Consider the following 144,179-nt stretch of genomic DNA (forward strand, 5'->3'; position numbering starts at 1 on the left):
CGATGTGACAAGCATGTTGTGCTAGTACACAATATTCAACTTGGTGAAGATGCTAAATGTGACAAGCATGATGAGGATGATAATAACTCTGATGAAATGGTTGGAATCCACAAAATATTCTCCGATGAAAAAAATAAGAAGTAGATATCCCTAGGTTAAGAGGGAGCTCGAATTGAAGAAATATCCCTAGGATAAGAGTATGGTTGAGAATATTCCTTGTATAGGAATGATTATATCTTATCCATTTAATATGGAATGATAGATATGATTCTCTACTTCATGTTTCATGCACTAAACCAGGACTAACAACTGTAAGTTGTAGTGATGGTCATGAGTAGGAGAAGAAAATTGGAAAGTGCATTTTGAAGTGTTTTTGAAAGAAGGAAAGCCTGATCCGATTGAAGAATATGTTGCTACATATAAAGTAGGAGGAAAACATATTATTTAGGATTATTTTGTCAAATATTCAGTTGATAGTCCTACTATTGAAAGTTTAGAAGCAACATCAAGTTATTTGTAAGACCCTGGAGGTTTGTATTTGGTTATCTACATGTGAAAGTAAATTATTGATTGGGGTTGTGTTTGTACAAGTGAATATCTTGAAGGATTTGATAGCATGTTGGTTACCAAATAGTTTGATTGGGAGATATTGGTCATTCTTGATCTGCTAGATCAAGGGGTGTTGAGGCTTTGTGAGTGAAGCATTGCCTTGGAGGACATCTAGCCAACAAATTGTGTTGATGTCTAGAAGTTGGAAAGGTGGTGTAAATGAAAGAGCTTTGTTTTGGATACACACGTAGATTTTTGGGTTGATGGTTAGAAAATAAGCCCGAGGGTACCTAAAGGGTCTGAAAGCTTGAGTCCATATTAGTCCCACCTGGATAGATTTAATTGGTTAGGAAGCTAGTCCATGTCATTGCAGTTCCTAAACTATTGAGTGATTGTTTGGATAGATTTCCCTGGTCAAGAATCTAGTCCATGGCATTGCGGTGCCTAAAGTTCTTCATGGTTCATATAGTTTGAGATTCCATTATATACGTACATTATGAACACCTCCCTATTTAAGAGGGAGTGTTGGAAAAAGTAACTATGTTCGGTCTTCAATAATGTACTTGAGTCATCATGTAATGTACTTATCAAAAGAATAAAAAGAAGAAATTTTATTATTATTATTGTGACTTATTAAAGCATGGGTTTCATGCTTGGGTCACCATGTTTTAGGTCAAAGTCCCCATTGAGGAATTCTAGGATTTATTCTGAGTCTATAGAGTTATTTTACATTTAAAGAGACCCTTATTAGGCTTTTGAATCATGAAAAAGGTTAAGTATTGAGTCAAATATGAATTATGTAACCTCCACACCATGTCGGCCTAAGAGAAGATAAATTCATCCTAAGGACACTATTCGACCCCAAAAGAAGCATATAAAAGGAAGGTAATTGAATTAATTTGGAGGATCACTCTCTCATAAAGTTCGAATTATCTTGTAGCTAGGAAGAAGTGCGAAAATCTCTTGTTGTTGGGCAGAAGTGCAAAGTTCTCTTGTAGCTGGGAAAGTATGTTGTCAGGAAGCCAAAGTGAGTGGTAGTTGGGGAAGTTTAAGGAGACAAGAGAAATCGAAATTTTGGTGTCTCTCTCTCTTTGTTTCATGTCCGATATTGGGCAATCAAAGTATTTCAAGTTTCACTATTGCCAAAAGTCGTCAATTGTCGTAAGCTGCTGCATAGTGGAAGTTGTTGGCAAGAGGGCAAAATTTTGGGAGGCTTACTTGGTGTGGAGGGAAGGTCCGGTATAGGTCTAGGGTGAAGAGTCTTAAGGAATACTATTGAAAGGAAGAATTATCTTGATTGGGTTTTCCCCTAGAGGAGGGTTTTTCCCTAACATGTGCCTAAATATTATGTCTATTTCTTTATGTGTTGTTGCTTTTGGTAATTTATTAATGAACAAAAGAAAGAAGATATAAAGAATCGTAATAAGAAGAAACATCACAAGTAATTATCAAGAACAAGAAAATATTTACTGCCTTTCTAATTTTCCAACATTCGCTTCCTACTCCTTCACTTCCCGACATCTCATCTTCGGTTGCTTATATCAATATCATATCATCTTCTACTATTCTTACTGATCCATGGATTGTGCCAAATGAAAGTAGCATCCATATTTTTTGTGACCAAATGCCACTCGACCCCATTGAGCTTCATTACGAAGACATCTATTCAGCCTATGCAACTCACACCTTCTCTTCAATCAATTGGGTCAATCGATCATTGATTGATGGCATTTGTTTTGATCCATTCTCTCATATATTCTCTACTGATGAGAGAATCATGGATATTATCATGCCAGATGATGTGCCATGGGACAATCATCACCATCACTTCTCCTTACCATATTCTACTGAGGATAATCTTAGTGATGTGTAGCTACGCAATATCATCGAGTCTTTTAAGAATTTTGTTTCTATTCACGGAGTCAATTCAGAAAAGAATCTCTCAAATATCGAAGAGATGATACCTCTTGATATCTTTGTTAAACTAGGTATTGTCGAAAATCTATACATTGGTGTGTCTTACTCTCCATCTGAGATTGAGACCTATAAAGCCCTATTTTAGGAGTTTCATGATGTCTTTGCATCAACCTATGAGGAAATCCTAGGTATCAACCCAAATGTAGTGGTGCATGATATTAAGACATATCCTGATGCTAAACTAGTTCAGGAACCCCTTTGTTTGATCCATCCAAAGAAGGTTTCGATGATAAAGAGTGAAGTTGAAAAAAATCCTTCATGCTAGTTTCATCTACCCCATTCCTTTGACCAATTGGGTGTCAAATATTGAGCCTGTCATGAAGAAAATAGGACAATTTGTGTATGCTTCAATTATTAGGATGTAAATCACGCTTTTCCGAAGGACAATTACCCAACCCCATTCATCGACCAGATCGTTGATGACTGTGCTGACTGCGAAAACTATTCGTTCATGGACTATTTATTTTTATATAATCAAATCAACATTCTCCGAGAAAATCAACCTAAGACTGCATTTATCAGTTCCAGGGGTATATTTTCATACTGGAAACTCCCATTTGGTCTAAATAATGTTGGGACCACGTTTCAATGGGAAATGGATTACGCTTTTCACAATATTAAACACATCATGCAACCCTATTTGGACGATTTTCCTACTCATTCTAAGTATCGAGTGTATCACCCAATGCATACGAGGGCCATTTTCTTATGGGGTAGACACTAAAATATTCTACTGAATCTACATAAATATGTGTTCTACGTTAGTGATGGTCGAATTCTTGGTTTTTTATTTCAAAACATGGAATTCATATCGATCCTCTAAAATTACAAGCAATCATCGATCTACCTTCACCTTCTACGGTCGTTGAACTTCAACAAATTCAAGGGAAATTTAACTTCCTGCGAAGGTTCTTCCCTAATTACACTTAGTTGACCAAAGAATTCACTCTCTTGCTTAAGAAAGGGGTTCCCTTCCATTGGGAAAATGCTACTTAGAAAGCGTTTGATGTTATGACAGATGTACTAGTTCAGGCATCTCTCTTATATCCCCCTGATTATTAGCACGACTATTTCTTGTATCTCACCGTTGCCATTTCTACTATAGAAATGGTATTGGTATAGGAATACGATGTAGGGACCGAAAATCCCATATATTATTTGAGTCAGAATATCAATGATACCGAAATTAGGTATACCCACGTAGAGAAGTTAGCTTTGGCAGTCATTCAAGCCGTTCAAATTTTTTTCCATTACATATTGCTCCAGAAAACTATGGTTGTTTCAGATTGCAAGCGTATGACGTACATTTTGTCACGTCAATTTATGGGGGGGAAATACTCTAAATGGATCATCATCCTACAAGAGTTTGAATTGTAATTTATCAAATCCAAGTGTTGTGGAGGTAAATCCCCTCTGCGGACAGAGACGATCCCTACTAGCCCAAATCGGGTCTAGCAACAATCACACAATGCTATCACGCAAGTTCCTAATTGCAAATAAAAAGTAGATGGTAAGAACCTAACTGGATTCCAACGCTAGTATTCATCGAAGAGATATCTCCCTCGTTCCTTTGCCTTGGCCGGTCACGATCTCCGTGATGGGACACCTGCACATGCAAAGAACAACACGAAAATAAGCATAAAATCTAGTAGATGCAATTATATATCAGTCAGAAAAGATATAACTCAACATCAAACATAAGACAATGAGAGTGGAACCATAATGATAGTCATATATTATTAATAAATAACAAAGAAGAATACAACCATTGTTCTGACGTCAAATCCTCCTTTGGCTGGGTAGTCAGCTACACAAGTCTTGCAAAGCTTGTTGGGATGAGGGACAAGCCTCTCTCTCTTTGGGTGACAAGAATCTCCTTACTTATATTTGGCCTTATGGGTGCAAAGAAGGCTCTTGCAGCTTCAAACTCTTGAACTCCTGGAACTACTGACTATTGTGACTGTAACTAGCTTTCTCAAGGCATAGAGACAAGCCTTTATAGATAGAGAGGGAAGAGATAGGATCAAACACATTATTCATGGGATTGGCTTTATCACTTGGAAACTTCCATGAAAGGTGGCAAACTACTTTCCCTTCTATGGAGATTCGGAGCCAAAGAATACTAGCTCAACATAGATTCAGTTGGTAAATGGGCTGAAGCGAACCTTCGGGAGTTTGGTGGTTGAAAACTTTACTCAATTCGGTTGGCGAGAGTGTGACTCTGAGACAGAGCGCCAATGGCACGCCCTTTTTAGAGGATTTCCCTCATTGGCGCAGGCAGTGAACTGTGAACCCGCGCTAATGCAAAAAGAGTTGTTTTCATGAGTATTTTGCAGGAGATGTCTTCAGGGCAAATGAAGCTCATACTCAGAGGAATATAATGCAAGTGGTTTCAGGTCATGTCACTTCTCACAGGTCCCGGAATGAGTCCTTCAGTGTACAGGTGACGGGTAACAGGGACAGTGACAAACGGTGACAAATTGCTGTGTAACAGATAGGGACGGTGAAAAACGGTGACAAATTGCTGTGTAACAAATGACCCCTAAAGCATGAGGCCCGAGAGAGAGAGGGGTGAAATGCTTTACAAGAACATGCGTGACTGAAAACACGACCGCCGGAGAACCTGCGTAAAGAAGTACAACTGATATCTCAAGTACATGATATAAGTGGTATGGGCGCAGCCATCCATAATAGAGTACATAATAATCTAGATCCAAGGTATGGGCGCAGCCATCCAGAGAGGATCGATAAATAGACTCAGGCATGGTCGCAGCCATCCAGTGAATGAGTCATGTAATAATCATAATAAGCCACAAATCGCAGCCTGGATTCCAATAAACAAAATCCAGGGTCTTGCGCTCCATCTCAACCCGAACAGAGTACAAGTTCAAGCATGCGAATGCATGGGTTGAAGTTGAACATGCATGAACATCATCTAATTACCAGTCAATGATGAAAATTGTTAACAGACGCGAGAGGTACCACCGATAATGACAATGGCCCTCAAGGTACTATAGGTACAATCTACGGTGTGTGAATCAATGAGCTGGCGTCGAACACCCGTAGAATCATTCGATCGGAGGCCAATGATGAAAACCTCTCATCGAACGCGAAGAACCTGCCATTGAGGCATGCAGGCTCCAAGGCACCGAAGGGAGTCTCTAGATCAGCTTCCTGGATAATGAGCTGAAGTTGACAGGAAGTGATCTTAATCAAAGGTGGGCCATAGTGTTTCCCACATCATTGACACAAGACAGAGGAAAAGTGTTGTGGTGTTGCGAAATCATGCGAGGTATCATAGGAGGTTGTATTGCTGCAGAGGTCAACTTCTCTTGAACATATCGGCGGAACGACAGTGGATTTGGCAGTATTTGACATCAAATGAGCAGAGGTCATGGTGACAAGGCAATGAGCAGATGACAGACCAAATAGGATAACCCAAACCCACGGAGGCTAGTGTAAAACAAGATGAGATGTCCCCACCCCGACATGAATGCACACTAGTGCCATGTTCAAGAGTGACATACTGCCGACACGACTATCATTATGGATCCATTTTCCCCACCATTTCTGGTGAGTACCCCAGTTATTTTTAGCAAGCTTGACGGGGATAGCATATGCTTGTGAGCGTCATTATGACGGAATCCGATGTCATTAAGTTTTAACGAGTCTGACAAAGGAAGAACTCGACGCCTTTTCCTATTTAGAGAGTCTGAAAAGACAGCAAAAATAAAACTCCAGGGGGGTCCTTTTTCGTAAAGTTGTGTCTCCCGAGCCTGAAAAAGTATAAAACAATGCTCGAAAGAATCGCCTGACCATTACAATCGAGGAGTACTTTTCATTTATAGTGACATCGATCCGAAAAAGTAAAAAAGTGATCAACATCACGTCGTTTCGTAACCATTCACGAACCGGAAATGACAAGGGTCCGACGATCTTTTCATTTGTACACGGTCGGAAAAGGGTTTAAAGACGACCGCCTCTTATTTACTTTTAACGAGTCAAGAGGGGTAACTCGGCAATCTTTTCACTTTTAACGAGTCAGAAAAGAGCTGAAAGATAACTCCATAGTGATTTTTTCGTGTATTTACCGAGTCCAAAAAAGTATAAAATACAACTCGTTTCACATCGAAGTTGCAAAAAGGACCTGTCATAGCACCAGAAACAAGCGTAAAAACCATTTTCGACCAAAAGTATAGTAAAATATTCAAAAAACAACTTTTTAAACCCTATTACAAGTCAAAAAGTCTATAAATGTGGTGAAAATGTAAAAAATAAAATTACTTTTACTTTTTACCTCTTGCATAGTGGTAGTGGTCCGTTTGGAGTGGAAACTTCGAGCAGCGATTACCGCCAATCCGGGCAACCATTTGAGATTCCGCCAGTTCCAGGTAAGAGGCGCTTCCTTTAGCTCCATTTCCATACTTGTTTTATGCATTTTGTTCCGTAATTGAGCCTCTACAAGGGGTATTATAAAATTTAGGGTTGCGCCCTATTGGCGCGGGTATCTGGCACGGGTCCGCGCCAATGGGGTGATTTGCCCAAAGGTGCCGCGCCATTGGTGCGATTGTTTTAGAAACAGTCGCGCCAACCGCGCAACCTAATTTTTTACTTAAATTTTCCATCATTTCCGAAATTTGTCCGGTGTGTAAGCCTACCAGGGTTTCATTAATGATTTATTCATCCTTGTGGGTGCAGGAAACAAGCAAAAATGGTGGTGGAATGGAAAGAACGAGAGCATGATGCCGTAGATGCCTTGGCCATCGCGGATGAGGGATGCATGAATGCTTTGAGAGACTGTGGTCTCAAGAAGTTCTTCCTCACCTCTTATCTGCAAGCTCAACCAGAGCTATTACAATTCATAGTGAATTCTTGGGATGTCGATGACAAAGTATTTCGATTACGATATCAGACCTTAGAGATGGATGTATTTGATGTGTACTTCATTACTGGGCTGTCACGGAGAGGGGCGAGCCCCATTTTGACTGGAAGCAGGCCTTCCGGGGAGAAGATAGGTGAAGTGAAGGCTCGTGTGTGCCCAGAGGCACAATTTGGGAAAAACAGCGCGAAGGTGGATATCGCCACCATCCATGATTTGGTTCTTAAGGTGATACTGTTCACCATCACACGTGCAGCTGGGGTACAGGCGCCCCATGAGGCAAGCAAGAATCATCTGTTACTGGCGACAGAATGTCTCAGCCCCACCATTTTTGACTGGGCTACAGCGGTGACTACTAATATCAAAAGGCAGCTTACAAAGTGTAAGTGCGCGGGAGTGAAACAGTTCGGGTATGGCTCGATTGTGGTGTCATTCTTCTTGGAACGATTACCCTTATTCCAGTACCAGGGAGCTGTAGTAGCAGATCCATTACCACGAGAGCCTAGGATGGCTCGCTGGGCAGCATTGATGCCCAGAGGAGGAGGGGGCCAGCAGATGTCTTCGCGGCCCGAGTTCTTCATATGGCTTCGCCGCCAGCTGATCGTGGTAGAGGACTGGCCATACGCAGGAACCAACTTCATGGGGGACCCAGACCTCCCACTGCCAGAGGGAGAGGAATGGGAAGAGGAGCTAGGTATGATCTTCTCTTTTTGATGTTTCTATGTATTTTTTTTTTTTTTTTCAATACATGCATGTTCTGATGACAGTTGTATATATATGCAGATGTGGGCCCAGAGCGACCAGCCGGCTTGTCTCCTATAGCGTGGAGGGACCAACCTGCAGCTGACCCTCAGGCAAGGGGTGCCGTGGGGGAAGAGCTGGTGCAGAATCTCGAGGGACTTACCCAAGGGATTCCAGGCTATGCTAGATTGGCGGATGTGCCGTTTGCATACCAGAGGCACACGGTGGGGGTGCCGACCCGCATCCATCGTCTGTTGAGACGCTTGGTGCGCGCGGTGGCGTGCTATCATGAGCACCACCATGAGTAGACTCCTAGGTTTCTTTCATGCATATTTTTTGAGGGACATGTTGTCCGAGGATGTATCAGGATGAACATGTATTATTTTTGGGTTTTGTAACGCACACGGTGCAAACATTATGACACACATATATATATACATATGCCTATGGTTTATTATTGTGCTTTTATGTGCTTGCTTGTATGATGTTTTGATTATAAATTACGCAAATGTCTATCTAATACATGATTGGCCAATGCATCAGATAATGTGTTTAATCGTCGTGGAATATGTTGATATGTGATAAAGTCAAAATTCCTTTCTAACAAATTAACACGTAAGTACAACCTTAAAATGTGACGGTCTCTGACGGAATATCGCCCATTGAGATGATGGACGACAAGCTGAGAGTCTAGGTTAACAAGCAATGTACGAATACCGAGATTAATCGCCTCAGCTAATAATTCAATAACAGCGCTATATTCAGCAACATTGTTTGTAGTACAACCTAAACAAACACCTTGAAGGTCTATCAACTCACCGTGAGGATCGTAGATCACCCACGCCGCAGAGGACAAATTACGAGTACTGCGGCAGGCACCATCAGCGAAACCAATGTAAGGTGCACCCGACATCTGCACAAGAAGCAAAAAGACACAATAAGGGGCAATCACACTTTCACACCAAACCGAAAACATGAAAACTCACATACACACACACACACACATGTACAAATCGAAGCGCATGAATTATGCATAGTACTTTTTCAAGTACAGCCCATTGCGGGGCTTATCAAGAGGATTACCTTCGTAGTCAATTAGCTCGTAGGCCCCTTTTTGCAACACTCTCTTTACAATGTAAGGGCCTAGCCACATGGGCTCGAGTTTGTCTGCCCCCAACTTGTCATTGGCTTGGTTGTATAGCAGGACAAGGTCTCCCTCAGCAAAGGAACGAGGATGAATGGTATGGTCAAATGAGTTTTGACTCTCTTCTTTTGAGCTTCGATAGCTAGAGAGGCTAAACGACGAGTCTCGTCTAACCATTCTAGATAAAGAAGTCGTTCCTCTACCGGAGTGGTGTTGGGAAGCAGCTCGATGGCTATTTTCAACGAAGGAATTTCACATTCTATAGGAAGGGTAGCCTCCAGTCCATAAACTAGCTGAAATGGAGTGAACCCGGTGGCATCCTTCACAGAGGTTCGGTAGGCCCACAAGGCAGGAAACAACATCAGATGCCAATTAGACTTATGCATGTCGACAGTACGTTGAAGCATCGTAACCAAAATCTTGTTAACAGCTTCAACCTGACCGTTAGACTGAGGATAGTACGGGGTCGAACTATCATGCCGTAAGCCTAGTTGGGTTGTCAACTCGGTCATCATGTGATTACGGAAATGCTTTCCGTGATCTGTGACGATGGCCTGTGGAACTCCGAACCGCGTAATAACATGATTGAACAAAAACTGCGCCGCTGTATGACCGTCTTCATTTAATGTGGGCATCGCCTTGGCCCATTTTGTAAAGTAATCGACGACAACAATAATAAACCCATGACCCCCGGTCGAGTTAGGCTTACAGGTTGTATAATCAATGCCCCATTTTGCAAAAGGGCCTACGGTCACTAGAGGGGGCAGCGGGGCCGGTGGCGCACGCATCTTCCGCTGGTATATCTGGCATGCATGACACGAGCTGACGGAAAGAATGCAATCCTTAAAAATGGAGGGCCAGAAGTAACCGGCGCGAAGGATTTTTTGAGTTATGGCATATCCAGACATGTGGCCACCACAAGCGCCAGAGTGGCAGTCGTTTAGGACTCTCTCAGCTTCCTCGAGGGTAAGACATCGGCGGAGAACGGAGTCAACGCTGAGGCAGTACAGGGTATCCCCTATGATGCGATAGGGTTGAGATTGATGGTGGATCTGCCACCGAGCATCTTTGGATAGAGCGGGGTGGAACGAGGAGGTTTGTAAATAAACAATAATATCCACGTACCAAGGATCGAGGGTGCTGATCAGAAAAAGAGTCTCGTCCGGGATATGATCTTCTGAAAGAGAGGGTGCAGAAGGAGATGGCAAAGAACAGAGCAATTCAGCAAATACCAGAGACTTCTTAGACTTGGCAGCAGTAAATTCCAAGTCAAACTCTTGGAGGATTATGATCCATTTTGAGTATTTTTCCCCCAGCAACTGACGCGACAAAATGTACGTCATCGGGTTGCAGTCAGAAATCACGGTCGTGGTGCACAACAGGATATAATGCCTGAAACGTGGACGGCGCACACAGCAGCCAATGCCAATTTCTCAACGTAAGGGTAGCGAGTTTCCGTATCCAGGAGGTTGCGGCTGAGATAATAGATAACATTCTCATTGCCGTCATCATCATCCTACACTAGAACCATGCCGATAGTGGTATCGACGATGGCCAGATAGAGAGTATAATCACGATGGTAGTTCAGAGGTCTCAATAATGGAGCGAAAACAAGGAGACCCTTGAGACGCTCGAAAGACTCCTGAGCGGTAGCATCCCAATGAAAGGGTGTGTCTCACTTCAGTAATCGTGTAAAACCCTTAGCCACCTCGGCATAATTCGGAATGAACCATCTAAGGAAATTTGCTTTGCCCTGTAAGCTCAGCAGCTGCTGCAAAGAAGCAGGGGGAGGAAGATTCAGGATGGCCTCGACTTTGAGGGGGTCCAAATGGATGCCCTCTCGGGAGACGATAAACCCGAGCAGTCAGCCTGATTCCACGCAGAAGACATACTTATGAGGATTGAGCCTGATACAGTAGTGTCGACAGCGGAGAAAAATTTCACGAAGATGGGAAGGATGGTCCTGACGCTTGACTGAATGAGCTGGAAGATCATCCAGGTATGGCTGTACAATGTGACGAATGTCATGAAAGGCATAGGACATTGCACGTTGGAAGGTAGCGTCGGCATTCTTTAAACCGAAGGGGAGCTTCTTATAGGAAAAAGTGCCCCAAGGACAGATAAAAGCCGTCTTATGCTGATTAGCGGGCGCGATGTTGATCTAGTTATATCCAGAAAAACCATCCATAAACGAGTAAATTTTGCTTCCTGCACACTCATCGATAAGCTGATCGATGAAGGGTGTAGGGAAGTTATCCTTAGGATAGGCGCGATTGATATCACGGTAATCAACACAGACTCGAATAGTGCCCCGTTTTTTGTTCACAGGGACTATATTAGAAACCCAATCCGTTATTGGAATGGGGTAAATGAAACTAGCCTTGAGAAGCTTTTTGACTTCTGCGTTGATGGCTGCAGCCTTTCGGGGGTGCACAGGGCGTAAGCGCTGACAAACAGGCTTGGCACCTTGATACGTAGGTATCTCGTGCACCACTATACTAGGGTCGATGCCAGGCATCTCTTCGTAGGACCAAGCAAAAACATCACGAAATTCGCGAAATAGGTTAGTGTAGAGTTGAACTTCCTCTGGAGTGCAAGTAACTCCTATGTAAATATGCTCGACAATCCCTGATTTCATAGATCTGTCGATGGGTTGGGTTTGCATGATGTTTCCCATATTGCCCTCAGAAGATACTTGGTAGATTTGAATAGGTGTTTGGAGGGGCGAGGATGGGATACACGAAGCAAACTGTTCGAGACATGCGATCGTTTCCTGATGGGCAGGGAGAAACGAAGAGCGGTGGTGATGATCTGACCAAGTGTGCTCTTCAAGAGACATGGTCTCTATGATGGCTTCATCGGAAGGAAATATTTCCTTTAATGGATTCGAAGTAGCATCATCTCCAAGCCAAGGGAAATGAACATACGAATCGGGAACACCGCTCGGAAGAGCAGGTTCGGGGGGGCAGCCGATACAGCAACGATTTCGATGTAGTTGAGCTCGACAGGACTCAACGGCATCATATCGCCCCAGGATTCTTCCTGATTAGCGGGAGGAAGGACCCACGGATCAGAACGCACGGAAATCATGTTAATAGGGGCGAGATTCGGAGGTGGAAGGGGAAAGACACCCATTAGAGCGGGATCCTTAAAGAGTCCGGCTCCCACACTCTCGAATGATTTAGAGGTATGCTCCACGAATGGCACATTACCTTCGGAAGAAGAGGCGAAGAAGGAGAGCTGGTCCACCGTGACAATCTTCCCTTGATGAGGGAAAAGAATGACACAGAAAAGGGAGGAAGCCTCGGCTTGCATGGCGTATGTCCAGCTACGTCCAAGGAGGAGGTTGTAGGTAAGATTAGCATCGACAACTTCGACCTCCACTTCTACCGTCTTTCCTTCCAAGGAGATTGGCAAGCGTTGGAGGATACCATAAGGACGAGACTCTCTTCCGTCAAAGGCTTCTAACGTCGTAGGAGACTGGCTTAATGTAGGAGAACCAATAGCTTTCCAGCAAGCAACAAACATGATGCAAGTTGAGGCACCTTCATCAATGACTATACGATGACTTGTTTTGCCATTGATGATGACCTGTATAAGGAAAGTGATTTGGTGGGGTAGTGTCAGCGTATAGCCCTCGAGATCAAAAGAAATCAGATCTGAGTCAGCCGGGTCTATGCCACCGATGGCCAATAGCAAGGACTTCCTCTGGGAGGGGCAGCTCTAGAGGACTTCTAGAGCGGACATAGCAGACGGAGCCTAAGCTAAGTCCTCAACGATGCTGTAGTGCTGGGCAGCATGAGCATTGGGGTTGTAATAAGACTTCCGGAGTACACCTTTCGGAGGGGGTCAGATAATCGTCTCAGTGCTAGGTCTTTCGATGTGGAGAGGACAAGAACTCGACAGAGGAGCGCTGGAGGGGACCTCCGGCTCTTTCCCGATGGGAGATGGATATTCTTTTGCTCGAGTAGTGACATGGATGGGAATTTCCCCAGCCATAAATACTTGAGAGCCGAATGAAGAAGAGGGTTGCGATGGATCTGCCACCATTTGAGTTTGTTGAGAAGGGAAAGGTTCTCTAAGCACAGCAGGAGTCCCAGGAGCACCTTTCAATAATCGACTAACTTCGAACCGCTTGGGGCAGTCTTTAGTGTAGTGATCCTCATCACAGATAAGACAAGGATACTTAGGTTTTCGTTTGGCTCCTTCCTCGGGTGGATTTTTAGGGGGGTCCTATTTGGGTTGTTCGGTCTTATTCTTAGCTTTCCCTTTCTTTTTCCCTTTCGTGGATTTATCCGCCGCAGTGGACTGAACGGCGTTAACCTCGGAGGTACTTCCAGAATTAGATTGACCCTGAGAAGTGTTTGCATTAGAGGCGTTCTTTTTTTGCTTCCCAGGGTTCGCAGTTGATTTCTTTGATGACGTGTTTACAGAGCCAATAACTCCGTCAACAGATGGTTTTGGCGGAGCTTTGGATGTTCCGGGTCTCAAGGCATCTGGAAAATAATCATATAAAGTACCTGACTGAGAGTATACTAATTCGAGCTACTGAGCACGCACGATAGCTTGCTCTTCAGTTACACAAGATCCCATGGCAATGTCTCGCGCGATCGCAGGGACAAAGGAAGTCGTGAACCAATCGGTCAGGAGCTGATCAGGAATCCAAAATTTGATCAAGCGACGACGCCGTCTCCATTCATGTATATGATCGGATATATGCGTGGCCGTGTCCTGTTTGAGAGATGTAAGGAGATGTGTCCCTGTCTCATACCGAATGGGTAACTAAAAATGAGTTAGGAAGGCCATAGCCAGCGAGTTGAAATCTTGAAATGTTCTGCGATTCAACTCAATATACCACTTAGTGGCTGAGCCGGTGAGAGTCCTTTGGAAGAGGCGGAGCCGGATGGAGTCATCAAGCCACGAGTTGGATGAGCACCAAAGGTGATAAGTCATGACATGGGCTTGAGGATCTTCACCAGCTTTTCCATCGAATTTTGGGCAGTCACCGGGTATTTTAGTTCGAACTGGTGGCCAATATGGATTATGAAGAATGGGATCATTCGTCAACTTGGACACATCTGGAAGTTCCAACGTCGCTAAGAAAGGAAACTAAGGATTCAAGGACATTTGTAGCTGTGGAAGAGAGGTAGTACCATGGTTCCAACCAGGTGGTGGTTGCCCCCATGGACTTTGTCCGGATGGGCCTGGCCCATAAGGGTTCTGCCCATAGGGATTTTGCCCATAGGGGTTTTGTCCATAAGGATTTTGTCCATAAGCAGACAGTTGACCCTGGGTCTGCCCCCCAGCACCCCATGTATTGGCAACTTGACCTGCAGGTGCAACATACTGTTGCTGATAATTTTGATAAGGAGTAACCTGCATTTGTTGATAATTTTGGTAAGGGGTAAATTGAGTTTGCCCCTGGGGTTACTAGTAGCCATATATTTGCTGAGCTCCATACTGAGCCTGATAAGAAGGCTGTGCTTGGTAAGAAGGTTGGGGTCGTGGCCCACTTTGCATTTGATAACCAAGTTGAGTCTGGGTCGCAGAAGGATGTCCTTGAACAGGTTGGGCTTGGACCATCTGGCCGGAAGGTTGGCCTGGTTGGGTTTGGGACGGACCTGTTTGCCCAGAAGGATGTGTCTACTGGGTACCAGGTTGTCCTTGAGCAACCAAGGGTTGTCCTTGCGGAGCGGATGGTTGAGCGGGCTGGACGGCCGGTTGACCTTGAGGTTGGCCAGCCTGTCTAGAAGGATGACTAAGCTGGGCAGTGTGTTGGCCTTTCTGTGCAGAGAGCTGGCCCGTTTTCCCAGAAGGATTGCTAGGCTGGGTAGTGGGTTGGCCCTGCTGTATGAAAGGCTGCCCCCCTTGCCCAGAAGGATGCCCCTGTTGGACTGTCGGTTGACCTTGTGGAATCTAAGTTTGTCCGGTTTGTCCAGAAGGATGGCTTTGCTGGGTACCAGGTTGCCCCGGATAACCAGAAGGTTGAGTCAGATAGGTAAAAGATGGACCGCCAGCGGCCAAAGGTTGTCCCTGATAAGGTTGTCCTTGTAGGCCCCTAGGTTGTCCTGGGTAAGACTAGCCATAATATTGCTGCCCCTGGGGGGTTTGCACATAAGATGGTTGGCCTTGGTTAGGTGGTCCCTGAAGCTGTGCAGGCATTGCTTGGCCCCCATGGAAAGAGGTGGTACCAGGGTTCCAAGCAATGGATAATGGTACCGAAACCTCAACAACAGGTTGAGTAGGCAAGGGTTGAGAGAGTTGAAGGTATTGACCGGTAGAATCATAATAAAAGAATGGACCCTGCGCATTCGGATCCTGAACAGCTTGTCCAGAGGCATCATATGGCCCCCCTCCTGGAACGGGACCAGAAGAGGGTGGAGCACTTTGTGCAGGGTGGACAACTCTAGGCGAGAGTGCCGGCTGGCCATTACTCACTTGACCGTGAGGGGGACCAGCACCAGTGTTCAAGGCTGAGGACGTTGTTACGGCACTAACAACCGGAGTTGAATGTGCTACACAAACAGTTGGATTCGTCGGAACTGAAGTGACAGGTGTAGTGTGGACTTGTGAAAAAAGATATCCCGTGGTGGGAGTGATATGGGGATCCCACATGGTCGAAGCAGTGGTCCTGGCACTTACCCTATCCCTCAACGAATGATAGCGTGGGGGGAGCGGAGAAGTAGCTGGGATGGGAGTGTTGATATTCGACAACACAGGTGTCTCACTCACTCTGGGAGATGTCTCATCTATGTGAGAGGTAGACATTGGAGACGAAACACCAGGGGGGTAAAAGGAATATCGTCCTCGTCAGGCTCCCAAATGGGGTTCCAATGAATTTCGTAACCTTCATTGTCTGGAGCGCGAGAGTTGATCGGTTGGATACTCGGGATAACAGGAAGAGTATCACTTACAACTGGTACCTCAGGAGCAGTGGAAGACGGAGAGCCTTGATCACTTGGAACGGGAGTCGACGGTTCAACCAGGATGACAAACTTCAAACAAACCTAAGGGAATCTAACGATAAAGGACCCTACTCAAACTAACGCACACAAGATCTAACCAGGTAATGTTTATCGTGGCCAAATGAATTTTAAGATGCAAGCACACAACTTGACCTTTTCATGTTTTAAGAGTCGAGAAAAGGACAAAAAGGTGACTCTAGTCACCTTCGAATGTTTTGTGAGCCCGAAGTGACAAACTTCTCAAGTGAGCCTTTTCTTTTAATGAGTCTGAAAAGGATCAAAAGTGACTACTCTGGAGAGACTATGCAAAAGGGTTACCAAACAAATCCGTAAAACTGCATATACACCTTGGCAGTCATATGAAAACCAAGGACTTCCCGTACGGCAGTCAGTCTTCCCGAATGCTGTGTTCGGTGCGTTACGGCTTGTAAGGTGGCAGACACGGCTTCCTGTGGATAAAGGATGATAACCTAGTGGGGTCTCCCCTATATACGTGACGGTACGTGGGAGATCAAGTCTGTGCTAGACCACTATCGAGTCACAAAAGGAGGAATCACCCAACCGTAGTGTGAAACAATAGTGACTAGGTTTAACGACGCCGGAGCATGTCTCTAGCCTAGACCTCTAATTAGTGAGCGTTATGTTCCAATGCGTTTTAAGTTCATTCAATTCATTTTATGGTTGATCTTTAGTTAAGTTTCAGTTTCCAGGTCCTACCGTATGTAATCTCTCACAATTCCCTAAATGCAAACTATATGCCAAAGAATATCATTTCGTTCGATGAATGCTAACTACGAGAGAGTTAAGGATTTTTCAAACAAAATGACCACAAACAAGCAAGAATCACTCTGATGCAGCTAATGACAGATAAATGAAACTTTTCTTTGTTTTCAATCACTTAATCAATGAAAAGCTTCTAATTTCAATTAACTGATGCAACGCAAAAGAGATTATTCGTTTTTCTTTTCAATGGCAAAGTGCATTAAACAAATTTTGAGAGACAGTAACACCGAGCAAAAGACCAATTTCACTCAATGAGAACACAATCGAATCCCAAAAACACCAAAACAGTCCTTCAAACCAAGAAGAAAGTACAAAGACCTCTTATGAGCTATGTGATCCAAGCCCAAACGAAGCCAAGTGAAACCCAAGCGAAAAAGAAGCAAATCACTTGAATAACAAGAAAAAAATTTGACAACTACTGAGCGAATGCAAAAGGATAATCACAATGTTGACCGGATGATCAAAGAACACAAAACACCTACGGGAGGCTCGACGCACAAAGCCACTAGATGCCCTAGGGCTAAAATGTGAAATCGATAGAAAAAGGCAGACACCCGAATGATGAAGGTCTAAAACCAGTCAAACCAGGATCAAACACACTCCAGTAATTGAAAAAGACACAGCAAGATACAAATCCAAGCTCAGAGGGCTTAAGGACAAGCGAACTGAAAAGTTGACAGGCCTGGCGCGACTGTCAGGCTGCAACTCGCGCTTTTATAGGATTGGCGCGGGTTGTCTTTGAGCAACTTGCGCCAATAGCGCGACTGTAAGGCTAAAAAGCGCGCTAATCAAGTTTGCTAAATCAAAAACAAAAGCAAGCGACCCAGGGCTTGAGAACAGTATCTAGGCCAACCAGGAAGCAAGAAACAGCAAGAAATCCAACCCAGAAAGCTATCTAAGCAATCAAAGCAAGAAAAACCAAAGAGACAAGACAAACTCCAAGTTGTTTAGTCCGTAAACCAAACCGGAGATTGACTGAAGTGGCGTTGATCTACTTCGCTAATGCAAAGCAATAGCGTTTCGAAGGCTACCTGGCCGTACTTCAGGCTCCGTCTAAAGTTTACAAATCAAACAACAAGATCTCCCCAGCGGAGTCACCAAATTGTTGTGGAGGTAAATCCCCTCTGCGGACAGAGACGATCCCTACTAGCCCAGACCGGGTCTAGAAACAATCACACAATGCTATCACGCAAGTTCCTAATTGCAAATAAAAAGTAGATGGTGAGAACCTACTTGGATTCCAACGCTAGTATTCATCGAAGAGATATCGCCCTCGTTCCTTTGCCTTGGCTAGTCACGATCCTCACGGTCTCCATGATGGGACACCTGCACTTGCAAAGAACAACATGAAAACAAGCGTAAAATCTAGTAGATGCAATTATATATCAGTAAGAAAAGATATAACTCAACATCAAACATAAGACAATGAGAGTGGAACCATAATGATAGTCATCTATTATTAATAAATAACAAATAAGAATACAACCATTGTTCTGACGTCAAATCCTCCTTTGGCTGGGTAGTCAGCTACACAAGTCTTGCAAAGCTTGTTAGGATGAGGGACAAGCCTCTCTCTCTTTGGGTGACGAGAATCTCCTTACTTAGATTTGGCCTTATGGGTGCAAAGAAGGCTCTTGCAGCTTCAAACTCTTGAACTCCTGGAACTACTGACTATTGTGACTGTAACTAGCTTGCTCAAGGCATAAAGACAAGCTTTTATAGATAGAGATGGAAGAGATAGGATCAACCACATTATTCATGGGATTAGCTTTATCACTTGGAAACTTCCATGAAAGGTGGAAAACTACTTTCCCTTCTATGGAGATTCGGAGCCAAACCATCCTAGCTCAACATAGATTCAGTTGGTGAATGGGTTGAAGCGAACCTTCGGGAGTTTGGTGGTTGAAAACTTTACTCAATTCGGTTGGCGTGAGTGTGACTCTGAGACAGAGCGCCATTGGCATGCCCTTTTTAGAGGATTTCCCTCATTGACGCGGACATTGAACTGTGAACCCGCGCTAATGCAAAAAAAGTTGTTTTCATGAGTATTTTGCAGGAGATGTCTTCAGGGCAAATGAAGCTCATACTCAGAGGAATATAATGCAAGTGGTTTTAGGTCATGTCACTTCTCACAGGTCCTGGAATGAGTCCTCCAGTGTACAGGTGAGGGGTAACAGGGACGGTGACAAACGGTGACAAATTACTGTGTAACATATAGGGACGGTGACAAACGGTGACAAATTGCTATGTAACACCAAGTCAAAGAAATCCCTCGTTTTCACTGAGCTTATGTGCGGCCTTACTTCCCCTGATTCTGAATTGAAATCTGACAATTCTATCCCTGACGAGTCATTGTTTCTGATTTTGTAATCTGAATCATGGTATGGATATATTTTAATATATCTCTAGACCTAGAATTTTGGGTGTGATACCTCTCGCTCTGAGAAGAAACATGTTCGATACCAAGCCAAGAATTACATCATTATTGGTGACACCATTTATTGATGTGGCATTCATACTATTTTACAAATGTGCCTCACTCATTAGGAGGATGAGAAATTCCTTAATGAATTCCACACAAGGTCATGTGGTGATATTTTGTTTAGTTATGCTACCATGCAAAATATCCTATGCGCTGGTTACTTTTGGCCTACCATTTTTCAAGACTATATCCTAACTATCCAAAAGCATCATGCATGCCAAATTTATGATTGTAAGATCCGTGCTCCACCTACTCCATTGCATCATGTTATCCCTGTCAGACCTTTTTTGAAATGGGGTATCAACTTTATGACATGTAACCCTCACTCGGTCGAGGGGAATGATTATATTATTGTCGCAATAGATTATTTTTATAAATGGGCTGAGGTGATTCCTACATTTAACAACACTGGTGAAATTACTACCTATATATTTTTAACTCACATTACCGAACGGTTTGGTGTTCCTCAAGCAATAATTATGGATCACAAGAATAATTTCTGGAATCATATGATGACCGAACTAACTGCTAAGCTAGTAACATTGTGTACATACTATGTATATGATCCAGACTTAGACAGGAATGTGAAAAATTACAAATATAACCATAAATATAGAGATGCAACAAAAATAATACTTCATTTCATTGATAGAAAAACATTTAACTATGCTTACAAACAGAATGGAAATAAACTAGCTCAGGCCATAGTAGCTTATCTCTAAGAAGAGATGTGGTAACTACATGCCCATGAACTATGTTACAATGAGGCTCAAGGGCCTATTTTTTATTGAAGAACAATATAAAACCCTAACTAACCAAAACCCTAACCCTAGGAGATGTAACACCAAGAGTTTGTGGGCCTCGTTGGGGTTGGTTTGGTAACCAACTTCCCGGGGTTGTAACTTGGTCATATTATCTCCATTTGGCAGGTATGATACCTTGTTGGAAAGGTATCTCCAAGTACTACAAGATTTGTGGTAGGTCCTTTCCTATTTCTATGGGCCTACAACAGACCTAAAAAAAATCACTTAGGGGGTGAAAACTGCTCTAAAAATTCAGCACCCGAAAAACTGCTAAAAATAGTAAACACTGAAATAAACAAGGAAACAAATGAAACCGACAGGAGGTCTAGGTGGAATAGGAAGGTGGCCACCAATATCCACCTGGATTATTCCTCCCCAATTAGGAAGCAATGTTCCCCATTGTGTGCACTACCTCCATGAAGTGAGGAAGTTTTTGTTGAACCTCGTCCCTAGTGAACCACTTGCCCTCGTGAAGGAGTTGGCCTGCTTTGACAACTCGATATAGCTAGATCCTCTGTTGGAAAGTCTTATTGATCTGTGTATCCATGAGATGATTAGCTATGTCTTGTTCCATGCAGTCTGGGTCCAGCTATGTTGGTGTGAGTTGTTTTACAATGTCAGATGTGTCTAGCAATGGTGGAGAGTATGGCCGAAGGCAGTCTACATTGAACACTGGGTGAAAAAAAAGGAACGGTGGAATGCTGAGCTCAAAGGAATTGTCCCTGAAAACCTTGGTGATGGTGTATGGCCCATATTGGAGCAGGTGAAGCTTGCAGTGGCGTCCAACGAGGTGCTCCTTCTGTAAATGTAGCCAAAATTTGTCGCCCACCGGGAACTTGTGCAGAACTTGATGTTGATCATGGAGTTAATTGTACTTAGCATTCACTCTATTGAAAATATCATGGACCTATTGGCGAATGTTTTGCATGTGCTCAATGAAGTTGTTAGCCCTATTGGCTTCATACTTGATGTGAGTCAAATCTACCTGAGTAGATTCAAATGGTATGGCAACATCGATGGAACAAAATGGTTGAAATCCCAACCCTACCTGAAAGGGGTTGCAGCCCATTGAGATATGGAGAGATTTGTTGTAGTTGTGTTGGACATAGGGGAGGCTTTCATCCCATGTGCATGGATGCTTTGAGTTGTACATGTGCAGAATGTGTATGATCGTCTTGTTGACGACCTCCATTTGGCCATTAGTTTGGGGACGAAAAGTTGTGGAATTAGTAAGTTTTATATCCAACATCGACCAGAGGCTTGACCAAAATTCACTCAGGATCCTGAAGTGTACCCACACTCTCTCAAAGAAGACTTTAGCAGTGGCCTCTGTTGTGATACTCTTCTTGCAGGGCACCATAATGGGCATCTTAGAGAATCTTTCGATGAACATAAAAACAAAGTCATTGTCGTGCTTAGAAGAAGGAAGACTTGACATGTAATCCATGGAGATGGATCTGAAGGTCGACTATGAGTAGGAAGAGGAATATATAGGCCTTGCTTCTTGATGGTTGGTTTGGAAATGGCACAGGTGGTCCAGTCACCTAACTGTAGTGCACCTCCCAAATCATCTAGGAACGCTCGATTGAAGGGACACATATGTGTTGTAGGTGGCATAACAGTGCATCTTGGAGATGAAAATTTGGAGCTTTCTTACCTTCTAGGAGTGTCTGTTATGTGCTACCAAATTCTTGATCACTCTTGTAAATATGTAGCCACCCCAAAGTCATGTGCCCATAGGTGTCAAGCACAGTGATTAGCGCCATGACTGGTGATTGACTCAGGAAATCTGCAACATTATTGGTTCTTCCCTTCTTGTACTTGATGTTCAAATGGAATTTTTGTAGGTATGCGGACAATTTCTTATTGAAATCATTCTGCAATTTCCCTTATGTTTGTATGAACTACAGGGGTCGACGGTTTGTGTCGATGACTATTTCCTTCCCTAGAATTTAATTCTTCCATTAACAGAAACCCTTCATAATAAAATACATTTCTTTGTCATAAGTGGGATACTTTCAGATTTTGTCTAAAAGTGTCTCACCGTAGTAAGCCATTGGATGACCCTGTTGAGTAAAAACATTGCCAATAGCATAGTCAAAGGGGTCTATCTCAATCTCAAATGGCTTTTGTAGGTCTGGTGATGTGAGCACTGGTACAGATCATAGGCGATACTTCAACTCAGAAAATGCCTTCTGTTGGGTTTCAGACCAAAAAAAAATTCTTTCGCTCCACCCTTGGTGACTTGACTTAAAGGCCAAGTGATATGAGAGAACCCCAACACGAACTTGCGGTAGAAATTGGCAAGACCCAGAAAGCTGTAGAGCTCTGTTATAGTGATTGGGGATGGCCAATCCTGAAAGGCTTGTATCTTGGCTAGGTCCACATGCACACCTCGCTCATCAATAATTTACCCCAAATATTAAACCTGGGTCATGCCAAAAGTGCATTTCTCAAAATTGGCACACAACTTTTGTTGTCACAGGGTTTGAAGGACCTATTGAATATGGTCGAGGTTCTCTTCCCAACTTTGGATAAAGATCAAGATTTAATCTAAATACATCACCATGGATGCATTGGTGAAGGGCTACAAGATGTTGCCCATCAATCTAATGAAGGTTGCAGGGGCATTCGTAAACCTGAAAGGCATGACCAACCATTCAAAAAGGTCCTCCTTGGATTTGAAGGCATTCTTCCACACATTGGAGGGTTCGATAGGCACTTGGTGATAATGAAATTCAAGTCAATATTGCTAAAATATTTGGCACCCTTGAGCTGGTCCAGAAGGTCGTCAATTTGTGGGATTTGGTAGCTATTCCTAACAGTGATCTTGTTTAGTGTCTGATAGTCAATACAAAGGCTCTAGGTCTCATCCTTCTTTTGTACTAATATAATCATTTTCCCACACAGTGATGAGCTTGAACAGATGTGCCTTTTTGTAATAGCTTTGGAATCTACGTCTTCATCTGATCATTCTCGAGAAGAGAGCGTCTATAGATCGGTCCATTGGGTAGAAATGCACCTGGGGTCAAATCAATGGAGTGCTTGACTTGACAATGCAGAGGTAGCCATGTCGGTGAGGCGATAATGTCCTTGTACTCCTTCATGACCTTGTCCATATGCTGCTGCTGTGAAGAGGAGATTTGTCTGGAAGCCATGGTCACAACCTTCTTATTTCCCTGAGGGTGAATCATAAGGAAACCAAATTTCCTGATCTGGGAAATGAACTTAATGCATTTCTTTGTAGTGATCAAAGAGATGGTGGTAGGCAGGGCTACCTCTGGTATCCTGTACAACTTATTGCCCAAAGTAATAATCACAGAACGAGGTCTAGACTCATATACAACATGTCACTTCAATAAGTATGGTTTTCCTAATAATACATCACAAACTTCAAGAGGAGAAACATCACATAGTACCTCATTAGTGAAGGGCTTGACGCTATAGGGAAGGTGACACTGTTGGTTAACATGGAGATCTCATCCTTAATGAAGCCACCTGATGGTGTACGATTGTGGATGTGATTTTATTGATAGGCCTAGCCACTTCACAACCTCTCTGAACTGAGGTTCTTTTGGCTTCCGCTATCGGCAATGAGCTGCAATGAAGAACCCTGCACCCACATATGTGAGTGGAAGAGGCGTTCCCCCTCCTCTGGATCTTCAGGCTCATTCTTCTGGATCTTGGTGGTGGCCATGGTGGCACTGGGCTCCATCTTAATGATCTTATTCCATTTTTCATTCCCCTTGCCAAGTTCTGACTCAGAGTCAGAACATGCATCTGATGCGGAAGCCTTCAACTCGAACACGAGTGGCTACTTGGCCCGACACTCACTTGTGTTGTGAGTGGAGCTCTTATCGAACTCACACCATTTTCCCACGTCCTTCTTTGTATTTAGGGTTTTTTGTTTTCTTGCAGATTTAGAGGGTTTTTCTAAGTAGCCTCACCTTGGCTCTGTCCTTTGCTATGTGGCATGGGCTGCCTTTTCCTTGCTTCGGATTCACAAATCCAAAGTCTCATTTCTTCTATTTAAATGTTTGCTCAATCTTGAAAATGTATCAGTATGCATTGTCGAGTGAGGAAACGTCCAAGAAATCCATATTGTCCTAGATGTACTTGTGTAGAAAGTCATGATACTTGAGTGCCAAACATCACTCATACTACTTGATACCCAAATTCGTGCAAAAGGTTTGGAAAAAATGTGTGAAATCCGACAAATCTTGGTCCCTTCCCTACCGTAGCATGATCAACTTTACGCATTTATATTCATAGCTTTTGATAGGGTAATATTGTCCTTTGATGGCATCTCAGAAAGAATCCCAAGTGGGCATGGCTAAAAACAATGAGGTTTCACTCTCATCCTTTTGTTCACACTAGTTTTCCCACTAGTCCTTAACATGTGGGGCGGCTTTGAGGAGTGAAAAAGTAATCTTTTCCCGATTGGAAAAGTCATGAACTTAAAAATATCCTTCCACTGGATTTAACCATTTATCTATGGTGTTTCCATCTATCTATCCTCAGATATGGGAATATCGACGTTAACTTGTACCTTAAAAGGAGTGGCGCCTCTAGAGTGGTTGTTGGATGAAGATGTGTCGCCCATGGGTAGCCATCGAAGGATTTGGGAAAAGTTATCCATCATCACGTTCTATTCGGATAGAGCTTCCTGGGCGGCAGGTTCCCAGAAAGTGTAATGTGTATCCGCTCCTCTATCACTCGAGTGCTTCCTCGAGTAATATTTTGAAAGGATCTCCTACCCCCTCATCTTTCGTTTCTTCCCCGATGGGAGGTCGTCGGGGTTTGTGTGGCTGGTCCTGCAAAGGTTCAACTAGATCAAGCCATAACTCCTTATACCTTGACCTTGTTGGGGACATGCAAAGAAAAATATAGAAAGAGCAGACCGCTCTAATACCACTGATTTAGACTTAAATAGGAACATAAAAAATTATAGATATAACCATAAATATAGATATGTATCAAAAATAACACTCATTTCATTAATAGAAAATTAATGAAATATGCTCACAAACAAAATGGCAATAAACTAGCCCGGGCGATGGTAGCTTATCATTGAGAAGAGATGTGGCAGCTACATGCCTCTGCACTGTGTTACAATGAGGTTCAAGGGAATATTTTTTATTTAACAATAATAGAAAACCATAAACAACCAAAACCCTAACCCAAGGAGATGTAACACCAAGCGTTTTTCGGGCCCGTTGGGGTTAGTTGGGCAGCCAACTTCCTGGGGTCATAAGTTGGTCATATTATCTCCATTCGGCGTGTACGATACCTTTTTGGAAAGGTCTCTCTGAGTACTACATGATTTGTGGTAGGCCCCTTACTATGGTTATGGGCCTACAACAGACCTCAAAAAAACTTCGTTTAGGGGTCAAAATTGCTCTGAAAGTTCAGGACCCAAAAAACTGCTAAAAATAGTAAATGTTGAACTAAATAAGGAAACAGATGAAACTAACTAGAGTTCTAGCTTCCACCTGGGTAAATATAGGTGTGTTTAGTGTGTTTAGGGTGTTTGTCTTAAGAGTTTCCTACAACTTATGTTGATCTCGTTTATGTTTGGTTTGCAGATGTTAACATCCCTTGAAATGTATTTTGGTTATGCTGATGGAGCTGTTCGTAGTACTTGGAACCTATCGTCCACAATGCGGGATATATTTTCTCCAAATGGTGAGTTAGTAAGTCTCAAATCGATTTGTATAAGTTTCTCTAAAAACAACATCGTTGAGTATAGCGCAGTGGTAGAGTTACTAGCTGATGCTATTTCACATGGTATTCATTGTTTATTCATCAGAATTGACTCAAAGCTCGTCATACTACAACTTGCTAATGTTTTAAGGGCTCACCTTCTAGAAATACATTTTGATTTCATACAATATGAACACATTTCTAGAAATATAAACACATTAAAAAATGCACCTTCTAATAATGTTTTAGATAGACATTTGCAACAAATGTAAATAAGTTTCAATACACATCACATCTATTGAAATCATAATAGGAACACAGAAACATTAAAGATATATATATATATATATATATATATGTATGTATGTATATATATAAAGTTTGGTTAAAAAAGAAAAATCCCGAGACACATATGGCGACACGGCCCATATAAAAATATACATGCAAATATATAAGTAGACTAATCAAATAGCTCATGATAACAAGCTACTGCACGAGTTATCTTGCGTAGTAACCGAACAATATGGCTAGGCAATTTGATCGTGTGTTACTAAAGTCGCATCAAATTTTTTTTGATCATGGTCTCATCTATCCCATGTGTCAAATCCTCCATGTGGCGCTCTAAGTTTGTTAGGATATCGACTACATTAAGATCCTGTAATGCATCCCATCATAGTTCATCAAATTGTATGGTTTCTACTGCCACTTGTGCTTATTCTCTTGCATGACAGAGATATGAAGCAACTATCAGTTGAACAGGCCTAATATCTGCCTGGATAAATCAATAGTTTAGTCTCGGAAACATAAAAAACACAAAAAAAAATTGTAAAATTTTCAAAAATTCAAATGGTAAAAATATCTTACATATAACACCCCATTTATCACCTTCAGGGAGCATAAGCTCAGGGTCTTCACAGAAATCCATCCCTGCATACAGATAATCATTGATCATAATGAACTATCTACGCAACCATCCAAAGAAGGATGGTGATAAACTAATTGAAAATGAACCTGCATGTCAAGACATATGATATATCCACCTCCTCATCTATGGAACCCTTGGATCAACAGGCTCGAGTGTAATCTGCCGAGGATGTAGTATTGAAACCTGCTCTAGGGAAAATGAGACAAAGATGGAACTATATCCAAACTTATTTGATTTTCTCTCTCTTTCTTTGGACAATTATTCTTTCATATTGGCCAACACTCCCTCACTTCAGTTGAAGATTGTTGGCTCCAAACACTCCACAGCATACTGCATGTATGATATGTTAGATACATGAAGTGTTGAGCTACCTTCCAATCTGACAATGATGAATAAGATCGTTCTTAAGGGAAAATGGGTGACATATTTTATGATAATATTTCCATCTCTAGCTGGCTTGGATCGAGGTCTACAGTAAGTGGTAATATAATATTTCATCATTTATCTATGCCTTCTCCCACCTAGGAGAGATATGGGGGCACCTTTCCTGGATAAACTTGTAAGAAAACGTATGTCCTCTACTTTTATCTCAAGAAGATGTTCACCAAATATGAATTCCCATTCTTGCACATCCCATGCATGAACAAGATATGATAGTAGTTGCATTTTTTGCCTCATACCAGAAATCCAAAAGAATTTCAACAATCCACAATTTTTATGTGCCTAGATGGTAGCAAGATAATTAGCTACATTTAAAACATGTTCATCATGTTCTCTTTCTCTCCAAATAAATTCCATTTTGTGCTAATAAAGACCTAAAACATCAAGAAGAGACTCATTAGAATCCTTTCCATGCAAGAAAACTCAAAAATATTGAAGGGAAATTGGAAAACATATTTTGGATTTGTGCCCAATGCACCCCCAAGAGGAGAGATAGAATGTTTCACCCCTCCCCTGTAGTATATCCTCACTTCGGTGCAATGCACCTTTTGACCATATGGGCTTGTTTTGGTCCTAGGGCAAGTTTTTTAAACCCCAGGGCCCTAAAAAATGCCTAAAACTTGGAGGAAAACACAAAATCGAACCACGAATTGAAAGAGAAAGGTCTTATCTCTTACTTCCAAGTGACAATGCTTGGAATGATCCACCAAATTGATCACAATTAGCTACAGAAGTTTAAGGGAAAAAACTACTCAGAACTATCATTGTTGAAGGTAAATGTAAAATGGTAAATATGAATAGTCATTTTGAATATTTATGGTTGCTTCTTCCATAATTTTATTCAAATTTAATGTTTTTGTTAGTGTCATCCTTTGAAGCCTTCCATCAAGGTGTCAAAGTCAAATTTTGTCATTTCAGTGAGTCTTCAAGTAAAATTTGTTCACTAGGTATTAGGTCTGGGGTTTTTTCCACTCCTTCCAAAGTCTTCCAAGTATTGGTCCATGTCACCATTCAGCTTAGTGTACCATCATTCAAAGAGTTTTCATCATCATTTCAGGTTCCAATGGGTCATTGTACACCTTGTTTGTGCTTCAGTTGTACTTAGGTAAGGCCCATTTCCCTCTCCTAGGGTTTTGAAGGTAATTTTTCTTGGATGGCCAAATGATCAAAAAAACTTGTGTCTTGATGTTCATATACCTTCCCCTATCCCTAATATAACTTCTTAAACAATTCCCATCACTCATATCCCTCAAATTCATCATTTTCCCACAAACCCTAGTTTATTGCTACAATTTGACAATTTTCTAGGCTATGCCAGTGTTTTTCCCTTTTGGACCCCTTCCCCTCACTAAATCTTTGAAATTCCACTTTCCCCTGATTCCTAACATCCCTCCCCACTTCCTAAAATTTTCTCAAGAATTTAGAAGCCCCTTATCCCCTTCGTTTCCATTCATTTCCACAAATCCCCTATTCCACATATCGGGATAGGTTTTCTTGAAACTATGTTTCTAAGCAAGAAAATATGGATTTGACAAAAGTGAGAGAGTTATTTGTCCATCATTGACCCAAGAAGAAAAATCTCTTTCAGTTTTTACACAGGTTTCATGGTTTGGGAGAAATGTCGAAAACATCATTGGCCTCAAGAGGATTGATACACTTATGGAGTGACCTTGGGAAACTCAAGATATCACCTAGCTGGGATGTTAAAATGACTTTATTGATTATTTAAATGATATCTAGACAGAGAGAGATTTCCAATGAGATATCATGATCTCAATTTGGAGTTAAGGAAGACCTTCAAAAGTTGACTGCAACAACACTCTGCATTTAGGCAACCTCATTTTGCACATTTTGACCAGACTTGGGAGATTTGACTTTTGACAGGGAAAGTGAACTCCAAATTGAGAAATTCAAGATGTTTTGGAAATTTGACTCAATAAGATTTCCAACGAGCTATCCTAAACCCAATTTGGACACCAGGAATGCCTTCAAAGGTCGTCCGCAAAAAGGCACTGCGCATCAGGGAGGGGTTGCGCATCAGAGGGTCGGCGTTGTGCATCAAGTAGTTTTCTCCAGTGTAAATTTACACTAGCGCTGCGCATCAGAGAGGCGCTACTCATTGGGTGCAAGGCATTGCGTATTGGCCAGTAACACTTTAAAACCCCTAAATTTCACCTCCAATCACTCTCATTGCTGCATTTCTCCTCCAAGAAAGTAAGTAAACTCTCTTTTGATCTCACATAGGGTTTTTTATGCTTTGATGGTGGTTTTAGCATCCTAAAATTCAAAGCCCTAATTTGTCTCTAAAACTACCTCATACACTACAAATTACAGTTGTTTATTCCCTATTCCCTAATTTCATTTTCCCAAAACCTATCTCCTAAACCCCATCCTCCCTAATTCCTTTTCCTTTCTCCTATCACCCAAACCCTACCCTTCACATATCAAAACCTATACTCATATACCCCAAATCCTACATCATTCATTAACCTTACTTATTCCCCTCGTCCCTTTCCAATTCTTGTTCACCCTCACCTGCTTTCCTTTCTAAATCTCTTCATACTCCTCTCAGTCATCAGAAGGGAAACAACTATAAAGTATGGAGAAGGATAGTGAGTATGACTATGAGAGAGAAACCCTTAGTGACAGTTCCATGGAGAGACTTAAGGAGAAAAAAGGAGCATGATAAGCTAAAGATATTGGCTGACTCTTCAATATCCCAAAAAAGCAATCAATGAGGGAACCATGTGCCAAATTTGGAGAAATTTTGGAAATTTTTTGTCATTTTACAATTTTGTAACTAAAAACACAGGGATTTTCAGTTGATGCGCAGTGCCACCGGCGCTGCGCATTGAGTTGGCTCAGTATTTTGAAAAATGGCTTGCCGTTTTGGATTCCTCATTGAAAAGCAATGAAACTAAAAAATTTTCATAAAATTTGGAGGATATCTGCATCATCTAAAGGGCCAAAAACACCTAAAAATGCCCTCTCTGCCACTTTTTGGACCCACAGGAAATAGTCTTGGGAGAAATGATTTTTGAAGGGGCAAATGACCTCCAAATCAGAAAATTCAAAGTGTTCCAAAAACCAGATAGGCAAGGCTTTCCAACAAGCTATCTTGGGCCTGATTGGGTGAAGTGGAAGGCCTCCAAAATCAGCCTTGAAGTGGCACTGTGCATCAGGCTTAGGGCGCTGCGCATTAGGCAATTTTTTGCCAATTTTGCCTAAAACTCAAAATTTCGCCTAGTTTGAATATTAGTTGACTTTTTCTCTTCTCCATGGTAAATTTGTGATGGTATATGATGTAATATGATGTAAATATGATGAAAAATGACTGGATTGGGTAGATACATCAGTTAGAGGTGGTTTGAGGTTGAATGAATCAGTTTCCATAGTTTTAGAGGCAAGTTGTTCCAGTGCCTATTTTCTAGTTCCTAGTTTAGATGTTGTTGAAACAACTCCTTGAATCATGGATTCGACCCTTGATGGCTAGAATAGGTGCTTTGATGCCTATATTATGTACTTTCTTAGTCATTTGAAAAGGTTGGACTCTTGTGGATGCTTTGAGCTTTATTGTAAATCACTTCTGCAGTTGGGTAAGGAAATGAACTAGGGTTTTGCAACATTTTGTGTGATTCTTTTGGTAATGTGTCTTGGAATTTTTTATTCCTCTATTATTTAGTTTCTCTTATGTGTATATGTTCCAACATCTATGTCTTTCTTCATAACTAAATGAATCAGGATAAATAGGTGGAATCCATTGATATTCAGTGCTCTGCCTTGAGGATACATTTAGTTTTTAATGTTTTCTGTTGTTTGAAGAGGACTCATGAACCTTGCATGCCCTCTCCAACTCCTCACCAGTATTTATACTCACCAGCACATTCATTTAAAAGTGCTAAACACTTGCCTACCTTTCCCCACAGAAACCTCTGCAAATCTGAGTTGATTTCTCGGACCCAAAGCTGCCTGCACCATTTGATCCAGCAACCAACCATCAAATTCAAACAAAATCCTCTGACCTAATATACCTAGCCTAAAATTAGCATTCATTTCAGTCATCTCAAGCCCTAGTTGCACATATCTTAATTGAGATTGACAAGGAGAGAGCCCTCTCCCGACCTGGTAGGGATAGCTACCAGGTTAAGCGTGCTTTGATGTTACCCTAGACCTGTCTTTCTTCAGCCTGAGGTAGATTTAGGCCGTAACATAGTGGCGAATACTGGGGAACGTAGTTTTATGTTCCTCAACAAAATGTATCAAGCTTAGATTTCATTGTTGATGGTGGACAATGATTAGACATAGGAAGGCTAAAATCATTCACCTAGCGACTCCAAATTAGTTTTGAGATCAGATCCAAGGACTCCACTGGAGGATGAACCTGACCAACAGAAACATGGAAGGACAATATGGAAATATCAGGTATTCAAGTTGGAATTTCATCTAAGACATTATGTTCTTCGTTATAAATTATTTCTTCTTTTTTCCCGAGAATTTCAAGAATGCTTTACAAAGTATATTGTATTCGAGGAAAGATCCTAGATCTACATTTGATTCTTTCCCTTTGAAGATTGTGGATACAAAATATGCGCATGCCTTTGATCTTGATCAACACCCTTCTTCTGAATTTTGTGATGACCATCTTCAAACTGATGAGCCTCAAGAGACAAAGACTAATTATACACCTTCTATACATACTCCTATACCTTGTAAAATTCTAGATAGATACAAACCTCTGATTTTACCTCCTATATCCCATGCTTTCCCTAAAAAATATTACCTATATCTACCAAGATTTGATGGTGAACGTAAAAACATCACTGTTGAGAGACATGTATTGAATTTTGAGTCTTTTCTTGACCTTTTTGAAGTTGATGAAGAGGATGTCAGTATTAGGCTTTTTGCTCTTTCTTTGCAAGGCAAAGTCAAGAGTTGGTTCAAAACCCTACTTGATGCAAGCATCTCAGATTTCCAGCAGTTCGTCAAAGTTTTCCTCAACAGGTGGGTGCTCAGATAGAACCTTTTCTTGATTATAGAAGAGTATAACCAGCTAAAAATATTTCCAGGGGAGACAGTACAACAATTTTCTTCCAGGTTTAACCAAGTCTATTTTTCGATGCCAATTAATATAAGATCTCCTCTTGTATCTGCTCTTTTCCACTACCCGGAAGCCTTTGATCTGGAAATGGAGTTTCAGCTGAGAGAAAGGAACCTTGCAACACTTGAAGAGATGCAGAACAGTGCAATAGATGTAGAGGCTAATCTGTTAATCAAAAGGGCAAAGTTGAAGGAAGAAGAGATGAAGAACATAGATCCAGAGGAATCGACATCTTCAGAGGTAAAACTCGACATTTTGGTAAGTGCAGTGGAAGAGATGATGCAAAGGATCACCACAAGGAATTAGTATGATGTTCAAGACCATGGCTCGCTGATTGAAGAGGAACAAGTTGTTGATCCAAAACATTTTCTTTATTATCCTAGTTGTCATAGACCTGATAATGATTGTTTTATAGATGATCTTGGAGAAGAGAGATCTGTTTATATGACATTTATGCTTGATGATGTGTTTTTTACTGATGGTTTGCCTCAATTTGATTAGTATGACGATGATTATGTCCTCCAGATAGAAGCTAGTTTTGCAGATAAATCAGCAGATGGTTTGTCGAAGGAGGGAGTTCACTTTAAGCAGCTCGAATACAATGATCAGCCATTACATATCAGCTATGGAAGTGAGGAGGAAAGTGAAGCAAATTTTGAAGTAAGTGAAGGATCTTTTCCTTCTTTTTTTCGCTTCGTTTCAGATCATCAGAGACAAATTTCGTGCTATTAGAAATCAACTGTCGATAAGTTTCGATCTGGACCATCTTGAGGGCAATGAAATCCTTGTTGAAGACTTTTCATATCTAGATTTGCAACCCTCGAATGCCATTAAATGTCAGGTTGCAGATGAAGACTCCGAAGCTAGAACATATGATCAAATGATGTAAGATGATTCGATACCATTAAGTTTCATATCATTTCAATTTTTTAAGGGAAATTTGCATAGTATATCTTCAATAAAGGACGAACAGCCTATAGAAAATCATTCCATCTCATTGGAACCAATCGAAAATGGGTTGCAATAGTCTTTTCAAGTTTTTCGCGATCCAATAGCTGATGTGTTGCATGATGTCTGTAGTGAAAGTCCTTCTCCACTAGCTAACTATGATATTAAAACAAGTATTGATACAAATTTGACATGACAGCCAGTTTCTTTGTCTGTTTCAGCAGGAGTCTCGTCACAATGCTTAGATGAAAGTTTGCATTCTTGGTACGAGGAGAAGAAAAGTAATCCATTGGATGAGCTAAGTCCCAGTGCACATGAATTTCAAGATCCTTATGCAGTATTTTTGGAGTCAGATAGAGAATCCATATTATTCAACGGATTTGTTTACAAGTTTTCATGGGAGTTGCCTTTTAGTAGTTTTCTTCCTTGCAGCCAAAATGCTTACTTGGTTGCATTGGTTGTTTCATTTCACATGATTAGGTGATGATTGGAACAGTTAGAGTAGGTTTTATTGAATAAGCTCCATTTTGAGCATATTTTCTAGTTTTTCAGTTGTGTTTTAGTATTGAGTCAGTTTCAAGTCAGTTTGTGTCTTTGAGTCGTCAATTTTCAGTCATCCATTTCAGTTTGTGTTTTTGACTCCATGCCCAATGGATAAGGCTACTTGGTCTATGGTGTTCTTGGAACCTCCAAGGAGCTATCATCCCCAATGGATCCAATTTTAGTGTCATCATTTGAAGCCTTCCATCAATGATCAAATATGCTCTTACAAAGTGGTCTCAGGGTGTCAAAGTCAAATAATGTCATTTGAGTGAGTCTTCAAGTAAAATTTGGTCACTAGGTATTAGGTCTAGGGTTGTTTTCACTCCTTCCAAAGTCTTCCAAGTATTGGTCCATGTCACCATTCAGCCTAGTGTACCATCATTCAAAGAGTTTTCATCATCATTTCAGGTTCCAATGGGTCATTTTACGCCTTGTTCGAGCTTCAGTTGTACTTGGGTAAGGCCCATTTAACTCTCCTAGATTTTTGAAGGTAATTTTTCTTGGATGGCCAAATGATCAACAAAACTTGTATCCTGATGTGAATACACCTTCCCCTATCCCTAATATACCTTCTTAAACAATTCCCATCACTCATATCCCTCAAATTCATCATTTTCCCACAAACCCTAGTTTATTGCTACAATTTGACAATTTTCTAGGCTAGGCCTGTGTTTTTCCATTTTGGACCCCTTCCCCTCACTCAATATTTGAAATTCCACTTTCCCCTGATTCCTAACATCCCTCCAAAATTCCTAAAATTTTCTCAAGAATTTAGAAGCTCCTTATCCCTTTTGTTTCCATTCATTTCCACAAATCCCCTATTCCACATATCGGGATAGGTTTTCTTAAAACTATGTTTCTAAGAAAGCAAAGATGAACTTGAAAAAAGTGAGAGAGGTTTTTGTCCATCATTGACCCAAGAAGAAAACCCTCTTTCATTTTTTACACAGGTTTCATGGTTTGGGAAAAATGTCAAAAACATCATTGGCCTCAGGAGGATTGATGCACTTCTGGAGTGACCTTGGGAAAATCAAGATTTCACCTAGCTAGGATGTTAAAATGACTTGCTTGATGACTTAAATTATATCTAGACAGAGAGATATTTCCAATGAGCTATCATGAACTCAATTTGGAGTTGAGGAAGACCTTCAAAAGTTGACTGCAACAACACTCTACATTTACATAGCCTCATTTTGCACATTTTGAGTAGTCTTGGGAGATTTGACTTTTGACAGGGAAAATGAACTCCAAATTGAGAAATTCAAGATATTGTGGAAATTAAACTCAATAATATTTCCAACAAGCTATCCCGTACCCAATTTGGACACCAGGAAGGCCTTCAAAGGTCATCTACAAAAAGGTGTTGCGCATCAGGGAGGCGCTGCGCATCAGAGGGTCGGTGTTGCGCATCAGAGAGGCGCTGCGCATCAAGCAGTTTTCTCTAGTGTAAATTTACACTGGTGTTGTGCATTAGAGAGGTGCTGCACATTGGGTGTAGGGCACTGCGCATTGGCCAGTAATGCCTCAAAACCCTCAAATTTCACCTCCAATCACTCTCATTGCTGCATTTCTCCTCCAAGCAAGTAAGTAAACTCTCTTTTGATCTCACATAGGGTTTTTTATGCTTTGATGGTGGTTTTAGCATCCTAAAATTCAAAACCCTAATTTGTCTCTAAAACTACCTCATACACTACAAATTACAGTTGTTTATTCCCTATTCCCTAATTTCATTTGCCCAAAACCTATCTCCTAAACCCCATCCTCCCTAACTCCTTTTCCTTTCTCCTATCTCCCAAACCCTACCCTTCACATATCAAACCCTATACTCATATACCCCAAACCCTATCATTACTCCCAAACCCTACATCATTCATTAACCTTACTTATTCCCCTCATCCCTTTCCAATTCTTGTTCACCCTCACCTGCTTTCCTTTTTAAATCTCTTCATACTCCTCTTAGTCATCACAAGGGAAACAACTATAAAGTATGGAGAAGGATAGTGAGTATGACTATGAGAGAGAAACCCTTAGTGATAGTTCCATGGAGAGACTTAAGGAGAAAAAAGGAGCATGATAAGCTAAATATCTTGGTTGAGGCTTCACTAGCCCAACAAAGCAATCAATGAGGGACCCATGTGCCAAATTTGGGGAAATTTTGGAAAATTTTTGTCATTTTACAATTTTGTAATTAAAAACATAGGGATTTTCAGCTGATGCGTAGTGCCACCGGTGCTGCGCATTGAGTTGGCTTAGTATTTTGAAAAATGGCTTGTAGTTTTGGATTCCTCATGGAAAAACAATGAAACCCAAAAAGGTTCATAAAATTTGGAGGATATCTGGGTCACCTAAAGGGGCAAAAACACCTAAAAAATGCCCTCTCTGCCACTTTTTGGACCCACAAGAAGTAGTATTGGGAGAAATAATTTTTTAAGGGGCAAATGACCTCCAAATCAGAAAATTCAAAGTGTTCTAGAAACTAGATAGGTAGGGCTTTCCAAAAAGATATCTTGGGCCTGATTTGGTGAAGTGGAAGGCCTTCAAAATCAGCCTTGAAGTGGCACTACACATCAGGCAATTTTTTGCCAATTTTGCCTAGAACTCAGAATTTCTCCCAGTTTGAATATCAGTTGACATTTTCTCTTCTCCTTGGTAAATTTGTGATGTTAAATGATGTAATATGATGTAAATATGATGAAAAATGACTTTATGGGGTAGATACATCAGTTAGAGGTGGTTTGAGGTTGAATGAATCAGTTTCCATAGTTTTAGAGGCAAGTTGTTCCACTGCCTACTTTCTAGTTCCTAGTTTAGATGTTGTTGAAACAACTCCTTGACTCATGGATTCGACCCCTAATGGCTAGAATAGGTGGTTTGATGCCTATATTATGTACTTTCTTAGTCATTTGAAAAGGTGGACTCTTGTGGATGCTTTGAGCTTTATTGTAAATCACTTCTACAGTTTGGCAAGGAAATGAACCAGGGTTTTGCAACATTTTGTGGGATTCTTGTGGTAAGGTTTATTTGCATTGTTTATTCCTCTATTATTTAGTTTCTCTTATGTCTATATGTTCCAGCATCTATGTCTTTCTTCATAACTAAATGAATCAGTATAAATAGGTGGAATCCATTGATATTCAGTGCTCTGCCTTGAGGATACATTTAGTTTTTAATGTTTTCTAATGTTTGAAGAGGCCTCATGAACCTTGCATGCCTTCTCCAACTCCTCACCAATCTTTAGACTCACCATCACATTCATTTCAAAGTGCTAAACACTTGCCTACCTCGCCCCACAGAAACCTCTACAAATATGAGTTGATTTCCAAAACCCAAAGTTGCCTACACCATTTGATCCAGCAACCAACCATGAAAATCAAACAAAATCCTCCAACCTAATATACCTAGCCTAAAATCAGCATTCATTTAAGTCATCTCAAGCCCTAGTTACACATATCTTAATTGAGATTAACAAGGAGAGAGCCCTCTCTCGATCTAGTAGGTCTAGCTACCAGGTTAAGCATGGTTTGATGTTACCCTAGACCTGCCTTTCTAAGCCTGAGGTGTATTTAGGCCCTAACAATTTTGACCTAGTTATAGCCCTTTTTTACCATGAAATAGGTATTTTTAATCCTTTTTGTGATGTTCTGAGCAAGTTGACAATTATTTGATGTATTTTGTCATGTTTTGAACAAATTATTTTGACCGAAGAGCACACTCTTATCACTCTTTCGAGATTTGTAAACCTACAAAAAGGGAACATCCTGGAGTCCTCTTTCATCTATTTTCAAACTCCTAAAATATGAAAATATTGTCGAGCACTTGTCTTTTTGAACTTGTTAAAGTAAATGAAAATATTTCTACTTAGTATAAGTTTAACCCTTTTCCTAACTGAGATAGACTAACTATGAAAAAGGAATACCATAGTTTAACATGGCTAAGAGGTTCTCTTGGATATTATTTTCTACCTTTTCAGACCTAAGGGACTATCTACAAAAATGAACATCTAAAGTTTTATTTTCTGCTGATTTTTCAAACTCTCTAAACATGAAAAAGATGTTGATTTTTACCTTCACTGGACTCGTTGAAACATCAAACAATGATGGACTCGTCATTCATGATAGGACTGAACCACCCCTCCTCTAGGTTTGTTAAATATTCCCAGAGGGATTGATAAAAAGAATGAACTTACAGATCAAGCATATGTTATCCTCCTCAAGCTTGTTAAAAAATAAAGAGGTACTAACCAGTGTGGTTTGGGAAATTGGGAAAACAAGGTACTCCATATGGTAATGGCAGTGAATTCCTCTTGAACACGAAACTCTTCCACTTCATATCTGTGGTTATTGGGTCAAAAAATATGCTTATATTTTGGTTTATCATACCGTTTCAAAGCCTCCATTTTTGGTTTTGGGTCAATGCTTCCAAATACATTTAGTGTCATCACTTTGTTCAAGAGAAGTCATTCATTTAATATGTGTTGGTGATCAGCCTTCATTCCTAGAGTCCTCTTTCATTTATTTTCATTATATTTAGTGTCACACTAAGAAACTTGATGGTGATCAACCTTCATTCCATGTCTAATTTTCTTGATCTAGTTCTGTATCATCATTATTCTTATCATTTTGTCTCAAATCATGTTACCCATCTCGTGAAATTGATGGGGGATACATCATGGCCCTCTTGCGATGGGTCACTTCCTATCGACACCAACTCATTATCAAGAAATTTGAGTTGGAAACACTGCTTGGTACCTTGGTGCTTGCATACATCAATGGAAAGTTCCTTGGCTCTCAACGACATGTTTAAATCATTGGCCTTTGACCAAACGATTCTGTGTGGTGTTTGGCATCAACTCATTTATTCACACCATACAAATTGTACTAGAGTACTTTGAGAGCCATTAACATCATTGATGGTTTCTCTCACATTTGTGAACAACTTACATCATTGGCCGATAATTAGATGGTGTTTACTATGTTTAACTCCAACTCATTGATTCACATGGTTAGACTCGTACATTGGTTGGTCATGTGAATGAGATAGAAGACCCCAAATCTAGTTTCATCCATGTGAGCTATGATTTCATGAGTAATACAAGATCACAATGTATGATGGCTATGATCGTACAGGCATTCATACATTCATGGGTCCACCATCAGAATCTATGGATGCGTCTTTGGATCATTGTACATGTAATGTTAGCTTATGTGTTGAGTATGGGTATGCCTCCCTCAACAAAGATGTCATAAGGTAAATGTATTGTAACAGATGATTATCTCGCTAGTTGTTCTTGATCTCGACTTGTCACAAGGTAAAGCACTTCAGTCATCAGATTTCATTTCTGACTTTTCACTTTAAGGGGAAATCTATTATAAGCCATTTTGTCACATCTGGTCAATAAGACTTCAACTAGATCAATCAACATCCTTTGACCCCTTTTCATAATCCTTGCACAAAGCCCTAAGCATGACTCATTATAATCCTTGAGTTTCTACCAAAAAACACCTTATTTTAGTCATTTTAAGGACCAACGCACCTTGGCCCTTTACTGGCTAGCGTTGACTACCAGGTTTCCCTACTCTGCACCTACGCTGATCACCAGCAAGTTTCTTAGTGTTGGGGGTGCGCTGATTCTAGAAATTTGGGAAAACCAAAAAGAATCCCAAAGCTTCCAGGATCTATTGTAATCATTTACCGCAGATAAAAATCTTGAATCCTATCATATCCTACCTCAGAGTTTTCATCCCTTATCCCTTGAGCTCATCCTATCATCAAGAGTGGATCTCATTTCTATATTGGTAAAAGGATAAGAATTCATGAACTACCTCCTTCACTTATATATTTACTGCCATCCAAAGGAAAGGGGTTGGATTTTGGAGAGTGATTCTACCCTTATGCTGCTGTTGTGAGAGATATATTTCGATGCATTAGGGTGATTAGAGGTGCACTTTGTTACATGGAAAGGACAAGTCAACTTGGAGGATATCTTCTAAAAGATTAACACCCATTTTTGCTTGTAACTCACTCCATTTATATCAATGCAAAGAGTTCTTTGTTTCCCTATATATGATGTTATGGTTTCATCTATTTCAATACCATGTTGATATATTGAATAAAATGATTAGATGTTGTTGCATATATTCTGTAGATCATTAGTTTGTTTTATCTGAGTGTGTAGGTTCTAGTTATAGTGATTAGTGATAGGATTGGAGAATTCAAACCAAGGAAGGAGCGAAGAATATGACATATTATAGGCATGATTCATCCTGTTGTCTATTTATTTTAAGGAAAACATTAATTCCTTTGTCTTTCTATTATTCTAGGCTAGTCCACCAGGCCTAGGGACGATACTTCTGTCCGCAGTCATAGATTCCATATAACACCATAGTCCATAATCCATTGTTGCTTTGAGATATCTAAGAATCCTCTTGGCTTCTAGTAGATGGATTTGTCTGGTAGGTGCTTGGAAACTTCCAACTATAGAAACAACCGACATAATGTCTAGTATTGATGCTGTCAAATATAAGAGGCTATCAATGATGGATCTATATTAATTATGGTCCACTACTAGAGATTCATACATCTTGATAAGTTTGCTACATGTCACCATTGGAGTTCTCACTAAAGAGCATTCTTCCATGCCGAATTTTTTCAACACTTTTTTGAGATGCTTGCTTTGAGAGATAAAATTTCCTTTCATGAACTGTGAAATCTGTAATCTAAGGAAATATGATAGCTCTCCAAACATTTACATCTCGAACTATTCCTTCATATTAGTTGTAAATTCATTGGTCAACAAATCTGAATCACTAGAAAAAATGATGTCATCAACATATACAACCACAACTATACGTTTTCTATCCTTTTCTTTGATATATAAGTTATTCTCAGTTTCACCTCTTTTGAACTGACACTTGAGTAGGTATTTGTCTAGCTTGGAATACCAAGCCCTAGGGGCTTGGTTGAGACTATACAAGGTCTTCTTGAGTCTACAAAAATAATTTGGTTTCTCTGTCAGCTTGAAACCTTCTAGATGCTCGATGTGTACTTCCTCCCATAGTTCTCCACTGAGAAAGGAATATTTGACATCCATTTGATAGATTTTGAAATTCTTAAAGCAATAAAATGCTAAAACATTTCTTGTTTCTTCTAATATAGAAACAGGATAAAAAGTTTAATCAAAGTCTAGTCCTTCTATTTGAGAATAGCCTTTTCATACCAATCTAACTTTGTTTCTTACCACTTCTCCATGATCATTAAATTTATTTCTCAAAACCCACTTTGTACCAATGAAATTCTTATTAGAAAGCCTTGGAACAAGTTCCAAAGTCTATTTTTTCTCTATCTTTTCCAATTCTTCATGTATATATTTTAACCGATGTTGATCTTGACTAGCTTGTGCAACATCCTTTGGTTCCTCCATAGAAAACATGGCAACATGTGCTTGCCTAGGGGGATTAAGCAACTTTCTTCTCTTTTGCACACCAACATTTAATTCTTGAACAATATAATTAGTTGGGTGGTGGTTTTGTACATACCTTGAGGTATATTTGGCTTGAGGATTGGATGAATCTTCATCATCTTCTTCTGTAGGTGGCTCAACATACTTCTCACTAATGTTGATTGGTTCATCAATGGGTTTGTCACTAGTTATCTCTCTTCACGTTCAATGTATTGATCCACCTTGACATCAATATAGTGAACAATCTTCTTGGTTTTCTTGTTATAAAATCTATACCCTTTTTTTTTATGTGAATATCCCAGAAAAATTCGTTCATCTTGTCTTACATTGAACTTACCTAGATTCTCATAATTTCACTTGATGTAACATATTCTCTGGCTAACTACTACACTGATCATTTTTCTCTTCCTACTACACCATTTTTTTGGGGAGTCTATGTTATTATAGACTACCTTTTGATGTCATCCATATTGTAGAATTCATCAAATTCTTTTGAAGTGAACTCACCTCCATTGTCAGATCTTATGCTTTTGATTTTTCAATCAATTTCATTCTCAGCATGGGCTTTGAACTCTTTAAATTTCTTAAAAGCTTCAAGTTTCTCTCTGAGGAAGGAAACCCACATTATCCTACTAAAATCATTAATTATTAGCATAAATATAATTTATCTGTGGGTGACTACATTCTGGATGGTCCACACAGACCAATGCATATTACCTACAATAACTTTGATGACGAGTTCTCTTTTGCCTTGAATGGAACTCGAGTTTGCATTCCCAGTTGGTAATATTTACAAATTGAATTCTCTGGTTTTGACAGTGTGGGAAAATACTTGAAAATGTTCCTCTTGTTCAATTTAACTATTTTAGCAAAATTTAGATGTCTAAGTCTCCTATGCCACAACCAAATTTCATCAATATTTGATGGGAAACACCACCCTATCTTCTCTTTTAGCACATAGACATTATTGCTTGTTCTCGCAACTTCAACAACTATATCACATGTGCTTGTAGAATTGATTTGACAAATTTTAGCTTTAAAGATCACATCATAGCCCTGATCACACATCTAAGATACACTAAGAAGGTTATTCTTCAACCCATAAACATATAAAATATTCTTTGATTCACCTTTTTCATTTGATAGACTAACCACTCATTTTGAAATAATTTTTCTTGGAGCAATGTTTCCAAAAGTTACATTACCTTTGTTAATCGATTTCCATGTTAAAAAATTTCTTTTGTCTCTTCAAATGTGCCTAGAAAAACCACCATCTGCATAGCCATGACTCCCTTCATTTGAGTATGCAAACAAATATCACATTGCTTTGATTTCTCCTTTTATTTCCGAACTTTGTGCTTCTGTTCAATTTGCTCAATAATTGGCTCTTTCTTCTTCTCCTTAAGTCTACAATTGACTGTTATATGCCCAAAATATTGACATTTAAAAATTGCAACAGATAGTTCAGAGGATCAAATGAATCATTATATATGGGTCTACATTTCTTCTGCTGAAATCTTCTTCTAGATTTGAGCTGCTTGTAAGATAGATTGACTCTGCAATTTATTGCTCTGTGGATAGTTGGGAATAATATTGAGAGGGGGGGTGGATGAATAATTATCTACAAATCAATAACTTTTTCCATTTCATAATCATATTTATATATGCTACTTCAATGAAGGGAACTCACGTGTGCAAGCTACTGTTCTTAAGGTAACCAACGTATATCCAGTGAACTTATGATTCATTAATTCATCGTATGTTGATCTTTAATCAGTGCATCCATACTTTATTAACCATTAAACAATAGGCATGTGCAGTAATAGTAGAATAAACCATCACACATAAGAAACACACATGAACACCAAGATTTAAGGTGGAAACCCAATGCGGGAGAAAAACCACCTACTAATGTCATCTCTATCTTCTTTTAATATAAGAAAAACTTGTTTACAATCTTGTACTGGAACAGACTCATACCAGTACGCATGCACCCACTTACAGAAGGCTACAAACTTCTCTCATTCCCCAGCTTCTACTGGAAGGGAGCTACAACCCCCTAGCTTTTGTACTAGCTGATATGTTTACCAGTACATAGACGCTGACCTACAGAAGGCTACAATGTTCAGTCCTCCTCCAGGGGCCACATTTCATAAATTTTCAAACTAGATACTCCTGGCACACATCAACACAATATGTAGGGAACATTTCATCCAATTTTGGTACTGGACCCATCAGTAACATTGAAGCTCAAAATCAATCACCACTGCAATACAACCAATCACTGAAACTCATCAACACTGAAGAAAATCACAATCAATCAATCTGAACAATCAGATCACTATCACTAGAACACGGAGCTTAACTCAAAACTCTGCATCAACAACCAGAACCATCTACAACTTTGAACATCATATTTCAGAATGTATATGCTACTTATAAGTGTCGAACATGCGTGTATATGTGCCTCCACCAAGGCGAACCAGAGTATAGATCTACAAATAATAACTTATAACTTCACATCTATTCCAGACTTTAGACATACCCATATCATAACATTTAAATAATAAAACATGCATTAGCATTCAGATATATCCTAACCATTATCAGATCATGCAATGATAAGTCATTTCAAGTCTCATGATCCTAATCCAACACTATATCCAAAGGCGCACAAGATATTTCAGATCATATCATAACCACAGCCCTTGCAACATACAATATCTTCAGATAGAAGCATTCCTGAAAACCCTTTCACTTGCACAATTATCCCTTTGAACTTCTCCTCCTTATATAGTCTTAGCCTTTCTCAATACCTCAGACCAAAACAACACTTAGTGTTGGAAATAATACTGAGAGGTGGGGGGGTGAATCAGTATTATCAAGTCAAATATTCCCTTTTTCAAATCCAGATAATATACGATACTTCAGTTAATTAAAACCGTGTATATACGCAACTATTTAGAAGGAAACCCGCGTATACAATGCAAACTTATAATTTACTTTATCTTTCAGAAGTTGATTATTAATCTGTGTATCAGAATCAAATAACCAGTAACTAGAGACAGTAAAACAGATATGAAGACTATCACACACACACACAAGAACACAAGATATAAGGTGGAAACCCAATGTGGGTGAAAACCACCTGCTGCAATTCGTCTCTATCTTCTTTTAATTAGAAACTTATTTTTGCAATGTACTAGCATAGTCCTTTACCAGTACGCAGGCTGCAACCTACAGAGAGCTACAACCCTCTCTTGTTCTCCAGCTTCTCCTGGAAGGGAGCTACAACCCCCTTAGCTCTTGTACTAGCCAAGATACTAGTACGTAGGTGCTGGCCTACTGAAGGCTACAACCTTCTATTTCTTCCAGGGACCTCGTTTCATAAATTTTCAGACTGGATCCATGAACATCAATCAATCGTCAAGTATATCTACATCAAACAATCTCCTTTTCCCCAATTAGCACTGAATCAAGTAAACACTTCTCTGATAGTTGTACCCAGAACACAGTAACAGTAACCACACACCAAATTCTGAACCCAGAATACTACAGCAATAAATAGAGGCAGCTAGATCATAATTTAAAAGATATACGCTACTTCAAAAACCTGAAACTTGCGTGCATACGCTCCTGTGTTTGGACCAACCTGCGTATACGCCGTTTTCATTCACTGAACCAGTGTGTATACGCTCTTTCACTTCACTGAACCTGTGTACAGATTTATAAAGGATGATTCATTCTTTCAAATATTTAGACACTAATTAACCCAGATTGTCAGATTTATAGATCAAGCATGCGCCTCATATAACAGATCAAAATCATATAAAGATACTATTATTCAAGTTTAAAGATTATGACCCATCAATAGAACTTATCCTTCTTTATGCGCTAAGGTTCCTCCTTCATTCAGATCCAGATCTGCACCATAACCCTAATCACAAATATTTCAGATCTAGCACTTATTAGATATTCAATTCATTCAGATTTATTGCCTTGCCAAATGATCTCCTTCCTCTTTTATAGTCTTAAGCCTTTCACAATACCACGGTCCAAAACCATAATAACACAATACCATGAACCCAATACTTGGGGTCAACACTTTTGGATGCAATACCATGGACCAAGATCATAGGATCAAAAACTGTTGGACTAATACCATGATCCAACCATGAAAGTGCGTGAAATTTTCTCTTCATGAAAGGAACTTTTCTCTACATGAAAGTGCATGAACTTTTCTCTATATGAAAGAAACTTTTCTCTGCATGAAAGTGCGTGAAATTTTCTCTACATGAAAGAAACTTTTCTCTTCATGAAAGTGCGTGAACTTTTCTTTACATGAAAGAACCTTTTATCTTCATGAAAGTGCGTGAACGTTTCTCTACATGAAAGAAACTTTTATCTTCATGAAAGTGCGTGAACTTTTCTCTTCATGAAAGTGCATGAAATTTGCTGCACTATAATTTATGATCTGAGATGAGTGGGTTTCCATCAAGTACAACATATGTATCATAATGCCAACAATCTCCCCCTTTGGACTTGATGGCAACAACAACCAATCACTCTCCCCATTTGTCATCAAGGGCAAAGGGCAGACCAAGATAATCTCTTTCCTAGATAAACTTTCCGCTGCCCATACTCCCCCTGAGTACCTGTTGAAATCTCTGAATGAGCTCCCCCTTTTTATATGCCAAGGTGTACCACTCTGTCCATGCTTCCTCTGAGTACATGTTGAAGTCTCTGCTCTGCTGAAGTGTGTTGTTCATGCTCCCCCTGACTATAAGCAAGGTCTGCAAAAAGATGTTTTAAAAGAAGAATGATGACTTATACATCATAAAATACCTTCCTATCACCAAAAGACTCAATACATACATCCATCACCCAACCAAGTGGGGACCATCATAAATTTACATATGACAACCAAAAACATTACATCTTCATCCCAGGCATAGTTGGGAAACCAAGATAGGCCGTTACATGACCTTGACACCATAGAGACGAAATATCTAGAGCAATACTTATGAAAGACACCAATAACTGATAACAGCAGCATCTGTTAATCACCATTGAGATCAGCAACCATGATTTCCTTCTGTTCTTTCACTCCATTTGTTCCACCTGAAACCAACAACAACTGTGAACCAGAACCAAAAGCTTCTAAGATAATGCCAACAATGCATCATTAGAAGTTTATCTGCTCCCCCTGAACCTGTGCCAGAAGGTCTCTGTCAGACCCAATTCAGATTATCTCCACCATAACCAGAGCCTGTCCCTACTAATATCCATCAAGCATCCATATACGTGACTGTATCTGCACAAACCTGCATATGTACGTGGATCCTCCTCAGGCAACTCGCGTACACCCATTTTTCTCTGAAATAGACAAGATTTAACAGCAATATGATGCATCAACTACCCCCAGCTTCTGTATGAGGTATTCAAATGTCTCCCTGGGTAGTGGTTTGGTGAGAATATATGCAACTTGTTCCTTATAAGGAACATACTCCAACTTGACCTTTTGTTCCAACATTTGTTCCCGGAGAAAGTGATACTTGATTGGTATGTGCTTGGTTTTTGAATGCATGACTGGGTTCTTTGAAATGCTATTGCACTTGTATTATCACATAAGATGGAGATAGGTGGTGTACAAGTGATTTGAAAGTCCTGCAAGGTTTGCATCATCCAAAGAAGTTGAGTGCAACAAGATGCAGCAGCCATATATTCCGCTTCAGCTGTAGATAAAGCAATTGAACTCTATTTCTTGCTAAACCAAGATACTAATCTAGAACCCATAAAGAATGCTCCACCACTTGTGCTCTTTCTGTCATCCACACTTCCAGCCCAATCTGCATCTGTATAAGCATGTAGAGTGAGATCTGTATCTCTAGGATACCATAAGCCATAGTTTTGAGTTCCTTGAAGATACTTGAAAATTCTCTTTACTGCCTGAAGATGGGTTTCTTTAGGATTTGCCTGAAATCTTCCAACTATTCCCACTACATGCATGATGTTTGGTCGAGTACCTGTCAAATAAAGAAGACTTCCAATCATGGATCTATAGGTTGGTTGATGCACTGTTGCAGATTCATCATTTGCACTGAGGCTGCATCCTGTAACCATAAGGGTACACACTGGTTTTGAATCTTCCATGCCATATTTCTTCAAGATTTGCTTGAGATACTTGGTTTGAGACAAAAACATATCGCCTTCATTTTGTTGAATTTGCAATCCAAGAAAGTATGTCAGTTCTCCAAGCAACGACATTTCGAATTCTTTCTGCATCACCAAGGCAAAGCTTTGACTCATAGCTTCTTCATTGCTGCCGAAGATAATATCATCTAGATACACAACAAGTATTAGCAATTTGTCATTTTCAATTTTTATATAAAGATTGCTATCTGCTGATCCTTTTGAGAATCCTTGTTGATGAAGATATTTGTCCAAACGGTAGTACCAAGCCCTTGGAGCCTGTTTAAGACCATAGAGAGCCTTTTTTAGTCTGCATACAAGATTTGGATCATTCCCAAGAATGAAACCATCTGGTTGCTCAATGTACACTTCTTCTAAGTCGCCATTCAGAAAGGTTGATTTCACGTCCATTTGAAATACTTTGAACTTCTGAAAGCTTGAGAGAGCAAGGAACATTTGGATGGCCTCTAGTCTAGCAACATGAGCAAAAGTTTCTTCAAAGTATATTCCTTCTTGTTGAGCATACCCTTTACAAACAAGTTTGGCCTTGTTTCTAATCACTTCTCCATTTTCATTCAACTTATTTTTAAAGATCCATTTTGTCCCTATGACATTCTTCTCTTTTGGTCTAGGAACCAACTCCCAAGTGTTGTTCTTTTCGATCTGCTTAAGTTCTTCATCCATTGCCTTGACCCAGCATTCATCTTTGCATGCCTCTTTTACATTTTGTGGCTCAGTGGAGGAGAGAAAAGCCAAATAGCTTGAGGCTTCTACAATTGTTCTTCTTGTTTGTATACCTGCCTCTTTCTGCCCCAAAATTTGAGATTCTGGATGATTCTTCTGAACATACCTAGCTGGAGTCTTCTCTTCTATCCTTATCTGTTCCTCTGGTGCCTCTTGAGGTTCTTCTTCATCATCAGTCTGATTTGGAGAGTAGTCTTCATCCTCTTCGATATTTTCATAATTTACTTGCCTAGGAATGTATCCTTTTTCATCAACCACTACATCAATGTTGTAAAAAATTCTTCCGAGTCTTTTATTTTAACACTTATATGCTTTGCTGTGGGGAGAATAACCAAGGAGAATGCCTTCATCTGCTCTAGGTTCAAGTTTGCCAAGCTATTCATCATGATTCTTAATATAGCATTTGCTTCCAAAAATTTTGAAATGCTTTATCGAAGGAGTCTCACCATACCAGAGCTCATGAGGAGTTTGAGTGATGTTCACTCGGACATTTGTTTTGTTGAGAATAACAACCGCATAAAATGCAACTTCACCCCAGAAGGTTGCGGGAGTTCTATACTAATCAAGCATAGCACGAGCCATTTCTTGGACCATTCTGTTCATCCTTTCCACCACTCCATTTTGCTGAGGAGTCCTAGCTGTAGAAAATTCCCTTCTTATTCCATGTTCTTCACAGAAATCGAAAAATTCATTTGAGGTAAACTCCCCACCTCTGTCGGACCTGAGGCACTTAATTTTGTGATCTGATTCATTTTCAGCCAAGGCTTTGAAGGATTTGAATTTTTCGAATGCTTCGTCTTTGTGCTTCATAAGTCCTAACCAAACCATCCTGGAGAAGTCGACAATGAATAATATAAAGTATTCTTCTCCTCGAGGTGAACTTTTCCTAAATGGACCACATACATCTGTATGGACTAGCTCAAGAGGCCTGCTAGCTAATCCTTCCTTCTCAGGGAAGTTAGTTATGGTTTGCTTACCAAACTGACATGATTTGCATATTGTGTTGTCTCGAATTTTGATATCTGGAAGACCACGAACTACCTGGTATTTGCATGCTTTCCTTATTTGTGAAAAGCTTAAATGCCTCAACCTTTGATGCCATAACAAGTGTTCATCATCCTTGCTCAAATAGCATTGTTGTTGTCCTTCTTTAAATATGTATAAATTATTTGGAGTTCTTCTACCTTCGATCACTGTTTTTCCTGTATCAAGATCACGAACACTACATCCATTTGATCGAAATATTACCTCTATTCCTTTATCGCACATCTGACTGACACTTAGTAGATTATGCTTCAAGCCATCAACATACAAAACATTTCCAGCTTTGACCTTTTCTTTCAACTGAGCAGTGCCTCTTCCTTTTATGACTGCAGGGGTATCGTTTCCAAAAGAAACTTTCTTTCCCTTTTCTAAAACACTATATGATTCAAGTTTTTCTTTATCACCTGTCATATGCTTCGAACATCCACTGTCGATGTACCATAGATTTTCCTGTGCTTCTGCATAAAAATCTATCCCACATCTTTCTGGTTGTGGTTCCTTTATTCTCCATGTTCTGGTGCTTGAGGCTTGTTCCTTTGTCTGTCGAAACCTGCTCCTACATTCAGAATCTTCTTGACCGAAGTTATTACAAATAGAACATTCAATTTCATTTTCAAGGGCCGAAAAGTTGTTATACGTCCTTTTCATAATCCCAGTCATACTTCCTTGTTTTTGAGCTTCTCTAGTCATGATTGTCTTATAGGCAACACATTTAGCTGCTTTGTGACCAAAGTTATGGCAAGAGAAACATTGGCCATTGAAGAAACTTCTGCGATTATCAAATCTACCAACCAAATGATTGTAGTTTCTATTGTCATCCATTCTTGAAGAAAATTGAGATTTTTTTACTTGTGGCTGGTTGTAGCTTTTGTTCACCCTTAAGATGGATTGCCACTAATTTACCTGGTAGTCTTTGTTTATTCTTGATGTAATTCGTCCATGTTTTACCTGGTGATCTCCATTGGGCTTTTTCTCATTCCTCCTTGCTGCATCAAGATAACTCTTTGAGGTGGATGCGTGAGATGCTTCTCCATTATACCCCAGACCTGTCTTGATTAGTGGAGAATGTTGTACATTGATAATCTCATCCAGAGTTTCAGATCCTTTAACAAATTTAAGATTAAGAGCCTTTGTTTTCTCAATTTATTTTCTAAGGCCAACAATTTCACATTCTAACTTCTCAAGAAATTTTTCTTTTTCATCAAGTTGGAATTGCAGAGTATCAATGATCATATCTTTTTCTTCTAAACATGTTTTGAGTCTAGAAATCTCTTCATAAAAACCATCTACATCTATAGTATCCATGTAATCATCATCTTCAAAAGCCATTAAAAGTTTATAATCATTACCTCGTTCATCTTCGTCACTATTTGATAGGCCATCACTGTCTTCATGAGTGTAGTAACTTTTCTTAGTTGCATTCTGTTTCTTGTTCCATCTAACAGGTTCCTTCCCTTTGTCAATCTTATCCTTGTGAGGACACTTGGCAACATAATGACCGACTCTTCCACAAGCAAAGCATTTGAAAGTTAACTTACCTCGGAATCTTCCAGCACCCCGTTGAAGATTCTTGACAAAATTTGATTCTTCTTCTTCTTCTGACACGTGTCCTGACTCATAGTAGTCTCCTTGTCCTAAAGCCTTGAAAGCAACTTCTCTCCTGTCTGATGGTCCTCCTTTCCTCATTTCATAAGCAGTTAGAATCTCGTGCAACTGTGACATGGTAAGGTTTTGTAGATTCTCTTTTTCTTCTATTGCAGAGACTTTAGATTCAAACCTAGGGGACAAAGATCTTAGAACTTTTTCAACCACAACAGCCTCTTTTTGTTGGAAATAATACTGAGAGGGGGGGTGAATCAGTATTATCAAATTATTTTCAATATATCTTCCTTATTTATACTTTGAATAATTCTTCAAATATTGATCATTACTTTGTATGTCAGTATCATAAAATAATGAGCAGGAACAAGAAAAGAAAATAGTCACACAAAAGAACACCAGATATAAGGTGGAAACCCAATGTGGGTGAAAACCACCTGCTGCAATATGTCTCTATCTTCTTTTAATAAGAAACTCCTTTTACAATGATTTTGTACTGGTGCAGTCCTTTACCAGTACGCAGGCTACAACCTGCAGAGAGCTACAACTCTCTCTCTCGTTTTCCAGTCTCTCCTGGAAGGGAGCTACAACCCCCTACTTCTTTTCTTTCAAGGACCACTTTTCATTAATTTTCAGACTGGATCCAAGAACATCAAAAACCCATCAACTATACTAGCATCATCAATCTCTGATTTATCCAATACTGAATCAATGCTTTCACCAAAGCCAACCCGTATACAGATCTGCAAATATTTCCTTATAACTTTGCAGTATACCCAGATCATAACATGTGTACAATAAAACATGCATCAATAATTCAGATCTATAAATTCATTATTTCAAATATTTAGTTAACCCATATTATTAGATTTATAGATCAAGCTTGTGCCACATACCACAGATCAAAATCATATAGAGATACCACCATTCCAGCCTTAAGATTTTGACCCATCAATAGAACTTATCCTTCTCCTTACGCTCAGGTTCCTTCTTCATTCAGATCCAGATCTACACCATAACCCAATCACAATATTCCAGATCTAGCACTTTATCAGATATTCAATAATTCAGAAGATGCTTTGCCAAATGATCTCCTTCCTCTTTTATAGTCTTAGGCCTTTCAAAATACCACGGTCCAAAACCATAATAACACAATACCATGGACCCAATACTTGCGATCAACAGTTTTGGATGCAATACCACAAACCAAAACCATAGGATCAAAAATTGTCGGAATAATACCATGAACCAACCATGAAAGTGCGTGAGATCAACACTTTTGGATGCAATACCACGGACCAAAACCATAGGATCAAAAACTGTCGGACTAATACCATGAACCAACCATGAAAGTGCGTGAACTTTTCTCTTGCATGAAGGGAAATTTTCTCTGCATGAAAGTGCGTGAACATTTCTCTACATGAAATAAAATCTTCTCTGCATAAAAGTGCGTGAACTTTTCTCTACATGAAATAAACTTTTCTCTCCATAAAAGTGCGTGAACTTTTCTCTACATGAAATAAACTTTTCTCTGCATAAAAGTGCGTGAACTTTTCTCTACATGGAATAAACTTTTCTCTGCATAAAAGTGCGTGAACTTTTCTCTACATGGAATAAACTTTTCTCTGCATAAAAGTGCGTGAACTTTTCTCTACATGGAATAAAATTTTCTCTGCATAAAAATGCGTGAACTTTTCTCTACATGGAATAAAATTTTCTCTGCATAAAAGTGTGTGAACTTTTCTCTACATGAAGGAAACTTTGTTGCACTATAATTTATCAAATAAATTTGCTGCACTATAATTTATCATTTGTGTGATTTTCCATCAAGGGAAACACTTGTCTCATAATGCCAACAATCTCCCCCTTTGGACTTGTCATACTGAGAATTGTCATCTGATATCTCTTCCGTAGATTCATCTAGATATATATAAGTGAGTTGATCTTCTATGAGTTGTTTGCCATCAAGTACAACACATGCATCATAATGCCAACACTTTTATTTCTTCACCCAAGTTTTTCATACAATTAACAATCTCATCTACACGAAGGAAATAGTTAGCCACACTTTCATCATTGTGCATTCTGAGATTTTCATATTAAATTCTGAGGGTTTGAAGTTTTGCTCGTTTTACCTGTTCATCTCCTTCATAGCTCAGAACAATGTTGTCCCATATTTCCTTTGTGGATTTATACTGCATAACCTTGACGAATTCTGATTGAGATAGACATCCTAATAGGGTATTGACTGCCTTTGCATTTGTTTCATATTTCTTCTTCTCAGCGGAATCAGTAGGAGTTGCCGATGGAAAAGTGTACCCTATATCGATGATATCCCAGACTTTTGTACCAAGAGATTGAAGATAGGCAGTAACTCTTACCTTCCAATATACGAAGTTTGTCCCATCAAAAATCGGTGGCCTGATAGATGCTTCTCTCTCGTAGTTGCTCATGATGATGGATCTTCCTCCAAGCGATCAAGATTCCTCAGAAGGACCTGCTCTAATACCAATTATTGGAAATAATACTGAGAGGGGGGGTGAATCAGTATTATCAAGTCAAATATTCCATTTTTCAAATCCAGATAATATACGCTACTTCAGTTAATTAAAACCGCGTATATACGCAACTATGTAGAAGGAAACCCGCGTATACAATGTAAACTTATAATTTACTTTATCTTTCAGAAGTTGATTATTAATCTGTGTATCAGAATCAAATAACCAGTAACCAGAGATAGTAAAACAGATCTGAAGACTATCACACACACAAGAACACAAGATATAAGGTGGAAACCCAATGTGGGTGAAAACCACCTGCTGCAATTCGTCTCTATCTTCTTTTAATTAGAAACTTCTTTTTACAATGTACTGGCATAGTCCTTTACCAGTACGCAGGCTGCAACCTGCAGAGAGCTACAACCCTCTCTTGTTCTCCAACTTCTCCTGGAAGGGAGCTACAACCCCCTTAGCTCTTGTACTAGCCAAGATACTAGTACGTAGGTGCTTGCCTACTAAAGGCTACAACCTTCTCTTTCTTCCAGGGACCTCGTTTCATAAATTTTTAGATTGGATCCATGAACATCAATCAATCATCAAGTATATCTGCATCAAACAATCTCCTTTTCCCCAATTAGCACTGGATCAAGTAAACACTTCTCTAACAGCTGTACCCAAAACACAGTAACAGTAACCACACACCAAATTCTGAACCCAGAATACTGCAACAATAAACAAAGGCAGCTAGATCATAATTTAAAAGATATACGCTACTTCAACAACCTGAAACCTGCATGCATACGCTCCTGTGTTTGGACCAACCTGCGTATACGCTATTTTCATTCACTAAACCAGCGTGTATACACTCTTTCAATTCACTGAACCTGCGTACAGATCTATAAGGATAATTCATTCTTTCAAATATTCAGACACTAATTAACCCAGATTGTCAGATTTATAGATCAAGCATGAGCCTCATATAACAGATCAAAATCATACAAATATACTATTATTCAAGTTTAAAGATTATGACCCATCAATAGAACTTATCCTTCTTTATGAGCTAAGGTTCCTCCTTCTTTCAGATTCAGATCTACACCATAACCCTAATCACAAATATTTCAGATCTAACACTTATTAGATATTCAATTCATTCAGATTTATTGCCTTGCCAAATGATCTCCTTCCTCTTTCATAGTCTTAGGCCTTTCACAATACCACGGTCCAAAACCATAATAACATAATACCATGAACCCAATACTTGGGGTCAACACTTTTGGATGCAATACCATGGACTAAAACCATAGGATCAAAAACTGTCGGACTAATACCATGAGCCAACGATGAAAGTGCATGAACTTTTCTCTTCATGAAAGGAACTTTTCTCTGCATGAAAGTCCGTGAACTTTTCTCTATATGAAAGAAAATTTTCTCTGCATGAAAGTGCATGAACGTTTCTCTACATGAAATAAACTTTTCTCTGCATGAAAGTGCATGAACTTTTCTTTACATGAAAGAACCTTTTATCTTCATGAAAGTGCGTGAACTTTTCTCTACATGAAAGAAACTTTTATCTTCATGGAAGTGCGTGAACTTTGCTACACTATAATTTATCATCTGAGATGAGTGGATTTCCATCAAGTACAACATATGTATCATAATGCCAACACTTAGAACCTGTGGTGTTCTTAGACAGGATCAAGTAACTATTATTCCACTCAATATTGTGGGCTAATACCATGGTAATGACCCTTGGTATTCTTTAACTTTATTTTTCCTTAATTTTCCAACCAATACGCACTTTTCCTCTTGTGAAAGTGTGTGCATACATATATGCTCTTTTTGTTCTGTGAACCCACTTGTATATGCTACTTCGACTAGGTGAACCAACGTATACTTCTTAAAACATTCTCTTTCTTCAATCTCTGGAGTCTAATCTGTAATCCTTTGTTGTTACCTCTGAATTGACCTGTTGCACTATGAACTTCCATCATACATCACTAATTCATTTATGGGTATCATATATGTGAGTTGCCATCAAGGACAACACCTATATCATAATGCCAACAATCTCCCCCTTTGGACTTGATGGCAACCATATTGGTGTTTATTATGTCAAGCTGTAGAACCTGTTATATATATTAAACAACACCAAGATACTCTCCCCCTTTGACATCAAGGGCAAAGGGCAGACCAAGATATTCTCCCCCTTTGAGATGCACTATGATGTCCATGCTCCCCCTGAGCACATGCAGAGTCTGCAGAAAGAGTTTTCAAACGAATAACATGATTCTATAACTCAACTATGTGAGTATGACATTCCTATTACCAATGACTCATACATACATCAATCACCCAATGAAGTGGGGAAGACCAAATGTTCGTACATGACTAAAAAATTGCAATTATTACATCACCCTTCCCATGCATAGTGGGGTTACAAATTACATCATAGGTCTTTACATGACCTTTTCATCAAATAATTTTTCATGACATCAAAGACCAAGGAATTATACAAGACCATGGTAGTTATCAGCAACTATCATACATCATATATGATTTGCACCATGAGCATCTATCAGCAACATTAACAACCTGTATATGTCCATCATCAAAAGAGTCATCTGAATCAAAACAACTATGTGGATCAAGCAGTATAAGTATCATCATGTAACAAGGTCTTCTAATATAATGCCAACAATGCATTATTAGAAGCATATGTTCCCCCTGAACCTGTGCCAAGTATTCACTATCAATTCTGATCATTTCATTTGTCAGTAAGAATCATCATCAACCAGTTATTCATCAAGTCATTAACAACTTATGAGGACCAAAATCACTTCTACATATCATCAGTAGACTGTAATCATCATCAATCATAACAGAAAAGATAATTGATAATTTACTGAACCCTATTAGACCCCTGTTAGGACTCCACTATGTACCATTTTTGCTATATATTTTGACATCACTTTACTCTTAAAACCATGAACCTCAATGTCTTTATCATTCACTTTATCCCAAGGTATATAGAAACCTCTTCTTTATTATATGGTTAATCTGTCTTACATTTAATTCCATAATACTCTTATATTTTATCAATTATTGAAGTGCATTGTTGCTAACACAAGTCAAAGATCGCAGATAAGTTATATGTCTTGTTGGGAACGAGCGGCCGTTGCTGAAACAGCTGGTCCCGATGCTGAAACAGCTAACTCAGTTGCTGAAACAGCCGTCAAGCACGCAAATCCCGTTATGCGTAATTTGCGATTCTGGAAGAACTTTTTGTGGATAATAGCAGCAGCCCGAAGATATGGTTACCTGGATTATCTTAAAGATAGCACTTCTGTTGTCTCGGTTGTAACAGTATCTTTTTTTAAGAAAGAACAGAATAGTTTTGTTTCGAACAGAATCGAGATCTTCGCTTTTGTGTAAAATTGTAAATGATGTCTCCTCTTTAAAAAGAGGAGACATCATCATTAGAGGGGATCGAACTGTAATTCACAGAACAGCATTGTGTGAGACAGGAGCTAGTCTCCTTTTTGTAATGTATCAGTTTCTTGACAGATGAATAAAGACTTGTTTTGAGCGTTCCAGTTTAATTCTTTCTCTTGGGGAATCTTGTGAGAAGGAAAGGGCCCGCCTTCCTCACAAGATTCACCCCTTTATTCCTGTAGCTGTTTATTTCTTATGTATTTGCATTGTCTTTAATTCTGTTGCTGAAACACTAGTTACATGGTTTGTGATACTCTGTTTCTTAGCGCTACATGTATTGAATGCACGAGTGGATGATGAGAGCATGTGCTGAAGATCCCCGCACAGAGGGATAGGGTCTTGCTCCCATTGATTGCTTTCTTTTACTTGCAGTGTGATTAGGAACAAGAGGCCAAGTGCTGAAGATTCCTGTTCCTGGGAATAGGGTCTTGACCTCTTGAGGTTACTTCTTTTACAGTGTGATTAGTGCCAGGCAGCAGGTGCTGAAGTTCCCACCAAGGAATAGGGTCCTGTTCCTGCTATGGTTGAATGATTTCTTTCCTTATAAATTTATTACCTTTTGCTGTAACAGAGAAATCGTGTCTGCTATAAGTTAATTGACTTCAGCTTTAATTAAGTAGACTGTGAATTGATAGATTGATGAATTTAAACAGATGTGTGTGACTTTCTTTTACTACAACATTGAGCTGCTTTTGAAATTGAGCATATCCAGTGCGCTATTACCTTTGGAATAAAAAGACCTTCTCGGGTTGACAATTTATGTGGAGCTCGAATTGTGAAAACAATTAGAGCGACCAACAACCCCTTTTCTTGAGTTTGTCCCATTGCTTCTTCATCAAACCAACATATGCATGACTGTGCAGCTTCTAACTTGCATATATACGCAACTTGTCTTCATAATAACTGCGTATGAGAATTGGAATACTACAGTTTCACACTTTCAACTCCCCCTGAGTCTGTTATGTTTGTATATTGAGCTATGCCACATATTTCTGACAACAATTCCTTCTTCTTCCATACCTTGGAGTGTGATGATGTTTGCTCCTTTTGGTATGTTGGGTGAAATTTGTTTATGCATTCTTTTGCTATATGCCCAAAATTGTTACAAGCATAACATCTTATATGCTTCATATATATTCTATAGCAATCAATGTCTTTGTGACCAAACATATTGCAAGAAAAACAATATCCCTTAAGGTACCTGGAAACTGATGATCTTTCCGTGTGATGATTATTATCTTGAACCATTCTACTTCTACATCTGGCTGCAACATGTCCAAAATTATGACCTATAAAACATTCAACATTATTCATCAGAGGAAAGAACCGATTATCACTTCCATAGGTAGTAGTAAATGATTTTCTTTGAAGTCTTTCTTTCCTTGGTTTTTGATGGGGTTGACCTCTTATCTCCTTGTTGGGCATTTCAGATTTTGCATTAGAGTTCATTGCCTCATCTTGTGAGCTAGATGATTCACCTTCAACAAAACCAAGACTAATCTTTATTAGTGGAGAGCGTTGAACTTTGATGATTTCATCTACGTTTATGATCCTTTAGCAAATCTAATATTCAAAGTTTTTTTCTTCTCAAGTTCTTTCTTAGACTTACTACTTCACACTCTAATTTTTCATTGTTCTTGTCTTTTTTAGTGAGTTGATGTGTCACTGTGTCTATGACTGTATCCATTTCTACCAAACAGACTTTGAGTTGAGTGATTTCTTTAAGGAAATATTCTTCTTTTAAGTTATCATTTTCGTATGCCATGAGTAGTTTAAACTCTTGATCATCTTCATCACTATTAGATAGGCCATCACTATCTTCATGAGTATAATAACTTCTATTATTTTCTGCATAAATATTTCCTTTTTCATGAGGACATTTAGCAGCATAATGACCAACTCTTCCACAAGCAAAACATTTGAAGGGAATCTTACCTCTGAATCTTCCAAAACCCCGCTGAAGTTTCTTCACAAAGTTTACCTCATTTTCTTTTGATATATATCCTGATTCTTTGAGATCTTCCTTTTATTTTCCTTTTGCAGATTCAGCTTTGAAAGCAGCTTCTCCAATTTTTGATGAACCTCCTTTCCTTATTTCAAAGGCGGTTAAAATTCCACGAAGTTGAACAATAGTAACAGATTGTAGATCTTGCTTTTCTTCAATGGCAGATACTTTTGACTCAAATTTAGAAGATAAAGATCTCAAAATTTTCTCAACTATAGTAGCCTCCTTTATTTCTTCACCCAGATTTCTCATATGATTTACAATCTCATCTACTCATAATAAATAACTAGAAATACTTTCAACACTATGCATCTTGAGAGGTTCATACTCAATTCTGATAGTTTGGAGTTGATCACCTTTTACTTGGGAGTCTCGTTCGTAGCTTTGAATGATTATGTCACATATTTCCTTGGTTGTCTTGAACTGCATGAATTTGACAAATTATGATTCTGATAGACTTCCCAACAGAGCATTGAAGGCTTTGGCATTGATTTCATATGATTTATTTTCTGCTGGATCCGTGGGAACTGCTGCTGGATATTGGTATCCTCTTTCCAAAATTTCCCAAACATCAACTCCAAGTGACTGAAGATAGGCTCTAGTTCTTGTCTTCCAATATACTAAGTTATCTCTATTGAATATTGGTTGTCTGATAGATCCCATTCCTTCATGAATGCTCATCTTGATAGATCTTCCTTCAAGCGATCAAGCTTCTTCCAAAGTACCTCCTCTGATACCAATTGTTGGGAATAATACTAAAAGTTGGGGAGAAGGAAGGGGGGGGGGGGGGGGGGGGGGGGGGGTCCGAGGGCCGGTGAATCAGAATTTACAAATCAATAACTTTTTCAATGTCATAATCTATTTGTATACGCTACTTCAGTGAAGGGAACTTGCGTGTGCACGCTACTGTTCTTAAGGAAACCAACGTATATCCAGTGACCATATGATTCATTCAATTCATCATATGTTGATCTTTAATCAGTGCATCGGTACTATTAGGGTCCTATAATTTTTATAGGATTGCTTGATTATAGCTGATCATTATTATGTTTGAGATGTTGTAAATAATATTTCCTCCTGCAAATTATTTCCAAAGAGACACCAAGTACCAAGATTTAAGGAGAGTTTTGCATGTAAATGTTTGGATCAGATCAGACTGCAGGTATTTTCATCAGAAAGAGATCAGAAGTAGCTTTCCAACAATATATCATACACTCAAATCCAATTCCTGGATCAAAAGAAAGAGAAAGTCGAAGCTTGCACCACAAAACAAAGTAGAAAGGCCATAAATGGATAAAGTGTTTTCATATATTTCATACTTCATTTTTATCCTAAGTTTGAAGGAAAAGTGTAATAATGCGCATATGGATGAATTTTTTTTGTCATATATAGATAAACCATGATGTTCTCAAAACGCCGGGATCATTCCACCTCCACGCTCCATGACCTTCATTCACTTCTTCCCCCCCCCCCCCCCCCGCCCCCTCTATTCTTCCTTTACCGCTTAAGGGGGGGGTGTGCATCCAGAAGAGTTGTTTCTTTCATCGGTCCCCATCCCTGCATGTCTTCTCCCCAAAATTTTGCACCCCCCGCCCCCATTCGATACCACTTACCACCTTATACACCCTCTGAAATCCGCCAACCTTCTCCCCTCTCCCGCTAGCTCTTCCTACACACTCCCTTCCATGCCTATCTCGAAACCTGGCCATGTCCATTACATAATTAACTTTCAAACTCACTGTCACTCCCACACCACTCACTACCTACCACTTGAACTTCTATCCCCACTCATCTCCACTTCATGTCTCCACATCATCCCCCACCTCCATGTCACCTCCTGCCTCCACATCATATGTTTGTTTCTTGGCCAAGTAAATCTACATTTCTTCCCTATAAAACAATATATTCTCAAATGTGGTTTACAAACAACTGAGAACGTATTTTCAAATACTGAAATGGGTTTTTGTTTCTAACATCGTCTTGTACAAAAAAACTCTCCCAATTTTCTACCAGCTATTACGGTTTTTGAGAAGCTTGTGATTCTTTGAAGGCATATTTTCAAGGAATTTCCTGTTTCAGTCACCTTTCTGCAGAGAATATTATGGATAATCAGAGATGAATATTGGGAAACGGGAAGATTTTTTGGTTCATAAGAGTCCAAAATACAAAAGCCTATCTCACTCATCACACAAGTTTGAAGTATTACATGTTGATTTCTAAATGTAATTTTTAGCTGCATATTGTAATTTTAAGTATTGGAGGATCAATAATACAGGGACCTTTCACAGGATTCATGTGGTGTGTTAAATGGTGATGTGCCACTTCTGTTTAGTTGTGTAAACATTGTTATTTATTTTCTATTTTATTCTAAATATCTGAATTAATCAACATGAACTATGATAAATGGGATTTGTTATATAGAGTTTTGTCTATTGTTAATTTTAATACTTTCCACTGAAGTCGAGTCAAAGAATTATTCATTGCTCTTTGGCCTCTACTGAACCTTACACTTATGCTTTTCCACCATCCATTTAAATTCTGAAAAGATCCATTTACTGCAACCTAGCTTGCCCTATGAGAACTCCTCTAAAAATTGATGTAAAACTCCAGTTGAGTTTATAGACTTCATAACCCAATGGAATTATAACACTCAAATCAACCAAACCTTTCAAACAAAATAAACAAGTACAATCATAGCTAGCCTAAAATTTATCCATAAAACAAAGCTAAATCAAACAGAGAGATCCCTCTCTAAAGTTGGTAGGGCTAGATCCCAGCTTCCAAAGTGTTTTTGATATTGTCCTATGCATTTACTCCCTCAACCTCAAAAATACAGAATGACAACATAGTCGCGACCATACTAGGGACCTGAAAATTTCAGGTTCCTAAAAAAATTATATCAAGTTCTAGATCTGATTACTAATGGTGGACAGTGATCAGACACAAGGTTGAATCACCCACCTGGCGACTCAATAAAGTTTCATATCAATTAGAAGACTCCACTAGTAGAAGAATCCAAAAATCAGGACATTCATGGTGACTCCACTTTTTACTAATCTGTTTGTTTGCTAAAAACAAGATGAAAAGGTATGTGGTAAACCCTATATCTTGTGAAGTTATAAAAGAAATCAGGGAACAGTTAGTGGATTTTCAAATAGAGGAAGTCTTTTCAACGGCCATGCTTCTTTGTTTGAGATCTCTCAAATCTTCTCCTGAAGGTAAAACCTGTTTTTTCTAATTAGTTGTTGAAAGGTTTGAAAAGGAGATTGAGCTTTTAGATGTTCATATCCAATCATATAACTTCCAATATCCTAAATAGTTCTTGGAGATTCTCCCTCCTCTCAAATGAAAAATAGTAGTGCTACATGTTGATGTTGAAATTGAGCATTGTTTTGAGAGTAAATCAGATGACTCATATCAGAAACTGTATAACGATATAGAAATCATATGTGGAATACCCAATCATGACAATAAATTTGCAAAATACTTTGAGCATGAAGTAATAGGTCATGTATTTCATGATCCCATAGCTATCTATATGGAGAAGTCCTTCACTGTAGATTCCCAATCAGTTTCTAGTGCCTCCCCTATTTTCCATAATTCCAGAGCTATATGTTGTCAATATCAAGCTGACAATCATTTTTGAGTGCCCTTACAAGCTCTAATTCTAATTCTCCTTAAAGACAGTGAAGGAGCTAAGGTATTAGATCAGATTTTTGATTGGCTATATTGGATGTTTTACATTGTGTAAAGTCAAGCTAAGCATCTTTTCAGCATTCAGATTTTCTATGTTTAGCAGTGATTTCAGTTGTTAGTTTGAAGTTTTACAATTTGCAGTACAGAATTCAATTTGTAGTTTCAGTTCAGATTTTAGTACAAAGATTAGATTTTTGTTTAAATTTTAGAACAAATTACTAAGGTTTTGAATTCCAGTGGTTTTTTATGACAGAGCAAGTTGCAGATTTGGGATCGGCCCAATGGATCAGGCTACTAGTCTACGGTGTTCTTGACACTTCACCAGGAAGTGCCATCCCTAGCTGGAGCCACTGTTAGGGTCCTATAATTTTTATAGGATTGCTTGATTATAGCTGATTTTTATTATGTTTTAGATGTTTTAAATAATATTTCCTTGTGAAAATTATTTCCAAAGGGACACCAAGTACGAATATTTAAGGAGAGTTTTGCATGTAAATGTGTGAATCAGATCAGACTACAGGTATTTTCATCAGAAAGAGCTCAGAAGGAGCTTTCTAACAATATATCATAAATTCAAATCCAATTCCTGGACCAAAAGCAAGAGAAAGTTGAAGTCTGCACCACAAAACAAAACAGAAAGGCCACAAATGAATAAAGTGTTTTCATATATTTCATACTTCATTTTTATCCTCAGTTCAAAGGCAAAGTGTAATAAGGTGCATATGGATGAAGTTTTTTTTCTTATATAGTTAAACCATGATGCTATTAGAACTTCGGGATCATCTGACCCACATGATCCATGACCCTCATTCACTTTCACCCCCCCTCTCCATTTTGCCTTTACCGCTTGGGGGGGCGAGGGGTCTGGAAGAGCTGTTTCTTCCATCAGGCCCCATCCATACATGTCTTCTCCCCAAAATTTCACACCCACCACCCCATATGATACCACTTATCACCTTATACCCCCTCTGAAATCTGCCAAACTTCTCCCCCTCTCCCGTTAGCTCTTTCGCCACGCTCCCTTCCACTCTTATCTCGACACCTGGCCATGTCCATTACGTAATTAACTTTCAACCTCACTATCACTCCCATGCCATTCACTACCTACCACTTGAAATTCTATCCCCACTCACCTCCACTTCATGTCTCCACATCATCCTCCACCTCCATGTCACCTCCCGCCTCCACGTCATATGTCCGTTTCATGGTCAAGTAAAACTACGTTTTTTCCTATACAACATTGTATTTTCAAATTTGGTTTACAAACAAGAGAGAACGTATTTTCAAATATCTAAAGAGGTTTTTGTTTCTAACAACTTCTTGTACAAAAACCTCTCCCATTTTTCTAACAGTTGTTATGGTTTTGGAGATACTAATGATTCTTTGAAGGCATATTTTCAAGAAATTTCCTATTTTAGTCACCTTTTGGGAGAGAATATTGTGGATAATCATAGATGAATATTGGGAAATAGGAATATTTTTTGGTTCATAAGAGTCCAAAATAAAAAATCCTATCTCACTTTTGACACAGGTGTAAGGGATTAAGAGATAGATTCTCTCCATTTTGCCTTACCGCTTTTGGGGGGGGGGGGGAGACGGGGGGGTCCGGAAGAGCTGTTTATTCCGTCGGGCCCCATCCATACATGTCTGCTCCCCAAAATTTCACACCCCCCCATATTATACCACTTACCACCTTATACCCCCTCTGAAATCCACCAAACTTCTCCCCCTCTCCCGCTAGCTCTTCACGCACACTCCCTTCCACTCCTATCCCGACACCTGGCCATGTCCATTATGTAATTAACTTTCAACCTCATTTTCACTCCCACACCACTCGCTACCTGCCACTTGAACTTCTATCACCACTCACCTCCACTTCATGCCTCCACATCATCCCCCACCTCCATTTCACCTCCCACCCCCACGTCATATGTCTGTTTCATGGCCAAGTAAAACTACGTTTTTTCCCTATACAACACTGTATTTTCAAACGTGGTTTACAAACAACGGAGAATATATTTTCAAATATTGAAAGAGTTTTTTGTTTCTAACAACTTCTTGTATAAAAACCTCTCCCATTTTTCTAACAGTTGTTATGGTTTTGGAGATACTAATGATGCATTGAAGGCATATTTTCAAGAAATTTCCTATTTCAGTCACCTTTTGGTAGAGAATATTGTGGATAATCATAGATGAATATTGGGAAACTGGAAGAATTTTTGGTTCATAAGAGTACAAAATAAAAAATCCTATCTCACTTTTCGCACAGGTGTCAGGGATTGAGAGATAGACTCTCATCATTTTATTCTACGTTTCCAACTGTGCACTGTCATGTTTTAGTCACCTTTTTGCAGAGCATATTTTGGACAATCCAAAATGAATTTTGATAAACTGGAGGAGGTTTTTGTTCCCTAGATTCTATGATACAAAAACCTCTCTCTGTTCTCTAACATGTATAATGTTTTAGGATATACAAAGGTATTACAGGACCGTATTTTGCATCATTTTGGGAGGAAAAAGCTCAAAGGCAGTTAGTGACTTAAATGCCACCTCATCAAATAAGAGTTGCTATCAAATTCGAATTTCTCTTCTTTGTCACCAGCAATCCACAAAGATAGTTCCAAGTAGATTCATTAGTTTTGAATGTCCTATATTTTAGTTCTATTTGTGTAAGATAGTTTGAGATATTTGTAAATAAATCTTGATATCTTTTCAAGGCATTTTAGTTTAGAATTTGTATAAGTACTTCATTGTTTGAAGTATTACATTTTGATTTCCAAACGTAATTTTTTGCTGCATATTGTAATTTTGAAGTACTGAAGCATCAATAATACAGGTACCTTTCACAGGATTCATGTGGTGTGTTAAATGGTGATGTGCCTCTTCTGTTTAGTTGTGTAAACGTTGTTATTTATTTTCTATGTTATTCTAAATATTTGAATTAATCAACAGAAACTGTGATAAATAGGATTCGTTATCTAGAGCGCCCTATTTTGGTTGTTGTTAATTTTAATGTTTTCCACTGAAGTCGGGTCAAATAATTCTTAGTTTCTCTTTGGTCTCTATTGAACCTTACACTTTTGCATTTACAACATCCATTTAAATTATGTCAGACCAGGCAGTAACTCCTTGAAAACAACTTATTCATATTCATTCAGGTTGGTCTTTATTATATACATGAGGGAGAGACTGTTCACTTCATCTCCTAGTGACTATTCATATTTATTATTATTTATTTACATCAGTTACACTTATTCACCCAATCCTGATGATTAGGTGTCAACATTCCCCCCCTTAATCTGAAGGGATGTTGGTGAGTCCAAGCATCGTTCTAAATCATTCAAGCTTTTCTCTTCCAAGCACTTTGGTGAAGATGTCTGCAATTTGCTCATTAGTGGAACAATGGCAGAGATGGATTGTTTTGGCCTCAACATGATGTCGAATAAGATGATATTTAGTATTGATGTGCTTTGTTCGATCATGGAACTTTGGGTTCTTGGTCAACTTTATTCCTGAGGTATTGTCAATTATGAGTGGAGTCGATTGTTCTTGTTTTACCTGCAAATCTTCAACAATTTTCCCAAGCCACACAATTTCTTTTGTTGCCTCAGCTACTGCCACATATTCTGCTTCTGTTGTGGAATCTGTTGGAACTGATTGTCTGTGTGATCTCCAAGAGACAACTACTGATCCAAGACTCATAGCATAACCTGAAGTAGATACCCTAGTTTCTTTGTCTCCATCGAAGTCTGAATCAGAGTATCCAATCAAGCTGAAGTCGTCTACCTGTGTATACTTGATTCCAAAGTCTTGAGTTCCCTTCAAGTACCTTAGAACTCTTTTTGCAGTAGACCAGTGTCCCTCACAAGGCTTTTGCATAAACCTGGAGAGGATTCCAACAAAAAATGAAATGTCTGGTCTGGTAGTAGTTAGGTAGTTAAGACTTCCTACAAGCTGTCTATACTTTTTTGCATCCTCAAATTCTTTTCCTTCAATGGATGTGAGCTCTAAGTTTTGTTCCATTGGAGTAGTAAGAGGATTGCATTCTGTCATGCCAAAATTTTTCAACAAATCTCCAATGTACTTCTTTTGGGAAAGGAATATGGACTTCAGATGCTGAGTTACTTCAATACCAAGATAGTAATGAACATAGCCCAAATCAGTCATTTCAAAACCTTTCTTCAATTCCTTCTCTATGGATGCAATGTAGCTTTCATTGTTCCCTATCATCAAAAGATCATCTACATATACCACAAGATATACAGTTGTTTTTCCAAATTTCTTGACAAATAAAGTTGCATCATCAAGATCATAATGTTTGAAATTGAGTTTCAGAAGATGCTCAGTTAGTTTTTCATACTAGGCTCACGGTGCTTGTTTGAGGCCATATAAGGATTTCACAAGTTTGCATACTTTATGTTCATGTCCTTTCACAATAAATCCTTCAGGCTGGGACATAAAAACATTTTCCTTTAGATCTCCGTTCAAGAAAGTCGTTTTTACATCCATTTGATGGACTTTCCAACCATTCTAAGCTGCTAAGGCAAAGAGTGTGTGGATGTTAGCCCATTTTGTTGTGGGGGCAAAAGTCTCCTCATAATCGACCCCTTCCTTCTGTGCAAAACCTTTTGCCACAAGCCTGGCTTTGTGCTTGCCAAGTGAGCCATCTGCTTTATACTTGTTTTTGTAGACCCACTTGCAGCCAATTGGTTTGGTTCTTAATGGAGGATCAACTAGCTTCCAAGTGCCATTCTTTATCAGGGCATCATACTCCTTTTGCATCACTTCTTTCCATTCATCATGAGAAGAAACTTCTTTGAAGGAATTTGGTTTGAAATCTATAGACAAATTCAATTCACAATCATAAGAAACATCCGTATCAACAGGTGAATCAGAGTCATCTACATCACCTCCATTTTGCCAGTTTGAATTTCTAGTTCTTGTCTTTCCAACCTCATCAGGATGAACACTTTCAAGTGTCTTTATCAGCGACTTTGGAGGACCTCTCTCAGATGGTCCAGGCTACTCCGTTGATTGATTTGGGACTAAATCAAGATTGAGTCTCCCAATTCTATCAATCACATCACTTAAATCATCATCTGTTGTTGGAGTTTCATGCAGGGAAGAGAGTTCTTCAGAAGAAGATTCCACATGTCGATATAGTATAGGAATCCCCCTTCAAGATGTGGAATATGATTATCAAATTCTTGAAATGATTTTGCATTTGCGAATCTATCCAAGTGATCAAGTTGCCGCTCAACAACATTGTTAGTTTTGGATGATTCAAGAAAGATTACATCTCTAGATACAACAAACTTTTTATTGACTTCATCATAGAGACAGTATGCTTTGCAGGTGTTTGAAAACCCCAGGTAGATACACTTACGACTTCTTGCACCAAGTTTGTTTCTATGTACCTTTGGTATCAAGGTACATAGGTGGAACCAAAGACCTTGAGATGCTTTACCGAAGGAACATGCCCATACCACATTTCATATGGAGTCTTGTTTCTAATAGCATTAGATGGACATCTATTATTTATATATACATCACATAGAACTGCATCAGCCCAAAACATCAACTTTACATTTTTGAAAGACATCATGGAGCGCACCATATTTAATATTGTCCTATTCATTCTTTCAACTACACCATTTTGTTGGGGATTATAAGGCACCGTTGTTTGATGTTTGATCCCATGTTGGTGAGGATAGTTTTCAAATTCATTTGAAGTGTATTCTTTTCCATTATCAGTGTGAATAGAGCCAATATGAGATTGTGCATCATTTTCAATCCATTTATGAAAGTTCTTGAATGTTTGAAAAGCATCAGATTTGTTCTTCAATAAATAAACCCAACACATTCTGGTGTAGTCATCAATAAGTGTCGTCATATATTTGTTTCCATTTGCAGAAGGAACATGCATTGGACCACATAAATCTGAATGAATGAGTTCAAGTTTTCTATGTGCCCTTGAATGTGAATCATGAAAAGACTGTTTGCTATGCTTTCCTAGAATACAAGCATCACATTGCTTAAGTTTCCTAGGAATTGTAGGCAAACCAGAAACACCATTTTTCTTCAACAAGTGGAGGCTGTCATAGTTCAAATGTCCAAATCTAGCATGCCATAATAAACTTGATGGAAGTGTACCTTCTTCATAATGAGAATTGTATGAGAAATGTTTTGCACGAGCAGAGGTACCTTGCAGCTTGAGAAGCCTTTCTTCTTCTATTCCCCTCATGACGAGTGGTCAAATTCTTTTCTCACCTCAAGGTTGCCATCAAACATATGATTGGAGTGACCTTGCTAGCGGATGTGGACCAAGGATAGAAAGTTTCTCTTCAGCTATGGGAGATATAGAACATGATGCATAAGTCTGGAAGACCAGGCAATTTAAGTCTGATTGTGCCAAGCCCTGATGGCTTGATTTTTTATTGGTCTGCAAAGTATACTACTCCATCAACATTGTCAGTAAATTCTTCAAAAAAATATTTTCTATGAGTCATGTGGCAAGTTGCTCCTGAATCAAGAAACCAATCATTTTTCCAAGAAGCAAGTGAAGCATTAAATAAATCTTCATTTACTCCAATGTTACATTGTGCCACAACATAGTGAGCGGATTCAGGTGCTTTACCTTTGTCTGTATCATCAGTTTTACCTTTCTATTGGTTTCTTTTCTACTCAATTTTTTCCCATGGTAGCTTGCATGTAGAGGCATCATGTGATCCATTTCTTTTGCAGCGAATGTAGTGCAAATCTGCCTTTTCTCCTTGAGAATGTCTGCCCCCCTGCCTCTGAAATATCTTCCTCTTCCTCTTTGAACACCTCTTCCTCTTGTAGAATCTTGAGCAAGATGCTTTTCTTTATGAGCAAGGCACATAGCCTCTTCAGAAGATTCAAGGGCTGTCTTCTTTCCAAAAGCTTTCTCTCTTTCAACAAACTTTTTCACAAGAGAGTCAAAGGTTATATCTTTGAGATTTCCATTTTCTTGCAATGACTCAAGATAATTGGAGTAAGTAGGATAAAGTGCCTTGAGAAAAGAGATAAGAGGAATACCCTATTCAACCTTAGTGGCTTTGATATCATGCATTATATATTTTACTTCGGATGCAAGAACAAGAGGATCATTATTTTGTAATTCAAGAGTGAAGAGTTTAATCATGAGTTGAACAACTTCAAGTGCAGAATGTGAGTCATAGTGTTCTTTCAGCTTTTGTAAGGCTTTAAAAGCAGTTGAAAATGGAGAATTATGGTGACTCACCTCTTCACTTACAGATGTTGCAATTAATGCATAGGCTTTGCTATTCTTATTTTCCCAAATGGTGAACTCTTTGTCTGAGGTAGGTTGTTCTAGGTCTTTGTCTCCATCTCCAATACACACTCCTTTCCACAATTCATTGAAAATGAGGGTGTGTTTTATCATCTGAGACCACTCAGGATAGTTCTCCTTGCCAGTAAGAATTATTCCCACAATAGATATGTTTGAATGCATACTGTAAAAAAAATACTTTTGCTGGTAAAAATCTATGTACTGTAAAGAAATACTTCTGTTCATAGAAAATACTTCCGGCAATATACAGTAAAATTGTACTTCTAGTGGTAATTTTAAAAAATTACAATTCAAAGGGGCATTGGTATGACATTACTATATTGAAATATAGTACTATAATGAAAACTTAGAGTGTTCAAACTATATTGAAACATAGTACTATTGTGCACATGTTAGACAGGCTAGCGGACTTGTGTGAACGCGCTGCTATATAATAGCCCTTTTGTAGATAGGTGAATGCATAACATACTAGAACAGAGGTCTCGGTTCTGTTAATGGAATGCTGGCAGCAGTTTGAAAGCACATCTTGTCTCTTGCAGATCATCATGTACATTCTGCGCAGGCACACGATGTCGCATAGCAATAACTGCACAAAGTGAGAGCCTCTGTCGATCTCCCATGAACTCTACCGGAACCAGCAAGAGTCCACTTCTCACCGTGCAATCCACACCATTTGTGAATGTCGCTACCTCTGGTAGATCTAACGTTATCCTCAGAAGTGTTGGATTTCCAAAATCAATTCTCCATCAAGAGAACCAGGCAAACTATTCTCAAAGGAGAGAGAAACATCGTGAGACCTGGTGACACCAATGAGCCACTACGCAGGAACAGAATATAAAATCTCAACTGTTAATAAAAAAGGGAAGGAAGACACTAGTGGAAAACAATAACAAAAACTAGGAGAGGGTAGTGTATGGAGGGAGCAGCGTTCAGATGTTTATTAAATTCATTGATTGCGTTTCAACACAGTACAAGGAGTAGCAAGAATAATGGTGAATAGCAGGTGGATCAGGCTTCATACCACAGATTATATGAGAGTTGGTTGTGCATTAGAGCAAGGGGCAGCATATATATGGGAAACTGAATTCGGTCAGATGGGTAGGTGTGAATTCTGCAAAATAGGCAGAACATAGGTAGAAACTGACACCAGGAGTTACACAAAACCTAATTTTGGGAGCTGGCTCTGATACCATGTCAGACTAGGCAGTAACTCCTCGAAAAAAACTTATTCATATTCATTCAGGTTGGTCTTTGTTATATACATGAGGGAGAGACGGTTCACTTCATCTCCCGATGACTATTCATATTTCTTATTATTTATTTACATCAGTTACACTTATTCACCCAATCCTAATGATTAGGTGTCAACAAATTCTAAAAATATCCATTTAGTGCAACCTAGCCTGCCCTGTGAGAACTCCTCTAAAAAAATTTCAAAACTCCAGTTTAGTTTATAGACTCCATAACCCAATGGAATTATAACAATCAAATCAACCAAACCTTTCAAACAAAACAAACAATTACAATCATAGCTACCCTAAAATTTATCCATAAAACAAAGCTAAATCAAACAGAGAGATCCCTCTCTGAAGCTAGAGGGGCTAGATCCTAGATTCCAAAGTGGTTTTGATGTTGTCCTCTGTGTTTACTCCCTTTAACCTCAAAAATACAGAACGACAACATAGTGGCGACCATGCTGGGGAGCTAAAAATTTCAGGTTCCTAAGAAAAGTATATCAAGTTCCAGATCTGATTACTAATGGTGGACAATTATCAAACACAAGAAGGTTGAATCATCCACCTAGCGACTCCACAAAGTTTCAGCTCAATCGGAAGACTCCACTGGTAGAAGAATTCTGAAATCAAGATATTCATGGCGACTCCACTTGTTATATATCTGACCAAAAATATATATGATAATAGAGATAAACCCATAAATAACATGATAGAAATAGATAAAAATACTTCTTAATTGATCAAACCCTTGAGGTATGGTAACACCATACATTCACTCCTTAAGGAAGGAGAACACTCCAAAAGCCTTATGCTTGTCAATACAATAATCCTTGACATCTCTCCATGGGGAGTCTCTAACCTCTATATAGGCCTCATACATACAACACCATGGCTCATTACCCTAGTTCCCTAAATACCATACATCTAATACCATGGGCTTATCATTTTATTGCTAACTACTTGTGGTCCCTTACATGATGCGAGTTAACCACTTTATTTATTAACTATGGCTCATCCCATTATTACATTATTTCCTTGAGTACCTCCCTCTGTACCCCATACTATCCGCCCTAGGTATACTACATTCCACCCCCCTTAAACATGTTTTGTCCCTGAAACATAAGAAGAACACAAATAATAATATCTACTCAAAAGAGTAGTCCAATGGAACCATGCATGTGCATCTAGCCATCCAGGAGAAAGGTGAACCCTTGATCTAGCTGGTGCCTCGCTAGCTTGAGATGGAAGTTGACCCTGGCAGCTCTTCTGTGTTGATGTGTAGTGGGTGGATCGTCGCCCCTCTCTATCTGTCATGCGGGATTTGTTTTCCTTGTGGCTAATTTATTGCCATCATGTTGGTTGTTTTCTTGCGGGGTGATGTGGGTGGTGATATGCTGAAGTTTTAACCAACCACGTATCTTTCTTTAATTCACCATCTAATCGAGCCTGATTGGTATCTGGTACATGTTTTGGTGTCTGTTGTTGTTGCTTATCTTCCAATATTACTTCAATCGCGGATTCCTCATCTGATGTATCTATACCTGTAACATTTTCTGCTTCAGCCTCCTTGTACTCTACCTGTTTTTCTGGTACCTGGTTTGATGTTTGTGTTTGGTTTTCGACCATCAAGGGCTCTTCATCTAATGTGTCAGTACTTGGAACATCTTCTACTTCAACCTCCTTCGACTCTACCTATTTATTGATGAAAATATCCTGTAATGTAATTTTCTTCTTTGTATACCAGAGCTTCAGGAATTTCTTTTGCACATTAATATTTATAGTACCAACAGATTACATCCAAGGGTATCCCAACACAACATCCACATTAGACATATTTGAAGCATAAAAATCAGAATGCAATACATACTTCTCCATATCAATCTTCAAATCTTTATAAACTTGCACCTCCTCATTATTAACCTGTGTGTGCTCCATTTGTTTGGCTGGTACTTGCAATCTTTTAGCCAAATGAACATTAATAAAATTATACTTGCAACTAGGATTAATAGACACAATGATCTTCTCCTTCTGAATACATCCATGAACCTTCAATGAGGTGATACCAGTAGAAAATAACCCCTTACATGTCTCATTCTCCTGTTTTCTAGCATGAGACCACTTGTCTAAGAAGATTTTTTCAAACTCTTCATCTAAAAGTTTTTACAACTTCTCGCTGGCAAGTGATCTAAACCATTTGGCAGCCTCATCCTCCAAACCAAGCCATACTAAATTTTTCCACCTTTTTCCATATACTTCCTTTTCAATGCTTATGAATTCTTCAATAGTAGGGCCATTATATTTGCGTGAAAAAAACATCTTGCTAGAAGCCACGAAGAGGGTTTTGAAAAAAATCACTTGGCGAAAATTTAAAGTGGCCACATTTCAATCAATATTGCTTAGAATATTGATTATGACCTGTTTTCAAAAATGGAATGAACATTGTGCATCTTCCCCATTGTGCATCCGCCGTCACAAAAATTTCTGAAAAAGAGCTGATTTTAAATCTGTGATATCTCCCTCATCTTAACTCCAATTTGATCAATGTGTTTTTTGAAATTGAGTAACTTTACAAGGGGATCTCAGATCTGCAATTAGTTTCTAAAAATTCCCCACGAAAACTACAAAAATTAACTGGATATCCATCGTCCATGAATTTTTGTCAAAAATTTTATGCAACACAACTGATTTTTAAATTAGTGATATCTCCCTCATTCGGACTCCGATTCAGCGGATTTTGTTTTTGAAATTGGATATTTTTTTCAAGAAACCCAAATCTACAATTAGATTCTACAAATTTTTCACCAGAACTTACAAATCTGATCTGCGAACTCGTCGTCCCAAAAAATGCCTACAAAAATAAAAATAAAAATCTTTGCCTTGCCCAAGAAAGTGCTCTGATACGACTTGTTATATATATGACCCAAAAATATATGATAATAGAGATATACCCAGAAATAACAAGATATAAATGCTTCTTTATTGATCAAACACTTGAGGTAGGGTAACACCATACATTCACTCCTTAAGGAAGGAGAACACTCCACAAGCCATATACTTGTCAATACAAGAATCCTTGACATCTCTCCATGGGGAGTCTCTAGCCTCTATATAGGCCTCATACATACAATACCATGGGTCATTACCGTGGTTCACTCAATACCATACATATAATACCATGGGCTTATCACATTATTACTAACTACCTATGGTCCCTTACATGATAAGGGTTAACCACTCTATTTATTAACTATGGCCCAGCACATTATTACATTATTCCCTTCGGTACCTCCCTCTATACCCCATGCTATCCCCACTAGGTATACTACACCACTGCTTACTGATCAAGCTCTTTCCTAGAAACAAGATGACAGGGCATGTGGTAAACCCTATATCTTGTGAAATTATAAAAGAAATCAGGGATCAGTTAGCGAATTTTCAAATAGATGAATTATTTTCAACGGCCATGCTTCATTGTTTGAGATCTCTCAAATCTTCTCCTAAACATAAAACCTATTTTTTCAAATTAGTTGTTGAAAGGTTTGAAAAGGAGATTGAGCTTTTAGATGTTCATATCCAATCATATAACTTCCAATATCCTAAACAGTTCTTGGACATTCTCCCTCCTCTCAAACGAGAAATAGTAGTGCTACATGTTGATGTTGAAATTGAGCATTGTTTTGAGAGTAAATCAGATGAATCATATCAGAAACTGTATAATGATATAGAAATCATATGTGGAATACCCAATCATGACCATAAATTTGCAAAATACTTTGAGCATGAAGTAACAAGTCACGTCTTTCATGATCCCGTAGCTATCTATATGGAGACATTTTTCACTGTAGAGTCCCAATTAGTTTCTAGTGCCTCCCCTATTTTCCATGATTCCAGAGCTCTTTGTCATGAAGATCAAGATGACAATCAATTTCTAGTGCCCTTACAAGCTCTAGTTCTGATTCTTCTTAAAGACAGTGAAGGAGCCAAGGTATTGGATCAAATTTTTGATTGGCTATATTGGATATTTTACATTACGTAAAGTCAAGAATTTGGTGTTAGAATAGGATTGTATATACATAAATAAGCTTACTGGGTAAGCATCTTTTCAGCATTCATATTTTCAGTGTGTAGCAGTGATTTCAGTTGTTAGTTTGAAGTTTTACAATTTGCAGTACAGAGTTCAGTTTGTAGTTTCAGTTGAGATTTTAGTACAAAGATTAGATTTTTGTTTAAATTTTAGAACAAATTACTAAGGTTTTGAATTCCAGCGGTTTTTTATGACAGAGCAAGTTGCAGATTTGGGATCAGCCCAATGGATCAGGCTACTAGTCTACGGTGTTCTTGACACTTCACCAAGAAGTTCCATCCCTAGATGGAGACACTATTAGGGTCCTATAATTTTTATAAGATTTCTTGATTATAGCTGATCATTATTATGTTTGAGATGTTGTAAATAATATTTCCTTCTACAAATTATTTCCAAATAGACACCAAGTACCAAGATTTAGGGAGAGTTTTGCATGTAAACGTTTGGATCAAATCAGACTGCATCTATTTTCATCAAAAAGAGCTCAAAAGAAACATTCCAACAATATATCATAGACTCAAATCCAATTCCTGGTTCAAAAGCAAGAGCAAGTTGAAGTTTGGATCACAAAACAAAGCAGAAATGCCACAAATGGATAAAGTGTTTTAATATATTTCATGCTTCATTTTTATCCTAAGTTCGAAGGAAAAGTGTAATAAGGTGCATATGGATGAAGTTGTTTTGTCTTATATAGTTAAGCCATGTTGCTGTCAGAACACCAAGATCATCTAACCCACACGATCCACGGCCCTCATCACTTTCGTCCCCCCTCTCCACTCTGCCTTTACCCCAAGGGGGGGTCCAGAACAGTTGTTTCTTCTGTCGAGCCCCATCCATACATGTTTGTTCCCCAACATTTCACACCCCCCCCATTCGATACCACTTACAACCTTATACCCCCTCTGAAATCTGCCAACCTTCTCCCCCTCTCCCGCTAGCTCTTCCCGCATGCTCCCTTCCACTCCTATCCCGACACCTGGCCATGTCCATTACATAGTTAACTTTCAACCTCACTATCACTCCCATGCCACTCACTGCCTACCACTTGAACTTCTATCCCCACTCACCTCCAGTTCATGTCTCGACATCATCCCCCACCTCCATGTCACCTCCCGCCTCCACATCATATGTTTGTTTCATGGTCAAGTAAAACTATGTTTTTTCCCTATACAACACTATATTTTCAAGCATGGTTTCAAAACAACTGTGAACGTAGTTTCAAATAATTAAAGAGGTTTCTATTACTAACATCCTATTGCACAAAAACCTCTCCCATTTTTCTAACATCTATTATGGTTTGGGAGATGCTAATGATTCTTTGAAGGCATATTTTCAAGAAATTTCTTGTTTTAGCCACCTTTTTGGAGAGAATATTATGGATAATTAGAGATTAATATTGCGAAACGGTAAGAGGTTTTGGTTCAAAAGATTTCAAAATACAAAATCCTATCTCACTTTTCGTATAGGTGTCAGGGATTGAGAGATACACTCTCATTATTTTAGTCTATATTTCTGACTGTGCATTGTCATGTTTTAGTCACCTCTTTCCACAACATATTGTGGACAATCTTAAATGAATTTTTATAAATTGGAGGATATTTTTGTTCCTCATATGCTAAGCTACAAAAGGTTCTCTCAGTTTTCTAACAGAGATAATGGTTTAGGATATACAAAGGTATTACAGGACCATATTTTCATCATTTCGGGAGGAAAAAGCTCAAAGGAAGTTAGTGACTTGGATTCCACCTCGTCAAATAAGAGTTGCTATGAAATTCGAATTGCTCTTCTTTGTCACCAACAATCCACAAAGATAGTGCCAAGTAAATTTATTAGTTTTGAATATCTCATACTTTAGTTATATATTAATAAGACAGGTTGAGATATTTGTAAACAAACCTTGATATCTTTTCAAGATATTTTAGTTTAGAATTTGTATAAATACTTCACTGTTTGAAGTATTACATGTTGATTTCCAAAAGTAATGTTTTGTTGCATATTGTAATCTTGAAGTACCGGAGCATCGATAATACAAGGACCTTTCATAGGATTCACGTGGTGTGTTAAATGGTGATGTGCCTCTTTTGTTATTTGTGTAAAAGTTGTTATTTCTTTTCTCTGTTATTCTAAATATTTGAATTAATCAACAGAAATTGTGATAAATAGGATTCGTTATCTAGAGCGCCCTATTTTGGTTGTTGCTAATTTTAATGCTTTCCACTGAAGTCAGGTCAAATAATTCTTAATTTCTCCTTGGTATCTACTAAACCTTACACTTCTGCTTTTCCAACATCCATTTAAATTCTAAAAAGATCCATTTGCTGCAACCTAGCTTGCCCTATGAGAACTCCTCTAAAAATTGATGAAAAAATCCAGTTTAGTTTATAGACTCCATAACCCAATGGAATTATAACAATCAAATCAACCAAACTTTTCAACAAAAAAAAACAAGTACAATCATAGCTAGCCTAAAATTTATCCATAAATCAAAGCTAAATCAAATAGAGAGATCCCTCTCTGAAGTTGGTAGTGCTAGTTCCCGGCTTCCAAAGTGGTTTTGAAGTTGTCCTATGTGTTTACTACCTCAACCTAAAAAATACAGAACGACAACATAGTGGCGACCATATTGGGGACCTGAAAATTTCAAGTTCCTATGAAAATTATATCAAGTTCCAAATCTATTTATTGAAGGTGAACGATGATCAAACACAAGAAGGTTGAATCATCCATCGGGCAACTCCATAAAGTTTCAGCTCAATCGAAAGAATCCACTAGCAAAAGAATCCAAAAATAAGGACATTCATGGAGACTCCACTGCTTACTAATCAGGTTGTTTCCTAAAAATAATATGACAGGGTATGTGGTAAACCCTATATATTGGGAACTTATAAAAGAAATCAATGATCAGTTAGCATATTTTCAAAGAGATGACGTCTTTTCGATAGCCATGCTTCATTGTTTGAGATCTCTCAAGTCTTCTCCTGAAGGTAAAACCTATTTTTTCGAATTAGATGTTGAAAGGTTTGAAAAGGAGATTGAGCTTTTAGATGTTCAAATCCAATCATATAACTTCCAATATCCTAAACAGTTCTTGGAAATTCTCCCTCCTCTCAAACGAGAAATAGTAGTGCTGCATGTTGATGTTGAAATTGAGCATTGTTTTGAGAGTAAATCAGATGACTTATATCAGAAGCTGTATAATGATATGGAAAGCATATGTGGAATACCCAATCATGACCATAAATTTTCAAAATATTTTGAGCATCAAGTAATAGGTCACCTGTCTCATGATCCCATAGCTATCTATATGGAGAAGTTTTTCACTGCAGAGTCCCAATCGGTTTCTAGCCCCTCCCCTATTTTCCATGATTTCAAAGCTCTCTATCATAAATATCAAGTTGATAATCAGTTTTAGTTCCCTTACAAGATCTAGTTCTGATTCTTCTTAAAGATAGTGAAGGAGCCAAGGTATTGGATCATATTTTTGATTGCCTATATTGGATATTTTTACATTGCGTAAAGTCAAGCATTTGGTGTTAGAATAGGATTATATATACATAAATAAGCTTACCTGCTAAGCATATTTTCCGCATTCATATTTTTAGCGTGCAACAATGATTCAGTTGTTAGTTTGCAGTACATAGTTCAGTTTGTAGTTTCAGTTTAGATTTCGGTACACAGATCATATTTCTATTTAAATTTTAGAAAAAATGACTAAGGTTTTGAATTGCAGAGGTTTTTTATGACAGAGCAAGTTGCAGATTTGGGATCGGCCCAATGGATCAGGCTACTATACTACAATGTTCTTGACACTTCACCAGGAAGTGCCATCCCTAGCTGGAGCCACTGTTAGGGTCCTATAATTTTTATAGGATTTCTTGATTATAACTATCATTATTATGTTTGAGATGTTGTAAATAATATTTCCTTCTGCAAACTATTTCCAAAGAGACACAAGTACCAAGATTTAAGGAGAGTTTTACATGTAAATGTTTAAATCAGTTCAGACTCTAGGTATTTTCATAAGAAAGAGTTCAGAAACAACTTTCCAAAAATAAATATATGCTCAAATCGAATTCCTAGATCAAAAGCAAGTGCAAGTTGAAGTCTACACCATAAAACAAAGTAGAAAGGGCACAAATGGATAAAGTGTTTTCATATATTTCATACTTCATTTTTATCCTAAGTTTGAAGGAAAAGGGTAATATGGTGTATATGGATGTAGTTTTTTTTTCATATATAGATAAACCACGCTACTTTCAAAACATCGGGATTATCTGACTCGCATGATCAATGACACTCATTCACTTTTGGCTCCCACTCTCCATTCTGTGTTTATTGCTGGGGGGGAGGGTCTGGAAGAGATGTTTCTTCCACTAGGCCCCATCCATACGTATCTTCTCCCCAACATTTTTCACCCCCGCCCCCATCAGATACCACTTACCACCTTACACTCCCTCAAAAATCTGCCAACCTTCTCCCCCTCTCCCGCACGCTCCCTTCCACTCCTCTCTTGACACCTAGGCATGTCCATTACGTAATTAACTTTCGACCTCACTGTCACTCCCATGCCACTCACTACCTCCCACTTGAAATTTTGTCCCCACTCACCTCCACTTCATGTCTCCACATCATCCCCCACCTCCATGTCACCTCCCGCTTCCACATCATATGTTTGCTTCACGGCTAAGTAAAACTACATTTTTTCCCTATACAACACAGTATTTTCAAACGTGGTTTACAAAAACTGAGAATGTATTTTCAAATAATTAACGAGATTTTTGTTCCTAACATACTCTTGTAAAAAAACCTCTCCCAGGTTTCTAACATCTGTTATGGTTTTGGAGATGTTAATGATTCTTTGAAGGCATATGTTCAAGAAATTTCCTCTTTTAGTCACCTTTTGGCAGAGAATATTGTGGATAATCAGAGATGAATATCGAGAAACAGGAATAGTTTTTGGTTCATAAGAGTCATAATACAAAATCCTATCTCACTTTTCACACAGGTTTTAGGGATTGAGATATAGACTCTCATCATTTTAGTCTACATTTCTGATTGTTCATTGTCATGTTTTAGTCACCTTCTTGCAGAGCATATTGTGGACAATCCGAAATGAATTTTGATAAATTGGAGGAGGTTTTTTTTCCTCAGATGCTAAGATACAACACTCTCAGGTGTCTAACAGAGATAATGGTTTAGGATATACAAAGGTATTACAGGACCCTATTTTTCATCATTTCGGGAGGAAAAAGCTCAAAGGCAGTTAGTGACTTGGATGCCACCTCATCAAATAAGAGTTTATCAAATTCAAATTGCTCTTCTTTGTCACTAGAAATCCACAAAGATAGTGCCAAGTAGATTCATTGGTTTTGAATGTCCTATATTTTAGTTCTATTTTTGTAAGATTGTTTGAGATATTTGTAAACAAATCTTGATACCTTTTGAAGATATCTTAGTTTAGAATTTGTACACACACTTCACTATTTGAAGTATTACATGTTGATTTCTGAATGTAATTTTTTGTTGCATATTGTAATTTTGAAGTACTAGAGCATCAATAATACAGGGACCTTTCACAGGATTCATGTGGTGTGTTAAATGGTGATGTGCCTCTTTTGTTTAGTTGTGTAAACGTTGTTATTTCTTTTCTCTGTTATTCTAAATATCTAAATTAATCAACAAAAACTATGATAAATAGGCTTCGTTATCTAAAGCACCCTATTTTGTTTGTTGTTAATTATAATGTTTTCCACTGAACTCGAGTCAAAAAATTCTTAGTTGATCTTTGGTATCTACTGAACACACTGAAAATATGAGTGCACATACCCCTGCAGCTGTGTGCATGTGCCCTTGCCGCAGAGTGCGTAGGGTGGAATTGGAATGTACTAGATCAAAGTTAATAAAAAATAAGTTGTTCTGGAATTATTGTGTGTTTTATCGTAGATCTATATGTTTATGCTTATGTTCTAAGTTTATGAAAATTTGTAAGATTTATGGGTGCGCGCACTAGTTATAACTGTTAAATGCTTGATTAAATACCTTAAGGATTAGATCTGACCTATAATAATAACGATAATAATAAGAATCTATGAAGTGCCTTATCACCGAGCTACGTGTAGCATGAGGACACAGATCGGTTCACGACCCTTCTAGTCCCCATCAAGACATCCCTAGGGTGCGGAAACCTGGTTCTAGCACCCTCCCCTACTACCTCGAGTGAGACATCAATCTGCGCTCCGCGGATTGTTGCCGAAAGGGCCAATAGTGCGGGATTTGTTTGGCTAAAACTCTTCTGAACCTGGGTCAGGACCCATCAAGCCAACACTCGCGCCACTCACTGCCTGCCACTTGAACTTCTATCCCCACTCACCTCCACTTCATGTGTCCACATCATCCCCCACCTCCATGTCACCTCTCACTTCCACATCATATGTTCGTTTCATGGCCAATTAAAACTATGTTTTTCCCTATACAACACTATATTTTCAAACGTGGTTTACAAACAATTGAGAATGTATTTTCAAACACTGAAAGAGGTTTTTGTTTCTAACATCCTCTTGTACAAAAAAATATCCCAGTTTTCTAACAAATGTTATGGTTTGGGAGATGCTAATGATTCTTTGAAGGCATATTTTCAAGAAATTTCTTGTTTTAGTCACCTTTTGTAGAGAATATTATGGATAATCATATATGAATATTGGGAAATGGGAAGAAAATTTGGTTCATAAGATTTCAAAATACAAAATCCTATCTGAATTTTCGCATAGGTGTCAGGAATTGAGAGATACACTCTCATCATTTTAGTCTATGTTTCCAATTGTGCATTGTCATGTTTTAGTCACCTTTTTCTAGAGCATATTGTGGACAATCTGAAATGAATTTTGATAAACTGGAGGAGATTTTTTTTTCCTCAGACGCTAAGCTACAAAAAACTCTCTTAGTTTTCTAACATATATAATGGTTTAGGATATACAAAGGTATTACAAGACCCTATTTTTCATAATGTCAGGAGTAAAAAGCTCAAAGGTAGTTAGTGACTTCGATTCCACCTCATCAAATAAGAGTTGCTACCAAATTCGAATTGCTCTTCTTTGTCACCAGCAATCCACAAAGATAGTGCTAAGTAGATTCATTAGTTTTGAATGTCCTATATTTTAGTTCTATTTGTGTTAGACAGTTTGAGATATTTGTAAACAAATCTTGATATCTTTTCAAGATATTTTAGTTTGGAATATGTATAAATACTTAATTGTTTGAAGTATTACATGTTTATTTCTGAATGTAATTTTTTGTTGCATATTGTAATTTTGAAGTACTAGAGCATCAATAATACAGGGACCTTTCACAGGATTCATGTGGTGTGTTAAATGGTGATGTTCCACTTCTGTTTAGTTGTGTAAACGTTGTTATTTATTTTCTATGTTATTCTAAATATCTGAATTAATCAACAGAAACTACGATAAATAAGATTCGTTATCTAGAGCACTCTATTTTTGTTGTTGTTAATTTTAATGTTTTTCACTGAAGTTGGGTCAAAAAATTCTTAATTTCTCTTTGGTCTCTATTGAACCTTACACTTTTACTTTTCCACCATCCATTTAAATTCTAAAAAGATCCATTTACTGCAACCCAGCTTTCCCTGTGAGAAATCCTCTAAAAATTGATGCAAAACTCTAGTTTAGTTTATAGACTCCATAACTCAATGGAATTATAACACTCAAATCAACCAAACATTTCAAACAAAAAAAACAAGTACAATCATAGCTAGCCTAAAATTTATCCATAAAACAAAGCTAAATAAAATAGAGAGATCCCTCTCTGAAGCTCGTAGGGCTAGATCTGAGCTTCCAAAGTGGTTTTGATGTTGTCCTATGTGTTTACTCCCTCAACCTCAAAAATACATAATGACAACAAGTACTTTATTAACCAATAAACAGTAACCATGTGCAATAATAGTAGAATAAACCATCACACGTAGGCAACACACATGAACACCGAGATTTAAGGTGGAAACCCAATGCAGGAGAAAAACCACTTGTTGTTGTCATCTCTACGTTATTTTAATATAAGAAGAATGTTGAAAAGTGTGCAACAAGAAATGCTTGTTGAGAGTGCAACAAGATGATGGAGCTTAGTGAAAAGAGTCGCCTTCACTAAGTGGGCCCGCAGGCTATTTTTGGCGCAAGCCTATTTTTAGACATATGGATCATGTCTATGGATTGCAGGTTGTTGTTTATGGATGATTGGTCAAGTCGGGAAAAATAGATGAACTTCTATTTTTGATGAAAGTGTGAGTGATCAAAGTCTATTTTTAGACTGGCTGTCAAAAATAGAAAAGTCAAATATTATTGTCTCATAATAATATTTGGACTATAAACTTGATCTTATTCTCTTGGAGCACTTCAGTTTGAGCTACAGAGGTGGCACATGAAGCTGTCAGAAGGAAATACGCTTTTCTTATGAGTCAATTGAGTTTTTGCATGCATGAATTCAGTTAGAACTCAATTAGTTGAGTTTGGTGGAGTTGATTGTGGAGTTGATGGAGTTGTGTTAAGTTTGACTTGGTTAAACTAGTTGTAGTTAGTCTAACTGCAGATAGACTAATGATGAGTCGTTAAAATAATTATTAACTCATGATGAAACTAATGAATACATCAGTTAACTCAGTTGCATGTCAGTGCATGTTCATTTCAACAGGGATAGGTGGTAGAGAATCAGATTGCTATCAGTTGTGACTATAGTTGTGCACCAGATCTTGCACAATCAAGGGATTGAGTATGCCAATGAGTTTGCTCACATATTTGCCCAGTATTGTAGCCTTTTCTCATGTCCAACAAAGTGTGAGTGATTATTTTGAGGTGAAATACGAGTTTGGGAAGCCATTCTCATCAGTTCTTGAGCAGGTATTGAGCTGGAGAGGCAGGCAAGCAGCAGAGGAGATTTGGAGATCAGATCTGAGCTGTATTATGTGTAACAAGTGGAGCTGGTACTGGATTGCTTGTGATAATCATTGTACTTTGTAATGTTACATGATTCAATCAATATAATATAAATATAGTGTGGGGTTTTTAGCGAGATGCTTTCCCCGGGATACATACTGTGTTTATGAGTTTGATTGATGCTTCTATGTGTGCCTGTGAATGTTTCTGCTTCTGTAAATTGATGATCAACGTAGAGGAGATTATGTATTATACATGTTCCACTTATAATTGTATGATCAGGATAATCTCTGTGAATATGTGTCATATTATTCAAAATTTCTACATGGTATCAGAGCTGCTTGATTTGTAGAAGAGATTTTACCAGGATATCAAGCGAGGATTGATCATCAGATTTACTATTTAGGAAGTGTTTACATTCTTTTTCTTTAGGCAGAGTCTGTAATCGGGCTAGGTAGCCTCTAGATTCATCTTTCCTTTGGAAGGTGAAATATCCGGTGAATGCCCATACAGTCGATCTCTGTACAAGAAATATTGTGTTCTCACGAATTCTAGATCGGAAGTGATTGAGTTTTTTGAGCTGGTGGAATTCGAATTTAATTACAAAGCAAGAGAAAAACTCAGAAACATTCAATGTGAGAATGGAGACAGTATGCCCCAGTATCTCATGAAGTTCACCCAATGCTGGGATGAGCTGGGAAGTGTGGGGGTGACTGTCGGATGAGGATGGTGAGTCTAACACTCCTTGACCTTCCTAAGAGTTGGCATAGCTACCAGGACTCGGTGAATGGAAGGGAGAAACTGCTAGGATGGGAGAGAATTTGTTTGGATCTTGTGCAGGAGGAGATTAGACGGAGCACCTGAGACGGTTCTTCATCCATGCAGGATGAGGATAACTGTGCCTTAGTGAGTAAGGCGAAGAAGGGGAAGGGGAAGGTTTCTATTTCCGAATCCAATTCTTCCAATGATGGGAAGAAGGTTGACAAGGCGAAGGTGAGATGCTTTCGTTGTCATGAATTGGGTCATTATGCTACTAATTGCCCAAAGAAGAAGTCCAAGAAGGGATCTGGGGAAGGATCTGAAGGTGAGGCACTTGCTTCACAGTTTGAGTTGGATTTCACACTCTTCGCATGCATGGTTTCATCCATGATGGGAAGTGGTTGGTTTCTTGATAGTGGAGATTCTTTCCACATGACCGGTGACAAAAGTTTGTTCAGTACGTTGGAGGAGAAAGATCTCCAGATACTCATAGGGATGGGTAATGATGAGAAGTATAGTGTCTCAGGTGTAGGCACGGTTATTTTTCAGAGGGAGCATGGAGCTCGCATTACCTTGACCGATGTCAAGTATGTACCAGGATTGAAGAGAAACTTGGTGTCGATCGCGATGTTGGAAGAAAGAGGCTATGATGTGGTCTTTAGTAAGGGAAAGGTTTTCCTTAGACACATCATCACTAGACAGGTGAAGCAAATTGGTTCATGGGTCAAGAACCTATATGCTCTTGAGGTTCAAGATGCATGCAAAGCCTTGAGCAGCGAGGCAACTGATGGAGACTTGGTGGTTGAGAGGGAGCGTATATTACCTCTCAACATGCAGAGCCAGAAGAAGTCTCAGACGATTGTGGAGGAGCCACGATTGGTGCAGCAGCTTCAGGAGATTGTGGAGGAGCCACAATAGGGGAAGCTGAGAGGAGATCGAGTAGAGACATCTACTCATCCAGAGACCTCCAGTAGGGGGAAACTTCAAGCTAGGTGGGCTGAGGGATCGTATGCAGCCATACCTCCAGGTAGGAGGTGGGGTGATGTGGATTGATTGTCCCAAGGAGGAGGGGCAGGATCCTTGAGGTACCCAACCTCTTGGATGAGACCTTGCTATGGGAGCCCTGATGTGTAGTAGCAGGAACTGACTGATTGGGTAGAGACAGATGTGGATGGAGCGGCAGAGAGAGCGACAGTGCAGGGAATCCTAGGACAGCGCATAGCTAGCAGGCTGTAGCAATGTGAGAGGCACAAGTGTTTTGCACAGTGCTAGGTGGCACAGAGAGGTGTGCAATGGTGCGAGATGCATGGAGATGTTGCAGTAGCGCAAATGTCAGAGAGGGAGCACTTGTCAGCAGCAGGTAGAGCTTCAGCATCAGAGGATGTTTCTAGCCCAACAGGGAGGTCAGTTGGGAGGTGCAGTGCAGATGCAATGCTGGGAGATAGAACCAGCAGCAGCACGGATGCAGTCAGAGATCAAAGTGACAGAGGCTAGAGTAGTCAGATACTGAAGAGCACAGAGATGCAGAGTTTCAATCGACAGAGGCAATAACAATCAGAGACTTTGATGACAAAGCAAGTGGACCAGCCAGATGTGTTGCATGGAGAACATTCCAGAGTTACAGGATCGGGTTTGAGAGGAAGCCTTTCTTGTTGAGAGGGAGTGTTGAAAAGTGTGCAACAAGAAATGCTTGTTGAGAGTGCAACAAGATGATGGAGCTTAGTGAAAAGAGTCGCCTTCACTAAGTGGGCCCGCAGGGTATTTTTGGCGCAAGTCTATTTTTAGACTATGTCTATTTTTAGACATATGGATCATGTCTATGGATTGCAGGTTGTTGTTTATGGATGATTGGTCAAGTTGGGAAAAATAGATGGACTTCTATTTTTGATGAAAGTGTGAGTGATCAAAGTCTATTTTTAGAGTGGCTGTCAAAAATAGAAAAGTCAAATATTATTGTTTCATAATAATATTTGGACTATAAACTTGATCTTATTCTCTTGGAGCACTTCAGTTTGAGCTACAGAGGTGGCACATGCAGCTGTCAGAAGGAAATATGCTTTTCTTATGAGTCAATTTAGTTGTTGCATGCATGACTTCAGTTAGAACTCAATCAGTTGAGTTTGGCGGAGTTGATTGTGGAGCTGATGGAGTTGTGTTCAGTTTGACTTGGTTAAACTAGTTGTAGTTAGTCTAACTGCAGATAGACTAATGATGAGTTGTTAAACTAATTATTAACTCATGATGAAACTAATGAATACATCAGTTAACTCAGTTGCATGTCAGTGCATGTTCAGTTCAACAGGGACAGGTGGTAGAGAATCAGATTTCTATCAGTTGTGACTATAGTTGTGCACCAGATCTTGCACAATCAAGGGATTGAGTATGCCAATGAGTTTGCTCACGTATTTTCCCAGTATTTTAGCCTTTGATCACGTCAAACAAAGTGTGAGTGATTATTTTGAGGTTAAATACGAGTTTGGGAAGCCATTCTCATCAGTTCTTGAGCAGGTATTGAGCTGGAGAGGCAGGCAAGCAGCGGAGGAGATTTGGAGATCAGATCTGAGCTGTATTATGTGTAACAGGTGGAGCTGGTACTGGATTGCTTGTGATAAGCATTGTACTTTGTAATGCTACATGATTCAATCAATATAATATAAAGATAGTGTGGGGTTTTTAGCGAGATGCTTTCCCCGGGATACATAATGTGTTTATGAGTTTGATTGATGCTTCTATGTGTGCCTGTGAATGTTTCTGCTTCTGTAAATTGATGATCAACGTAGAGGAGATTATGTATTATACATGTTCCGCTTATAATTGTATGATCAGGATAATCTTTGTGAATATGTGTCATATTATTCAAAATTTCTACAAAAAACCTTTTTACAATCTTGTACTGGTGCAAACTCATACCAATACGCAGGCACCCACCTGTAGAAGACTTCAACCTTCTCTCGTTGTCTAGCTTCTACTGGAAGGGAGCTACAACCCCCTAGCTTTTGTACTAGCTGATATGTTTACTAGTACATAGGCACTGACCTACAGAAGGCTACGACCTTCATTCTTCCTCCAGGGACCACGTTTCATAAATTTTCAGACTGGATACTCCTGGTACACATCAACACAATATGAAACCATGTTTCATCCAATTTTCATACTGGACCCATCAATGACATTGAAGCTCAAAATCAATCACCACTACAATACAAACAATCACTAAAACTCATCAACACTGAAGCAAATCACAATCAATCAATTTGAACAATTAGATCATTGTCACCAAAACACAAAGCTAAACTCAGAACTCTGTATCAAAAACCAGAATCATCTGCAACTTCAAACATCATATGTCAGAATATATACGCTACGTAGAAGTACCGAACCTGCATGTATACACACCTTCACCAAGGAAAAACAGTGCATAGATCTGCAAATAATAACTTACAACTTTGCAACTATTCCAGACTTCAGACATACCCAGATCATAACATTTAAAGAATAAAACATGTGTTAGCATTTAGATGTAGCCCAACCATTATCAGATCATATAATAATAATTCATTTTAGGTCTCATGATCCTGATCCAACAATGTATCCAAAGGTGCACAAGATATTTCAGATCATATCATAACCATAGCCCTTGTAACATAAAATATACTTCAGATAGAAGCATTCATGAAAACCCTTTCACTTGCATAATTATCCCTTTTATCTTCTCCTCCTTCTATAGTTTTAGCCTTTCTTAATACCTCTGACCAAAACAACGCTTAGAACTTGTGGTATTCTTAGATGGGATCAAGTAACCATTATTCCGCTCAATATTGTGGGCTAATACCATGGTATGGACCCTTGGTATTCTTTAAATTTATTTTTCCTTACTTTTCCAACCCATACGCACTTTTCCTCTTGTCAAAGCGCATGCATAGGTATACGCTCTTTTTGTTTTGTGAACCAGCTTGTATATGCTACTTCGAGTAGGTGAATTAGTGTATACTTCTTAAAACATTCTCTTTCTTCAATCTCTAGAGTCTGATCTGTAATCCTTTGTTGTTACCTCTGAATTGACTTGTTGCACTGTGAACTGCCAGCATACATCACTGATTCATTTCTAGGTATCATATATGTGAGTTCCCATCAAGGATAACACCTATTTCATAATGCCAACATGGACGTAGTTTGTGAATGTGAAACAATACCCTAGGAAGATACCATTATACTTGGAAGGATGCCTTCTACACTGGGATGAATTTTGAATGTTTCGATTTGCTTGGCTTACATTTTGCTTTTGTTGTTGATAATATTTATTGGTCTAATTTTTGGGTTGCATATCTCCCTTTTGTTGTTGTGCAATCCCTTCGTTTTCTATTAGACAAAAGGTAATATCCTTCTTGACTTTTAGATCTATTATAATGTTGGACTTAACTTCAAATCCTAGGCCAGTTCGATCTGAATAGATTTGTTGTGTAAACAATATGTCATTAAAAATTTATAGTCCCTTTACTGAATTTCTAGTTGAAACTTAGTTGTGTTTTGGATTTCTCGAGCTCCTTCTTTAGTAGCACAATTTCTCCTTCTAGCCTTTCACATGCTTGAACTTTTTCATTTAGTTGTTGTTTTGCGAATTCTTGAATCTTCTTACCCTCTTTTACTTGCAAGAGAAATGGCTTAATAGCCTCATTTTTATCCTTATCAAAGACTCCTTATGGGATTTTTTTTTCTTCCTTAGCCTCTCTATTTCTTCAAGTGCACTTACCAACTCTCCTTCAAGATCTACTTCTCTCTCTTCATCATCATAATTAATATCCTTGACTTGCATATTTTCTATGGCCATCAACATAAATTATATAGGACTCCTATCATTTCTGTCCTCATCTGAGGATTGGCTAGGTTCACTTTCCGAGGAGCTCTCTTATCGAACATAAAAACCCCTCTTCTTAGCCTTCTTTCTGCCCTTTTGATTTTTTTTAATATTTCTTTAGAATCATAATCTTTCTTCTTCTTTTTCAGGACATTTTGATGCATAGTGACCAACGTTTCCATAATTAAAACATTTAAAGGGTAGCTTATGTTTATAATTTATGATCCTCGCTTGAAATTCATCACAAGTTTGGATTCTTATTCATATGATTCACAACATGATTCATCATTCTCTTCTTTTGACTTATTTTCTATGTTGAAGGCTAATTCTTTGGCTACAGACTTGCCTTTAGAAATCCTGATCTAATAGGTAGTGAGTATACCAAGTAATTGATCTAGACTCGTAGAGTTCAGATTAGACATTTCTTCAATGGCTGACAACTTGGGATTAAACCTTTCAGGAAGATATCTTAACACTCTTTGGACAACCTTATCTTCATCTAGCTTCTCATCAAGCCCTCTTATGGTGTTCACAACTTCATCAACTCTTAAAAGACACTTTGCAATATCTTCATCATGCATAGTTAAAGACTCAAACTCATCCTATAACCTTAATGTTTATATTTCTTTACCTTGATGTATCCCTCATAGTAGCCACTCTTATTGTATCAAATAGCTTTGGTAGATATACAATCCGTTACCTTGACAAGCTCTGATTCAAGTAGGACAGCAAGCATGGCATTCTTTTTTTTAGCATTTCATGTGAACTCCATATTTTGATCTTTGGTGATCACTATTGGAGGTTTTTGATATTCTCCTTCCACAACATCCCTCACATTACCTCCAAGTGATTGAATGTAGGTATTCATCCTTATTTTCCAAAACAAATAATTTGTTACATTGAACATAGGTGCCCTATTGGTAAATCTTCCTTCCTAGTTTTCCATGGTCAAAGTTTCTTTGAGTTGTTAAACTGATCTGAAGTAAAGGACTCTGATACCAATTGTTGGAAACTAGGACAATACTGAGAGTGGGGATGAATCAATATTATTGGAATTTTACCAATTTAAAAATTCCATTCACATAGTGTTAAAACACTAGGACACCATAGAGTACTTTCAATAACTAATTAAGTAAGCACGATAAGATATAATTTTAGCAATCATAATGGAGAAAACAAGGGATAAGTAAATTCTTCAAAACGTCTCTTAAATTTATTCACAAGGAAAGCTACAACTTCTTGTTAAAATTCTTTGTCTAAAACTAGCAAGAAGCTACAACTCCCTAATTTATCAACTACAAGTAAAAGGAGCTATAACATTGACTATTTACCAACATCCACTGGAAGGAGAACCAACCCCTGATATGCAAGCTACAACTTGCTTGACACTCACTGATTCATATTTTAGATTTTCACTCTAGAACATAAAATGCCAACTCTACTTTCAAAGTAAAAAATTCTCCTTAATCATCAATACCTTCAGCAATCTTTGATTGTTGAATACAGTGCCAACAACTTCACCTCACACACTATTCTACACAGAAAACTCCTCCAACTTTCTTGCTCAAGCCTAATTATAAATAATATTGGCTTGATATTTTTGGCATCTTTGCTTTTCTTGTATTCTTACAAGAATCCTCATTTTTTCCTTTATCGTGTTTATTTCAGTCTACTCACTATGTTCACCAAGTTATCAGACCTATTGATGGTGTTGGATCAGCCTACATTTAGGGGATCTTACCGATATGAAGTCCCAACTAGAACTCACATCGTTTGGAATAGGATTCCCAATAGTGGGTGGTAATGTTATACCTTGACTACGAAAACACGCATATTGAATTACAGTAACTTTGGGTGAGAGTAAGTGGTGAGTGACAGTATTGCAGCAAGAATGGTGCAACTCCTAGGCTAACAACTTTACTTTTATCAACCCCATAGTTATTAACAAACTTGGAAGCGTCGGTGCTATATGCACAAGTACTAGTTCTCACTACAGGTTGTCACTTGGTCAGCCGGCATGAGATCACTAGGAGCTTAAGCCAACTTCTATAGATTTTAGAAGAAGCTCTATGTGTGATGAGAGGAAAGAAAGATTACTCTACAGATGCTATTCTAACTACAGAAAGGAGAAAGACTGGAATGTAAAGCAAAACCTAGTAAACTCTAACTAACAAGCTAATTCTACTTTTGCCAAAAACACTATGAAAACCATGAAGGAAATGCCATTACCTAATCAAGGAAGTAAAAAACATCTAACTATGCTATTTCTGGAAGTAAATAAGCAAAAAACATATTTTTGGATTTTTATGTGTTTTTATGTGAATTTAACATGCATCTAATTTATTGTGTGTGAGTGTGGTAGGGAATAGGTGGCGTTGGAGGGTGGTTTTGGAGCTTGGGAGGATGTAGGATGGTGTGGATGGGTACTAGGAGGTCTTAGGTGGCCTGCTGGAGGTTTTTCCCACACTCAGCCTTCAAAAGAAAGCCTACAGGAAAAACTACAGGAGGAAAACAGGGAAACTACAGGAGGTCTACAGGAGGAGGCCGAGAGCAATTTTCGTTGTTTTGAGGGTGTGAGAGTGGGTGGAAAATGTGGATGAAGGTTGAAATGAGGTGTTAGGGTGCCTAAGGTCTACCATGAATCACCAAGAGAGAGAAATATGATTGGGTTTTCTTAAGGAGAGAGGAAGAAGTTCTATGAAAAATGAAGGAAACTAGGGCAGAATTGAGGTGAGGTTTGGGAGACCTATAGGGCATGGATCAGATGGAGGGTGTGATTGCTGGTAAGCTGACCTACTTCTGGATAGAAACTGACAGTCAACCAAGAAAATCAAGCAACCAATGAAATGAGTGCATCCTAGGAAAAACATAGTTTTGCATTAAAATGGCCTAAACTATGATGTATAGAAGGAAATGTTGGGAAATGTTGTAAGAAAGGAAAGCATGCAAAAGGACTATTGAAAATCAGGAATTGAACATGATAAATAAGATCTAAAGCAAAGAAAAACTAGACTATCAACCTATTAGAGAGCTGCAAACACTAGAAGTCCTAAGAATGAGGAAAATCTGTGTTTTTGGGGCAGCAAGAGAGTCTTTGCCTCAAATCATCGTCAAAAAGGGAGGAAGAGAGGCCAAGGCACTGTTGCTAGCCTTTTGAATCTTTTCTGATCACTTCTTATCCTGCTATAGAAATCACAAATGGAAGCAAGCTAGTAAATCATAAAAAGCAACCTATTCTTAACCATAAGAGAAATACATCTAACAGAAAATTAATCTACAAACTGAGGTAAAGCATACAAATACAAGTAAAGAGAAGCTTGGTTGCTTGGACTGGGCCCCAACCCAAGAGCTTCAGCCCTCTAAGGTAACTCAGTGCTATCTCAAAAAGGATTCCATCTTCATTATCAAAACATAGAAAGAATACATAAAACTGTCATAAAATAGTAAGCTCAAAATTTGAGCTGAGTTTACACAAGCAAAATAGTCGACCCTAGTGAGGCCCTAGGCCTCTCTACTTATAGATATAAAGCTACCAATAGCTTCCTTAAAATCGGGGAGGCTTGGCTCCCAAAACTCGAGATAACTGTCAATCATTATCCACTTTCTCAGTTGCCTTCTAATGCATGATTCGAATGCTTGTACTCCGAGCTTAATGAAGAGGAATTCGAAGTGAGGAGTAATTAATGAGGGGGATTCCCTCCTATAAGTCCTCTCCTCTATCTACTTCAAGTTATTGCTGCAGTTTGACCACTAGATCCTTGACTTTGACCTCGAAATCCATCAATAATCTGCATTAAATACATGTTAGACCACATGGCATAATAACTAACTCAACTCACCCTATAAGCATAAATATAATCAAAAAATCATACAATAAGCTAAGAGAGGCAAAATGAGCCCATATAATTACCCATTTATGAGGCTCATCAATAAATGTCTAACCCTATGGAGAGTCAAGTGCAATGCGTGAAGTATCCAACACATGAAGGGAAAAGGAAGTGTGCCCCTTGGAAGCTTATAATAGTATGCATATTGAAAGGAAAATGCAAGCATAATAAAATCACAAGCTAAGATGTCATATAATCCACCAATTAAAGTAATGAATTAATTAAAAAACACACTTTCAACAAGATTCATACAAATGCAAACGGAAAATTTCATAAGCACAAGCATAAGTTAAATAACATACATTGCAAATACAACAAGAATAGTCCTACTATATTCACAACATATGCATGAAAGCGTGTTGGATCTGATTTTATTATAAGTGAAAGTTCCATTCGTACATACACCATTGATAGACCACTTGCCCCAATAGTGAAACATTAAAGTCAAGAAAACCTACTCCTACAAAGAAGTATACTCGTTCTATGCTACAGAGAAGCCAAGGCTCTTCACAGTACTTCCAAGCTCCTTCTAAGCCTAAGCCTAGCCAAAATATTGTTTCCCAAAAGCCTGTTACATGAGTTATGAGGTTCTATTTATAAAAAGAGGCGGTGACTCTTCAACTCCCCATTGTTGTAGGTTTTAACCCTGTACAGAAATTACCATCATATGAATTCTAAAACATAGAAATTAAACAATAGCAAGAGCATAACACATAAAACAAATATACACAGAGATTTCCCCTGGATCCAAAACTAGGACTACCAGATTGATTTTTCATTATGTTCCTTTCAATGTTACAATACATATATATACATGTCAAAGCATCCATAACCCCAATCCATTAACTCTAGATTAGAACATAATCGTAGTTCCCTTGACGGGATCTAAAAAATACCATGGAACAAAAACCATCGCGCCCAAAACCATGTGTGAAAACCATATGTAGGTTCACCCACCTAATATAGGAGCTAGTCATGGAAAGAATATAACGCATCCCAACATTCTCCCACTTGTTGTTTTCTTTTCACAGTAGACCACAGGAGATCTTAGTCATTGATCCAACCTTGCAACGCCCATTGTTTCTTTACACCAAGATAACTTCTCAGAGATCACAAATTTTTTCAATGCATCTGAAGTATTCTTCAAAGTGTCCAGCTTTACCAACAACACCTTTTTGTCTTCTATCATATCCCTCACAAAGTGATACTGAACATCAATATGCTTTGTCTTTCAATGATAAGCAGGGTTCTCTGCCGAGAAAATTGCACTTTGGTTGTTAAAGTCTATCCTTATAGCTCATTGTACTAACCCCATACTTGAACACAATCTTTGCAACCAAACTGCTTCCTTGCTTGCATGAGTGGCTGCCATATATTCTAGCTCTGTAGTTGACAGTGCCACTACAGATTGTCTCTTACTCATCCAATTGACTGCACCTCCAAATAGGTTAAACACATACCCACTTGTATATCTTCTCTTATCCATATCTCTAGCCCAGTCTACATCAACAATGCACGGATATCTAAAACTCTATCCAATCCTAGGCTTCCTTGGTAGCACAAACCATAATCACTAGTTCCACACAAATACATGAAAACCCGCTTCACTGCTGTCCAATGCTCCTTCCCTAGTTTTGACATAAACCAGCTCAATACTCCCACTGCATGTGAAATTTTTGGTCTAGTACAAACCATCACATACATTAGGCTATCGTCTGCACTTGCATATGGAACACATGACATGTCCTGTTCCTCTTCTTGTGTCTTGGGACACTGCTCAGTAGATAACTTTACACCTACAATAATAGGAACCTTCACCGATTTACTATCATACATATTAAACCTCTACAGTATTGTCTCAACATACTTCCTCAGGTTTAACCCGAGCTTCCTCTTTGCCTGATCTCTCTTAATTTCCATGCCCAAAATATAGTTTGCAGCACCAAGATATTTCATGTCGAATTTGGAGGACAATTGGGTCTTCAAGTCTTGGAAAATTTCTTTGTCATTTCCAACTAGCAACATATCATCCACATACAATACCAGATAAAAAACATGGTCACCAATTAATTTAAAATACACACAGTGATCTGGTTTGCTTCTAGTGAAGCCAAGTCCCCATATAAATGTATCAAATTTCTGATACCACATCCTTGGTGACTGTTTTAACCCATACAAAGACTTTTTTAACTTGCATACCAATTCTTTCTTACCCTTCATCACAAAGCCTTCAGGTTGCTTCATGTAGATCTCTTCTTCCAGATCCCCGTGAAGAAATGTTGTCTTCACATCCATCTGTTCTACCTCAAAATCAAAAGCAATAGCAACAGAAATAGATAAAATTAATATAATAGAAGCTACCTTGGCAACAGAAGAAAAAATATCACCAAAATGAATTCCCAACACCCGTGAATAACCTTTTGCTACCAATCGAGCTTTGTGTTTCTCCACTTTTCCTTCTAATTCGTCCTCTTCTTGAACACCCATTTGCTATCAATGGGTTTCCTTCCAGCCAACAACTCCACCAGATCCCAAGCCTCATTTTTGTGCAAAGATGCCATTTCATCAACCATGGCCACTTTCCAAAATATGCCATCCTTTGAATCTATTACTTCCTTCACATTTCTGGGATCATCATCAGTAATAGATAAAGAAAAATTTGAATAGAAATCAAATGGACTATACCTTTCTAGCTGTCTTCTTTCTCGAACTGATCTTCTCACAATTGGCGTTTGTGGATCTTCATCTTATGATTCCTCTTCTACTACAGAGTTTGATTCTTCCTCCTTTAGCTCAAACTCTGTCTTCTCAGGTCCCTTTGGTTGGACTTCATGTTTAAAAACATCTTTCACCTCTCTGAACACCACATCTCGGTTGTACACAACCTTCCTTAGTACTAGGTTCCAAAGCTTATAACCCTTTAAACCATCCTTATACTCAATAAAGATGTCCTTTTCAGATTTACTACCCAACTTTGTTCTTTTCTCCTTTGGAACATGTACATATGCATCACATCCAAATACCCTCATATTTAAAGGACAGGTTTTATTACCAGTCCATACCTGTTGTGGAGTCTTATCCTCCAACACTGATGAAGGCGTTCTGTTGACCAGATAACATACAGTCTCCACCACCTCTACCTACAATTCTTGTCCTAACCCGACACCACTGAGCATGCTTATTGCCCTTTCCATCAATGTCTTGTTCATTCTTTCTACAACTCCATTTTTTTGAGATGTGTATGGAGTAGTCTTCTTCTATGAAATACCACACTTCTTACAAAAATCTTCAAATTCCTTCTTGCAAAATTCTCCACCGTTATCTATCCTTAGCACCTTTATCTTCTTCTCTATCTAGTTTTCCACCAGAGCCTTAAATTCTTTAAACCTGTCAAAGACTTTAGTTTTCTTCTTGAGGAAATATATCCATGTATTCCTTGGGAAGTCATCTATAAATGATACATAGTACACAGACTTACCCAGTGATGGAACCTTCACAGGTCCAAGCAAATCATTGTGCAAAAGCTCTAATATTTGTTTTGCCCTCTTACCACCAGAGGGGAAACTCACCCGATTCTGCTTCCCATATACACAATTTTCATAGAAATCAAAATCCAGAGATCTATTAGTCATACCTTCTACCATACCTTTACCATGAAGTATTCGAAGGCCCTTTTCTCCAATATGTCCAAGCCTTTGATGTCATAGCATGTTCTTTTCTCTAGAGAACACTATATTTTCTACTCCACTTTCAGGAACCACAAAATGGTTGCACCCATAAAAAAAAATGCTACCTTATAGCTTGTACAGATTTCCAATCTGATCTCCCAGCTTCAAAACCATTGCTCTCCAAACCATCTTGTAGGTATCTTTCTTGAACACTAATTTTGCACCTGCATCATCCATCTTTCTTTCAGAAATCAGACTTCTGGCTAATGTAGGAATATGCAGAACACTTAGAAGTGTTCTAATCCTTCCACCTTGTAACTTCAACTTGACTTTTCTGTGACCAACAATTCTAGCCTTCCTGTCATCCCCCAAGAAGACATCACCACCATCGTATTTCTCATACTCGCAGAACCACTCTCTATGGGGAGTGAAGTGAAAGGATGTACCTAAGTCAATCAACCATGCCTCATGATCTACATGTATACTTGAAGAAAAAGAAAAGTACACAACTCCACCTTCATCTGAGGTGGTTTTCTCCTCTGTAGAAGGAGCATCATCAAATCACTTTTCTTTGTCAGGAGATTTAGATTTATAGTTTCTTTTGTAGCGCCCTTCCTTTCCGCATTTCCAACACATCTTTATAGGTTTTATTGTAGATTTAGATCTCCCTCTACATTTAGATCTCTCATTCAATGAGTGTTTGGTCAATTTAGAGTGTCCTAAATTTCTATATTAATTGTCAATCCGGGAGTCGTAAATTGTTGAAGTGTGGCACACTATATGTGCAAGATAAGCTATTTCTTACTTTTTGTCGTTTTTGGTTTTTATTTTGTTTTTGGGTTTATCTTAGTTTATCTCCTACTGTGAAATGGAAATTCTAAATGGATATAAATATTCAAGGCAATTATGTCCTTTAAAATCATTTCCAAAACTTCAAACTTCAGAAGATCTTAGAACATGCAATGATGAAATTAATTCCTAAAATAAAATGAAAATGTGCCACTATTCTAATCAAACAAACAATGAAATATTGATCATGAAACCATTATCCCTGCTGCTGTCTAAATACAAAAGAAACTATACTCAAAGAAATCCAAAAATTGCAAGTAAAGTAAAGCTAAAATCAAATTACGTCAATTCATATTCTGACCCCTCACCATTAGTCTCGCTATGGCTTTCGGAGGTAATCATAAACAACTTGAGCAATCCGATATCTAATTTGCAGAAAAATAAACTAATATCAAATTACACTCATACTTCAATCCCTCACCATTAGTCTCGCAATGGCTTTCGGAGGTAACTGATAATGACATGAGCAATTTAATATCTAATTTACAGAAAAATAAACTAATATCAAATTACACATTCATACTTCAATCCCTCACAATTAGTCTCGCTATGGCTTTCGAAGGTAACTGGTAATGACATGAGCAATTTAATATCTAATTTGCAGAAAAATAAACTAATATCAAATTACACACTCATACTTCAATCCCTCACCATTAGTCTCACTATGGCTTTCGGAGGTAACTGACAATGATATGAGTAATTTAATATCTAATCTAACTAATAAAGCCAATGAACAGAACTGAAATAAACAAAACAGTGCTGGAATTAAAAACTAAGAAAAATAAATCAGCAGAAAGACAAGACTGATTCCATGTCATTAGTCATTGTGGAAACTATATGCAAATGCCCAGGCTGCCTACTGTAATCTGGAACAAATACACTGAGCAGCGTTAACAACAATGTAAACCATGTAAAATCATGGACAAAAATAAAACATTAGCACCATAAGAAATGAAATATATACAAGTGAATAATTATGGCATAATGAACGTAAGAAACACAATGTGAAACTATACAGCAAATAAACAAGACCTCAACATGTGCAGGGGCCCTCTGCACAACCTCTGGCAACAGCTATCAACCACGAATTGTGCTTATAAACAGAGTCTTCTCATATATTCAAAACACAGTCATAACTACGAAACAGTGACATGGCACAGTGGGCTTTCTTAACAGCAAAATTACATTACCAAAAGCTAACTACTATGCGTATGGAAACGCATTATTTATAACAGAAGGTTAGATAACTAATTTCCTAAAAACTGCATTGATAGAGGACACGTGAACGACAATGTCCATGGATCTAGCATCATGGCTACCATTGTAGAGCCTCAACTTTACACTTGATTATCCACCATTACCTACAGTTTTCCCTCATTCATTTCCCACTTTTGCCTCATTTTCCTTGCAAACCAACCCAGATCATTACATTATATGACTTTAAGCATGATTAAGGAATTTTGCTAATGTGTGACTGTTTTGTTTAGATTTTGACATATTTACAGGCATTCCGCAGCCATCTGCTGATTCCGCAGCCATCTGATGATCCCGCAGCCTTTTTGTTAATCTCAAGGTTCCACGTGTCATTTTGCCAAATGAGCCACATGGGCACTTAGGAATCAAGGTGCTCGAGGTTCCTGTGCTATCTGTTCAGCCATCCACGTCATTTGTACCTCCGGTCAACGAGGGTCAAGTTACGGTCAACAAAGGCAGCTTAACGGGGATACGTAAGTTGTTGGGTCACGTCAGTTCAAATGGTGACTTGTCCGTCTTATGCAGGTCGTGGGGGACATAATCCAACTCTGGATTCAATGCCCATAACGACCAGAACCTCCAGCTCATCCACGCAGACTTATGACGTGTTATGAACCTTAATTACGCATGACAGTTAGTTGTTTTTCAGTTTTAGCTGTACGCATTAGGCCGTCTTTCAGATGCCTATAAAAACTAGCGTTTGCATACGCTTAATGTTACTTTTTAGTTGCTGCATTTTATAAACTTGTTATCATTTTAGTGCATTCGAAGACTCTGTTTTTATAGTGCTGTTCTAGCACTCTTGACTGTATTTTTCTGCACATGGAGTAATAGAAACAGTGTTGTTCTGAAGTTTACAATTCTCTGAGTCTTCTTTGGATGATATGAATGGAGGGCCCCTGTTCATGTTAGCCTTGTATAGTATTTTATGTATTTTATGTTCAGCATTTCCTTATTTCCATTCAGCATTTCCTTTTCTTGAAACATGTACAACGTAATTTACTTTCATGTTATTTCATTTCCAGCCTTTATTTTAAGCTGATCAGCATTGTTCTTTTGCAGGTTTTTAACCCAGGATTTCTTTTGTGTTTGTGTATTTGCTTTATATCTAGTGGTAGTTTCAGTTGACAGATTCAAGTTGCTGCCTTTACTTATTTTTCATAGCTGATTTTTTAGTATTTATTTCTCAAAGTGGTCTGCTAACATATGAATGATCTCTTTATCATAAATTGTCTATCTTTTAGAGATCAGAATACTAATAACTTGCAGCTGGCTTTGAGTGCTTTTTAGACTAATCTTTAACTACTTTCTAATCGTGTCTTACACAGTACTATGTGTTAGAGGCAGAGAGTTAGAGAGAGCTGAACATCATAACTAGTCTTTAAAGTAGATTTTTCTCATTTTTATCATTTCTTAGACTTATCTTTAGCTACTTCCTAATCGTGTCTTACACAGTACTATGTGTTAGAGGCAGAGAGTTAGGAAGAGATAAACTTTATCATTGGTATTTTAAGTGATTTTCTTACCTTTTATTTGCAGCAGCATGAATGGTGTCTAATGCCATTAGAAAGTGGTTCTTTGCTTTCAAGTTATTTCAAGTTATTTATTTCCTTCAAGCTTTTCCTTTTTAGCAAGTAGTTAGAGATCACTAATCACACACTCTCACTCATCTAGAATTCACTTTACACACACCATCACGCATCTGTTTATAAATCACCACTCCATTTTAGGAAGATAAATTAACCACAAACAACACCCCAAACGACAAAAAGCTCTAAGAGGTTGCTTAAGTACATATAGTACACCTTCACTTCATAAGCTTACGAGCCCCGGGTTGACAATTAATGACATCAATTTAGGAACACTAAATTGACTAAACATTTTGGCGCCGTTGCCGGGGAAGTGAAATTAAGTAGCCATATTCTTAGAAAAAAAAACATAAACAAATTTTTGATAACCTATCGTAGTATGCTCTCCTCTTGCACTGCAAGGTGATCTGGAGGATCAGAAAAGAGAAAGTTATTGATTTGGTAGTTTCTTGAGTATGCTCTCTTCTTGCACCTAGAGTGAACTGGAAGATCAGAAAAAGAACTATTAACTTGACTTGAAGAAAAATAATAAAAAATGACATGCATAGAGCTAGAGATTCTAGAGGAAGGTTTTTAGCTAGAGCTCGAAGTTCAATTTTTACAAGTCCATCTGCTTCAAGGGATAGACAAGAGACACCCCCCTTATCTCCAACCGAAACTCCTAGTCCTAGAATTCCTGGAATTCAAGAGCCAAGAGTTGACTCTCCTACACCTTCTATTGAGTTTGAACCAGGAAGAGACTCTTCTCTTTCTCCTACAGGAAGACCAATTGTAATTGAGGAATTGGAATCATCTGAAGAAGAAGGAGAAATCTCTTCTCATTCACCTTTTGTAGAGGAACCAGAAGATTTTGAAATCCCTAGGAGAATCATCATGGCAGAGGAAGAAGGAGGAGGTAGAGGTAGAGGTAGAGGAGGAGGAGGAAACAACAATAACAATAATGGAGGTAGAGGTCCCATTGGGGGAGGAAATAGAAATGGGGATAATTCATTTGGGTTTCCCATTGTTAATGGGATTCCCGAGCCACCATGAAAAACATATCACCATCTGTCCTCCCTAACTTCCATGGGTTAAGGACAGAGGACCCTGAAACATTCTTATTTGAGTTTGAAGTGGTATGTCGAACTTATGACTACCTGGATGACTCTCAGAAACTCAAATTGTTCCCTTCAACACTGAAGGATCAAGCCTTGAAATGGTTCATGGGGTTACTCACTCAATCCATTAGAACTTGGGATGAAATGAAACAGACATTTTTGGATAGGTATTTGGACTATTGTATGCCTACTAATCACAAGGACGAGGTTTTTAAAATGATACAAAAAGAAGATGAGAGCTTAGAAGATTTACTTGAAAGATTTCAATATAACTTGAAAAGAGCAAAATGAGTACCTTGGATGAAGAGACCTTAAAAGCCCTCTTATTAAAAGCCATTAGGGATGAATGGATAGACATCTTAAACATGATGGGGAAAGGGGATATTTCTCAACTTTCACTCAATGACATAGCAGAACTTTGTATCCATCTCTCAAGGGGCAAATCAAAAACTCAAAAAGGGCCTAGAGATCCTTCTCTCCTTAGGGCAAATAAATCTGCAACAGGATCAGTGAGTAGGGTTGAAATCGGCAGTATGTTTGATGAATTTAAAACTGACATCTTAGGGAGTCTTAGTGAACAACTTGATACCCTTAAGATTCACAATAAACAAAAAGCAGAAGCTGAGGCTTTGGCTATTTTTTGCCCGAAATGTAGAAAGAAACATGCTTTAAGGGAATGTCCCTTAGATGCACATGTTGTAGAAACATGTGTAATTTGCTCAGAAACTCATGAGACCAAGGATTGTCCTTCAATTCCTAGCCTCAAAGCAGTCTTTCAAGAGGATCCAGATACACTTGAATCTCTTTGTTTTATTGCAAGGAGACCTTGGCAAGGACAACAGAATCAAGGGTTTAACAACTCTATCAATTCTCAATCCCAACCAAATTGGAATCCTTGGCAACAACCTTGGCCTCAATCTCAAAATGCTTTTCAAGCATGGATGCAGAGCATGCAAAATCCTTATGGGAGATTTGCTCAATTCTACCAATATCCTCCATCATTTCAGAATCAGCAAGCTCCACAACTTCCAAACCAAGGTCAACAATTATCATTGCCATACCCTCAACAACAACAACCTCCTCCACAAAATCAAAATTCTCAACTATCACTTCAATCCCAGCAGAAATCAAATCAACTTCCCTCTCAGCCATTACCAAATCCAAATAATAGGAATCCTCAAAATGCTTACATGATGGAAGGTCAACCATTCCCTACCTATATGGTTGTTCCTCTCAATGAAGTACAACTCAGATCAGGTAGAATCTTAGATCAACCTTCCACAAGTGTTCAACAACCAAGCATTTCTGAGGAAGAATCTCTCAAAGTCAATAAAGGTTCTGAAGTATCACTTCAAAACCAAAATATCCAAAAAGAAAAAGAAAAAGAATCAACCTCTACAACTCCCATAGTTGAGCAACCTACACCTGTAGCTACACCTCCTTCTCCTGAAAGATTGCAAATTGACAAAGGAGTGGAAAAGCATATATGGGTGCCTGACTATAGTTTCCTAGATGAATTGAAGAATGTATGTATCAAGATCCCCTTGTTACAAGCCATTAAAGAAATTCCCATTCTAGCGAAGACAATAAAGGAGTTGAGTTTGAAGAAAACAGGAAAAAGAACCAGAGATACTAAAAGGATACATCTAGTTGGAAAAATTGCAGACATAATGATGGGTAAGATTACCATGCAAAAATATGTAGATCCCAGTAGCCCTATTGTCAAAACTCATATTAATGGGGTTGAAATCCCAAATACTTTGATTGACTTAGGAGTCGCGATCAACATCATGAGTAGACAGACCATGGATCAGTTAAAACTTCCTAACCTTCTCTTTACACCTACTTTGCTGCAGCTTGCAGATAGACCAATCATTAAACCTGATGGTGTATTGGAAGATATTCCAGTCTCTCTAGATTCTTGGGAATATCCAGTTGATTTTATGATTTTAACTCCCAAGAACAATCTAGGAGGACATCCTCTTATTTTAGGAAGACCTTGGCTGGCCACAGTTGATGCTTTCATAAGCTGTAGGTCTGGGGACATGTATATATCAGATGGTAATTCCACCAAGAAATTCAACTTGTATCCCCCAGCAAAAACTATAACAGAAATAGGAGAAGATGAATGGGTAGAGGATGAAGATACTATTCAACCTGTTCTAACCATCTCTGAGATTAGTGAAGACAGTCAAATTCTAAATACATTAGAAAATTTTGAAGTATCTCTAGAATATGACTCTACACATTTTCAGATAGATGCAGATATTGAATATCTCTCCTCTAGACAGATGTCTCTCTTCTCAATGGAAGAGTTTGGTAGTTCTACAGTTGAAATCCTTCCAGGAAAAACATTGAACATTAACAAAAACTTGGGAAGACCACAACAAGAATAATTAACTAAACTGTTGCAAAAACATTCCACTGCCTTTGCATGGGAATACACTAACATGAAAGGAATCGATCCTAAGACTTGTATTCATCACATCTATATTGAAGAAAATAGCAGACCTATTAGGCAACCACAAAGAAGGATGAATCCAAACCTTAGGGAAATCGTGAAAGAAGAACTCCAGAAATTGCTCAAGGTAAACTTCATTTACCCCATTTCAGATAGCCAATGGGTTTCTCCCTTGGTTATAGTGCCCAAAAAGAATGGTAAATGGAGAGTTTGCATTGATTATCGAGAATTGAACAAGGCAACCTTAAAGGATCATTTCCCTTTACCTTTTATTGATCAGGTACTAGACACTTTAGCGGGTAAAAAGTATTTCTCATTCTTGGATGGTTTTAGTGGGTATAATCAAATTCAGGTAGCACCTGAAGATCAAGACAAAACCACATTTACTTGTCCTTGGGGAACTTTTGCCTACCAAGTACTCCCTTTTGGATTGTGCAATGCACCCGCTACATTTCAAAGGGCTGTATTAGGAATCTTTTCAGATCTGATTCATGATTGTGTAGAGGTATACATGGACGATTTCACAGTTTATGGTAATACATTTGAAGAAGCTTTGGAAAATTTGGAAAAAGTACTGGTAAGATGTAAGGAAACAAATCTTTCTTTAAGTCATGAAAAGTGTTTTATGATGTTTACTGAAGGGATTGTTTTAGGACATCATATTTCAGGAGATGGGATTAAGGTTGATAGATCCAAAGTTGAAGTCATCTCTAAGTTACCTATTCCAAATTGCCAGAAGGATGTTAGAAGTTTTCTTCGGTTTACTGGGTATTACAGAAGATTTATTGAAAACTTCACTAAGATAGCATCCCCTCTTTTCAAATTTCTTACCAAGGATTGTGAGTTCAAATGGGATCCTGAGTGTCAATCTACCTTTGAAGCTTTAAAGTCTAGAATATCTGAAGCACCCATCTTAAGGGGGCCAAATTGGAAACTCCCTTTCCACATTTCTACTGATGCTTCAGATACAGCTCTAGGAGCTGTTTTGGGACAAAAGGATTTGATCCCTTATGCCATTTATTACACAAGTAAGAATTTGACTCCCACTGAGTTAAATTATACTGTTACAGAAAAAGAGTTCTTAGCTGTGGTACATGCAATCAACAAGTTTAGACACTACATAACCGGCTATGAAACCTTTTTCCATACTGATCACTCTGCCATAAGATATTTAATGAACAAACCTGTCACTAATGGTAGAGTTACAAGATGGATTTTACTTTTACAAGAATTCAATATTACTGTGTTAGATAGACCTGGAAAACAAAACACAGTAGCTGATTTCTTGTCTAGAATCCAAAACACTAATGAAGATTCTCCAGTAGAAGATAAGTTTCCAGATGAATACTTATTTGCAGTAACCACCAAGACTCCTTGGTATGCAGATATGGCTAATTATCTTGTTATAGGGAAGCTTCCTCTACACTTATTTCCTAATGAGAAAAGGAAAATCATTCAGGAGAGTGCACATTATTCTTGGATTTCTAATGAATTGTTCAAAACAGGGCCAGATTGTATAATCAGAAGGTGTGTTCGGGAAGATGAAATGCCTGACATCCTTAAGGCATGTCATGATGAACCATGCGGCGGGCACTTTGCTGACAAGAGGACAGCCTATAAAATCCTTTCTCTAGGATATTATTGGCCTTCTCTCTTTAAAGATGCAAAGCAGTATGTTAAAAGGTGTGACAGCTGCCAAAGAGTTGGGAAACCAACTCCTTCAAATGAAATGCCTCTACAGCCTCAGGTATGCATCGAACCCTTTGAGAAATGGGCTCTAGATTTCGTTGGACCAATTAATCCACCATCAAAGCAAAAGAAGTATATACTGGTTTGTACTGATTATGTTACTAAGTGGGTAGAAGCAAAAGCATTGCCTTCTGCCACTGAAAATTCAGTTGTTCAATTTCTTTTTGAGGATATTTTCACTCGTTTTGGTGTCCCAAGGGAAATTGTGACAGATCAGGGCAGCCAGTTTACATCTAAATTGATGGAGAAGCTGATGGAGGAATATAAGATCAAGCACAGAACATCCACTCCCTACCATCCGCAATCCAATGGCCAAGTGGAATCTACCAATAAATTTCTTGAAGGCATTATCACCAAGACTGTTCATCTTCATAGAAGAGATTGGGCGGAAAGGCTCCCTGAAGCCTTATGGGCCTATAGGACTACATGGAAGAACACAACAGGACATTCTCCCTATGAACTTGTTTATGGGAAGGAATTCCTGCTCCCCATTGAGTTCCAAATCAAGACCTTCAAGATGGCAGTCCAATTGGGAATGAGCCTCTCAGAAGCTCAAAGACACAGAATAGACCAGCTAAATGAGCTAGATGAAATAAGACAAGATGCAATTCTAAGGACCGATCTAGTTCAGCACCAAAGGTCTAAATGGCATGATCGTCATATCAAAGAAAGAAAGTTTCAGAAAGGAGATTGGGCTCTATTGTTTGATTCAAAGTTCAAAGACTTCAAAGGAAAGTTTCAAACTCATTGGCTTGGGCCATATGAGATTGATGAAGTCTTTAGCAATGGAGCAGTTCGAGTGAAAACTATTGATGAATTTCATACTCCTCTTATTGTGAATGGCCATCGCTTGAAAATCTACCAAAAGCCATTCTCAAAAGAAGAGTTTGTCAAATTGTTTAAAGAAGATTCTGCAATCAGGTTGGTGGAGAAGGATTCTTCTCCTCCATCAACCTAATCTTTGGTTTTTGAAAAAAAAAAAAAAAAGAAAAAAAAAAAAAGAATAAATGTATGAGCCTGAAAATCAATCTCTGATTGGCAGTCTCATGCAGAAAACCTGAGGTGAAAATCAGGGTCACCTGAAACCTCATGTTTTCCAAAAAAAAAAAAAAATCTCTCTCTTCCATCTCATTTCGCCATTTCATCCACCTCATTCACTATCTCATTCATTTAATCACTCTCACTCTCACCTCATTTCTTTCCATCCATCCATCCATTCATTACATTTCATTCCATCAATAAAGTCATTTTTTTTAGACAACTAAAGTTATTTTGTGCAGCCGGAGGGTACCACTGCAGATTCCGCAGCCATCTGGAGATTCTGCAGCCATCTAACGATTCCGTGGCTCTCTGCACCTGCATAAAAAAGAAAACACAGTCTGTTTGAAAAGAAATTTACAGTTCAGAAGTCATCAACAATAAGTGGAAAAGAGTCATGCAACAGCAATAAAACAATGAAGGGTTAGTGGAAAATGATCAAAGGCAATCCAAGCGTGAATCTGAGGTATGATCTAAATCCTAAACTTACGGTTATCTCATTTTGCAAAGTTTCCGGGGTTATGTTTCTTGCCATTTAATGTAATGATTACCAGTTTTTCCCATCATACGACCAAATATCCACGTATCCCCCACACTTATCGGTCATGTTCATCACGATTTTGAAACTCGATTGTGGCTGCTCTTCCATTAAGGGTTTCGTACCTAAGTGACGTAGACTACTGTACTACGTCTCTCTGTGTCATAATTCCCGCAGCCAAGTGTAAACCCATGACCGAAACCTAAGGACCTAACCGTTTCTACCCATCATTTCATAACCCTCCTACGCTCGTATCACTCCATTCACGCTGTTTCATTTCCATATTCCCCTTATTCCGCTGTGCTCACTACGCTGCTACCTTAGCCATACTCTGTTTTACGTCTCCCTCTCTGCTAATTCTGGTTATCAGTGTTACGGCAGTTACATTAGAGTCGTAAATTTACGGTGTTAAGGCCACTGTTGAAGTCGTGTAGCCTTTTGATTTAGAACAGAGCCGTAAATTCACTGTGTTAAGGCCACTGTTGAAGCCATGTAACCTCCCTTTTTCCAAAAGTTTTAAGAACAGAGCCGTAGAGCCAATGGGTAAACTCTTGAGAGTAGAACCCGAGGGTTCAAAATTTCTGGAGGGATATCCTCAAGTTAAAGATGCTTTGCAGAAAGCAAACTGGCTCCAATGCATCCAGAAATTCAGAGGTTACCACAAAGAGGTTACGAAGGCCTTTGCACGTTCCTTCAAAGATAAAGACAATCAAGTGGAGATAGGGGACCTGAAGTTTACAGTCACTGAGAGCAGCATAGCACAGGCCACTTCACTCCCACAAACTGGAGAAAGATGGTTTAAAAACCGATCAGTACAAGACCAACAGTGGAAGCAAATCTTGAAGAACCCAGGTATGGATACCAGCATTTTTACAAAAGGGATTCTTGTTACTTATGTCAAGGAAGAATGGACAACTTTACTGTTATTAGTGCAAAAATTCTTTACTTGTGAGGGAAGGTTTGGAGTTTTATATGTTTACCATGCCAAAGTCATGATGCATTTCTTAGGAGATGATATTAACCTTCCATATTTTCTACTCTCAAGTCTTAGAAAAATGTGTTCAATTGCCCAAAGGAACCCAACAAACATTGAATCACATCTATGTCATCATGGTCTTGTTAAAATTCTAGTTGAGGAATAGTTGAAAGTAAAAAGAGATACCTGGGAGAAATTTCTTGTGAGAAACCATTTTGAAGAAGCAGGAGAAACCTCTGTGCCTAGAAAGAGTAGAAGAAAAAGAAAAGAGGCTACCCCTGAAACTGTTGTCCCAGAGGAAACTGTCCAAGAACAGATTGAAGAAGAAACTGTTGTACATCATTCTGAACATGAAATTGATCCTGAGCCTGCTATGGACACTGATCAAATAGCTCAAGGAATCATCACAGAAACCCTTTCAGAACTTGCCCAAGAAGTTGCTCAAAAGAGAAAAGAGAGTAGGATGAAACAAAAGAAAGATAAAGGCAAAGCTGTAGCTCAAGAAACTTACGCTACTCCTGAGAACTCTAGTGAAGAAGATACTCAGCCCTTAGCACAAAGAATGGCCAAACTCCATGAAACTACCCTTTCCAAGAAGGTGGAAAAACAAAAACAAAAGGCACAAAAAGAAAAACAGAGTACCACCTCCGTGAGAAGGAGCAGCAGATTACAAAACAGAAAAGTAGGGGCCACAAAGGGTAAACAGTCATTCTTTATTGACTTGAGCACACCTCAAAAAGGTGCTACAAGTCCTGACTTGGAGAAAAGTCCTTCACACGCTGAGTATGTAGAGACCAGTCCTCCACGTGAGGAAAGTCCTTTTGAGCATGAGCCTGAATTTGAACATGGATCTGAATTTCAGTATGAACCTAGCCCAAGGCGGTCACCAGAGGTTGACCCTGATCAACAGAAAGTTTATAATTACCTGGAGACGCTAGAACAAGCAGTGGCTAGGCCAAGCACTGCTCAACCCTTGGAGCAGCAATTCCAATCACTGAAGCAGGAAATATTTGAGCTAGAGGTACTAAATCGCCACATCAAACAAGAAAATGAAAAACTGAAGATACAGGGCAATGTGGACAAGATGGTCCAAGATAACACCATGCTTCATATGGGCTTGTGGCAAAAGGAAAACAAAAAGCTCAAGAAGAGATGCAAGAAATTAAACAGAGCTTTGATCAATCTGAAATTCAGGTGTTTGATGAAAAGACCAAGAGTTAATGTGGCCACACAGAGAAAGAAGAGAAGGTTGGATGTCTTGGCAGAGGAATCCGAGCAGGTGGACTGAGCAATGTTTTTGATTGCATGAGGACATGCAATGCCCTCGTAGTGGGTGTAGGTAGAGCCTCAACTTTACACTTGATTATCCACCATTACCTACAGTTTTCCCTCATTCATCTCTCACTTTTGCCTCATTTTCCTTGCAAACCAACCCAGATCATTACATTATATGACTTTAAGCATGATTAAGGAATTTTGCTAATGTGTGACTGTTTTGTTTAGATTTTGACATATTTACAGGCATTCCGCAGCCATCTGCTGATTCCGCAGCCATCTGCTGATTCCGCAGCCATCTGCTGATCCCGCGGCCTTTTTGTTAATCTCAAGGTTCCACGTGTCATTTTGCCAAATGAGCCACATGGGCACTTAGGAATCAAGGTGCTCGAGGTTCCTGTGCTATCTGTTCAGCCATCCACGTCATCTGTACCTCCGGTCAACGAGGGTCAAGTTACGGTCAACAAAGGCAGCTTAACGGTGATACGTAAGCTGTTGGGTCACGTCAGTTCAAACGGTGACTTGTCCGTCTTATGCAGGCCGTGGGGGACATAATCCAACTTTGGATTCAATGCCCATAACAACCAGAACCTCCAGCTCATCCACGCAGACTTATGACGTGTTATGAACCTTAATTACGCATGACAGTTAGTTGTTTTTCAGTTTTAGCTGTACGCATTAGGCCGTCTTTCAGATGCCTATAAAAACTAGCGTTTGCATACGCTTAATGTTACCTTTTTAGTTGCTGCATTTTATAAACTTGTTATCATTTTAGTGCATTCGAAGACTCTGTTTTTATAGTGTTGTTCTAGCACTCTTGACTGTATTTTTCTGCACATGGAGTAATAGAAACAATGCTGTTCTGAAGTTTACAATTCTCTGAGTCTTCTTTGGATGATATGAATGGAGGGCCCCTGTTCATGTTAGCCTTGTATAGTATTTTATGTATTTTATGTTCAGCATTTCCTTATTTCCATTCAGCATTTCCTTTTCTTGAAACATGTACAGCGTAATTTACTTTCATGTTATTTCATTTCCAGCCTTTATTTTAAGCTGATCAGCATTGTTCTTTTGCAGGTTTTTAACCCGGGATTGCTTTTGTGTTTGTGTATTTGCTTTATATCTAGTGGTAGTTTCAGTTGACAGATTCAAGTTGCTGCCTTTACTTATTTTTCATAGCTGATTTTTTAGTATTTATTTCTCAAAGTGGTCTGCTAACATATGAATGATCTCTTTATCATAAATTTTCTATCTTTTAGAGATCAGAATACTAATAACTTGCAGCTGGCTTTGAGTGCTTTTTAGACTAATCTTTAACTACTTTCTAATCGTGTCTTACACAGTACTATGTGTTAAAGGCAGAGAGTTAGAGAGAGATGAACATCATAACTAGTCTTTAAAGTAGATTTTTCTCATTTTTATCATTTCTTAGACTTATCTTTAGCTACTTCCTAATCGTGTCTTACACAGTACTATGTGTTAGAGGCAGAGAGTTAGGAAGAGATAAACTTTATCATTGGTCTTTTAAGTGATTTTCTTACCTTTTATTTGCAGCAGCATGAATGGTGTTTAATGCCATTAGAAAGTGGTTCTTTTCTTTCAAGTTATTTCAAGTTATTTATTTCCTTCAAGCTTTTCCTTTTCAGCAAGTAGTTAGAAATCACTAATCACACACTCTCACTCATCTAGAATTCACTTTACACACACCATCACTCATCTGTTTATAAATCACCACTCCATTTTAGGAAGATAAATTAACCACAAACAACACCCCAAACGACAAAAAGCTCTAAGAGGTTGCTTAAGTACATATAGTACACCTTCACTTCATCAGCTTACGAGCCCCGGGTTGACAATTAATGACATCAATTTAGGAACACTAAATTGACTAAACAACCATGATGATTAAATCTATTGAGGGTGGCTGTTGGATTCGGCTTATGGAGCAGTCCACGGGTGTTGATATGTCCCTAGAGATCTAGGAACGGCCACGCAAGTCTTCACGTGGTTGGAAACGGAGTCCTGTTCCTGTAGGACTCCTATATTTGACCACCGCTTGACCACCAATGACCACCACCTTCTTTGATGAATTCGACTGAGCCAATAGGACTCGGTCCATGTCCATGTCATTTCCAACTTGCCCGTGTGGCTCGATTTGCTTGAAGACACCTGCAATATAGAGTTTAACAAAAAGGCTAGGGAAAGTGACAAGATTCCACAGCTTATGAGCAAAAATCTAGTTCAAATAGCAAACACAAGACATAGTTAGAAAACCACTTTATGTGCTCTTTTAAACTCAATATGCAATGATGTTGATAGCTTATGAGGTTTAGGTGGATGGAAAAAGTTTAAGAAAATGTGTAGGAAAAGTGTGGTTTCGGGGCTCAACATACCCCCACTGCGAAGGTGTTGCATGTCCCCATGCAACCAAAATTTTGATCATCCTCCCTTTAGTCCATGTGCTCTGACACCTCTTCCAGCACATCCAGTCCTCTTCTCCTCTTCCTTGGTACTACTACCATCCTAGGCTTCCTCATCAAGCATCTGAATTTGAGGTTGATAGGTGTTGTATTCAACCTCTTGCATTTCTTCTTCAATTTCCTGTTCTTTTTTTGCCATAGTCCGAGATGTAACATAGTATTATCATGAATGATCTTATCCAATCTACTTTGCTTCTTTAATGCTTCATTTTCATTTTTAATATGTCTATTTAAATCCTCCAATCCAAAGAATTCTTGTTTCAACGATTGGACTAGAGCTTATTGTGATGTGCAAGGCTGAGTCGATGAAGTGCTTGGGCCTGTGGCTGCCTTTTCCAAGGATTCTAGATAATCATACATCTCCTGTTGATTCGGGTCTATCTTGGGTGTAGTTTTCCTTGGGATGACCCCGAAATCCTGTTGAGAAGGACTGATTTCCAAATCTGGCCGAGAAGGACTCATGTCAAAATCTAGCTGTGGAATGGAAGTATGGTGTGGGCTACGGTCAGGAGATGTTGCTGGAGGCTTTTCTGGGGTTTCCTCCCCCAAATCAATAAAGTGGGGCCCTTTCGTTTTTACTGTCTTTAATTTCCCTTTAAGCCTAGATTTTCTTCTTACATGTTGTGGACTAGTGTCTTCCTCCATACTCTACTTTCCTTTTCGTTTCTTCTTGGCTGCAGCCGCTTGTTCTCTGAGATAAGTTAATCTTTTGGACAGTGTTTGGTGGTCTTCTTTTTGAGAAGGCTCTGAAGTTTGATATACAACTTCTATGTTTCATTTCCCTTTTGATTTTCCTTGGTTTCTATCCTTGGTTCTTTCCAGCCTCTCTTCTTGATTAACTTCTTTGGTTTTGCTAATAGGAGGGTCTTGAATTCTTACACTTGTCTCTTTCCTCCTACTCCTTCTTGCTATACTACTCTCAGGTACCTCAGGTGGCTCTTGAAAGTAGTTTCTCACCAAAAATCGTTCCCAAGTGTCCCTTTTTTCTTCAACTAGTCTTCAATTAGAATTCTCACAAGCCCATGATGATACAAATGGGGTTCTATGTTTTCTATATTCTTTTGGAGTGTTGTGCACATCTTTTTCAAGCTCAGTAATAAAACGTATGGCAAATTGAGGGTTTAATTTTCTAAAAATTTCATCAACAACCGGGTATGATACATATACATTGACCCGAAATGGCCTTCACAAGTAATGAACTTTTGAATAATTAACAGTAAACTCGCCCACTCCTCTTTTAAAGAATGGACAGGAATTCCTCGTTTGAATATAGTTACATCCATACCTGGATTGCGTAGTATGACTCTCCAAGCTTTCTCGTCAAAGCTCTTGTTCTTGAACAAGCGTTCACCTTCCTGGGGAAGTTCTATAGCAGCTGCTATGGATGCCTCGGTGACTGTGAACTTGAGGTCCCCAATTTCCACCTCCTGGCTGTTAAAGGACCTCGCAAAAGGCTTTGTAATCTCCTTATTATAGCCCTTAAATTTTTGAATGAAACGTAGCCACCGGGCCTTCTTTAGTAGGTTTTTCAATTGTGGGTATCCTTCCATAAACTTGGGCCCTTCCGATTCTGCCCTCAATAACAGACCCATCCCTCCTTCTGTTCTTAAAATTTGTCTGCATGAAGATGGTTTAGCGGAAGTGAGATGGTTGGGTTATAGGAGTGAACAGAATTTATGGAGACAACCAGTGACTGTGAGCGAAAAAACAGAGGACAGGCAGCGGAAGTGAATTCGTGAAATGGGGTGAAGGCTTATGTGAGCAAGATGGAAATGCAGCCGTGATGTCAATAGAACAGTAGGGGATGTAAAGTGCATCCAGCAGAATTTTAAATTGAGTGACTGCGAAGTAGACGCGAACATGTTTATGAAATGGCTGCGGATTTTGTGTGGATGAGAAGAGCCAAAGTCAAATAGACTAGTCCTCATGATTACTGGTGGAGTGTTAACATACAACCAACACAAATTAAATCTGAAGGCTAATCATAAGACCGTTTGGAAAATAAATGCATGGTTCGTGGAGGAATGTCGTGGAATGGTTATGGAGGCTATCATGCCAATCATTGCATATAGTGGAGCTTATGGTTTAATAACTATGCAAAAATGTGTTTTGATTGCTATTTGAAATAAATTTTTACTCATACCTTTGAATTTTTGTCATTTGTTGTTCATTAAACCTTGATCAACTGCTCCTTATTGATGCCTTTAAGTGCCCCCATATCTTCATAATATATCCTCGGTCATACCTGCATTTGATTTCATGATTATAAAACTAACATCTAACTGTTAATTTTGAAAAATAGAGTGATAGCTGCGGAAACTGCTTCTCACTGCGGAAACTGGTTTCTGCTGTGGAAACTGACACAACAACCATTTGACTAAATGAGGATGGATAACTGATGACTGAATGAATGGTCATAAAAACTTTTACTGGTGGAATGAAATGAAGTGAATGAAATAGAGTGGAATGAAATGAAGTGGAGTGGAATGAAAATGAAATGGAGTGGAATGAAATGAAGTGGAGTGGAATGTAAATGGGAAAGAAAATTTATTATTTTTTTTTGGAAAAAATAGGGCGTCAGAGGATTCTGATTTTCGTCCTGTATTTTCTGTATAAGACTGCCAATCTGTGATTGGTTTTCAGGCTTATACAATTTTATTTGTTTATTTATTTATTTATTATTATTATTATTATTATTATTATTATTTTATTTATATATATATATATATTTTTTTTTCAGAAATAGAAAGGAACAAAGGCTAGGCTGGTGGAGAAGAAGGATTCTTCTTCACCAACCTTATTGCAGAACTATCTTGAAACATTTTGACAAATTCCTCTTTTGAGAGTGGCTTATGATAGATCTTTAATCTGTGGCCATTCACAATAAGAGGAGTTTGAAATTCATCAATGGTTTTGATTCTTACCGCTCCATTGCTAAAGACTTTGTCAATCTCATATGGCCCAAGCCAATGAGTCTGAAATTTACCTTTGAAGTCTTTAAACTTGGAATCAAATAGCAATGCCCAGTCTCCTTCTTGAAACTTTTTCTCTTTGATGTATTTATCATGCCACTTAGCTCTTTGATACTGAACTAGATCAGTTCTTAGGATGGCTTCTTGTCTGATCTCATCTAGCTCATTCAACTGCTCCATTCTATGCTTTTGGGCTTCTGATAGATCCATCCCCAACTGAACTGCCATCTTGAAAGTTTTGACTTGAAACTCAATGGGGAGCAGGACTTCTTTCCCATAAACAAGTTCATAGGGAGAATGTCCTGTTGTATTCCTCCATGTAGTTCTGTAGGCCCATAAGGCTTCAGGAAGCCTTTCTGCCCAATCTCTTCTGTGTAGATGAATAGTTTTGGTGATGATGCCTTCAATAACTTTGTTTGTAGACTCCACTTGGCCATTTGCTTGCAGATGGTGAGTAGATTTTCTGTGCTTAATTTTTTATTCTTCCATCAGCTTCTCCACCAGGTTAGATGTGAATTGACTTCCCTGATCTTCCACAATTTCTCTTGGAACACCAAAGCGAGTAAAAATATCCACATAAAGAAAATTAACAACTAAATTTTTAGTAGCAAAAAGTAATGCTTTGGCTTCTACCCATTTAGTGACATAATCAGTACATACCAATATATACTTCTTTTGTTTAGATGGTGGATTAATAGGTCCAATGAAATCTAAAGCCCATTTTTCAAAGGGTTTGATGAGTACCTATGGTTGCAATGGCATTTCATTTGAAAGAGTCGATTTCCCTACTCTTTGGTAGCTGTCACACCTTTTGGCATATTCTTTTGCATCTTTAAAGAGGGAAGGCCAATGATATCCTAAAGAGATGATTTTATAGGCTGTCCTTTAGTCAGCAAAGTGTCTGTCGCATGGTTCATCATGACATGCCTTGAGGATGTTAGGCATTTCATCTTCCCTAACACATCTTCTGATCACAAGATCTGGCCCTGTTTTAAACAATTCGTTAGAAATCCATGAATATTTTGAACTTTCCTGAATAATATTTCTTCTTTCACTAGGAATAGATGTGGAGGTAGTTTCCCTGTAACCAAATAGTTAGCAATATCTACATACCAAGGGTTCTTAGTAGTTACTGCAAATAAATATTCATCCAGAAACTTATCCTCTACAGGAGAATATTCTTTATTATTCTGGATCCTAGACAAGAAATCAGCTACTGTATTTTGTTTTCCTAGTCTATCCAACACAGTAATATTGAATTCTTGTAAAAGTAAGAGCCACCTTATAACTCTGCCATTAGTAATAGGTTTTTTCATTAAATATCTAATCGCAAAATGATCAGTATGAATAAAAGTTTCATAGCCTATTATATAATGTCTAAACTTATTGATTGCATGAACAACAGCTAAGAACTCTTTTTCAGTTACAGTATAGTTCAACCCAGTGGGAGTCAAATTTTTACTGGTATAGTAAATGGCATAAGGAACTAGATCTTTTTGTCCCAACACAGCTCCTAGAGCTGTATCTGAAGCATATATAGAAATATGGAAAGGAAGTTTCCAATTTGGTCCTCTCAAGATAGGTGCTTCAGATATTCTTGTCTTCAAAGTTTCAAATGCTGATTGGAAATCAGGATCCCATTTGAATTCACAGTCTTTTGTAAGTAATTAAAGAGTGGAGATGCTATTTTAGTGAAGTTCTCTATAAATCTTTTATAGTACCCAGTAAATCCCAGAAAACTTATAACATCTTTTTGACAATTTGGAATAGGCAACTTGGAGATGACTTCAACTTTTGATCTATCGACTTTAATCCCATCCCCTAAAATGTGATTTCCCAAAACAATACCTTCAGTAAAGATCATAAAGCATTTTTCATGACTTAATGAAAGGTTTGTTTCTTTACATCTTATAAGGACTTTTTCCAAATTCTCTAATGCCTCTTCAAACGAATTACCATAAACTGTAAAATCATCCATATTAACCTCTACACAATCATGGATTAGATCAGAAAAGATTCTTAGTACTGCTCTTTGGAATGTCGCAGGTGCATTACATAATCCAAAAGGAAGCACTCGATAAGCAAAATTTCCCCATGGACAGGTAAATGTGGTCTTATCTTGATCTTCAGGTGCTACCTGAATTTGATTATAGCCGCTAAAACCATTTAGAAATGAAAAGTACTTTTTGCCTACTAATGTATCTAATACTTTATCGATAAAGGGAAAAGGAAAGTAATCCTTCAAAGTTGCTTTATTCAATTCCCTTTAATCAATGCATACTCTCCATTTACCATTCCTTTTAGGTACTATAACCAAAGGAGAAACCCATCGGCTATCTGAAATTGGATAAATGAAGTTTACATTGAGTAGTTTTTGGAGCTCTTCTTTCACTATCTCCCTAAGGTTTGGATTCATCCTTCTCTGAGGTTGTTTGATTGGTCTACTATTTTCTTCAATGTAGATGTGATGAATGCAAGTCTTAGGGTCAATACCTTTCATATCAGTATACTCCCATGCAAATTCAGTAGAATGTCTTTGCAAGATTTTGTTAGCTCTCCCTGTTGTGATTTTTCCAAGTTTTTGTTGATATTCAATGTTTTACCTGGAAAAATCTCAATGGTAGAACTACCAAACTCTTCTATAGAGTAAAGAGACATTTGTCTTGATGATAGATACTCAATATCAGAATCTAACTGAAATTGTGTGGGGTCATATTCTAAAGATGTTTCAAAATTTTCTAATGTGTTCAGAATTTGACTATCTTCACTAATTTCAGAAATGGTAAAGACAGGTTGTATAGTGTCCTCATCATTGACCCATTCATTATCTCATACTTCTGTAATTGCTTTTGCTGGAGGATACAAATTGAACTTCTTTGTCAAATTACCATCAGAAATGTACATATCTCCAGATCTACAACTAATGAAAGCATCAGTTGTGGCTAGCCAAGGTCTTCCTAAGATGAGTGAGTGCCCTCCTAAATTACTCTTGGGAGTCAAGATCATGAAATCTACTGGATATTCCCAAGAATCTAAGGAGACTGAAATGTCTTCTAATACACCATCTGGTTTGATTATTGATCTATCTGCAAGTTGCGGTAAGGTAGGTGTAAAAACAAGATTAGGAAGTTTAAGTTGTTCCATAGTCTGTCTACTCATAATGTTGATAGCAGCCCCTAAGACAATCAAAGTATTTGGAATTTCTACCCCATTTATATGTGTCTTGACAATTGGACTACCGGGATCTACATATTTCTGCATGGTAATTTTTCCCATCATGATATCTGCAATTTTTCCTACCAAGTGGATTCTTCTTGTATCTCTTGGTTTCCTTCCTGGTCTTTTGAGACTCAACTCCTTTATTGTTTTTGCTAGAATAGGAATCTCTCTAATGGCTTGTAGCAAGGGAATCTTGATACAGACATTCTTTAATTCATCTAGGAAATCATAGTCAGACAACAAGATTTGTTTTTCCACCCCTTTGTCAATTTGTAATCTTTCAGGGAAAGGTGGTGTGGATGAAGATGCAGGTTGCTCAACTAAAGGAGTTGTGGAGGTTAACTCTTTTTCCTTTTCTTTTTGAGTGTTTGGGTTTTGAAGGGATGCTTCAGAACCTTTATTGGCTTTAAGAGAATCTTCCTCAGAAATACTTTTCTTCTGAGCATCTATAGAAGGTTTTTCTAAAACTCTACCAGATCTGAGTTGTACATCATTAAGAGAAACAATCATATAGGTAGGAAATTGTTGTCCTTCTACCATGTAAGCATTCTGAGGATTTTTATTATTGGGATTTGGTAATGGCTAGGATGGTAGTTGATTTGTCTTTTGTTGGAATGGAAGCAAGAGTTGAGAATTTGGATTTTGTTGAGAAGGTTGTTGTTGTGGAAATGGCAATGAAAGTTATCGATTTTGATTTGGAAGTTGTGGGGCTTGTTGATTTTGAAAAGATGGAGGATATTGATAAAATTGAGCAATCTCCCATAAGGATTTGTCATACCTTGTACCCATGATTGATATGGATTTTGAGGTTGGAACCAAGGTTGTTTCCAAGGATTCCAATTTGGTGGGGGTTGAAAGTTCATAAGGTTATTAAACCCTTGATTTTTTTGCCCCTGCAAAGGTCTCCTTGAAACAAAATAGAGAGATTCCACTGAATTTGGGTCTTCTTGAAAGACAGCTTTGAGCCCAGGAATTGAAGGACAATCCTTGGTCTCATGGCTTTCTGAGAAAATCATACATGTTTCTACAACTTTTTCATCCAAGCGGCATTCCCTTAGAGCATGTTTCTTCCTACATTTTGGACAAAAGATGGCCAAAGCTTCAGCTTCTGCTTTCTGCTTGTTTTGTTTTTTAAGGGTGTCTGGTTGCTCACAAAGGCTCCCTATAATATCAGTTTTGAACTCATCAAGCACATTGCCAATCTCAGCCCTACTTACTGATCCAGTTGCAGATTTGTTTGCTATAATAAGAGAAGGATCTCTAGGCCCTTTTCCAGTTTTAGATTTTCCCCTTGAGAGATGGACACATAGTTCTGCTATGTCATGAAGTGGAAGTTGAGAAATATCTCCCTTTCCCTTCATGTTTAAAATATCTATCCCTTCTTCTCTAATGGATTTTAATAGAAGGGATTTCAAGGTCTCCTCATCTAAGTTACTCATTTTTGCTCTTTTCAGGTTGTATTGAAATATTTCAAGTAAATCCTCCAAGTTTTCATCTTCTTTTTGCACCATTTTGAATACCTCATCCTTATGGTTGGTGGGCATGCAATAGTCCAGGTATCTATCCAAAAATGTTTGTTTCATATCATTCCAAGTCCTAATAGATTGAGTGACTAATCCCATGAACCATTTCAAAGCAGATCCCTTCAATGTTGGAGGAAACAATTTGAGTTTTTGAGAGTCTTCCATATAGTCATAAGTTCGGCACACGACTTCAAACTCAAATAGAAATGTTTTAGGATCCTCACTTCGCAACCCATAAAAGTTTGAGAGGAAATATGGTGAGATGTTTTTCATTTTTGTACGAGATTCCTCATCAACTATAGGAAATCCAAACGAGTTATCTCATCACTATTTCCCCCATTCTTACCTCTACCTCCTCCATTGTTTCCTCCTCTACCTCTACCTCTACCTCCTCCTCCTAATATGTTTACTACTTCCTCTATCATGATAGTTTCCTCAGAGATTTTAGAGTCCTCTGGTTCTTCTATTAATGGCGAACGAGGAGGAATTTATCACTCTTCTTCTTCAGGTGATTCTACTTCTTTGATTACAATATGTTCCCATGTAAAAGTGAAGAAAGGTTCTTTTCCTAAGTCAGATTTGGTGGATAGTGTGGGAGAGTCTCCTAATTCAGCTGCTGCCTCTTGAATTCCAGGAATCCTAAGGCTAGGAGTGTGAGTTGGAGATGATGGAGGTGTATCTTTTCTATGCCTTGAAGTAGATGGAGTTGTAAAAATCGAACTCTTGGCCCTAACTATAAACCTTCCCCTAAAATCTCTTGCTCTATGCATGTCATTTTTTTTCTTTTTATCTTCAAGTCGGTCTAATAATTCTCTTTCTGATGTTCCAGATCACTCTAGGTGCAAGAAGAGAGCATACTCAATAAATTATTGAACCAATAACTCTCTTTTCTGATCCTCCAGATCACACTAGGTGCAAGAGGAGAGCATACTTTGAGAAGTTATCAATTTTTCCCTTCTTTAAAATTTTTTCTCTTTTTTTTTTAAAGAAATTGGCTACCTAGTTACACTTCCCCGACAACGGCGCCAAAATGTTTGGTCAATTTAGAGTGTCCTAAATTGCTATATTAATTGTCAATCCGAGAGTCATAAACTATTGAAGTGTGGCGCACTATATGTGCAAGATAACCTATTTCTTACTTTTTGTCGTTTTTGGTTTTTATTTTGTTTTTGGGTTTATCTTAGTTTATCTCCTACTGTGAAATGGAAATTCTAAATGGATATAAATATTCAAGGCAATTATGTCCTTTAAAATGATTTCCAAAACTTCAAACTTCAGAAGATCTTAGAACATGCAATGATGAAATTAATTCCTAAAAGAAAATGAAAATGTGCCACTATTCTAATCAAACAAACAATGAACTATTGATCATGAAACCATTATCCCTGCTGCTGTCTAAATACAAAAGAAACTATACTCAAAGAAATCCAAAAATTGCAAGTAAAGTAGAGCTAAAATCAAATTACGTCAATTCATATTCTGACCCCTCACCATTAGTCTCGCTATGGCTTTCAGAGGTAATCATAAAAAACTTGAGCAATCTGATATCTAATTTGCAGAAAAATAAACTAATATCAAATTACACACTCATACTTCAATCCCTCACCATTAGTCTCGCTATGGCTTTCGGAGGTAACTGATAATGACATGAGAAATTTAATATCTAATTTGCAGAAAAATAAACTAATATCAAATTACACACTCATACTTCAATCCTTCACCATTAGTCTCGCTATGGCTTTCGGAGGTAACTAATAATGACAGGAGCAATTTAATATCTGATTTGCAGAAAAATAAACTAATATCAAATCACACACTCATACTTCAATCCCTCACCATTAGTCTCGCTATGGCTTTCGGAGGTAACTGACAATGATATGAGTAATTTAATATCTAATCTAACTAATGAAGCCAACGAACAGAACTGAAATAAACAAAACAGTGCTGGAATTAAAAACTAAGAAAAATAAATCAGCAGAAAGACAAGACTGATTCCATGTAATTAGTCATTATGGAAACTATGATCCGGATTTAAACAGGAACACAACAAATTACAGAGATAACCATATACACAAAGATGCAGCGGAAATAATACTTCATTTCATTAATGGAAAATACTGAAATATGCTTACAACCAGAAATGGAAATAAACCAGCTGGGGCGATGGTAGCTTATCTTTGAGAAGAGATGTGATGGCTACATGCCTCTGAACTGTGTTACGATGAGGCTCGAAGGCCTATTTATTGTTGAGAAATAATGGAAAACCCTTAACATTCCAAAACCTAACCCTAGGAGATGAAACGCCAAACTGTGGGGCCCCGTTTGGGGTAAATTGGTACATCAACTTCCCGGGGTCGTAACTTTGGCATATGATCTCCGTTTGACGCATACAATAGCTCGTTAGAAAGATCTATCCGAGCACTATCATTGTTGGAATGGGCAACATCGGTCCATTCCATCGACGCCCCCGGATTCCCCAAAAAACGTCGTTTAGGGCCTCAAAACGGCTTCGGAAGTTCAGGACCCGAAAAACTGCTAAAAATAGTAAGTTGTGCTACAATTAAGGAAACTGAAAATGCTGAGAAAGACAATGGTGGGGGTCCAGGTGGACTTGGTAGGTGGACTTGGCAGGTGGCCACAAATATCCACCTAGATCATTCCTCCCCCCTTAGGAAGCAATGGTCCCCATTGCGTTGAGCTCCTCCATGAGATGAGGAAACTTTTGCTGAACTTGTTCCCTGGTGAGCCACTTGCCCTGCTGAAGGAGTTGGCCTGCTTTGACAACTCGATACAGTTGGATATTCTGCTGGCGAGTGTTCTTGATCTGTGTGCCCATGATCCGATCAGTTGCAGCTTGTTCCATGCAATCTGGATTTAATTCTGTGGGTTTGAGCTGTTCTGCAATGTCAGATGTGTCTAGCAATGGTGGAAAGTATGGCCGAAGGCGGTCCACATTGAACACTGGGTGCATGCCAAGGAATGGGGGAATGCTGAGCTCAAATGCATTGTATCCCATAGCCTTAGTAATGGTGTAAGGACCATATCGGAGTGGTCTCAATTTCCGATAGGCTCTAGTAAGGCGTTCCTTTTGCAAATGCAACCAGACTTTTTTGCCCACCTGAAACTTGTGTGGCACCCGATGTTGATCATGTCGCTGCTTGTACTTGGCATTTGATTTCTCAAGAATGTCATGGACCTGCTAGCGAATATGTTGGATGCGCTCAATGAAGCTGGTGGCCTTATCTGTTTCGAACTGGACATGTGCTGAATTCATGTGAGTAGCTGCAAGTGGCATGGCCACATCAATGGGGCATAGTGGCTGGAATCCCAAACCCACTTGAAAAGGGCTATGGCCAGTGGAGCTGTGAAGAGCTCGGTTGTAGTTGTGCTGAACATAGGGGAGGCTCTCGTCCCATGTGCGTGGATGCTTTGAGTTATACATGCGCAGAATGTGCAAAATCATCCTATTGACAACCTCTGTCTGGCCATTAGTTTGAGGATGGAAGGCTGTGGACTTCGTGAGTTTGGTGTCCAGCATTGACCAGAGACTGGACCAAAATGTGCTGAGAAACCGACTGTCCCGATCCGAGATGATAGACTGTGGGATCCCAAAGTGCACGCACACTCGTTCAAAGAAGAGTTTAGCAGTGGCTTCCGCTGTGATATTCTTCTTGCAGGCCACCATAATGGCCATCTTCGAAAACCTGTCGACGACCACAAAAACACAGTCATTTCCATGCTTAGTGGAAGGAAGGCCTGACATGTAATCCATGGAGATGGATTCCCAAGGTCGACTAAGGATAGGAAACGGGGTATAGAGCCCGTGCTTCTTAATGGTCGGTTTGGCAATGGCACAGGCAGTACATGATCGGATGTACTTCCCAACATCCTGTCGAAGATTCGGCCAATAGAAATAATTTTGCAATATTGCCACTGTTTTCTCGACCCCAAAATGCCCAGCAGCCCGAATGTAGTGTGCTTCCCAAATCATCTTGGCACGCTCGCTTGAAGGAACACAAAGGTGACCGAGGTGGCATAATAGGGCATCCTGGAGGTGAAAATCTGCAACATGCCGACCCTCCAAGAGTGTTTGGTATGTGTGGCCGAATTCTGGGTCGCTTTTGTAGAGAAGTGGCCAATCAGAAGTCTCGTGCCCACAAGAGTTGAGCACGGTGGTTAACGCCATGATTGGTGGTCGGCTAAGGCAATCTGCAACATTATTGGTGTTGCCCTTCTTATACTTGATATTCAAGTGGAACTGTTGCAGGTATGTAGACCACTTCTGATGGCGATCATTCTGCAATTTCCCTTGGGTCTGTATGAACTGTAGGGGTCGGTGGTCTGTGTGGATAACCGTTTCCTTCCCCAAGATGTAATGCTTCCATTGTCGGCAGGCCTGTACAATGGAATACATCTCTTTATCATAAGTGGGGTACTTCCGGACTGTGTCTGAAAGTGTTTCACTGTGATATGCCACTGGATTTCCATGTTGAGTAAGGACTGCCCCAATAGCATAGTGAGAGGCATCTGTCTCGACCTCAAATGGTTGTTGTAAATCTGGTAACGCGAACACTGGTGCCATGCAGAGGCGATCCTTCAACTCCATGAATGCCTACTGTTGAGATTCAGACCAAAAGAATTTTGCTTTCGCCCCTCCCTTGGTGACTTGACTCAAGGGCCAAGAAATATGAGAAAACCCCAACACAAACCTGCGGTAGAAGTTGGCAAGACCTAGAAAGCTGCGGAGCTCTCTCAGAGTGGTTGGAGAGGGCCAATCCCGAATGACTTGGACCTTGGCTGGATCGACATGCACCCCCTGTTCATCAATGATGTATCCCAGATACTGAACCTGGGTCATGCCAAAAGTGCATTTCTCCAAATTGGCACATAGCTTGTGTTGCCACAGTGTTTGGAGAACCTGTCGGATGTGGTGGAGGTGCTCTTCCCAACTCTGGCTGAAGATCAGAATGTCATCCAAGTATACTACTACAAAGGAGTTGGTAGTAGGCCCTCTTTGGATTTGAAGGCAGTCTTCCACACATCAGAGGGTTCGATTGGTACCTGGTGATATCCTGACTTCAGATCGATCTTGCTGAAATATTTCGCCCCCTTTAGTTGGTCTAGGAGGTCATCAATCCGCGGGATCGGGTGCCTATTGCGGACAGTGAACTTGTTCAACGCCCGATAGTCAATACAGAGTCTCCATGTCCCATCCTTCTTCTGTACCAACACGATCGGGCTCCCACAGGGCGATGAACTCGGACGGATGTGACCTTTCTGCAGGAGCTCCTGAATCTGCCTCTTGATTTCATTGTTCTCCAGAACGGAGTGCCGATAAATTGGTCCATTGGGTAGCGGCGCACCTGGGGTTAGATCGATGGAGTGCTTGACTTGACAGTGCAGAGGAACCCCTGCCGGGGAGGTGAAGATGTCCTCGTACTCCTTCACAATCTTGTCCATCTGTAGTTGTCGTGCAAAGGGACCCCGCCTGGAGGCCGCGGCCACTGTCTTCATCTTTCCTTGAGGGCGTATCATCAGGAAAACAAATTTCCTGGTTTTGGAAATGATCTTACTGCATTGTTTTGCAGTAATCAAAGAGATGGCGGTAGGTGGTGCTACCTCTGGTATCCTGAACAACTTATTTCCCAATGTAATAATAACAGCACGGGGCCTTGATTCATACATAGCATGTCGCTTCCACAAGTATGGTTGTCCTAGTAATACATCACAAACTTCAAGGGGAGCAATGTCACACAATACCTCATCCGTGAAGGGCTTGATGTTGTATGGAAGGCGACACTGCTGGCTCACGCGAAGATCTCGTCCTTGGTGAAGCCACCCAATGGTGTATGGTTGTGGATGTGCTGTGGTCGGTAAGCCCAACCGCTTCACGACCTCTGCCGAAATGAGGTTCTTTTGACTCCCGCTATCAACAATGAACTGTATCGGGGAGCCCTTTACCCACATCTGGGAGTGGAAGAGATGCTCCTCCTCCTCTGGATCTTCGGGTTCATTTTTCTGGATCTTTGCGGTAGCAACAGTGGCGCTGGGATCCGCATCAATGATCTGCTTCCCTTTTTCATACCCCTTATTGGTTTCTGACTCAGAGTCGGAACATGCATCTGATTCTGAAACCTTTAGCTCAGCCACCAGTGACTGCTTGGCCCGACACTCACTTGTGTTGTGAGTGGAGCTCTTATGGAACTCGCAACATTTTCCAGTGTCCTTTCTCGGCTTCGCGGCGTTGTTCTTTGCTTGCAGCTTCGGCTGGTTGTCTTGGGCTGTCCCGCCTTGGCTTTGTCCTTTGTTCTGTGGTTTAGGGGCACCTTTCCCCTGCTTTGGATTCGCAGATCCAAAGTCTCGCTTCTTTTGTTTAAACTTCTGTTCGACCTTGACGGCATATCGGTATGCTACGCCGAGCGAGGGGATGTTTAGGAATTGTATTTCTTCCTGGATGTACTTGTGCAGGCAGCCACGGTATTTGAGTATCAAATGTTGCTCCAAATCCTTGATACCCAACTTTGTGCGAAGGGTATGGAAAAGATTGGTGAACTCCGGCACGTCTTGGTCCCTTCCCTGCCGCAGCGTGGTCCACTTTATGTATTCATCCTCATAGCTTCCGACAGGGTAGTACTGCTCCTTGATGGCATCCCGGAACGAATCCCAGGTGGGTGCGGCTGAAAATAGTGAGCCAGTACTTTCATCCTTCTGCTCGCAGTAGGTTTCCCACCAGTCCTTGACGTGGGGGGCTGCTTTGAGAAGAGCAAAAACAATCTTTTCCCGACTCGAAAATTCATGAACAGAAAAATAACCCTCTAGCAGATTTAACCATTTATCTACGGCATCTGCGTCTATCTGACCCTCGAATATGGGGATTTCAAAATTAACTTGTACCTTAAAGGGTGTGGCATTTCCAGAGTAGCTGCTGGAAGCCGATGCGTCGCTTCTGGGTAGCCGCTGAAGGATCTGGGCAAAGTTGTCCATCATCGCGTTCCGTTGTCGCTCGAGGGCTTCTTCGAGCAAGATTTTGATGGGATCTCCTGCCCCCTCGTCTTTCTTCTCGTCTGCCATGGGAGGCCGTCGGGATTTGCGAGGCTGGTCTTGTAAAGGTTCAACCAGTTCAAGACCTAACTCCTTATATCCCGACCTTGTTGGGGACATGCAAAGAAAAACAGAGAAAAAGCAGACCGCTATGATACCACTGATCCGGATTTAAACAGGAACGCAACAAATTACAGAGATAACCATATACACAAAGATGCAGCGGAAATAATACTTCATTTCGTTAATGGAAAATACTGAAATATGCTTACAACCAGAAATGGAAATAAATCAGCTAGGGCGATGGTAGCTTATCTCTGAGAAGAGATGTGATGGCTACATGCCTCTGAACTGTGTTACGATGAGGCTCGAAGGCCTATTTATTGTTGAGAAATAATGGAAAACCCTTAACATTCCAAAACCTAACCCTAGGAGATGAAACGCCAAACTGTGGGGCCCCGTTTGGGGTAAATTGGTACATCAACTTCCCGGGGTCGTAACTTTGGCATATGATCTCCGTTTGACGCATACAATAGCTCGTTAGAAAGATCTATCCGAGCACTATCATTGTTGGAACGGGAAACATCGGTCCATTCCATGGACCCATGTTGCTACCGGATTCCCCAAAAAACGTCGTTTAGGGCCTCAAAACGGCTCCGGAAGTTCAGGACCCGAAAAACTACTAAAAATAGTAAGTTGTGCTACAATTAAGGAAACTGAAAATGTTGAGAAAGACAATGGTGGGGGTCCAGGTGGACTTGGCAGGTGGCCACCAATATCCACCTGGATCAAACTATATGCAAATTCCCGGGCTGCCTACTGTAATCTGGAACAAATACACTGATCAGCGTTAACAGCAATGTAAAGCATGTAAAATCATGGACAAAAATAAAACGTTAGCACCATAAGAAATGCAATATATACAAGTGAATAATTATGGCATAATGAACGTAAGAAACACGATGTGAAACTATATATTAAACAAAACCTTGGTGTGTGCAGGGGCCCTCTGCACAACCTCTGGCAACAGCTATCAACCACGAATTGTGCTTATAAACAGAGTCTTTTCATATTTTCAAAACGCAGTCATAACAACGAAACAGTGACACGGCACAGTGGGATTTCTTAACAGCAAAATTACATTATCAAAAAATAACTATTATGCGTATGAGAACGCATTATTTATAACAGAAGGTTACATAAGTAATTTCTTAAAAACTGCGCTGATAGAGGACACGTGAACGACAATGTCCATGGATCTAGCATCATGGCTGCCATGATGATTAAATATATTGAGGGTGGCTATTGGATTCAGCTTATGGAGCAGTCCACGGGTGTTGATATGTCCCTAGAGATCTAGGAACGACCACGCAAGTCTTCACGTGGTTGGAAACAGAGTCCTGTTGCTGTAGGACTCCTATATTTGACCACCGCTTGACCACCTTTGACCACGGCCTTCTTTGATGAATTCCACTGATCCAATAGGACTCGGTCCATGTCCACGTCATTTCCAACTTGCCCATGTGGCTCGATTTGCCTGAAGACACCTGCAATATAGAGTTTAACAAAAAGGTTGCGGAAAGTTAGACTGGTTGCGGAAAGTGACAAGATTCTGTAGCTTATGAGCAAAAATCTAGTTCAAACAGCAAACACAAGACATAGTTAGAAAACCACTTTATGTGCTCTTTTAAACTCAATATGCAATGATGTTGATAGCTTATGAGGTTCAGGTGGATGGAAAAAGTTTAAGAAAATGTGTAGGAAAAGTGTGGTTTCGGGGGTCAACAATGACTATTTTTTTTATGTTCTGGGATTATCCTCATACAGACAAGGCATCACCATTTTGGCTCTCCATATTTTTCCATCTCATCTCCTCCATCAGCAAGGTTGAGACTATTTCATCAAACTGCAAGGAAGTTGCATTGCTACCTATTGCAATAACCAGACTATCCCACGAATCTGATAGAGAACACAACAAACTGATGCACTTATCTTCATCTGAAATGTTAATATCAACAGATAATAACTGACTTACCATAGTATTAAATGCATTCAGATGCTCTGTCACTGAGTCTCTGTCTTTCATCCTCAGGTTATACATCTTTTTCCATAGGAACAGTTTATTCACTAGAGACATAGATTGGTACAAAGTCCCTAACTTGTCCCACAAAGCCTTCACCGTAGGTTCCCCTGATACATTCAGCAATACTGAATATGAGACACGCAATCGTATTGTTCTCTTTGCCTTCTAATCCAACTTCTTCCATTCTTCATCAGACACTCCCATTGATTTAGTACCTGGATCTACTACGATCCACTGATCTTTATCCACTAAAAGATCATCCATCTTGAGTTTCCACAACTCAAAACTTTGACCATTAAATTCCTCAATATCTATCTTTCCACTACTCGTCATCTTCTTTCACCACCAGAATCAATCCCGCAAATCTCCCACTGAACAGGGTCTACCACAGGCCCGAACGAAACCCCTCAGCGATAAAGGCATCCCCTTGAAGCCAAAACAACTCCGATACTAAATGTAGGTTTTAGCCCCATACAGAAATTACCCGCATACTAATTCTAAAAAACAGAAAATAAACAATAGTGAAATCATAACACATAAAACAAATATATATAGATATCTTCCCCTAGATCCCAAAACCGGGACTACCAGATTGATTTTTCATTATGTTCCTTTCAATGTTACAATACATATATATATATATATATATATATATATATATATATATATATATATATATATATATATATATATATATATATATATATATATATATATATATATATATCTATATAGATATATATATATATATACATGCCAAATCATCTGTAACCCCAATCCATTAACCCTAGATTAGAACACAGATGTAGTTCCCTTGACTGGATCTACAAAATACCGTGGACCAAAAACCATCGCACCCAAAATCATGCACAAAATCATAGGTAGGTTCACATCTCACTGTTGTCGCATGCATGACACTGATTTTGCACCGACAGTCGCCATTGCGGCAAATCACTTCGCAAACATGCATGCTTTCTCATTTCTTGAATCCTGTCATTGTTGTTTGCATGTATGATCACTCACTCTTGTTTATACTCATCTCATCATGCATTCAAACTTCTCATGTTTTGCATCGCATGTCTGTCGGTCTGGGCTGCCTTGTCCCAAACCATGCCTTGCCCGGCTTGCACTGCGCATTTCCGAAAGTGAAGGCTTTGCCTTCCCTCCAAAAATTGTGCAAGTTTGGCCCAACACTGACCTCCAGGCTTGGATTATGCAATTCTTGGAGGCAATGTCCTGTTGGCCCCAGAAACTATGCAATGTAGTTTGCCGGTTACATGTCACTGCTGACTGAAATTGTGCATTGTGCAGTTTCAGTCCTCAGTAGGCCAAGTTAGACTGTGCATTGTGCAATTCCAATAGTTAGTCAGCCTCCTGATATCTCAGACTGTGCCTTGCGTAGTTTTGGCAGTCAGTCTCCTAACCTCCTGATGGAAATTACGCAACCTTCACAATCAATCACATAGGTACGTTGCAATTCAGTGCTCAAGTTGTTTTTTGTTTTCGACCAATAGATTTCCTTCCATGAGGGTTGCTATGTCTCCAAGTATCATAGGTTTCGCCTGCCTCCCAGCAGCACAGATACAATGGTTTCCAGGAGAGCAATGTCAAAGACACCATTAAGAGCACAAATGAAGATGTAGTCGATAAAGTGTCTATGAACTTGCCTATCCACGAAGGCATTAAGTTGTTCATGGAAAAGGATATCAATACGAATGGTAATGACATCACAACGAGCATCACCATTAGCAGCAGCAGAAGGAAACACACCTACATATTGCGAGTGCAAAAGGAAGGTTATTGACAGCATAGAGGTGAAGCAAAGCTACAAGTTCAAAGTAGATCCACTCATGATGAAAGCAACTTTCGAAATTGAGGCTATGAGGTGATGACACGAAAAGAAGATCGCACGAGTGTAGAGAAAGGAACAGAGAAGGAGTTTCAGGTGATGAAGTGGCAACTCAATGGAGAAAAAGAGTTGTATAGACGAGAGAAGAGTTGCAGCATGAACAAGTACAGCATGGGGTGCAACATGCACATACTGATGAAACTGTCCCCGTACAAGTTATAGATCCATCCCAGCAGCTAGCATAGAACAGACAATGTGAGCAATTTTGTTGATCACGTGCAAGGAAATTCAACATCATACATGTCATTGTGCACATGCATGCGATCCCACCCATTTGGCACACTCACCGAGTTGAAGAATAGAAGCAAGTTCAAATGGAGTTGAACATGTATTTTGACAAGTTGATGCACACAACCACCAGCACATGCTTAGAGATCAGTGCAAACATTATGCATCAACATGTTGTCAATCCGGTCACACCCCAGATGACCATATGCATGATATTAGACAATTTGGACGAAGGAGCCATATCAGTGTACCTGAATGCAACGGATGCAAGAGTTCGCTTTAGCAAGATGTCACCATTGAGTGCACGGACACCATCATGGATGACCAAGCTTGGTATCAGCTCACCACCTTCGACCATCACAAGGATGTCAAAGATTTTGTCTCACCACAATGGTGCGAGTGCTAGTGATGTCTTTCACAGCTTGCTCAAGCCATTTTGTCTCACATGGGTACATGTGTAGATTGTATGTAACGTCTTGTCAAGTGGAAGTTCAAGTGTCAATAGTTGAATGTAACAGTCATAGAGCAATTGGAAAGTCATGAGGATAGATGAATGGTCACAAAGGGGAATGTCAAGGGTCACCCACCCTTTGCTATAAATAGTCCCTCATAACTAATTGTATGGCCTTTTAGTCAGCCAAGCTTCCGATAGGACTATCTTAGAGAGATCTTGGACAATATTGTAATGAGCCTTGGCTTCTCCACTGCGCAGAGCTAGGATATCTCTTTGGAGGAGCAGGCGGTTGTGGCTCTAACATTCCACTATCAGAACTAGTGGTTGGACATGGATTTATTGTATGACTGGAAATTACACTTCTTAATATAACAGAGCCAACACGTTTCATGCATATGTTGTATTTTATTTCAACTATCCATTTACTCTAAATGATATATGTATTTGTTTGCTTATGCATGCATGTATAGCTATTTATGTATGTATGAATATTTCTAAAATGTGATGTTTGTTTAACCATCAGTTTGGATTTCTATCTAAAGTCTTTCCTTCCATGTTCTGGTGCATCTTTGCTCATCTGTTCCCTTCTTAACTTCATGTTATCACAGATTTCCAAGGGGCGCACTCACATCACCCTTTGTGTGTTAGAAACATTCATACACCTTCCTTGGCTTGCTGCGACTGTCACACCCTTGCTACCAACAGGAACATCTTACTTACCTCTATGTGAAACTGTGGTCAAGGCGATACTGCACGATCCACTGCTGGCACTCCTACACCAAATGGTCTGAGGTCAAGTTGGAACTTCTTACTAGGGAGATCCCTTGACATCTTGGTGGGTCCAGCATTGTAAACATTTTGGCGCTAGAAGGAGGGCCAGGTGACAACCTGAGTCCTCACATTTTTTTTGAATCTCTACATATCTATCATGACTAACTACAGAGTTTCTCTTCCGAAGTGTATGCCTTATGGAAATGACTTCATTATCTCAGAAAATCTCCCTAATAACTTGTCACATAAAACATATGATGGTGGAGGCTATGTAGCATTGGTTAGGCACGCGAACGGTGTTGTAGGCTCATGCAAAAGACATGGAATCTTTGAAGAATAAATGACCTACGCATTGTTCATCTACATGCTTTGAGGGCATCCAATGCACTGGTGTGCCACGCTGCCTGAAAAATATATTCAATCTCTTGATCATGTGGTTGCAGAGATAGACCATGATTTCAATCACTTTAATTGTAAAGCACTTAACAAACAAATTATGGAATTACGGAAAGCACCTGATGAATCCATTGAACAATTTCACACACGTTTTTGTAGTCTTGCATACCGATTTCCTGAAGATGAAATTGATTGGGAATTTCTTGATGGAATATTTGAGTATCTTCTTCACATATTTGAAAATTTGCAATTCTTGAAATCACTCAAACCCTACTCATCACACTTCGGTGATAGATCTGCATAATCACAAGAAGGCACAGCTGTTGTCACAAGTGACTGTCTGCCTTCACCTCATCAAATAAATCCACCACCACAGAGTGATGTGGGAGGACATGCACACACAACTCTTTAATTGTCACATCTTGCCACCCCACCTGCTCTTGATATCTGTAGAGATTTGGCTTGCAAGCCTGTTGGTTGTCACCTTGATTCATTCCCTCAACCTTCATCCCCAAGTTCTGTTGATTCTCTGGATTGTGTTGTATTGTGTTATTCCATTCCATACTCCTCACCTACTGTGAATGAGGATCAAGTTGTCGATGGAGTTGGTACTATGCAGCCAACCTGCGACATCATTCATGATGAGTGTGTGTGGGAATCTAAAGAAGAACTTGTGATGAAGGATGACTCCATTCCATTCACGCCTCACCCGCTCTATCCTGACATCCCTTGTGATTCTGCCACTATTGATTTCCCCTATGAAAAATCATTTCTAGATGTTTCTACTTCTGATCGTTCACAGGACACGTTGGATGTCAGTCTGTCATTACATTGTGGAGAGGATGCACCTTCCTCTGAAAATCCATCCAATCTGTCATCTATCATTTCTGAAAACACAAAGGGTGAACATCCTTGCTTCTCATCTACCCCTCTGCACGATTCATCAAATCATGAGGATGCTGACAAACATCCTAGATTTTTTGATCTCGGTTGGTGTGATCTCTCTACTTCTTCATCCGATCACGATGTTGATTCAATCATTGTTAATTTGTCTAAGAAATTGGTCTATGATGATCTATCTATCAACGAAGTAGAAACCTCGCAAATAGTCGAGGAATTTCAGCCCTAGTTGATGATTATGTTAGGCCCTCACTGTTCTAAGGTTGGTTTCACTTTTGATCAGGAAATTGTTGAAGCACGTACGGTGTTGAGCCCTAAACCTACCTCTCTTCTACATACTTTCCTAAACCTTTTTCCCACACCAGTGCCTCATAAGCTATCAAAGATTATTACATATTGATTCTAGGAGTGCATTTAAGTGGTTTTCTAACTATATTTTTGTGTTTTCTATTTTACTTAGATTTTGTTCATCAGTTGCGCAATGCAGCCACTTTCCGCAACTGACTTGTGATTCCGCAGCTACTTTTATTGATCTATAGGTTACAGAGGTCGGAAAGTAAAACGAGGCATATGGTCAGTTCACGAATGATCTGGACATGGACAAGGTCCTATCTATTCAGTCGAATTCGTAAAGAAAAGCCTTGGTCAAAGGACGGTCAAAAAAGGAGTCCTACAACAAATAGGTCTTTTTTTTCAGCACGTGAAAGGTTTGAGACTATTCCTAGATTCGTGGATCCCTCTTGACAGTTGCAGACCGTCTCCATGACACAAATCCAACATCCACCATTTGTAGATTGAATGATCATGGCAACCAAGACGTTGAGCTCACGGGTTTTGTCTTTTTATGTGTCCTCTGCTGAAGATTCCTCACAAAGAAATAGTTATACAATTTCCTCTATAAATAATGCGTTTGCAAACGCAAATAGTTAGTCTTGTTGTTAGTTTTTATACTGTTGTTGAAGCATTAGTCCTGATGTTGTAATGATAAGACATTTCCTCTGCTTTGCAATATAAAGACTCTGTTTTTTATGACTATTTGAGCGTAATTTTGGGTTGATAGCATATTAACCAAAGGCCGTGCAGAGGGCCCCTACTAGCTGAGGTTTTGTTTTTCATTTCTGTAAAGTTTTTATGCATCATATTCTTATTTCCATTGTATATATTTCATAGCTTGTTTAATTGTATATGTGTCATAATTCATTTATGGTGTTAATCTTTCATTCCTGTACATGATTTTCCAGCATTGCATACTTTTGCTAACACTGATTAGTGTGTTTCAGGATAGGTCATGCTCGAGCTTTTTCATATAATTTTTGCATCAAATAGTGACATGAGATTGGCCTCTCTGCTGAACTTTGTTTTTAAACTTTTCAATTTTAGTTATGCTTTGATTTCAGTCTTATTTATTTGTTGTTGTTAGCTAGTTTAGATATCAAATTCTTCATGTTATTTGACGTTATCTCCGGAGCCATGGCTTAACCTCGAAAATCTACTTGGCGAGCTATCGGATTATAAGTGAAGTGATTTGATTTTAATTTCATTCTGCAAGTAGGTAGTTTAGATATCAAGTCTTCATGTTATTTGACGTTATCTCCGGAGCCATGGCTTAACCCCGAAAAGCTACTTGGCGAGCTATCAGATTGTAAGTGAAGAGATTTGATTTTACTTTCATTCTGCAAGTAGGTAGTTTAGATATCAAGTTCTTCATGTTATTTGACGTTATCTCCGGTGCCATGGCTTAACCCCTAAAATCTACTTGGTGAGCTATCGGATTATAAGTGATGTAAATTGATCTTGCTTTCATTAGTCTACAATTTTTGGTTTGTTTGAGTGCAATAGTTTAGATTTTATTTCTGTATTTAGATGGGTAGTAGAGATAGTGATTTCATGATCAGTATTCCATCTTTTGTTTGATTCAAGTAGCTGCACATTTACATTCCTGTTTAAGTACTAATTTTATCACTAGCATGTTTTGAGATCTTTTGAAGTGCTAAGTTCTGGAAGTTATCATAAGAGACATAAAACCTTGTCTTAAATCTACATCCATACTTGCCCTCTAAAAAAGTATTATTAAAACTTAGGGATATAATTTCCATTTGTATTAGGAGACCAACAAAGGAAAAACCCCAAAAACAAAATAAAATTGAAAATAATAAAAAGTAAGAAAGAGGTTGTCTTGCACATATAGTGTGCCACACTTCATTAGTTTACAAATCCCAGATTGATAATTAATGTAGCAATTTAGGACATACTAAGTTGACTAAACATTTTGGTGCCGTTTCCGGGGAAGTGTAACTAGGTAGCCAATCTCTTACATAAAAAAAGAAGGGAAAAATTGATAACTTCTTGAAGCATGCTCTCCTCTTGCACCTAGTGTGATCTGGAGAATCAAAAAAGAGAGTTATTAGTTCAATAATTTCTTGAGTATGCTCTCTTCTTGCACCTAGTGTGATCTGGAAGATCAGAAAAAGAATTATTAGCCCAACTAAAAAATCATTAAAAAATAAAAAAAATGACATGCATAGAGCAAGAGATTCTAGGGGAAGGTTTATAGCTAGGGCCAAAAGTTCGATTTTCACAACTCCAGCTACTTCAAGGCATAGACAAGATACACCTCCATCCTATACTCATACTCCCAACCTTAGGATTCCTAGAATTCAAGGGGCAACAACTGAATTAGAAGATTCTCCCACACTATCTACTAAATCTGATCTAGGAGAAGAACCTTTCTTCACTTCTATAGGGGAACATATTGCAGTTGAAGAAGTAGAATCACCTGGAGAAGAAGGAAAGGAAGAGACTCTCTCTCATTAGCCATTAATAGAAGAACCAGAAGACCCTGAGGAAACTATCATGGTAGAAGAAGTACTAGATGGGGAATATTCTCTATTTGGAGGAGGGGGTAGAGGTAGAGGTAGAGGAAATAATGGAGGTGGTGGTAGAGGAAACAATGGAGGTAACAATGGAGGAGGTAGAGGTAATAATGGGGGAAATAGGGAAGGAGATAACTCATTTGGATTCCATATAGCCGATGAGGAAACCCATACAACAATGAAAAACATTTCACCATCTGTCCTCCCAAACTTTTATGGGTTGCGAAGTGAGGATCCTAAAACATTTCTATTTGAGTTTGAAGTCTTGTGCCAAACCTATGACTATATGGAAGACTCTCGAAAACGCAAACTGTTTCCTTCAACATTGAAAGGAGCTGCTTTGAAATGGTTCATGGGATTAGTCACTTAATCTATTAGGACTTTGAATGATATGAAACAAACATTTTTGGATAGATATCTGGATTATTGTATGCCCACTAATCATAAGGATGAGGTATTCAAAATGATGCAAAAAGAAGATGAGAACTTGGAGGATTTACTTGAAAGATTTCAATACAACTTAAAGAGAGTGAAAATGAGTAATTTAGACGAGGAAACCTTGAAAGCCCTTCTATTGAAAGCTATTAGAGATGAATGGATAAATATTTTAAACATGATGGGGAAGGGAGACATTTCTCAACTTCCACTACATGACATAGCAGAACTGTCTGTCCATATCTCAAGGGGGAAATCTAAAACTGGAAAAGGGCCTATAGATCCTTCTCTTATTATAGCAAACAAATCTGCAACTGGATCAGTAAGTAGGGCAGAGATTGGCAATATGCTTGATGAGTTCAAAACTGATATTCTAGGGAGCCTTAGTGAACAACTAGACACCCTTAAAATTCAAAACAAGCAGAAAGCAGAAGCTGATGCCTTAGCCATCTTTTGCCCAAAATGTAGAAAGAAACATGCTCTAAGGGAATGCCCCTTGGGTACAAAAGTTGTAGAAACATGTATGATTTTCTCAGAAATTCATGAGACCAAGGATTGTCCTTCAATTCCTGGGCTCAAAGCTGTCTTTCAGGAAGATCCAAATTCAGTAGAATCCCTTTGTTTTGTTTCAAGAAGACCTTGGCAAGGGCAACAAAATCAAGGATTTAACAATCCTATGAATTTTCAGCTCCCACCAAATTGGAATTCTTGGCAACAACCTTGGCCCCAACCTCAAAATCCGTATCAATTATGGGCACAAGGGGTACAAAATCCTTATGGGAGATTTGCTCAATTTTATCAATATCCTCCATCTTTTCAAAATCAACAACAAAATCCACAACTTCCAAATCAAAACCCACAAATTTCATTGTCATTTCCACAACAACAACCTTCTCAACAAAATCCAAATTCTCAACTCTTGCTTCCATTTCAACAAAAGCCAAATCAAATACCACCCCAGCCATTACCAAATCCTAACAACAATATCCTCAGAATGCTTACATGGTAGAAGGACAATAATTTCCTACCTATATGATTGTTCGTCTTAATGATGTTCAACTCAGATCTGGTAGCATTTTAGAAAAGGAAAATCCTTCTATAGATGTTCAAGAGCAAGATGCCTCTGAGGAGGATTCTCTTAAAGTCAATAAAGGTTCTGAGGAAGCATCCCTTCAAAACCCAACCATTCAAAAGGAAAAACAAAAAGAGTCAACCCCCACAACTCCTTTAGTTGAGCAACCTGTATCTTCATCCACACCTCCTTTCCGTGAAAGATTAGAGATTGACAAAGGGGTGGAAAAACAAATCTTGTTGCCTGACTATGATTTCCTAGATGAATTAAAGAATGTTTGTATCAAGATTCCCTTGCTACAAGCCATTAGAGAGATTCCTATTCTAGCAAAAACAATAAAGGATTTGAGTTTCAAAAGACCAGGTAGGAAACCAAGAGATACAAAAAGAATCCACCTAGTAGGAAAAATTGCAGATATCATGATGGGAAAGATTACCATGCAAAAATATGTGGATCCAAGTAGTCCAATTGTCAAGACACACATAAAGGGGATAGAAATTCCAAATACTTTGATTGACTTAGGGGCTGCTATAAACATTATGAGTAGACAGACTATGGAACAACTTAAACTTCCTAATCTTCTTTTTATACCCACCTTACTACAACTTGCAGATAGATCAATAATCAAACCAAATGGTGTATTAGAAGATATTTCAGTCTCCTTAGATTCTTGGGAATATCCAGTAGATTTCATGATTTTGACTCCCAAGAGTAATCTAGGAGGGCACCCACTCATCTTAGGAAGACCTTGGCTAGCCACATCTGATGCTTTCATTAGTTGTAGATCTGGGGATATGTACATTTCTGATGGTAGTTAAACAAATAAATTCAATTTGTATCCTCCAGCAAAAGCAATTACAGAAGTAGGAGAAAATGAATGGGTCAATGATGAAGATATTATACAACCTGTCTTTACTATCTTTGAAGTTAGTGAAGATAGTCAAATTTTGAACAGATTAGAAAATTTTGAAGCACCTTCAGAATATGACCACACACAATTTCAGTTAGATTCTGATATTGAATATTTTTCATCAAGGCAAATGTCTCTTTACTCTATGGAAGAGTTTGGTATTTCTACAGTTGAAATTTTTCCAGGTAAAACATTGAATATCAACAAAAATTTGGAAAAGTTACAACAGGAAGAGCTAACCAAAATATTGCAAAAACATTATGTTGCATTTGCATGGGAGTATATTGATATAAAAGGTATTGACCCTAAGACTTGCATCCATCATATCTATATCGAGGAAAACAGCAGACCAATCAGACAACCTCAGAGAATGATGAATCCAAATCTTAGGGAGATTGTGAAAGAAGAGCTCCAAAAACTACTCAATATAAACTTCATTTACCCACTTGCAGATAGCCGATGGGTTTCTCCCTTGGTTATAGTACCCAAAAATAATGGTAAATGAAGGGTGTGCATTGATTACAGGGAATTGAACAAAGCAAATTTGAAGGATCACTTTCATTTTCCCTTTATCGATCAAGTATTAGATACATTAGCAGGCAAAAAGTACTTTTCATTTCTAGATGGTTTTAGTGGTTATAATCAAATTTAGGTAGCACCTGAGGATCAAGATAAGACCACATTTACCTGTCCATGGGGAAATTTTTCTTATCAAGTTCTTCCTTTTGGATTATGTAATGCACCCGCAACATTCCAAAGAGCAGTACTAGTAATTTTTTCTAATCTAATCCATGATTGTGTAGAGCTATATATGGATGATTTTACAGTTTATGGTAGTTCATTTGAAGAGGCATTAGAAAATTTGGAAAAACTCCTTATAAGATGTAACGAAACAAACCTTTCATTAAGCCATGAAAAATGATTTATGATGTTTACTAAAGGTATTGTTTTAGGACATCATATTTTAGGGGATGGGATTAAAGTTGATAGATCAAAAGTTGAAGTCATCTCCAAGTTACCTATTCCAAATTGTCAAAAAGATGTCAGAAGTTTTCTGGGATTTACTAGATATTATAGAAGATTTATAGAAAACTTCACCAAAATAGAATCTCCACTCTTTAAACTACTTAGAAAAGACTGTGAATTCAAATGGAGTCCTGATTGCCAATCAGCATTTGAAGCTTTGAAAACAAGAATATCTGAAGCGCCTATCTTGAGAGGATCAAATTGGAAACTTCATTTCCATATTTCTACAGATGCTTAAGATACAGCTCTAGGGGCTGTGTTGGGACAAAATGATTTAGTTCCTTATGCCATTTACTATACCAATAAAAATTTAACTCCCACTGAGTTGAATTATACTGTGACTGAAAAAGAGTTCTTAGTTGTTGTTCATGTAATCAATAAGTTCAGACATTATATAACAGGCTATGAAACTTTTATTCATACTGATCATTTTGCAATTAGATATCTAATGAACAAACCCATTACTAATGGCAGAGTTACAAGGTGGCTCCTACTTTTACAGGAATTCAATATTATTGTGTTAGATAAACCAAGGAAACAAAACACAGTAGATGATTTCTTATCTAAGATTCAGAATACTAAAGAAGATTCTCCTATAGAGGACAAGTTTCCTGATGAATATTTATTTGCAGTAACTACGAAGACTCCTTGATATGCAAATATAGCTAACTATTTGGTTACAGGGAAACTACCTCCGCATTTATTTCCTAGTGAAAGAAGAAAGATTATTCAGGAGAGTTCAAAATATTCATGGATTTCTAACGAATTGTTTAAAACAGGGCCAGATCTTGTGATCAGAAGATGTGTCAGGGAAGATGAAATGCCTGATATTCTCAAAGCATGTCATGATGAACCATGCGGTGGATGTAATAGCCCAAAATAAATATCTAATTAACTTATTAACATTAACTTAAATTAGAGTGGCCCTTACCTAGCCAAATAAACATGTAATTAATTAACTAAATTTAAACTATGAATAGTGCTTACCTGTGCTTACCTATGGTAGAAGTAGGCTTACCGCAACAAGGTTTTGGAGACGACTCTCCACCCAACCGTAGGCTCAATTGTGCAAGGATTTGCTACAACTGGCCACCCCTGAGCCCTCAATCAACGTACTATTGCCAGTAACTCCTAAGTCTTAGAACACCATTCTCCCAAGAGAATGCAAGATAGAATCTCAGAATGATGGAATGCAGGAATGCCTCTCATCTTCCTCACCATCTATTAAATAGAAGAACATTGGAAGGGGAACCACATGCACACATTCCATGTGTTTACATGCAACTTTCTTTTGATTTTTAGCTTTCTTGTTTTATTTCTTTACTTTTCTTTTGATTTTTAGCTTTTCTTGTTTTAGTTCCTTCTTTTTGATAGTTTTCTTGTTTTATTTCTATTTATTCTTATTTAGAGTTTTAGTATGGTTATTACTATTTTTATTTTTATTATTTTTATTTATTTTCTTTGTATATATTTTTAATATCATTTATTATTTAACATTTATGATTTATTATTTTTATTATTTATTATTATTTATTATTTCTATTATTAATTATTAATTATTTTTATTATTTATTATTTATTATTAAGGGGAGGGATATTACATACTCTCCCACTTTAAGGAACTTCGTCCCGAAGTTAAGTTGAATTATTTATTATTTATTATTTATTATTTAATTAACTTCATGTTGCCAACACCCTCTGCTGAACTAGTATAACCAGCAGGCATCAAAAGTCCCCAACACCCAGGGAAATCTCAAGGAATATCTGTCCTTTTTCCCACTTTCGGCACCAGGCTAAGCCTGACCCGGTCTGTATCCTAGTCCAAGGCTGGCCCCAAGGCTCGCGCCTGACTCAGACCTCATCTGCCCCAAGGCAGGCATCTAGTCTGGTACTCAATGACTCCGGGCATCTCACAAGGCTGGCCCACTCCCTCCACAACTACGAAGGCGCACAGCCCCAGGCATCGAAGTCCTTTACATCCCTTCCAGACTTCGGCATCCCAATTCAATAACAAGCACCTAGCCTAGAACATCAGGCACTTGGCCTCCTCAAGATGGTGCCATAGCTCTTCAATAGCTATACACAAGACAAAGGAACCACTGGCATATGTAGTGTTGATTGAGTTTTGTCCCAAACCCATATGGTGTTACTTATTCTCCCTCGTGCGTATGGGCTCGCACGAGATCATCAAATAAACTGGCCCTCTCGGCCCATTTGTGGAGTCCTGTGCATCATCACACCCCAACATGCAACCAATGCATTAACCATACCATCATAGTATCATAGTATCATAGTAATCCACATGCCAAGTCTTGCATGCCATCATGGGAACGAACTGCATGCTCATGCATATCATAAATTTGTACGCAATTATCGCATACTTCACCTTATGAATACCCTCGTAAGTTAGATCATCAACGTATTTGCATCAAAGACATATCATAACTTCACATAAATGAATCACATGTCAATAAACCTCATAGCATCATAACTCTTATGCCACATTATGTGCATCATTATCCTCCTACCATGATATCATGAAACATTGTCAATATGTTTTCATCAAGTTGTCAATTGCTTTTCAATAATCATTTCCACTTCTTTCTACTAGGTAGTTGATCATTTACACCAATGGTATAATCATCGTTAAATTTCACATGAGCCTCATCATCTTGGGTCTTAATCTCTCGTTATATATTCTTCCTTACCCCAGGAAATTCTGGTGAAATTCATTGTTTAAGATATTTACTAGTTATTCCATCATCATCTATTCAAAATTAAAATTCCTTGATTTACATCCATTTACCCTTTGGCTTACTGATTCCAATACTGCTATATGCAATTGCATAGGATTTGTTGATTCATGTTGACTTATTTAACAATTAGCACTTCATCCATAGAAATATTTTCTTATCTCGTCGAGTTTGTATCTCAATACCGTTTGATTGCTTTATCATAAAAGACTCTTTCTTAAATAGTATCATTATTTTAAATTTTGAAATAGTTGGAAACACCACTACCATCATTGTCCATTTAAATGTGAGGTGTTATGTGGAAACAACCTCTTTTAACTTTATGGGAAGTCCTACTCATGAAACAATGAGTGAAAATTAGTCAAGTACAACCTCTATTAATTGACTTTCACTTCTTTTGTCACTATGTACACAATCCTTCACAAGGTATCCTTATAAAATTTCTAGCAACATTCCTTCCTATCTTCCTCGTTTATTATCACTTGGTCATCATGCAACTTCACACCTTCACATTTTTAAAATATGTAGATCATCATTATGACCATTACCCATCATGTTTCTCGCTCCACTCATCAATACCTTTCTTCTTGATAGAACATCCCTTCATTTCCTCCTACCAGATATTATTATATATTTTTCTCCTAGTCTTCCATGTCTACTAGCTTAAAATGGAAATTTCTTCACTTTATTCTATTTTGACTTTAATTTCTCACCTCCAGTTATTGTGGTTTCTTTTCTTCCTCTTTTAAACATAGCACCGATATACCTTGGCAATGTTGTTACTATTCCCCAACTTGGGTAATCCTTGATAAATAAATGCATCAAGATGGCTACC

The sequence above is a fragment of the Pinus tabuliformis genome, chromosome 9 (assembly GCF_031772625.1).
Source record: "Pinus tabuliformis cultivar Carrire ecotype Pingquan chromosome 9, CPIR1, whole genome shotgun sequence".
Classification (NCBI taxonomy): domain Eukaryota; kingdom Viridiplantae; phylum Streptophyta; class Pinopsida; order Pinales; family Pinaceae; genus Pinus; species Pinus tabuliformis.